This window comes from Pelecanus crispus, chromosome 2 (assembly GCF_030463565.1).
Source record: "Pelecanus crispus isolate bPelCri1 chromosome 2, bPelCri1.pri, whole genome shotgun sequence".
NCBI classification, from domain to species: domain Eukaryota; kingdom Metazoa; phylum Chordata; class Aves; order Pelecaniformes; family Pelecanidae; genus Pelecanus; species Pelecanus crispus.
The window spans coordinates 76,950,714-77,092,214 of record NC_134644.1 but is presented as its reverse complement, the minus strand read 5'-3'; the positions used below and the strand labels follow the sequence as shown (position 1 = coordinate 77,092,214).

The following is a 141,501-nucleotide window of genomic DNA, read 5'->3' as shown; positions in this document are numbered from 1 at the left end:
CCTCTTCTCCTTTTTGTCAGATTAAAAGACACTCGCCTCTTTCTAAAAATACGGATGCACACACAGACACACAGAGATGCGCGCACACGATCTGTGTGCTGAACGGCTCCAAATACCAAATTAAGTGTTTTTTTTTTTTTTCCCCAAGCAGTTAAAATATCGCTCAAAGCCGTGGCAGTGCGTCCCTGAAAATTAGGAGGCTGGGGGAACACTACTCCCCAAACCGTGATTTCGGTTCGGCAAGCTGACCCCTGCAAATTTGTGCAGCTCGGTATGATCAAGCCGCAGCTACATCGAAAAGGCTGAATTTAAGCGTCGGTCCTGAGCCAATTTATTGGGATGCCTCGGGTACCTGGCGTGTAAGAATAATTCTCTTCCCTTTGTCTCTTTGCCCTTTCATTCACTCACTCATCCGTCCATTCATTCAGCCAGCCAGCCATCCATATGGATGAGTGTAGCATCCTACAGAGCCTTATCTACGGAGGATCTACCTATAGACCAGACTGCTGCTGGCTCCTGTTTGCCTTTCCTCAGACACTTCCGACAAAGCCGGGTTTCCACAAGCCCCGAAGTTCCTGGGGAAGGACCCCAGCCCCTCTCCAGCCGCAGGACCGCAAGGAAGCCTGGCGAAGGAGCAGAAGTTTTCCTAAACGAAATTGAGAGACGGAGGGATGCTGCAGGCTCCCGCTCGCAGCTGCGAGGCCGGGGGCTCTGCCCCGGCCGGGGGAAGCGCTTACCTCACATTCCTCATACTTGATATTATCCGTCAGTTTCCAAAGCATTTTCATGGATTGGCGTGAGAGAGAGAGAGGATTTGGTTCTCCCTGCCTTTCCCTACGGTGGCGGTGCCGGGGCGGCGTGGGGAGCGCGGCTGGCGGAGGCTCTGCAGCGCTCCCGTCCGCGCTCGGAGATCTCCCTCTAATGGTGGAAACTTTTCCCTTTTCCAGCTCTTTACCCACAGCCTAATCGCCTCATTAGCATATCAACAACAGCCCAATTGCTCGCCAGCACAACAACCTGCAGCGATGGACACAGGTAGAAAGGACCCACGAGCAAAAAAAAAAAAAAAAAGAAAAAAAGAAAGGAAAAAAAAAAATGTTTTCTCCAACCCGCCGAGCCCCGGCGCGGGGGGGGCAGCGGGCCCTGCCTGCGGGCGAGCGGGGCTCGCCGGCCACCGCTCCCCCCGCGCCTCTGCCTGCCAGCGGGGAGGAAAGTGGCCAGCGAAATCAAAAAGACGGCTGGCCCTTCCTCCGCAGAGAGTTTGGGGTTAGCCATGAAGCCACCCCCCACTTTTTTTTTTTTTTAATTCCCCCCCTCCCCCCTTTTTTTTTTTCCCCCCACGAGGTTTAAAGAAACCAAAGCGAGGAGAAACGAGAGTCGGGTCTTCCTCTAACGAGGTTATTGTCTGCGGAGGCTTCTGTTGCCCTCTGGATTTGATTTGATCTTTTTGGTGGATATTTGAAAAGCTTCTTTCTTTTGTAAACTATTTTGTTCCTCTCGGCTCTGTTGGCTATCGGTCTTCAAAAAAAAAAAAAAAAAAAAAAACCAAACAAAACAAACCATAACCTCCCAGATAGAAGTGAGCGAGCGGTAATGCGAGTGCAGCAGGAGCCAAAAAGTCTTTTGCAAGCACTTGAGCAAAGGGACAAAACAATGACCATAATAAAACTTTGGTACTTTCTTAGGTGGAGCGCTTCGTTTGCCTGACAATGTGCCGCTAAGCGAGGGCTCAGCCCGCCCTCCCGGGGGGCTGCTTTTCCACCCTTCTCCTCTTTTATTTCCCCGGGTGCCCAGCCTGGATCCAATCCACCGAAAGGCTCCGTTTCCCCCGATTTTCTTCTTCTTTTTTTTTTTTTTTTTTTTTCTCTCCCTGATCCCACGCCGCTCCTACCGGCGAGGCGTCCTCCTCTCCGTGGGGCCAGCGTGTCGGGCCTGGCGCCGCTCCCCACGCCCCCCGGGCCCCCAGGGGTCCCCCGGAGCCGGGCATCCCCACGCAGGGCGGGGTGGGGGGGGAGGACCTGGCTGCCCTGCCGCTCCCCGAAACTTCCCCTCTGCCAACCGCAAAACCTGCCCCGTCGGCCTGGGAGACCCTCCCGGGGCCACCCCCCGACGCCGGGGGAAAAATTAGTGCCTGGGGGAGCAAACAGCCCCTCCGCTCCACGGGGAAGCCGCAGTGGGCCCTCGGGAGGGCCGCACACGCGTCCCCACGCCGGGAAGGGCGGCAAAGCCTCCAGGCTCCCGGGCCTGCTCCTTCACACACACACAATCTACATCACCAAAATGGATTAATTTTTTTTTTTTTTTCTTCTTCTTCTTTCCCCTTCCCCCCTCCCCCCCCCCCCCCCCCCCCCGATGCTCTTTTTCACCAGCGCTTTTGTCTGCAAGTGGCAGGAGAGTAAATTGTTGTTTTTACTCCCGTTGAGGTTCAAATGGAGCTGGCAGATTAAGCCTAGTTAATGCCCCGGGGAGGGGGGGGGGGACGAGAAAAAGAGGAGGGGAGGCGGGCAACGAAGGGGCCCATCGCCCCTTAGCGCCGTCCTGGCGGAGCCGGGCCGGCCGGCAGAGCCTCCCACCCGGGACAGCCTCCCACCCGCGGCCGCCCGGGACTCCCGTGGGCCAAAGGCCCGGCCCTTGTCCCTCCTCTCCCCCGGCCCCGGGCCGGCTGGGGTGCGGGGGTAAGAGGGGAGGGGGCGGCTTTCCCCAAGAGCCCCGCGGGGTGCAGCGGAAGGCGGCTCCTGCGCTCCCCGCCGTGGGTCCGCCCGGCCCGGCCCCTCCAGGCCCCCCTCCCCGCCTGCAGCGCCGGGGAGCCCGAGCAAGGAGGGCCGGGGTGTAAGGAAAAGTCGGGAAGAGATTTCAAGGCAGATAGCCCGTAAGTGCGATTACATAAGAGTTGACTTCAGTAAAAAAAAAAAAAAAAAATTAAAAATCCTCTTTTGATCGCTTCTCCGACCTGATAAAAAGACGCCAGTTCTAACTGTAAAAATAATTAAGAAGATATTTTTGTTTGCTGCATTTTCTTTTTTTTTTTTTTGGCAGACGACTTACTGCTACATTGAAAAAAAAAAAAATTAAATAAGGCAGTCCCGAGAAAAACTTAGTCGAGAGATTTGAAAAGTTGGGAGCAGAAAAAGAAGCTAGGCTCCCAGCTGGAACTGGACTGTCCTGAAAAAAAAGTAGTCGCTTTTCGGTAATGAAAGCCCGGGTGTTTGGACTGGACAGTTCGTCTGCCCTTTTATCAGCCGGCAAAACCGCGCCGGCCCGGCCGGAGCCGAGGGACGTCGGGAGGCTGGAGGGATTCCCAAGGTCTCCCCTTTTGGGAGCCGCCGTAACTCCACACGCGTCGGCTCGCCCGTGGGGCGGGTAGGTCCCCCCGGGTCCGCGGGGCTGGGCGAGGCCCCGGCGGGCCGCGTTTTCCCCTCCCGGCCGCTTTCGCCGCTGGGTTCTGCTTTCCCTCCAGCTCATCCCCGCGGCAGCGCTTTCCACGGGCGCTCCCGGCGCCTCTACCGCCGGGTGGGACCCGGCAGCGCTATTTTTCCACGGGACGGGCTCGGGTGGGAGCTCACAGCGACGTTTCAAGCCCCCGCGGCCCGTTTGGGAAGCGCGGCCCCGGGCCACACCGGCGGCCGCTGCCACGCGTGGGGGCTCGGCGCGCTGCGGGGGCAGCCCCGGGGGCTCCGCGGCGGGACGGCGGCCGCCAGCCCCGGGCAGAGGGACGGCGGGCGAGCACACGCCGCCCTTCGCTGGCCCAGGCTGCCGGGCGGCTCAGCCCCGGGCCGGGACACCCCCGGGGGCGGCGGGGGCAGCCCTCGCCCCTCCCGGCCCCGGCCCGCCGCTCTCTACCTGTTGCAGCCGGGCCGAGCCGTGGGGCCATCCCCGCACGGGCAACAGCACGATCGCCAACCCCGGCGCCGGGTTTGCCCCCGGTCCCTCCCGGCCCGTCACCTTTCCCGCTCCAGCCCTGCCTCCCGTCCCAAAATAACAACGCTCCCCCCCAGGGCGGGAGGGTCACCTTACCTGCCAGTCCCCCATTTTGGCAAGGATAGACATCCTGGCTGCGGGCTCCGGATCCCCAGGTCCCTGCCAGTCATGGACTGCGAGGGCAAGCGACCCGCCGGGATACCTGTGGGTAAATCCTCCCTTACCTGCGCCGGGACTCTCTCACCTGGCCATAAAGAGCTGGGTGCTCCCTGCCCGCGCCTGCGCGCTGCCTCCGCGCTGCCTGCGCGCTGCCCCCCACCGCCGCACTCCCACGGCGCCCGGCCCGGCCCCGCCGCCCCCCACCCCACCCGGGGGGGGGGGGACACCGCCGACAACCCCCCCGGGGAGCCTTCCGGGCGTGCCCCGGCCGCGCTGCAGCCGCCGGGCAGCTGCCCGCTTCGCTGCCCCAAAGGCCAGCCCCGAGCGGCGGGCAGCTCTGCCCGCCCGGCTGCCTGCGGCCGGGGTGGGGTCGGGCGAGCCCCCCATCCTCACCTCACACACACCCCCCCCCCCGGGGTGGGGGGGGGCCGTAGGTTTCCTCGGGGGCAAGTTGCCAGCGAGTGCGTGCTCGTAGCAATAATAATAATAATAGCAGCAGCCCAAAAAGACAAATCGCGGGGGGGGGGGGGGGGGGGGGGGGGGGGGGCGCTGGACTAGCCCAAGTGGGTAACGGAGGCACTGCAAATGGCCGGGGGGAGTCCAGGGGGGAAACAAAGAGCCCCCCCCCCCTCCCCCAAGTGCAGATCGTCTTCCCAGCCCGTGGTACGCGGGCCGGGGGGATGCGGCAGCCGGGGGTGGGCTTCGCGGGAGCGGTGCGGGGGTGAGGGATGCTGCGGTCCCCCGGAGGAAGCCGGCCCGCGACAGTCTGTGGCCCTTGGACCTCTCGGTGTCCGCACCCCTTGTCCCCGCCTGTGTTTTTTCCCTCGGGGATCCAAGCGCCGACGTGCCCTGGGAAGTCGCCGCGGTGGAGCGCAGCTCTGATTTCACCCCCCGAAAGAGAGGGAGCACGGCCCCTGTCCCATCTCCCGGGGCTGGGCACGGGGGGAAGAGGGGGGGAAGCAGTACTCCAGCTACAGGATTTTGGGGAGGGATGCAATCAATTGCCACTCTGCAGTTGCACAGCAAGCCCTTTGCTATTTCAGAGACAGAGGAATGTGGCATCGTGTCCCAGGTGCGGGTCTCTTCCCGGCCTCCTGAAAGCCGGGGGCGCGTTGCCCCCCACCTGTGAGGCTGTGCTGGGTCGGGTCCCGGGGTGCTGGGCTGGTCTCAGCCTCCAGCAGAGGGAAGGGGAACGCACCCCCTTGCCCCACCCCAAGAGCTCGGGGACGAGGACCTCACAGAAGGGAGGCCAGGCCCTGCCTCCAGGCAGGTGGGAAGGGGGAGGCGAGAACCGGCCCCCGCAGCCATTCGGCCCCGGGAGGACGCCGCGGCCGCGGGCAGCTGAAGCCTCGGCTCCTGCGGGGCTCCGCGCCCCGACCCCCGCCCCAGCGAGCCGGGGTCGGCGGGGACCGGGCCCCCTCCGCAGGGACCGGGCCCCCTCGGCGGGGACCGGCGGGGCGGGGCGCGGTCAATGGGCCGTGCGAGGCGCGCTTCACACCGCCGCTCCCAGCGCCTGCCCGCGGTGTACAGTTAGCGTCAAATTACAGCAATTAGCCGGGCACCGGAATTTAATTACCCAGCCCTGCCCCTTCCCCACCCCTCCGGTCCCGGGGAGGCTCCTGCTCCGGGAAGACGCGGAGCAGAGACAGCCCCCTGCAAAATGGGCAGAGGGATGGGGAAAGATGCGCGAAGATTTCGTGGCTCTGGGACTCTGCCGCCTCTCCTTTTCCCGCTTCCCGGCCGCCCTGCCCCTCCGAGCCCTCTCCGGGAGACGGCAATTTTGGCCCCGTAACGATTATTTTAAATGCTACTTTTATTATTACTATTATTATTATTATTTTGCGGGGAGGGGTGGGGAATTAATCCGATTTGAAGTTGGCCTCCGCCGAAACGCTCCCGGTAAACTTGGGTGCCACGTTTCTGTTGTCTTCCCGGTGGGATCTTTCCCTTCTCCCTGCCTCCACCGCTCCCCACGCAGGGTTTAAACCTCCCCGGTCAGGACCCGATTCCCGCAGCCCGGCTCTGCCCCGCGGTATTTGGCGGAGAGGCGGCCCCAGCACAGCCCGCCTGCGGGGCGGGAGCCGGGTTTTTGGGGCTACGGGGCAGCCCTGGCTCGCATCGGGCTCATCCCTGCGCTTTTTTTTTAGCCCAGGGGAGGAGGGCATAGGCTGGGCGTGCTGCAGAGCCCGGGGTTGTGGGGTGCTCCTTTTCCCCTCCCTGGGGCGTTTGGTGACCGCACTTTCGGGGGTTAATTCGGCTTTCCTGACCCGGGCGTTTAGAGGACTCCTTTCCCCCGCAGCCTCGAGGGCAAATCCGGCACGTAAAGGTATAGGGGGCTGAAGCCACCGCACCCTGGGCTACTGTCATCCCTGAGGGGCCAGCTCTGGGTGTTCCTCGTCCCGCCTGCCTCCTCCCCGTGCGAAGGGAAGATGAGGCTGAGGAAACTTCTCCCCCCCCAAGACAAAACAGTCTCTTTTAAAGCAAAGACACATGCAGGCTTTTTTTTTTTTTTTTTTTTTTTCCTCTCTTCCCCCTCTTTGTCACATCGGCTAGCTCAAACCCGGCGGTGATTTTGGCAGGTGGATCGGAGAGAGTCACCGCGGAGCTCCATCCCCTCTGATTTCGGATGGACGCGCCGGGTCCATCCCCGCATGTCACAGCGGGGGCAGAGCCCTGCCCTCTCCCCTTCCCCAACACCGGCGGCACCCTTTTGGCTACACCCCGCCACGCATCTCTACCCTGCCAGGCCGGGGGGGGGAGAGATGTTTTTGGGGGGCATTCCCCTGCCCGGCGTCGAGTTTCCCCAGCCGGTCTGAGTGACCGACGGGTCCTTGCACCCCTGAGCCGGGAGTATCCCGGCCTGCCCGGCCAGGTCTCTCCTTCTCCCTCCTGCCTGTGCTGCCTGCCCCCGGGGCGAGCCCGCGAGGGGGGTGGGATAAACCCGTCTCCCGATGCTCTGCGGGGAATTTTGGTTACTCCTCACATTGTTGCTTTTCCCTTCTCCCTGCCTCAGTGCCGCCCGGCTGGGGAGAGGCTCTGCGCGGCTGATTTCCACCGGCTCGTTGCCACATAAATCGCTTTTTTTTTTTTTTTTTTTTTTTTTTTTTTTTAAAATTCATTTTTGGCAGTGGCCGGCCTGCGCCCTTGGGGTCACTTGCAGCCCAGCCAGCGCCAGGGTCGGCGGAGGATGCAGCTCCGCGGGGGATGCGGGGCTGCGGCCGGCGGCGGGGTGGGCTTTGCTCCCCGGAGGGGTCGGGAGGGAGCCTCCCCCCTCCTCTGCCCAGGCTGAACTCCTGGCATCGGTGTTCTCGGAGGGAGAAAGGCGAGGTTAAGGTTGGTGCGGGTCTGCCTCGGCTTTACGGGGCGGGGGAGGGGAGCGGGGCAGCGGCTGCCCCCGGGATGAGGGTCCCCTCCGCCCTGGGGCCGAGGCGTCTTCCCGGGCGCATCTTTGAGCCGAGGGGGGAGCAGAAGTTAAGAGGCAAAAAACGGCAGGACATTAAACCCCCCCCGACACCCCAAACCCTACAAAACAAAGGCAAAAAGGAAAAGAAGAAGAAGAAAACAGACCCCCCCCCCCGCCCTTCCTCGCCTCGCACTTGGCGGACTGGTATGATTCAATTCGTTTTGGGAGGCCGGTGCCGGAGAAGGGGGGGGGGGGTGCTGCGTCTCGGGTGTTAGCGGAGAGGTTTTTCCGCCGCTGATTTGGGGGTTTGTGTCTTGTTTTTACGCCCTGATGCGGGGGAGCCGGCGCCCGGGGCGGAGCAGCCTCAGCCCTCTCCCCGGCGGGTCCTTTTCCAGGCGCGACCCGGGATGCCGTGCAGGAGAGGAAAGAAAGGGTAAGAGAAGAAATCCCTCCGCTTCCACCTGCGACTGGCCTGCCCGCGGTGCTGTCTCCCGGCTACTCATTTTAGCGGAGTTTTGTTTTCCTTCAAGCCCGTTTCCCACGGGGGAGAAGCTCACCGAGTGCAACAGGTCGCTTCGGCCGCTCCCGGGACCTCACGAAACCAATGTCCCTTCCCTCCCCTCCCGCTCCCCCCGCTGCGGCTTTGCTCCGGGACACGCTTTTTTTTTTTTTTTTTTTTTTTTGGGGGGGGGGTGCGGGGCATCCCGCCTGCGGGGCGTCACGCGTGGAGCGGGCGCGGAGCCGGCGCCCCAGCGCAGCCCCCGTGGGGGAGCGGGAGGAGAAGGATGAAGATGAGGATGAGGATGCTGTGCCCTTGCGTACGGCACTGCGGTACCTCCCGGGCATCCCCTGCTGCCCCCCTCCTCCCCCCCCGCCCGGAGACCCCCGGGGCCCCCGGCCCGGCGCTTTGAAGCCCCAGAGCGTTGTCAGGGGGCTGATCAGTTTGGAAATCAGCTCTCCATATAAACAGCTATTTTTTTTCAATACCAAATTAAATGGGCAGGAGGGGTGTCCGAGTGCAACTTTTTGGAAGCGAGATGAAAACTTTTTTGGGGGGTATAGGGAGAAAAAGCAAAGTTTTTCCAAGGAGCGCGTCGGTCTCGCCTGCTCCTTTAACATTTATTTGCTAAACTAACTACACTAAAGCAACTAAACAAGCAAAACCGGGAAGTAATTGAGAGTTAAACCTGCACGCATACTGCGGTACCAATGCAATCCGGCTACTGAGGACTAGTCGGTGTTTGCATGAGCAACCACATGGTTCAAATTCCCATGATGTAGACATCCTAGGGAAATGTAACAGGTACATTCTGCTTCACCAGATACCTTTTTCTCAACCTAGGCCCTTTAAGGGCTAGGTACTGTCATTGCCATCTCCAGAAAACGAGCTCCTAAAAAGATCATCCCTACGAATAAAGCATTGATGGGGTAAAACTCTGTGCTTCAGCTTTTTTGGATTACTCAGGGAGCAGTTGTATGGTCTCAAATACAAATGTTTGTCAGAAGTTTGTCTTTTTTGTCAGGCATGATAAATCCACGCTGAAGCCACCAAGCACTTCTGTCTTTAGAAAAAGAAATCTATCCACTCTAAGCATGTCAAGATCCGATTATTTGTTTATTCCAACCTGGCCACTTTTTCTGTTGTACATTTCATTTCCTAAACAAAAAAACCCCACCCAGTTTTAAGAAAATAGTTGCCTTTGCAGCACAGACATAAAATTGGAGTCTTTTCTGGGCAACTCTGACTGCTCACATGTCCTCCAAAAAAGCTTTTACATTTGAAACACAGGCAACTATTTTGCCAACAATCCCGTAGCTGCAGTAGATTGCAGTTTTACTGACCATGCCACCCAAAATTAATTACAAATAAGTTTTATTTGACATCTATTTTTAATTTTTCATCAATTAAATTGTCAGATGAAATCCAGAAAACGGTATGCTGCCTAAGGTCCTTCAACAAGACCTGCCTGATTAAAGTGTTATTGCTAATATAAATGTTCTAGGAAGGGCTGCTTTTCTTCAGGTGAAGCTTCACTGACTTCACTCCCCCCTGCCCTAAAATCCACCGATGCAACTGCACGTATCCTGAGCACGAAACACGAAGTTACGCTCTAGCGTTAAGTCCCTACATGGGGAGTTTTGCTTGGATTAAGATTTCGAAACTGAGCCCATAATAAGATATGCCATAAAACCTCAAACAACCCTCCTCCCCCAGGGATATTTATCTTACACATTTAATTGCCCAGTAAAATAATTTCTGTATGTGTACACTTATATGGAAGGATTTTGATCTGGTAATTTCGGTGTATCTTCTGATCTGTAGCAGCTTAGAATGAGTCTGTACTAACATCCTTAGAAACTGTGGAGAAGCAGAAACTGTGCCCTGCTAAATAATGCCTATTCAGCTGCTAAATATTTACACATAGGCAGGAATGAGCTTTCCTTGTAATGCTATCTCTTAACTATATATTAGCATTCAAGAAGAAAAACAAATGCAAGTCATTTAAGCATAGGCCAAATCCCTGCTTCTGCTAAAGCAAATAACAGAGCTCCACTGACTTGCATGCAGCAGAATGGGGCTCCTTCATGTTACCTTCATGTCATATTAACACTCGTTTTTATAATGACTTCCCTCTCAAAGCACTCACTACTGTATAATAAGCTTCAACAAACCCTCGAGAGGTGCAGTGCTATTAGTTTATCTGCTTCACAGATAAGTAAACTGATGCAAGGAGAAGATAAGGAATTTCCCCAAGGTCTTGCAGCTGGTTTGCTGGAGATCAAGGGAAGGGAAGGGAAGGAAAGGAAACCAAGAACTGGGACTGAACTAACCACCAGACCAGTATCCACTCCTCCTACTGCTGGTGACAATGTGTCCCATAGCCAGGAAAGTGATTTTAAGAGGAGCAGCAGGTGATCAGGATTTCTATAAAACAGGCTATTTCCAGTCAGGTGCCTAATTGTGTTCTTGGATAGCTAAACTTGGGCACCCATGTTTGAAACTCTCAGCTTGTCTTAACAATACTTCAGTGTTGCATCCACCCCGCCATGATATGATATATTGGAAATTGAATTTCATTCTTTAGTGCATTGAATAAAACACCCTAATAATTCCAAGACATGTTTAAAAAACAAAGCCTGGTATTACCCACAGCAGAGTTTAAATAAAATCTACTTTGATATATCTATGCTAACATTAGAACCGCTGTCTGCAAGGCATATATTTTAAAGTGTCGAATAATTACAAAAAGCTGTATTACTGGAAAATGACTGTTGGAGGCTCTGATGTCCAAACCAATATTAATCTGCACAAAAAAAATTCTAAGTGATTTTTTTTAACAAGAAAGTTCCAAAGCTGTAGTCTTTAATCTAGCCCAGCTTGCGTGCAGCTGCAATACATTTAGCCTTTAACATCAGCTCTAGCCATTGTCCTGGCACATGCCTATACCCCACAACACTTTATGGTATTAGAAGCAATGCTGTATGGCTAGAGCCACTTGTCGCTAAGATAGATCACTCGGTGGAGAGCGAAACAAACCAAAACAGTGAACAGCATGGGTTTTTTTCCATGGCAGCCTATACTACGGGTCTAGTTCACTTCTCTCAGTTGTTTTTATGCAGTGGTTTATACCAGCCTGTCCTGCCTGCCTCCCTGACACCTACGGAGTAAAACCTCTGAAAGTGAGTGAAAGAGCAGGCCATGCACTGGATAATCCGGTATAATCGTTCCATATAGCCATTGAAGGAATACCAACCCGCTATATGTATAATCTAATGGCAGTCAAGAGCTGATGCAATCGCCCTTACGCTAGCCGCCTCCCTATGTCAAAGGGAGACGAGGGTGCGGTTGGAAGATGGAGGTTACGGCTGACGTGCACCCACATTACAGCCGTCCTGGGGATTTTCACCTTGGTATCCATTACAGCAGCTGCAGACACCACCACGCCAGGTTCAGCTCACAGGGACAAACCAACCGAACAGAGATTCAGACCGTCACCATCACACCCAGGAAAGCAAACAGTTACTCGGACACCAGACAGCAAACTTTTTATTTTCCAAAGGCTGGTGTTACCATACTGATACAACGGAGCTTTTCCAAATTTAGCTGGGAAATTTGTTCAGAGCAAGTTTGGGGCCGTGCTTGCAAGTGCTGCGCAAGAAGGACAAAGCGACACATCGGCCTCCCATGGGAATTAGGCGCCCCATACCCAAGCGCACCATCCCTCCTTCGGCAGCAGCTCCTTAGGACTCCCCTTGGGAGAGGCGCAGCGTTATTAGCAGCCAGCAGCCACCTAGCCTGTTTACACCAGGCAAGTTCAAGTGATTGCGAAGCCCCACCGCCTTTGCAAATGAGATCAGGCCCGGGCTGATAAGCTGCTCCCTTAACACCAGCCGCTCCGGAGCAGAGCGCTTCCCGCTGCTGCGCGACTTCACGGGGTGAGCAGCCTGCCCAGAAAGGAGCGATGCAGAAAAAGGCTCAGGCTTAGGTTTCTTTTCCTAAGTCTTTGGCGCCCCTGTGTGTCTCCTTTTTGGGAAATTCGGTGGCAGAACAACCCCCGAGTTTTCTTCCTTTAACCTAGCACCAGAAACACCGTGCTTGAACGTGGGAGAGCTCTGCAAAGGCAGCCTGACCCTAATTTGAGCTGTGCAATTTCCCCTTCTTACCTATCCTCCTTTAGATGCCGGAATTGCCCTCTTTGGCAACTTTATCCAAAGTGACTAATGTTTTTAAAGCACCACTTCCTGGAGTCATGACATTTATCATCAACTTCTCTACATCCCTGTATCTCCCAGTATGCATGGGGTGCGGACTGGAAAGAGCCTCAAAGACAAGAAGGAAAAATAAAGCATTTGAAGTATCTTAGGCTCTCAAGGGGTCAGATTCACAAATTGGACAGGCAATACAGTACTTGTGGGAAATACACATCTATATCATCTGCAACATAAGCCCCTGCATTCTCCAAAGGTGAAGGCAGAAACAAAGGAAATTCAGCATAAAAACTTGGGAAAATCCTAAGAGGAACTACAAGTATTTTTCTGTGAGGTAGGTGGCATTATTTATCCCGTATCTTCAAGATAACTGGGACACAAAGGCATGGAGTGAGTTGCCTAAGGGTACAGGGATGCGGTGAGACAGCTGGACAAAGAGGAAGGAAGCCTAGCCAGCCTGAGTTCTGGTGAGATTTCCTCTGTTGGAGGTCCTGGTACAAATGGGCTCTGCAAAGTGAGTCTCCTAAGTCTTTGCCCCCTTTCCTGTCTTCCAGCTGTCAGTACTTATTTCAAGACATGCAAGAGATGTGCACGCCTGAGGGGTGCAGTGTTTATTTGGGGCTATTCTGAAAACACACACGCTCTGCAAAGTGTCACTGGAAAAATATGGCATGCAAACGCAGACAGGCTCTCACTTGCCCCAGAGTCAGCATCACCTGCTTCATCACCAACCTGGAACAGGCCCTCCTCTCCTGACACCCTTCCCTACCTTTAGACAGATGGCCCCAGCTGTAGGCAATGTAGATGTAGGCCTGCCCTGCCTATATTTATGGGTGGGTGGTTGCCCTACCTTTGTTTCCCACCTGGAGTGCTTATTACTCCTTTCACCAGCTCTTCCATGACAGCCTCCCTTGTCGCAGGTAAATCTGGCCCTTAAGGCCACAGCTCCCCACACCAGGGGAAGCTGTCCCAAAAGGCATCTCTTACCACCCTCCCCCTCACTTCTTGCTCTGTTTCTACCCTTCCCCTCCCCTCAAGCGTTATCAGGTTGCTCCACCAAAGCTCTTGGTAAGACACACCACGAGCCAGCTTAAAATAACCTTCCAGAGAAGAGGGAGGGGTGGGTGCTTAAATCAGGGGACTTGTCCTGGGTAAGGACCCAAGACATCTATCTACCTTGCTGCCCACCGCCCTGCAGGATATGGGTATGTCTTAACCCTTGCCCAGTCTTGCTACAGGCTGAGTTTCAAAACTTGTAAATAAGCTACTTCTCAATCTCCTTTTTCACCCATTAAGGAACCTGAGCTTTGTTAATAGCTCTGTGTTCATGTGGAGCTTCCCCAGGAGGAAAGCCTTTCCCAGTGTTCCTGGGAATCCTGCTCCGGGCAGCACCAGTGGTGGGAGGATGGTCTTCATCTCAATGGGGAGAAGGTCTTCTGCTTACCTCCATTTTGTGCTCTTCCTGCACAGGGGGAAAGCGGTGCTTCTTCATTTTGGGGAGGCCAGTGTTGATTGCAAAAGCTGTTGGCTAATCAAGTGGGTAAGTGTGGGGTCAAACTCAACCCTGCAATTGTATGAAAGTTGAAGGAAAAGGGTTTCTATAATTTTGCCTTACAGCAGGGCCCATTAGCTAAATAAGGGATCTATCCCACTTGTGAGGGAGCACTGCACAAATACAGCTCCTAAGGGCTGTAAGCCCCAACTGCTTACACTAATGGGTCATGCATTGGCTTGACCCGGTTTACAGGCTGTTGATTGAGCATAAGAATTTAGAGCAGGAACAAAAAAATTGTCCCATAAATAGGCTGTCTGCATTTTAAACTAAATTAGCCCCATAGTGAATGGCCTCCTCTACTGAATTACAGCATGACTGAGCCTGCATTGGGGATTGAAAGGGATTCATGTGGCTGGTTAAGAGCAGCATTATTAAGATTATTATTGGGGGCTGGATCAGGCCCAATATGAATGCAATTATTCAGGACCTTTGAGCTACAATTATGTGTGGCAGAAGAAGCCTAAGTAGCTGATGGCAGAGAGTACTTGGCCTTTATGGCCATGTAACTCATATACAAGCAGACAGGGCTTAGGGCACTGACAGACGGGTTGTGGTGAAGCTTGCTGTGCTGGTTGAAGATGCTTCCATCTCCAGCAGCTCATTCCAATAAAAGAGCTGGCAGAAGGGAATTGGTTCCTGAGCCTCAGTTGCGCCTGGTAGAAGCTCAGCACCTCAGGCTGTGGTTTCACACCTCGGAGAGTTCAATGACAATAGCAGCCTTAAGGGATTCACACCCTCTTCCTCATCCTCCTGTCAACTTTTTGCAGACCTGATGGACTGATTCAGTTCATTAAAGAAAAAAAAAAAAGGTGGTGGGGGGGGCACGGATTAACCTTTCCTCCAAATTTAAGCAGATCAGTTACTGACTATAGTCTGGCCCAAGCTCTCCAGCCCACAGAGCTGAAGGTGTGGGATAGGTACAGCCAGTGCTGCTGAAGACAGCCACCAATTTGGAAACTAGGGCCTTACCTTAAACTGCTGCTGAAGGTGTTTTTCTCCTGCCTCCCTTCCATTCCCGTGCCTGGAAAGCGGCTTGGCTCCTGCTCCGCAGCCCTCCTGGAGGATGGGAGCACTTGCCCTTGTAGGCAATCTCTTCTGGCTGGACTGTGCCCTGTAAGCAAGGAGGCAGAAAAGCATGTTATGATATCAGAATGGAAGCAGCGTGGAAAAGAGTGTTTGGAACAGCATGAAATTTCACATGCATTTTCATCTCCAAGTTAGTCCCAGCTGGTTTACACGCAGCAGAAAACACTACCTCTTTATAATGGGTGACTACCTACAATTTATTGGAACTGAGCTGTTGCTAAACACATGGAGTAGCGATGTATTAACACATTGTAAAAGGCTGTTTGATCACCATGGGATTCCAGATGAGCTAACAACAGAAAATAAGCCGTGATTCAGAAATGACTCACTTCAGCATTTCTCTTTGATGCAGCAGTTCAAGCAAGCCCTGTCTATGCACATTCAAATGAGTTCACTGAATAGTCATTGAGCCCAGCAATGCCATGCTTACAAAGTCGTTTTTACGAAGTGTAAGTACAGTTTTTAAGTGTAAAATTGGGCAATTTCTAGCAAGCCGTGCCAATGCGTGACTCTTAGTCACTCCTGCCGGCAACCCCTTCCTACGCTTAAAACCTCCACACTAAATACTAGTTTTCCATTACTCAAGTCCTCCAAATCTGGGGGTCCTGAGAAATCAGCCCCCGTGAGTCGTGCATCTCCTGTCAGGTTGGAAGTAACAGCAAAGGGGTGCGATGTCCCAGCGGGACACCTTTGCCACCGACTCGGCACGGCGGTGCCCGCTCCTGCCTTGTCCCTGCCCAGCTGCCGGCGCTGCCAGCCCTCCTCCTCCTCCTCCTCCTCTTCCTCACCCCGGTCTCCGCTACCGGCTGCGAAACCTCGGCGATACTTTAGTCAGCATTGCCATCCAGTGGCACAGGGGACAAATGACAGCGGAGAGGCTTGCAGGTAGGAGGGGGGACTTTCCTCGTTAGTTTAATCGCTACACCCGATGATGATGCGGCTCGACAGGTTGGCCCAAACTTGGGCAGCAACCTAATGGTTAGATAGAATACGTCATTTATTGGTAGCTTGCAACATCGCTGTTTAGCATCAGCTTGCTGTTAACCGCGATGTTGCAGAGGAGGGGGTGAACATTTAAGGCAACCAGGGGATGGTGTGCTAACCGAAGGGTACCCGGCCCCTTGCAGAGAATAGCTGCCCGTGGATCCTAAATCCTGCTTGTGTGTGGAGTTGTTTGTTTTTATGTTCTTCCCCCGCCCCCCGGTATAGGTTTTTGGTGCTTTAATAGGCAGAAATTTGCTTTATTACTGCTTTATACATTGCAGAGCTGAGTAAATTACAAATGGTCTCTCTAACACACTCACCTGGCCATAGAGTTTTTTTCTGAGATGCTGCTAGCCACGATGCTCCCCAAAACGTGAAGCATTAAGTAACCACTGCAGAGGACTATTGGTAAAAATAATCTGCAAAAATATAGGGTCATTCCTTCCCCAAGAAAATCTGCAATATTTACATTGATCTGGTCTGGGCTTTGGAACACATCTATCTCCCACCCGCTCTTCGTGGCCTGGCCATGCTGCCATTTCTTGTTGCCCAGAGGGAAATCCTCTGAATCAGCTGGGTCGCAAAGGACCAAAGTCCAATCCAAAGGAGCCAATGACAATCGTTTTCCACTACTAATTGGATGAAAAAACCACCAAAACAACTGCTTGGGTTTAAGTGGTTGCAAAAGAAGAGTCAAAAGGACTGTTTTCTTTTTGCAAAAGCTGGGTAGACAGGAAGCACAGAGGTTACTCTGCAATCCCCAATACAGCTGCTGGCCCTGCATCATGAAGCAGGCCCTGTTGCCACTGTGAAGGTTATCACCAGGACAGAAGTTGTTGGCTGGTGAATGCCAAGGACAGACTGCCTGGGGACAATATGGTGGCTTGCAACAGTTTTGCCACAAAGAGTTGCTATGTGACCCCAGTGCCTATGCAACTGAAACCAGGATGGAATATATGATACTTAAGACCAGGCAGCCAAAAGGAAGAGGACCACCCTCCTGGTGTCCCCATGGAAGAAGTCAGTTCCCAGCAGAAAGTGAGAACCCACAGTGGCTTCAGCCATAGCTCCCCAACTGGCCGCATATTTTTCCTTTGGTGTGGCAACAGCAGGACTAGCTGAAGGAAGAGAGAGCAAGACCCCACCTTTGCAAGAGAAATGTAAAGTAGGGGGATGTTGACAGACACGGTGTGCTTTTATACCCAATTGAATAACATGTAAAACACCAGAAATTTCATGCTGTACACACAGCAGCATCGCTAGAGCTCAGTCCCTGAGCAGGCTGGATATTAAATTGATCAAACTGGTAATGAAAGTGGGAATTACTCCATCTCAGCCGACACAAGGCAGGTGACCTTATTAAAAAATATGCCAGTGTATTTAATGGGGTAGGGCAGTTTCTTGGGGAATTCATGATTAATGTGTCTGTAACTCTGGAGATCCCACAGCTAATGCACCTGGAAGAAGTCTTACTTCCACTATGAGATGGCCCAGCTGAAATTTTTGAGATGGGACTGTCTGAATACAGGCACATGAATTCAGCCACTATTTTCTGACAGAGAAGCCAAACCACTCAAGAACTGCTGCATTGATTGGAGGATATGGTGGCCTCATGCTGGACGCGGCAAGCTGGGTATGTAAGAAACCTCAGAGCCTGCTGAGGGATGCAATGTGCCTCTCTGTGGGCTGTTCAGGCTAACCACCAGGAGCAACTCAAACTCCCATCCTGTTTAGTCATCATCGAAACAACAGAAGCCACTATCCGAGACACTGACTGCATGTAACGTCCTGAGCAAGACCTGACTTGGAGAAACCTCAGTAACCACTGACAAGCAGCGGCCTGGAGCAGGGAAGCATTTGCAGCTGTCTTGAGCTATATGCACGTATAGGAAAAGGATCTGAGAGTGAGAAAAGCAACTGTGTCTGCCCCTCTGAGAGGAGGAACTTAGGAGGGTCATAACATCCCAGCCCAGTAGTGTGTCCTCAGCAGGTGCCAGAAGCTGAGGACTATGGAAGAGCAAAGGAGCAAGGCAGGCAAATGTGGCACTTCTCCTGACATCCTTCCAGCCTCCAACCATTTGCAGACCAGGGTTTTTCCAAGATGGATGTGGTTGCTGTGCATCCAGGAATGGTCCTCTCTCTCTCTCATGAACTTACCCAGCCACTTCTTGAACAGAAACCACAGAGAGATGGAGCGAGTGGAGATTTAGGAGTAAAGCAGCCTGTTTTCTTCTGCTTGCTGTAGGTACAGGGAAAAGAAAAGAGGCCTTTGTGCACATTCTTTGCAAATAAAAAGAAGTATAGCAAAAACTAACCTAAATATAGGCTTGATGTTCAGGGCAAGGAGCGTTATCAGTGTGAGCAACAGGCAAGAAGCTGTAAGTAGTTCCCAAACTGAGCTGAACTGGAAGAAACAGACGCTTGCAGAATTTTGAGACTGCAGAGTGGAATTGCATTTCAAGGCAGGATCCAGGCATGCTGCAAAAGGAACGTCCCAGAAAGCACCGTGAAATAACCCATCATGGCACAGAAAACCCACGCCAGGGTACCAGCTGCCAGCTATGCATGGAAACTGGGGAATCCAATAAGAAAACCCTGGCCTGGGAGAGGCAGTTTAGTAGGAAGGGACCAGACAAGATGAGGCTGGCTGCAGGAGCAGAGGAATGCGATGTTGTGCAAGGCAGGAGATTTCCAGTAGTTTTCTAGCCTCTTTACAACCTTCCAGTGACCCAATATGGGGAGACTAGATTGTCCCAGCTTCGGTAATGCCATCAGGGTCTGTCTTTGACCTCATGGCCACTGCTGATTGCAGCCACTGCCCTTCCCGTAAGAGAGCCATAAAAAGTTTTTGCGTAAGCAGTAGAATAAGGCACCAAAACATAAGCATGAGCCTCCACCCAAAACAAAAGCAAACAGGAAGGTGTTTGGCAATTTGAAACACCCGGGAGTGGAGTTCGGGGCTTTTGCTGAGTGCTGTTTTGTGTGTGTATACATCAGCAGCTCTAGAAGATATCAGGGAAAAGACATGGAGATGGACGTGAAAACTTAATAGAGCCTGAAGCAGAGCTGTTTCTGAAAAGGGTGATACAGGTTAATTGGTGTAGATGGCAAGGATAGGGGAAAAGGACTGTCTTCACAGCAGGACAGTGGTGATTTTAAGTGCAAGTTTGGGTCTTACACAGTGGGAAGCAGATGGATCACCAACATAGATTGCTTTGCCCAGACGGTTGGTTATACAAAGAGGAGACCTTGGCATACAGTGAAGCCTCCGGAGGGAAACCAAGGCAATGGAAGCTAATCTTAGGCTAAACCTTAAGAAAAACATTGTACTTCGGGCTACAAAAGGCAGCACTTCTGCTGGTGGGAAGAAAACTGCAGCTGCACAGCACTGGGCAACTTCTTCCCCAGTCTGGCAGCCGGCATTTGTCACTAGTCACACGTTACTTCTGCCAGTGGCTTGTCATTACTCACTAAGAACCTGGCAGGCTCGAATGGTCATGGAAGTCTAACGTTATCTCCTGAGCAGACCTGGAGTGCAGCGTGATGGGGACACTTTCAATCCTAAGGCTCTTTGGGAGACTCAGGAGCCCTACAAACCAGATGTCACCTCACCGCTGCTCACAGGGGTGGGAAAGAGACTTTTTTTAAGGCAAGTCCTGGCTCGGTTCTACCTAAGCCTAATAAAAAGTCTGTCCCAGCCAGGAAGACTTTAAGGACAACAGATACCTACCACAGCCCTCTGAAAGAAGATCCTGATAGTTCACTGAAAGAAAACTAAGCAAACAGGTGGAACAGGCATCAAGCTAATTTGTGTTCTGATGAGAAAAGAGAGAGGTGAAATACCTGTCGATAGGTAAACAGTTACAGATTTATCATTTATCAAAGGATTTTTCTTTATGCTTGGGATGAATCAGAAAAGTATCATACAAATGCTTTTCCTTCTAGAGTGGTCCAGGACTATCCTGAACTTATCAAAATTGCAACGCTAATGGTAAGTAGCAGAGATGACGAGCATATTTCTAAGTGATGACAAAGTCCTTTTGTTAACAGTTCCTAGATGTAATAGGATCCCCAGCCCAGCTACAGCCAAGCTAAGAGATACTGTAATACAGACAATCATAGGAAAGAGAGCTGGAAAAGACCTAGAAAATTACCAGGTCTGGACCAGTATGACCTGCAAAACTGCTGAAAAAGCTATGCCTAACCTGCTCCTGAAAACCATCAGCAGGAAAATTCCAGCCTCTCCAGACAATCTAATCGACATTTAACTGTTTATCACTACAAAGCTTCCCTAATGTCTGATCTTCACCTCTTCTGATGCTATCTAAGATGATTAGTTCTTTTTCCATGCACAGAGAACACGGAGAACCAGCTACTCCCTTCCTATTTGCATCAGGATTTGCTTCTGGTTTTCCTGTTTTGCATATTTGAAGACTTGAAGACTTTCTGCCTATTTCCTTTTTTCTGATGACAAAATAACCATATATATTTTTCATTCATCCCTGACAGGTGATGTTTTCTAGATCTATGAACTCTCTGCTCATTTTGCACCTGGCAACAAATTACATTGCCAGGATAAAGAGCATGATAATGCTAAACGTTTACTGGAGCCATTAGAAATAAAAGGAGTGATCCACGTAGCTGCACTCTCTCTGGCATAGCCAGACACCCGTACCAGCAGGCAAGGCTGTGGTTAGCCTTGCTTGGCAGAGCAGGTTGCTCCCAACCTGCAGATGGAGTTGCTTTACTCCTCTAGCTGCTAAGGCACCTGTGGCTGGGAACCGGCCCTTGGCCACGCAGAGACCACGCAGGGACGCTGCCCTGACCTGGCACCTCCCTAAGGGTCTGACACCAGCTGTCCCACTTCACCCACTGAGGGGAGCACCTTGGGTTCATGTTCATAAAGTTAGCAAGTGCTCAAATGTTTGCAAAATCCAGTGTAAGCTACCTTTGGACACTCCTCCAGTGCAAATAGCAGCTGCATGTGTACATTTGTACTTTACTGTACACTAATGCGTACATTAATCTGCAGTAAGAAAACAGATCTCCCTCTACGCCTCGACTACACCGGTGTCACCTATAAAATCCAGACATATTTAACAGAAGAAAACCAACTTCACCACCACAGCCTGCCTGTCCCCTATTAGGACATGTTTAATTATGTCTTGGTTTCTCTGCGCAGGAGGATAAATGAGCAGGGAAGAGAACGCCGTGCTGTTGCTCCTGAGCAGCTGATGAGGAGTAGTTTGCACAGAGGTGAGTACGTGTCCCTGTTGAAAATTAATTGGAGAAGGGAGCAGTAGAGCGCTCTGCTTTGGACCACTAGCAAGTCTGACTTGCAAAATGTGCTCTGCTAGAGTCTAGGCAGCTTACTGATTCCTGAAACCTTTATATCTAAAAGTCTACTGCAAATTCAGACAAGCAGCAAAGTACCCACAGTGTAAGAGGCTCTGCATCTGGGGCTTGAGAGCATGGCAAGACAAAAGTAGATGGGATAGCATATTGTCTGGCCCCCGCTGTTTGTGCAGACAGATGTGCTCACTGACTGCGTACGATTAGATTACCCAATGATTTCACTGGACCACGTGAGCTGAGCTAGCATTTGCCTTGATGTGTCATTGCATCTCTTCTCCCATTCGCTGCGAGTGCTGCTGCGTTGTGACTGTCTGGTGTCAGTGCGTCTGCCTGGGAGCTCCTGTTTCAGGTAGGCTTGTATTTTCTTCTCTTTGAATAGCCAGATTATGGCTGGCTGGGAAGTGCGGGAATGCCAGGGGCTGCTCTGAACAGGAAAAAAAGGGAGGGCAGAAGAGAAGCGGTAGGCATAAACTTTAACTGCTCTTGTGCTAAGGCTGCTTTCTCTTTCCCCGTGTTTTACAGAACGTATATACCTTCCAGCTCAGGCAGGTCATATGAGTAAGGCATGTGTTAGAAAAGATTGCTTCCAGGCAGGGCTGCTCCAAGAGGAGAGTTTTGGGGAGACTGTGCACATTGCATGGCATTCCAGAGCAGCAGAAGACCAAGACAGATTCATATTAGTGCAAGAAGGTGTGAGGGAGGAGGAGACTCTTGGCACAAAACAGTGGACTGTGGCTACCTGCGTTTCCTAACCAGAAAAACTACACCAAGCAGAAACTGCTTGCTTGCAATGGCCTTGCTGTGATTTTAACAATGGTGCCAATTCAAACTGACAGCTTTGTGTACAAGGGTCACGGAAAGGAATGTCATGATACAGATGGTTTTGTCCTGACAATAGAATAGAAAATGCCAAGTGACTCCAAACAGACGTGAAGTGTATAACTGTCCTGGTTTCGGCTGGAATAGAGTTAATTTTCTTCCTAGTAGCAGGCACAGTGCTGTGGTTTGCATTTCGTAGAAGAATGTTGATAACACACTGATGTTTTAGTTGTTGCTGAGTACTGCTTATGCTAGTCAAGGACTTTTCAGCTTCCCATGCTCTGCCAGGTGCACAAGAAACTGGGAGGGGGCACAGCCAGAATAGTTGATCCAAACTGACCGAAGGGCTGTTCCATACCATATGATGTCACACTCAGTATATAAACTGGGGGGGGTTGGCCGGGGAGCCGCGATCGCTGCTTGAGAACTGTCTGGGTATCGGTCGTCGGGTGGTGAGCAATTGCATTGTGCATCACTTGCTTTGTATATTATTATTAATATTATTATATTGTTACTATTATCATTACTATTTTACTTTATTTCAATTATTAAACTGTTCTTATCTCAACCCAGGAGTGTTTCTCACTCTTACTCCTCCAATTCTCTCCCCCATCCCATCGGGGTAGGGGGAGTGAGCAAGCGGCTGCGTGGTGCTTAGTTGCTGGCTGGGACTAAACCACGACAGTAGCGTTTGTCACTACTGACTGAGGCCAAACAGGAACTTGAAACTGATGTGCAAAATCTGTGCATCTTGCTTTTTAATTAGCTGACAAATTAGCTGAAACCAATTACTTATATTGATTAAGGCCAGGAGCAGTTTACTGAGTACTAATTATATTCCTAAGATAATATCATTGTTGTCTGGAAAGGTCTATTCCCATTTATCCACAGGGAAGCCATTTCAATTGCTAATGCTACTGGGGAGTGTGTTTCCACTACAGGAGCCACACCAAAAGCTCCTCTCATACTAAAATGAGAATTGCTAAAATGCAGGTCCAGGGAACAATAAAAAGTCTCAGTCAGCAGCAATTTTAGTTCTACCACCACAGGCCGCTCTTATGCAGCCTATGTCGAATAGCATGGTAAATTTGATCTTCTCTTCTCTTAGCTTTTATCCAGTAACTGTGGTTTTGCACCCAAAATATGCTGATGTCCAGTACAAACCACAACAGGAGAAGCCTGTTGGGCATCATGAGGTCTCCTGCCACCTTGCTGCTTTTTCACTGACATTTGCCATAATATGTTCCGGATTTACATCTAGATTTGGCTTCTCCCTGCATCTGAACTTCAGATGAGTCTGTAAAATCTACAACTCACCAATACCTGAGAAAGAGTTTTTCTACTGAGGTGGCTCGTGTGACTTGTACACTCTATTTCTTCTCCTGCCTTTTTTTTTTTTTTTTTTTTGGTAATTTCTGCCTAAAATCTCCAAGGCATGGATCTTATTTCACAAAGATCAGCACGAGGTAGAGCTATTAAAAAAAAAACCAACCCAAAACCAATGGTTTTGAGAGCTTGGGTTTACACAGCAATCATTTGCATGCATGTTTTCAGGTTTTTAAATACTAACTGTGCCAGAGAATCAAGGCACTAGGATTAAAAAGTAGCACTAAGCATGCAGCCTTCTTTCCCCAAAGGCTAGTAGTATCAAAAGATCATGGTTAGTCTGGATTGCTGCAAAGGTGTTGCAGCAATGTCTGTGCAAGAAAAAAAACCCAAAATACACTAAGGAAAAGTTATATCTTACATTTCACTCCCATGATGAGCAAGAGAAAACTCTTTGTTTTCTGCATGTAGCTTACTTGTTTGCTACGGACTGTAGTAGTAATGCAAACTTCAACACCTAAGAGAAAACAGTCTCCGTATACACACACATGTTTATAAATATATATATTTTAAGTTCTTAAAAGTCTTCCTAGCTGTGTAGTAGGTCACAGAATGCCTAAAATAGAGTTTCAAAAGCATCTGAGCAGACAGTTTCAAAGGCATCTAAATGCCTTGGAGGATCTCAGCCTTTGATACTTTGGAAAAGCTACTTGTACTCTCTGTCCACAATTGAGACTTCCCCAGGGAAATCCTGGGTCCTGCAGGAATGCTGGCACCTGTCCCCAGTTTTTCTCCTTCCACATTGTCCTAACTCCAGCTGGATGGAGGTTTCATGTCAAGACCATGGCACAGGGGAAGAAATGGTCACCTTGCCCAGTGAGTGGGTGGGAAGACATTGACCAAAATGGTCTACGGAGTGCACAGAGGACAGCAAGAGGCTGCTGGCTTTATCATCACCTGCGGTGATGGCAGTTTGCGTTACTGAGGTATCGGGTGGTTGAGTGTCGTTCACTCCTGGATATAATTCGCTGTAACCATCAAATTAGGAAGGAGCAGTGGTTTGAAGCACTCTGGGCAGATCTGTGCACCTCAGGACAGCATTCACCAGTCACTGAGCTGGGACATGTTTTCTTTTCATGGTGGTGTTTGCTGTGTATTTCTTCACTGGACTTGGGCAGTGGTCTCAGCTCAGCCTCTGATCATCTCTCTGAATCCCCTTTTAACAAAGTGTACTGCTGGGCTGTGGCAGCATTTTCCAGATGACTTCTCAGCAGCATCAGGTGAGTCTCCACTAGTCCCTGGAACTTTGCACACTTCCAGCCCCTTGGCTCCACTGGAGCCATCCTCCCTCCGAAGGCACTGCTGTCCACAAAGAAGGCTGCACTGGGTCTCCAGTGTGACCACAGCCATCCCCACCTGTCCCTGCTGACACGCTGGTGAGAAGCTGCTTTGCTGCTCACCATCACTGGGTAAGCTTGACTGCCAGGTCTGTCCTGTGCTGCTGCCTCTCCTGGGGGACAGTCTAGACACAAGTCTGTCCTGGTTTTGGCTGGGATAGAGTTAATTTTCTTCCTAGTAGCAGGCATAGTGCTGTGGTTTGCATTTAGGATGAGAAGAATGTTGATAACACACCGATGTTTTAGCTGTTAAGTACTGCTCATGCTAGTCAAGGACTTTTCAGCTTCCCATGCTCTGCCAGGTGCACAAGAAACTGGGAGGGGGCACAGCCAGAATAGTTGATCCAAACTGACCGAAGGGCTGTTCCATACCATATGATGTCATGCTCAGTATAAAAACTGGGGGGGGGGTTGGCTGGGGAGCCGCGATCGCTGCTTGAGAACTGTCTGAGTATCGGTCGGCGGGTGGTGAGCAATTGCATTGTGCATCACTTGCTTTGTATATTATTATTAATATTATTATATTGTTACTATTATCATTACTCTTTTAATTCATTTAAATTATTAAACTGTTCTTATCTCAACCCAGGAGTGTTTCTCACTCTTACTCCTCTGATTCTCTCCCCCATCCCATCGGGGCAGGGGGAGTGAGCGAGCGGCTGCGTGGTGCTGAGTTGCTGGCTGGGGCTACACCATGACAAAGTCCTTACAGTTTCTCCACTGCTTCTCTCCTCATTACAGCTTGCGACTGTACCTGATGGGTTGAAGCCACCGCATGCAGCCTTCGATCTGTTTGAACAGAGACTCCCAGAGAATGTTTGGGGCCAGGATGGGAGGAAAGTGCAGCTTCTGGCAGGGATCTGACAGCACCTGAGGTGGCTTGTCTGCATGAGCTGGAAGGTAGGTGATAGTATTTCTATTTTTGTAGCATGCTGGACTGCCCAGTCAAAATATTTCTTGGTGTAATCTCAGATCATCTGATATTGCCTTGGCATTACTTCATGTTGGAGCAAAATGACATGACGTTGGAAAAAGTTTATATGCTCCAAACGTGCTGTCTCATGGCAGCAGATCCACATTAATAGACTCAGAGCTGGAAGAGGGAGAGTTACCAAATATTTCACTTTAGTCAGAGCCATGCCAGAAGCTCTCATTGATTAAACACTTTGTTATACCAAATGCATACACAGCTCTTAGAAACAAGAATGTCTCATCAGAAAGCCTAAGGTTAGTTTAAGTAGTTTAAATAGCAGGTTTTGCTATCCTAGTTCCTTGTGATGGATGTAAGCCCAGAGCTCATCACAACTCATCCATGACACTTAAGCAGAAACTATTTGGCAGATTTCAAATTTACAAATGAAGAAAACCTTGCTGCAAAAACCTGATGGCTCTGATATAACTCTACAGAGAGGAAAAAAGACTCTCCTGCTTCTTATACGTGAGTGTTGGTGGCCTTACACGGTAGCACTGTGTGCTGAACAAGTCCTTCATAATTCTGAAACAGCGATGACTGATACACTTAGGTCGTTCAAAAAAAAGTTCCTGTAAGTACAAAACCAGAATGACACGAGATTAAATATGAGGTTTTCCTGTCACAGGGTGCACGCACAGGAAGCTTACAGTTATATGATACACGCAGGGAGAGCGGGGAGGGAGCAGTTAAGAACATACCCATAAATTGAATTCAGGGACACTGTGAAATATGTAGTGCTGTTGTCCCAAAGATGGGTTCTTTTACCAGGTGTGCAAGAGCCAATTCACTGAGTCGAGATAGTTATTTCATTTCTGCACAGAGATGGGTGCTAGGTGGTAAATTCCACAAAGCTAGCACACCCTGTTATCCTTGCATCACATATTTATACAATTAAACAAAGTCACTATGCCTACTGTTAGCACCTGCTTGTTAGTCATTGGTTATTTCTATTTTTGCTTCGACGCCTGCTTGTTAGTCATTGGTTATTTCTACTTTCACTTTGATTTAGAGACTACGTCTCCCTTTAAAATCACTACCCATGCTCAGTGGGTAGGCGTCTGCCTTTGGAGGTGGGCAGCTCTTCCAACAGAGGTGTGGTTTGTACATTATAATTAGCTGGTTCACTTAGGGGACACCAATTAGTGGATCTTGCTGACTAGTAAAAGAGGAGTAGAAGGGAGTTTTGACACTCAAGGATATATGTTCATTGTTTTAGAGATCTAAAAGAGAGCCTTCTGCTCCCCATTATAGATATGCTGGTGCCTATTATCTTCAGTACATTCCTTCCTAAGGTAAACAATATCACCATGACCTCAGACAATCAGTCATCACTGCTGGCTGTTCATTGCCAAGCGAGTAATTATGCAATGTGTCTCTTTAATCTTCAGGGTGCAAGTTGTTTGCTACTCACGTCACTTCCATATCAACGGTGACTATGGAACTATTAGTATTGAAAGTAAGAAGAGCAGCTGCGTACTATGCATCAGACGGGCACATGTGCTCTCCAGCAGAAAGCAAGTGCAAGCAAGGCAAGCTGCTTGTGGTGTCCGATTGACCTCTTCGCGATATTTTGAGCGAGGCTCTTTCTCTGAGCAGCAATGAATACACTCAGATACTGCTTCTTTGCTGCCCTGATTCTCAGTGCCTCACTTCCGTTTGTTTTCTACGCTGTTAACTTGCATGCACAGAAATCGCCCAGGAGGCTGAACTTCTCGGTGAGTTCAACTTTAGCAGAAGCCTGTAAGGCACTTATTGAAGATAAGGCACCCTTTCTGACGGAAAACACTTTAATAACATCATTCAGACAATCCAGTTGCACGGAGTACATCCTGCAGAACCACTACATCACCCGCGCCCTCTCAGCTGAGGAGGCTGCCTTCCCCATCGCCTACATCATGACCCTGCACAAGGAGTTCGAGACCTTCGAGCGGCTCTTCAGGGCAGTGTACATGCCCCAAAATGTCTACTGCATCCACGTGGACGCCAAGGCGCCGGCCCCCTTCCGGCAGGCGGTGCAGCGCCTGGTGGGATGCTTCCCCAATGCCTTCCTCGCCTCCCGGGCGGAGCGGGTGGTCTACGGCGGCGTCTCCCGCCTGCGGGCTGACCTCCACTGCATGAGAGACCTCCTGGCCTCACCCGTGCCCTGGCGCTACCTGCTCAACACCTGCGGCCAGGACTTCCCCTTGAAGACCAACCGGGAGATTGTCCGGCTGCTGAAGGGCCTGGGGGGCAAGAACGTCACCCCCGGGGTGCTGCCGCCCCCCCACATCACCGCCCGCACCAAATATGTGCACAGGGAGCAATTATACTCTTTATTTTCTTTCATGCTGTGGACTTTTGTGCGCAAGGCGCCTCCACCCCACAACATCACCATCTACTTTGGCTCCGCGTACGTGGCCGTCACCCGGCCCTTCGTGGAGTTCGTGCTGCGGGACCAGCGCGCCATCGATCTGCTGGCATGGTCCGAGGACACCTACAGCCCCGATGAGCACTTCTGGGTGACGCTCAACAGGATCCCGGGTGAGTACGCCTTTATTTTTGTTTTCTGTAGATACACATGTGCACGCACAGGTGCACTCATGCATATGAACACAGACAGACATATATCTGAGGCTGATTTTGACGAAGCATAGGTGAACAATTTAATCAGACCATAACTGATATAAAACGCTGATCTATCAAATAAGCTTACTTGCCCTTTCTGACCACTGAGGGAGAGATGACTGCACTGTGCAGGACATGCATTACTGTTCGGCATCTGAGCACAAAGAAGCCCAGGGGTCTAAGTTCAAATTGAAATCCTTGGACATTTCAGCTGATTTAAGCCTTTTACCTGTAAAAATTGAGATGAAGAAAAGAGAAGGAATAAAGATTAAAATATGTAAAGTATGTACGCATTGTAGTGAAAGTGTTTTCTACAAGATGTTCATTTTGGCGGGGGGAATTTTATTTTTCCACAAATAGAAGTCAATTCCTCCCTCTCTATCTATTACTCCAGAGCCAGAAAATCTGAGTTCAGGCTCGAATCTGCTTCTAGTCTTCATGTGCTTTTCTGTGGGCACACGCACATGTGCACACACCAGCTCTCCCGTAACACCTGCAAAACAAACATGTACTCATAACTACTGCCTAAACTCCATTGTACAACATCAAGGACCTGTTCAGAGAAACAGAATCAGAGCCAGTATTTTCATCTTTACCTTATGTATTTACAATTAGCTCTACCTCGTTCACCGAGGGTCAGAAGATACACAGGACTTCTCCCCCATGCACATTGCTTTTAGAAGCACCTGGTAGGACTTTACTGCTCCCAACTCCTTAGAGCTTCACAGCAGCCCAAAGCAGGGATATGAGGAATGGAAGCAAGGATAAATTTTCTCCTGTCTTTTTTCTTTTTTTTTTTTTTTTTTTTCTTTCCACCTTCTCCCTGCTGTAACTTGTGGGAAATTAAAACAGCGAACAGTAACAGAGAGGCAGCACATATCTACTTTAACCTAAGCAGCAGAGTGTGGGTCCATTTTGCAAGGCCAGTCTGCTTTCAAATTATCACGTAACTCTCTCTGAGAATACTGCTTGCTCTTCCAATAACTGTCTTTTACAACTGGCATGCACAAGATGCACAAATGATTACTGATTGAGATATTTGTGGTATAATCATCAGTGTATATTATTTGTAGCTAGCTGACTTTTCCAGGAAGCCGGTTGCTGTGATCTTATTGTAGTCCACTGCCTCAGAAGCAATAAACCTGGGACCAGACACATTCTTCACAATCAGAGAGTTTTAGCTGGTTGCCATTTGTTGTACTGCACTGTGTAGCTTACGTATGCTGTGTATTTCATTGTTTATTTCCATGATCATCACTGTATGCTTTCCAGTGTTGCACATTGGTGTAACATTTTTTGTGCTTGTTCTCTTTGCATCTGAGAGGAATCTGAAAAAGAGGAAACATTTTGACAGCAGATATAGAATCATAGAATCATTTAGGTTGGAAAAGACCTTTAAGATCATCCAGTCCAACCATTAACCTAACACTACCAAGTCCACCACTAAACCAATTAAGGGTAGAGTAGTAATTTAATGTTTCCTGGCTTGCTGGCTGGATTATTTTCTAATGAAAGTAAAAACTAGGAATCATTAAGTTTGGAAAGGATCTCTAAGATCATCAGTCCAACCATCAACCCAACACCACCATGCCCACTAAACCATGTCCCAAAGTGCCACATCTACCCATTTTTTGAACACTTCCAGGGATGGTGACTCCACCACCTCTCTGGGCAGCCTGTTCCAATGCTCGACTGCTCTTTCTGTGAAGAATTTTTTCCTTCCTCTTCCTTTATTCCCTGCCGTCACTTTAGGATGAACAAAAGCGGCCATGCAGCTCTGACAGATGTACTCAGGACTCAGGGCTGCTGTTGTCCAGGATTTTGAATCCAAACTTCTAAGCATAGCATGGAGTGTCTCATCTGAATGTACCTGAGTCAGATGCAAAGCTCTGAGAAACTCTGGGGCAAGAAGTCCCTCTCAGTGCATGCGATGTTAGCCTGGGACTTGGTTCCTGGCTCGAACAAAAACCTCTTGTCCAAGTTTGGCCAAGCCACTTCCTTTTAGCTTTTCCTGCACACGAAGGGAGATAATAGTGTCAAGCAGTGGTCCAGCTGCTAGAGCAAATAGTTGGAGGCCTCCAGGCAAGTGGAGAGATCATTTAAAGACCAGTTTGGATGTACAGCATATAATGAAAGAACGAAACCAAACAGATATTTGTAGTTTCAGACAGCCATGATAATCTCAGTTCAGATAAAAGATAAAAAAAGACTGTTTGGTCCCCAAATCTTAAAATAGCATGCTTATTACCCAGAGCCACACAATGAACACTGACATTTTTTATTTTAGCCCCCTAAAGGCTAGAGAATTTCAATTCCCATTCGGTTGGTTTTCAAATAACAGTCTTAACTTAGCTTTGGTATTTATCTCAGGCCACTTATCTCCCACATGACTCCTGTGTGACAGAAGATTCTTGAAAGTCGTTTTTCAAATAAGGAAGAGAAGCATGGGGAAATTAAGGGGAAGTATTTGTAAAGTATGTAGGCTTAAAGTGACTAGCCCTAAACCACTTCCCCCAGGTTGCACAAGAAGAGCGCGCCACCACAGTGCAGGTTAGCGGCCATGTCCCAGGCCAGCAGTGTAACCACTGGGCCACCTTTCCCCTCTCTGCTCACGTGGAGGAGAAAGCAGGTTCTGGTCACTATGGGAGAGGTGTGCATCCACAGTCCATGCTACTGAGTCCTTCAGGGCAGCCTTACTGAATCCTCTTCCAAGCCAAAATCCTGTCCCCACTTTCATGCAATAGGGTCGCAGTATATGCATGACTTGGGATATAGGCAGTCCCGGGTGATAATCCCTCAGAGTACACACCGATACGTACAGTAATGTCTTGGGTTTGCATGGCAAGGTTTTGGTAGCGGAGGGTGGGGCTACGGGAGTGGCTTCTGTGAGAAGCTGCTAGAAGCTCCCCCTATGTCCGACAAAGCCAATGCCAGCCGGCTCCAAGATGGACCTGCTGTTGGCCAAGGCCAAGCCCATCACTGATGGTGGTAGCGCCTCTGGGATAACGTATTTAAGAAGGGGAAAATAAAACCTGCGTAACTGCACCCAGAGAGAGGGGCAAGAATATGTGAGAGGAACGACTCTGCAGACACCAAGGTCAGTGCAGAAGGAGGGGAGGAGGTGCTCCAGGCGCCGGAGCAGAGATTCCCCTGCAGCCCATGGTGAAGCCCATGGTGAGGCAGCTGTGCCCTGCAGCCCATGGAGGTCCACGGTGGAGCAGATACCCACCTGCAGCCCGGGGAGGACCCCACGCCGGAGCAGGTGGATGTGCCCCAAGGAGGCTGTGACCCTGTGGGAAGCCAGCGCTGGAACAGGCTCCTGGCAGGACCTGTGGACCCGTGGAGAGAGAGGAGCCCCGCAGGGTCACAAGTCCTGCCAGCAAACCTGCTCCGGTGTGGGCTCCTCTCTCACCATGGGCTGCAGGGGAATCCTGCTCCAGTGCCTCGAGCACCGGCTCTCCCTCCTTCTGCACTGACTTTGGTGTTTGTGGAGTTGTTCCTCTCACATATTCTCACTCCTCTCTCCCATAGCAATTGCTGTTGTGAGGGTTTTTTTCCCCCTTAAATATGTTATCCCAGAGGCGCTACCACCGTCGCTGATGGGCTCGGCCTTGGTCAGCAGCAGGGCCACCTTGGAGCCGGCTGGCACTGGCTCTATTGGACATAGGGGAAGCTTCTAGCAGTTTCTCACAGAAGCCACCCCTGTAGCCTCCCCCCGCCCCCCCCCCCCACTACAGAAACCTTGCCACACAAACCCAAGACAACTGACATACATGTATGTTGGTCCACTAGTAACTTACACACTGTTCAAGTGGGAAAATTATGTCAGGAGCAGTGATAGCAGCACTTGTCATTCAGAGACATCAACACACTTTACAAGGGGGATCAGTGCTGTTATTTCCCATTCACAGAAGCAGGCAGAAAGGGGCAAAATGGTATTCTCAGTGTCTTAAACCAGACCCTGGGCAAAGCCAGCACTGGAGCACTGACACCTGACTCCCAGTCTAATGCACGGGATTAAACTGCTTTTTTGGAATTGGCTCACCTGCAGAATAACAGAGCGTGGTTGCACTGTCACTTCTACACCAGCCCCGTTTCTTTACTAAGGGTGAGCATGCACAAGATGGCTGAGCGCTGAGAGCTCATTGTTGCCAAAATAGGAAATTTTCTCATCCCTTCCTACTCCTTTCTGCCCAGCCAGCCCTGTGCCAGGAGTTTTGCCAGTTCATCTCACTAGATCTGAAGAAAAACAGTCTACTTTTTTTCCGAGTCTGTGAATTGAATGGACTTGGTGAAGAATCTGTCCAGCACTGAAGTCAGCACACATTAAAGCTGGGGGTGAACATGCAGATGTGAGCAAAAAGGAGAGGAAAACGGGAAGGAGAGGAGGAACAGGAGCCAGACCTTCCCCTTTCAATGACAGTGATACACGAGCCTGGCTCAAGCCACCTTCTACAATGCCACCTTGCATACAGGCATTTTTTTAACATCTGAGCTTGGAAGGATAGGGCAGAAATATTTAAAGGCATTAGCCGTGTTTTATCAGTATTAACAGTTTCTATACAATTTTCATCCCAACGCAGACAAGAGATGTATTTGCGGCATCCAACACTGCTAGTTGAACGTATTTTTGTTATTGCAGTTAAGACGTATTTCTAGGAAATGAGGATACAGAGACACAAATTTTAACTTTCAAGTCCCATGGGTTATATCACTCTCACAAACTTTGCCTGTCTAAAACTCACATGCTCAGGTCTTTATGCTAAAGCTTTTACCTGTAGGAAGTTCGCTCACATTGATCACAAGTGAAACAAAGTGAAACAAGTCATAGCTTTGTCTGCTTTAATCTTCAAGATCATACCATGCATGCCCACCAACTGACAAGCTACCTATAAGGACATATTCAAGAGTGCATCCTCAAAGCCAAAATAAATATGTTAAAAGGGCTAGCTCATATTCTGAAGAACTAATGTCATCTTCGTGCCACAGGTAGTTTACTGCAATATCCTGTAAAAACAGCATCTGTTTTCTACTTTGACCTTTCTGCTAGGTGCTGCCGGCACCAGGTTCATCTATACAGATGATTCTTCTGTCTTAAATGATCTGGGTTAACACCAGTCTGGAAAATGTAAAAGAGTTTATTTGCAATCAATCCTTGCCCTGGATTACTACGCAGTCCTATAAATGGCTGCACTGGCAGGACCGAAGGGGTTTGGTGGTTGTGGGAATGAACAGCCAGGGTGTTTCAGGGACAGGGAATAAATCTCCAGAGGCCAGCAGTATGTATTTAGGTAAGAGGCTCATCTCCCAGAGCACTTTAACCACCATCCTCATGCCTTCTCTCAACACTGTGACTGAATGCACTTGTGCACCTGCAAAGCAATTTTCTTTCCTACTTTCCTGCACCTCTTTTCCAAGTTTCTTGTTAGGGTTTCATTTTAGGGAATTTCTCCCAAATTCAGGCATGCCAAGAAGGTCCTATTTTATCCAGACCAGAGGGCTCATCACACTGCTGTTACTGTGTGAGGCCTTTCCTGCAGTCCCTCTCGACAGCCTCTTCTGTCTTACCTCTCTCTGAGTGGGATGAAGGTTGCTAACGTAGTAATTCATTTTGTCAATGATCAGGAAGGAATGAAAATGATGGATAGTTTTGTTGGCAAGTGGAGTGTTAAACCACCTCCAGACTTCAAAAGTATATCTGCTTCATCCTGATGGCAACTACTCGGTTGGGAGCTGAATGGTAGACAGAAAAATAAGGAAGACAGTTGCCATACAGTATGTCTCAGGTAATGGCAGGCATGTGGCGGGTAATGCTGTGAGTCAAGCTAGTACACTCTCAAGATGGGAGTTGTCCTGTTAAAATTTCACTGCAGTTTATCTGAACCAGTAGCTTCACATCCAAACGAGAGCTGGTGGCTCTCAAGGAACATCTTATTCACATGCATTGGTTGTGGGTGTGAGATACAAGAGTAATACCAGAAAATTCTAGGTAGCATTGCTGGCATGTTAATCAATCACATTAGCCAATTCCTTATTTTTAAGTTTTTATATGGCCATTTGCTTGTACAAACCTACCCCTGCCCCTCCTGTCCCCGAGATGTTTTAGCCTGCACTGAACTTCTTGCCATAGCAACTTAATAATTCATAACTACTTTGGTAACTCTCCGTCCCCCTGTCATTTGTAGACAGGGTCTTGGAACAACCTTCTCTGCAACACATGCACTATATTAATATGCACCACTGCATTTCTGTTCTGTCTGCTAAAATTGTTCCTTTTCCTTGTTCTAGAAAAAAAGTATTTTGTACCTATGTCTGCATTATTACTCATATAACTAATCCTTGTTCTCTTGTTCCTATTCTCCATTATTTTGATGAGACTTCCTGATTGAGCAAGAACTTCTCATAGGAATAAGCTATAAAAAAAAAGAGATTTTCCTGTGACTGTTATTGACTCTCATGCCCGCAAAGCTCTTGTAATCTCATCATCAAAACCTCTTTTTGAAAAACCTGTTTAAGGGAAGGTGTGGCAACACAGTTGCTGTGACACGACAGCAATCACAAATATGCCTTCTTCATGGCAGAATTTCCTGAAAAATTACTCTTGCCCTCTATCCACCACTCAGATATTATAGTTCATCTGAGAAGATATAACTTAAAATAGGGTTTAGTCTGTGCAATCTGCAGTCATTGGAATTTAAGTACTGCTTTCAACAGCAGCAATACTTTGCTTCACAACCAATTGTTTGCTTCTCACTAAAACACTACTTAGTGATGACGGGACAAGGAGGGGTACGTCTTCAAGAAGTTTTTTTGCAAAGCCACAGCTAACAAATGGACTTGCACTTCTTTGCTTGATTATCCTTTATTTTCACAACTACTAGACATTGGTGTAATAGGTTTCAAACAGCACAACTCCTTGAAGAACAGAATTAGATGAGAGTAATTTAAGGAAGAATGTTTTTCTTTCTAAATTCTGGCATCAGGTAATGTCTGTCGCAACTCATGCCTGTAACCAACTAAACTTCAGTCCAGCTGCAGTAACAGAGACTTTTCTTGACATTCCCAGATGCTAGGCTGCCAATAGCCCTTGTTTTTATTAGGGGGGAACTCCAGTCAGGCTACCTGAACCTGTCCCCTCCTTTCACCTACAAGCAAATTAATCTGACCACACCTAAAGTTGCATTACACGTGTCGACAAACCCTGACGCCAGGACCCGGGGTGGAAGTTGGTAGAACCATGCCTGAATGGGTGCCGGGGTGGGCACCAGCAGTTCCTGCAGAGCGGATCTCCTGTTCGCTGTCCTCGGCACTCAGCATGTCCCCACAGGTTCAGCTCAACCCTGCTCTGGGAAGCAGATGTTTCCTGAACAGCCCTATAGAGTTCAGCTCCTCTGATGCAGGACTACAACCCTGTCAAAGACACTAGAGTTAGTTTATGGGTCAGTAACAGGTCAGAAAAAAAAAATCCTTTAAAACATATCATCAAAGGAAGCTACTAGAACTGAGACCCTTTCCTTATTACCTGTCAGATGATTCAACACGGGAGGTGCAGTTTAGCTCTCTTCTGACTGTCAACAGCCTGACAGCTCAAGGAAACAGCATGCATTGCCTCAATTCAGATCACTGTCTTGAAAGAAGTAGTTTTAAATAAGCTTCTTGTTTTCCTGAGTTTTATTTCTTTCTCTCTAGGTTCTGACTTCTGCTTTAAAGCTTGACAATCTTGAGTTTATTTTAGTTAACCCCTCACCCCTCCACACACACGTTTTTGCATTCACATACCCCACTGAAATCAAAATTAATGTGGCAAAATACAAAATTGAGCCTTTGTACATTTGAAGGAGGGATGGTGGGTTTTTTTTCTCCATTGTTTCAATCTCATCTTGAAAGAAAATCTCTTCTTCTGAGGACTCCCCTATGTCTTTACCAGCCACCTCCCTCCCATGGACAGGTGGGAGAACTTGTCTCACAGGACAAACAAGAAAACAGACAAAGGAAGATTTCAGAGCAAATTGTTCCTGCACGCTGTCTTATGAGCCCTGTCAGACAAATTCTTGTTGATGTACAGGCTTAAGAGGCGACCATTTCCATCCTACCCGCATTTGCTCATCAGCTTCTCTCCATCCTCCCAACACTGACAGCTTGACTCCTTGATTTCTCCCTATTGCAGTTCTGTAAGATGACGAAAGCTGGAAAACAAACAAACAAACAAACAAACCTAATTTACAGTTGGAGAACCTGAAAGGGACTAAAATAGATTGGATGAACCTGGGAGCGAAGCCCTGTGCCCACGAGTGGGACTCCTCACACAGCTAGGAGGGTGGCCAATGCAGTGGCCGCCAACAGAAGGCAGGGCCGGCCTGCGCGACGTGCGTCCCCTTGCCCCCAGCACTGCCAGCACCAACCCCGGGGGCTCTGCCTGGAAACGTGCTGTGAAGGCGGCAGGCGCAGGGAGCACCCTGCGGTGCTGGGCCAGCTGTGCATTTCACCCCTCAGCCTCACATTTGTGTCCTCTTGGCGTGGGACCACCTGGGAGGTGCCGGCCAGGCCAGGGTGGGCCGAGGCTGGCAGCGTGGGCCATGCGGTGGCGGTGGTCAGCGGGGCTGCTGGTGGCCGCCATGGCGCTGCTGGGCGCTGCCATGTTGCTGAGGCACGGCAGGCAGTGGGAGGTGAGCGGCTGGAGCTCCCTAGAGGCCATGGCGCTGCAGTGGGCGTGTGGCACGCTGCCGGCCGGGCGAGCTCGCTGCCTGCAGGGCAGGTGGCTGCGGCCAGCGCCGGGGGCAGCCCCTTGCAGCACGTATGTGTCCCGCAGCCACTACATCACCCGCGCCCTCTCAGCTGAGGAGGCTGCCTTCCCCATCGCCTACATCATGACCCTGCACAAGGAGTTCGAGACCTTCGAGCGGCTCTTCAGGGCAGTGTACATGCCCCAAAATGTCTACTGCATCCACGTGGACGCCAAGGCGCCGGCCCCCTTCCGGCAGGCGGTGCAGCGCCTGGTGGGATGCTTCCCCAATGCCTTCCTCGCCTCCCGGGCGGAGCGGGTGGTCTACGGCGGCATCTCCCGCCTGCGGGCCGACCTCCACTGCATGAGAGACCTCCTGGCCTCACCCGTGCCCTGGCGCTACCTGCTCAACACCTGTGGCCAGGACTTCCCCTTGAAGACCAACCGGGAGATTGTCCGGCTGCTGAAGGGCCTGGGGGGCAAGAACGTCACCCCCGGGGTGCTGCCGCCCCCCCACATCACCGCCCGCACCAAATATGTGCACAGGGAGGGGGCCGGGCACAAAGCCTTGGGGCTGGTCACCCCCCGGCTGCGCAAGGCACCTCCGCCCCACAACATCACCATCTACTTTGGCTCCGCGTACGTGGCCGTCACCCGGCCCTTCGTGGAGTTCGTGCTGCGGGACCAGCGCGCCATCGATCTGCTGGCATGGTCCGAGGACACCTACAGCCCCGACGAGCACTTCTGGGTGACACTCAACAGGATCCCAGGTAGGACATCAGGTCCGGTGAGGGCACGGGGCTCCCCTCCCCAGCACCTGCCTCCCTGGCACCTACCACCACTTGGCCATTGCGTGGTGCCAGCTCTTTTGGGGTGGCCACTACAGCTGAGCTCTCCATGGAGGTGTTTCCAGCTGTGGCTGTTGGTGGTGCCCACCAGCAAGTCATCGCCACTCCTGTTGTTTCACATGGAGAAACACCCAGGCAGGTGACATCCTGTGTTGGCAGCACAAGTGGCAAGCGAGGAAGGCGTACTGAGCCTCCTTGAGTTTGATGTCCTGGACATTTATCCACTTGGCTGATCTGTCTCCTTGGGGGGGACAGCACCCGTGACTGGGTAAGGGAGGTCCCAGGCATGGTGGGCTTTGCGGTGTGATGGGTTCAGGGATGCCGCATGCCTTTCTGCTTAGCAGCAGCTTCCCTGCCCCATGAAGACCCAGGGACACAGCCTGGCATCCACTTGGCCTCCACCCTCTTTGGCTATACTGTCTCACTAGTCCCACGTGTACTTCCTTGTACAATCTTGCTTCTCCAAAAGCCACCAAAGGGGGTTGTGAATTTCCAGGTCCCTCTCAAACACTGGTGGGCTGCACACCTTCATTCTTATGGGGAGAGGGTATGCACTTGCCCACCTATACGTGGCCCACCCCAAGCCCTGCATGTTTCCCAAACATAAATACATGGTCCCAAAGTCCAGCAAGCGTTAGGGTTGATTTCAGTCAGGTCTTGCAAAATAATATTCCCAAGGGTGATGTGCACACCATTTCAGGCAGATTTCTGAAGTACAAACTCCTATGTACCAGCTTAGAAAGTGCAGGAGAAAAGCTCAGATCAGTTGGTGGCATGGAAATGTAAAGAAGTTGTCCCCTTCCCTAGAGAAAGATGCTGATGAGTAAGGACAGACTTCTTCAAGGGACTGGTGGTGACTAGCCCATTGGCACCTAGGTTTTACCCGATGCTTTGGTTTGATCCTGGAATCACAGGTACGGGACTTGGAAGGTCAAGGCAAATCAGGTAGCCTTTTACGCTGCAAGATTTCCAGCCCAGTGTTGGTTTATGTGCATGTTACAGAAATGCCAACACAGTGGCTCGTTTTTTGTAAGCTGCCTATGTTTGTCTTCATAACACATGGTAGTGATGCAAGGAGGAAAGGGAGCGAGCTGCCTCTTCGAGCCAACGCATGCAGATCAGCTCTCACTGAAACTGCAATGGCCAAAAACCAGGAAGAACTTAGTGGAGAGGCAGGTTGTGTTGCCGTCATCCTGTGAATGAGGTCCAGGCCCTGAAGCAGTGTTTTTCCTGCCTGCAGACCTCTGCCACCAAGGGAAGACATGAAATTAAAGGCATCAGAGGGGCTGGCCTGTCTTTCTAGTCACTTGTGGCTGTCTTCATGCCCTTCACACCCAAGCAGGGCAGTTCTGCTGGTGGCTGTTTCTAAGACCTGGTGGCGGCAAACTCATTTCCAGGGCAGTGCTCAGTACTGCTGTCGGCGAGCTGGCTCTTCCCCCCTCATTTTTGGGGACAAAACTCTGCTAACCTCAATGGAGTGGGAGACAAGAGCTGGACAAAAGTAGAGTGAACAACTTATGCCGAAGTTTATATTAACTTTCACCATCAACACTACGTTTCAGACAAACTGTATTTATAAGAACAGGACCCCAGAACAGCTTCCAAATCAGAAATCAGCCGCTCAAACAAATATTTAAAGGAAAATGTGGTAAATCCATTTTTTTTTTCCCTAGTGCTGAGCTACGCTTTCCCCCACTCTTTAATTAACTGACAAAAATGCCTAGTTTACTCAATTTGGGAGATGGTGAATAATGTAAAGTCAGTAGTTTTGTATTCCTGGAAGGCAGTGCCTTCCAGTGTTTTTGTGGGTGTCCTGGGGTAGTTCCTGTTTTGTCAGTCATCTTTCTGCTTTCCCACTGTGTCAGCATTTTCCAAGTCTTTCCGCACACCGCATTTGCTGCCATCTGTTATGAACAGGTTTTTAATTTGGGATGGTAATGCACTTCCTAGGCCATTTAAAGTGTTTATCCCCTGCCATCACTGCCTCTTTTTGTCTTTTATAAAGTGTTATCTTTAGCTTAATGCTTTCCATGGAAGAGTAACATTTTCTGAATTTTCCCCAGGACAAAACCACACTTTCTGGCATGTTATTTTATTTGATAACAGCCCAATATACAGAGGGGGAGAAATAAAGTCATAAAGTTCTGGTTATAGCTGTCACATATCTCTGTTTATGGCAAAGTGCTATAGTGGTTCTGCTGTTGGATCATACAGTCTTTTTGCATCTGATATGAAAGTAATGATTCGGTATTGTCCTGGTTTTGGCTAAACCACGACAGGTATTTGTAAAGAACCATCCTTACTTACCAGGAACAAGCTATCCTTAAAAACACAGAGCAAAGCAAGTAAACAGAAAAAAACCCCTGATGATTAACCTTTCTCCCATTCAATTTCTCAAACAAAACCAATCCCCAACCGCCCTGACATGATACAGTGCCTTTAGGGTCTCATTTATCCATCATTGAGCTTCTCTTCAAGTTCACAAGCAAAATAGTTGTTGGGTTACGGTAACCATAGGGGTACTGTACTTGTTGCCATCTAGGAAAGGAACAGAAAAAAAACGAAATAGTAACAAAATCTTACTTTGCTTTCACCTTTATTTTTTAGAAAACATCAAGGTTAGGATGATGACACACTCTCAGCTACTGTTTTGGCACCGAGGGCTTCTTGCCTGTGCTGCAGTCACCAGCTGAAATTGTGCTTTACAGAACTGCTGCCAAATCACCCTGTTTCATATTGTGATTAACCAGGAAATTAAATAGCCTACATTAATATACATTTTAAATGAAGTTATGAAAATCAGGAAGATGGGCTAATTAGCCTTAAAGAAAGACAGAGGTCAGAACTGGAGATTAAAATGTCAATTTTGTTTTAGTTAAAATCATATTTGAAGGGCTTATGTTCCCTGTCTTTGCACAGGTCCCACAACTCCAGATCAGTGCTATTACAAATTTCGTACAAGCTCTAAAAGGCTTCATTCTCATCACAGGGTAAATCGAGGAAAATGGCTCTTTTTAGTACACGGAGTTAGTATAAATGACAGATAATAATATAAACGTTATGAAGATGTTTTCATAAAAAACTGCGTGGTTCCCTCCCTGCCACTCATACAAGTGTTTCCTTTAAAAGGAAAACAGGAGGAAGTAGGAATAACAGGCTTTAAATATCCCTTTTAAAAATCCGAAAGAAAAACGCTTGAACACATTTAGCTGTTAAAACAGCTTAACTTTTGCATCAGCTTTATTAATAGTAATAATACTTAACACTGGTATCGCTATTGGACTCCCCCCAGCCTGTGTGTACAACAGAGACCGACAAAAATCGCAGAGGTTTCCCAGCAAGGAGGGCTATCCGCTACGGGGGGGGCTCTGGGGTAGGGGCTGAGCTTCAGCGGTGCGTGAGCAGCACGGAGCAGCGATGCCCCAGCTTGCCTTGTCACCCCCTCAGCTCCAGCCTCCTGCTGCCTTGGGGTGCGCAGGGAGTGGCTGGCTCCGTACAAATCCTCTCCTCCCTGGTCACCGCCACCAGTCAGTCCTGGCGCTTCTGCTGCACTTGTTAAAAAGCTTGAGTCCCAGGTACTCCTCAGCAGTAACGCTGCAGTAATTCCCTGCATTTGAGCGAGTCAGTCTTTTCCTTTGCGTTCAGCTTCGTTAGGACAAAGCAGGAGTAAAGTTTGTGGTTTTGTACCTGCTGGCATGCACATTGGCTCCCCACATGTTGCCTGTTCTGCCTTTTGGAAGCTCAGGTACAGCACTGGTCATTGCTTGCTGGGCAGGAAAGAGAAAAAGATGGTTAGTTTTTTCCAAGCAAGCAAATAAATTATTGTCCTGGTTTCAGCTGGGATAGAGTTAATTTTCTTCCTAGTAGCAGGCACAGTGCTGTGTTTTGCATTTAGGATGAGAAGAATGTTGATAACACACTGATGGTTTAGTTGTCGCTGAGTACTGCTTATGCTAGTCAAGGACTTTTCAGCTTCCCATGCTCTGCCAGGTGCACAAGAAGCTGGGAGGGGGCACAGCCAGAATAGTTGATCCAAACTGATCAAAGGGCTATTCCATACCATATGACGTCATGCTCGGTATATAAACTGGGCGGGGGGGTTGGCCGGGGGGCAGCGATCGCTGCTCGGGAACTGTCTGAGTATCGGTCGGCGGGTGGTGAGCAATTGCATTGTGCATCACTTGCTTTGTATATTATTACTACTATTATTATTATATTGTTATTATTACTACTACTATTTTACTTTCTTTCATTTCAATTATTAAATTGTTCTTATCTCAACCCAGCAGTTTTCTCACTCTTACTACTCCGATTTTCTCCCCCATCCCATCGGGGTAGGGGGAGTGAGTGAGCGGCTGCACGGTGTTTAGTTGCTGGCTGGGGTTAAACCACAACAATTATATATAAGTGTTCGTGCTACAGTGAGAAACTGGGGCTTTTCCAGCTTTTCTTGGTGAAGTGGTTTGTATATTGGGTGGCAGTTACACAGTCCATATCATTGTTTTGTTCTTCAACAACTGACTGAGCCAATAAGAAAGATAAAATTTGTTGAAAGGGATGAGTTCATAAAAAGCTTTTATGATTTTATACCTTGGCTTTTTTTTTTTCCCTCCTGTATTCTGCAGACAGTTTTAGGAAGTACTTCAATAAACTTCTTTCACTGAATTGAACAGGATACTGCAGTACAGATCAGGTATGGAGGTTTCCCTAGCCGTACCTACCTGATCATCTCTTACTTTCAAAGGCAAAGACTTCACCCCATGGCGATGGTCTGTTATAGTTACTGCCTTGTGCTGAAGATTCCCTTGACTCACAGCAGTTGCCCACACATTGCATACATGTTGCCAGTTTACTCTTCAGTAAATACCAAACACTGTGTGTTCCATATTTTCCCCTTAATTGCTTAAAATGGATGTTTGCCAGGTGATAGCAGGACCTGATCATCTACTGACAAGGAGAGGGCCTCTTACCAGTTTATCTCCTAGATAGGTCTTTTGATCTGCCTAGACTTACATATATTATTATTATATAACATTATACGCTATAATTGAGTTTCAACGACTCCATCCAGTTATATCATGCCTGAATTTCTTCTGATAGGCCCTTTTCTAAAAAAAAAAAAAAAAAAAAAAAGGGAAAGTATTTACCACTAAATTCATGTAAAGTTACTAGGTGTTGGTGGCCCAGTGTTCAAATAGCCCTTGGAGGGCAGTGCTGGTTGGGAAGGTGACATGAGTGATCATACATATATGCAGTATCATACTGAGGCTGTTGCAAAAGAGGGATTTTATTTCTCAAGTGAAATGTTTAGGTCTCTTGGGCCAACATCTTGTTTATGCCATGAAAACTGCTTTCAATGAAGAAACTTAACAAGGTTAGCAGCCAAGCATCTGTTGATGCATATTCCTAAGTATTTCATTCCAGTTCTGTGGAGAAAGGTTCCAGAGTGGACATAAACCTGAACACATAGCTGTTAAAAGGACTAATTATTTTATTTTCTGTTACCTAATTGCAGGCGTCCCGGGCTCCATGCCCAATGCATCATGGGAAGGTGACCTGAAAGCGGTGAAGTGGATTGATATGGAAGAGCGCCATGGAGGTTGTCATGGTAATGTGTACATTCTTCTCCATTTCTTCTTCCTGTTCATATAGTGAAAAACACTCAACTGTTATTCCTGTACTCCTACAGCCTCTAATCATAATGTGAGACAGTCTTTAGACAGCAATTCATCAGAGAGATGTCCTGTGTGAACTTGGACAAACCCACAGCTGACGAGGAACCTAAGGAGCTGCGGGCTGACGGCGATGGTTGAGCTTTGAGTTTTCCTATGTCACATTACTTCATGACATGACATTAGCAGTAGATCATCTTCTGTATGGCACACTTAATTTCTTTAGTCACTGGTTTGTACATTGTGTACTGCTACTACTTCTGACATACCCACATGGGATGAGAACGGGAATGCTAAAATGCTAATGATACAAATTTTATTTCAAGAATTCTTAATCCATAACACAGTTGTTTGTGTTGAGGAGACAAATTTTGAGAACTTCAGTGAGCTTCAATTACAGCAGTTTGACCTCGGCATAACTACATTGAAATCAGTGAAATTACACCAATATCACCCAGAATTAGTCAGTGGAAAATCTAGTGTGAGTAAGAGTATCCGTTTCTCTTAACTGACAGAAGGAAATCTCCCTTTGCTGTGTTTCAGCCTTGTCTGAGAAAGAGTCGGAAGTAGTAACATTTCTTTTCTGAGCTATGTCCTTATTTTGCTCATTATTTATTCTGAAGTAACTTCCTTCATTTTGTCCCATTCTTCATACTTATTCCCATTGCATGGCCAGTAGGCCTTTCAGCTTGTCTGTTGTGTAGGAGATTATTTATAGTGGCTTTGCAGATAAAACTTCTCAAAAAGAATGATTTGGATCCTTGATTCTGACATTGCTTTTTTTCTTTTTCTTTTGGCAGGCCATTATGTCAGAGGCATTTGTGTATATGGAACAGGTGACCTCAAGTGGCTTTATAACTCCACCTGTATGTTTGCAAATAAGTTTGAGCTTAAAACATACCCCCTGACTGTGGAGTGCCTGGAGCTGAGACATCGGCAGAGAACCTTGTCCCAGAGCGAGGTTCAGGTGGAACCCAACTGGTATTTTTAGCTAGCAAAACCCCAGGCTAAAATATCAATAAAAGTGGACAAGAGAATAGCAGCAGCAATCTTAAATTCTGCTGTGCCAGAGCATCAGCTCATGAGGTGGGTTTATTTAGAATGTTCTCTAGATGCAGCTTGGGTCAGCCTGTCTCACACTGTCTGCAAATCTCACCTTCCACTTAACACCTGGAGGCCAAAGCACGAGAGATCCAAAAAGAGACACCAGGGCAAAGCTCCTCTTGCAGCCAGAGGAGCTTTGCACTTTTGCCATTTTTAATGGGCTGTTTTCCAGCCCCAACTTTTGTCTTGCTGCACTGTCATTGCTATCTTTTTCTATAAAAATATAAAGAGAGTCATGCATCCCTGGCACTTCTCGTGTCCAAAAGACAAGTGTGCACATTTGGTAAGCAAAAAGGTAATGAGTTAAAATCAGCAAGATCTTAAATGCGGGAACACGACTGCTGGCTATACATATAGATACTGTTTTGTCAAAAATACTGATGTTTACTGCAGAGAACTGATGGAAAAGTACTGGAAATGGAATAAAGACACTGCACTTCCCAGATCTTACCTGTTCTTTAAATATCTGTCAGGACAAGGTTCGTAAAAGAAAACAGCATCTTTTACTAGATCAATGGGTGTGGTTAGAAAAATCAAATAGGCTTCCAGGCATAGGAGCCCTTCTCCATGTCTGAAAACCTGGGGCTTGCATATTTGTCTTACTTGGCCAACTAACAGAACTGGAAAAAAAAAAAAACCTCTCTACACACATATTTGGGCCCACCAGTGTCCTTAGGTCATCATGTGTAAGGACATGGAGAGATGGAAAGTGGGGAAAGAAGTAGCAAGATACGTATTTTCAGGACTAAAAGAGTAGTAACTGAGCTTTGGCAATAACTCAGTAACTCTGTGTCATATTTTGATATGGCATAAGCCTTCGTCCCCAATTTGCTTCCTTTCATCTTTGTATAATGGTTAATGCACATACTTAACCTTGGGGTTCACTTCATCTCAGCCCTATTTTTATTCCCCAATAACAGCCACTAGAGGGAGGCCATCAAATATCGGAGCAGATTTTCCCTTCCAAGTCTACATAACCCTTTAAGGCACACAAAATCTCAACGGACTAGGCATGCCACAGAGAAAAAAAATCAGTGCTCGGGAATATTTTAGCATGGCAAACAGAAGGTGAAAGTTATGGGTATCAGTCATTGTGTGCTAAAAAAAAAAGCAAGGAAGCAAAACTATGAATGCTTCTTCCTGTAGCTATGACGGTTGTGTTTACGTGGCATTTTGGCTCAAAGAGAACCTCTTGAATAACAGCCTTTTGCCACCAGCTTTATTAAACCATTGCTAATTTCAGGGTCTTTTAACAAACTGGATTGCAAACTGAAGCAGTTCAGAAACAGCAACACATCATATTTAGATGTCCTGAAGCATGGCTGGTAATCCCCAGGGAAGGTTCTAAAGAGGCAGGATCTGCCTCAGTCAGCTTATTCTGCATTTATAGCTGCCAACACCTAACAACACAGATGCCTGCAGAAAAGCACTGAGAATTTACCTCCAGAGCAGAACTTTGGTAGAAATCCTGTTCAGTTTTTTGGGGAGAGGAGAAGAAGAGGGCTTTGCTAACATGCTGCCATGGTGGCAGCTGAAGAGAGAAGTATTTCAGAGACAGTCATTCTTTTAAATAAAAGTTGGACTTTCAGAGTGTCCAACTTGAGAGGTCTGGAACCAGCCCCCTCTTTGTTTTATCAAGCTGAATATTCCCCAGATTGAAACATCCCAAATAAAATAAAGGCATCTCACCATTTTATGTGAATATTTAAAGTAGCACAGAGTACAAACAAGATTACTTTTCATTGTTCAGACTCTGCAGGCAAATGGCAAAATATCACCTAACAGCAGAATCAGTAAGCTTGGCAGTTTGAAACTATGTGTATAAAAGCGTATTGTAGTCTGAGCCTGAACAAATATAGGTATTTTAAGACTGGGTTATATTACCTGTTTAAGTAAGAACCCATCACAGCTGGTTAGTCTATTGAGAGACCTAGCTTTCTGTCCAGCCATGATTTAGAGGGTTGTTTTTTTTCATGAATGCTACTCCATGTTACATTTTTTCTGGAAGTCAATTAATTTGTTTTCATTGTGTGCCTGATTTTGGGGTGCAACACCTGCCTCATCAGCCTCTTTTTTTTTTTTTTTTAAAGAAAAAGCATTACAGTTAATCAGTTTGTGAAGTGATGTGGCAAGAAAAGAGGGAACAGAACAACTTCTGGCAGCCAAACTCAAGAAATCCATCTGAACCAATGTGACATAACAGTATTAGCAGTACTTTGGAATAGCAGTGAAAGACAAGGAGAGATGAAAAACCGGAGGTGGCGGCTGGTAGGAAGGACATTAAGGAGGGTTAGGCTCCCGTGCATAACAGTAACAACAGTGATTCAGTTCAGCAACTGCGGTGCACCTCCATAGAGGGAGCTTGCTCTCTGAGTAACCCACATCTGTACCTCCTTGTTTTCTACAACTATGGCAAGGGGGAAAAAAAAAAGTAAACTCTTGCCCAGTGCAACTTGTAGCTGCCTTTCCGAATCAGTATGAACAGCGCAGAAAAGTTTTCAGTTCTGTTGAGTTGCTCGCTCAGAAGCTGACCGGGACAAGGCATGTAAAGAACTTGCTCTCTCTAACAGGATTTCCAAGCAGGTCAGACTTTCCACGGAAGTCAGTTTGACTTGCTTAGACAACCCACTGGATGCCTTTCTGATTATTGAGCTCCTACGCACTTTTATATGCCTCGCCCAAGAAGCCAAAATATCACTGTAAGATTTAAGGCATGTACAACTGCAGAGTTTTGACTCCGAGGACAGTGAAATAAGCACGGGAACAGGCTGCACAGGGAGGCCATGCAGTCTCCATCCTTGGAGGGGCTCACGACCCTGGCAGGACTTCAGGACTGGACAAAGCCCTGAAGTCATGACAAGGGCATCTGCACAGGTTGTCATCACTTTGAGATCACAGGTTAGGATTCCTGCCTGTGAATGAAAATCAACAGTCCCCTTTCCTCATTCCTAACGTTAAGGACTTTTTTTACGTGTCATACGATGCTGTATGAGCAGCTCCAAGGCCCTGGAAACTTCTGCGGTTATTCTAGATACTGCAAAATTTTTCCTTCATTCCCTAGCATCGCAGATGTTCAACACATTAAAAATGAGCCAGAGAAGCAGCATGCATTCCTCTTTTGTTACTCCATGCGTGAGGCAGGGAGGAGAGGACATTTGGAGGAGCTAGCATTGCACCGTCTGTCAGTGGTAGGGAAGAGATGTCACCTTTGCTTCACCCCTTGTTTGCTGTTACCTTACCTGAGGACAAATCTTGGACTCACCATCAGGGTTTAACTGGTCTATTAATGCAAGTAGGTAGTTGTGCAAGACATGGAGTACTCTGCTGTGCGGCTCTACAGCATAGTAGTTGGGCTTGCAATGGGACGTATGAGCTGTCAGGGCTGGTGCTCGCTAAGTCTCTAAGTGGAACACAGTTTTAAAGTATCTGTTGGATGTGGGAGTTGAGAGTTTCTTCCCAAGCTTTCATCTTCCTAAGGCACACTACTTCTTCAGGTCCAGTAGGCATCATCAGGTGCTCGTTCCCCACCCCACAGTACAGCACCATGAAGGTAATACGAGAGCTGAGACACTAGTTCACTCCCAGCGCCTGACCCAAGTCAGCAGAAAGGGCTGTGGAACAGGTTGAGCTGGTGCAGTCAGCGCTCAGCGTGGGGTGATGAGCAGAGCCGCTGCAGACGGGGACCCTGTGACCATGCATTCCCCATAGCCAGCCAACACCAGCAGGAGCTGCAGTTTCAGGCTTATACAACGTACATGGCCACAGGTCCGCTGTTCCCCATTGTGAATAACTTGCAGGTTTCATGCTATTTCCCTTTCAGCTGAACAGCCCCAGATACTTCAAAAAATCCCCCACGCCAAGGAAGAGGTATGTTCTGTGTGTGCCTGCAACATCGGAGGTGTGCGCAGCAGCCAGAAACATCCAGCAGCCTGTGCCAGGCTGCAGGAATTGTGAAAGAGTCCTCGGCAGTGCAGTTGTGAGAGCGGGTGCAAGAACAGCAAGATACAGCGCTGTGCCTCACCGTGTTCATAGCGTGGTTTGAGCCTGCTATTGCAAACCAGGCATCTGTGCAAATGCTGCTCTAGGGCTCTGCTCTAGAGGCCTGAATTAAATTCCCTGGCAGCAGGTCCACAAGCAGGATTTTTTGAAAAGAAGGGAGGGCAAGTCTTAGACCTTGCTCGTGGCTCGATATCTGGCAGCAGTGCTGCAAAAGCCAGCCTAAACCAGCAGCCTCCCGTTCCCACTTCTGCTAGGTTTGTCCACGTCCTAGCTTATCAATTCCCCAGGCCTCAACCAAGAGGCCAAGCAGTACTTGTGCCAGCCTAAAAGAAGGGGTGGCAGAGATGATCCCAGGGCTAGGAGCCAGCTGCTCAAGTTGAGTCTAGTGACAAAAAAGAAAAAAAGAAAAACAAACAGAAAAAATAAAAAAAGAGAGGCTTACCAAGGTAGCCTTTTAACTTCACTTAAAACAAGAAAGTAATGTGGATGTATTCCTGTTTTCAGTTTTACCACTGCTATTAGGCATCACCTTAGAGATCATATAGTAGCCAACTAATACGGGTCCAATATGGGCTCCCCCCAAATGAATAACAAAGATGGTATGAAAGAAAGGAGAGGTGACACTGAAGTTACAGAACAGAGCAAAAGCCAAGCACAATTTAATGGGCTTGTGGTCTGGTTTGGTTTGCTCTCTTGCAATATCCCACTCCTCTGTTAAAGTACACTGCCTTGTCTTGCAAACCTTGTCTCACTTAATTTGTAGGCACCACAGCTACTACAAGCCCACCATTTTGGCACCCACAACTGCAAGACTGAAGCTTTGATGCACATGAATAAATCATCACATAGCCACAGGAGGCATAAAACTAAAGTAGCTGGTAGGACTGTTTTCTCACTGGCTTCTGAGTCAGTTGCTGGCTTCTAATGCAGTTAAAGCATCAAAGACTCTGGTAGACCTGACTTCTGAGAGCTGTGAAGTCAGCAGTGACATCAGCAACACCAAACAACGGATTAAGTAGGAGCTGCAGGTGCTGCAAATGGTGGAGGACAGTGCCAAGACTTGCCCGTTAGCACACATTGATTCAGAGGCTGAGCTGCAGCATTATGCCATGATGTGAAGAATACAATAATGTCCTCAGCTTCCACCAGGAACCAGCCTGTTAACATACAAATATCTAATGAACATAATATCTTGACATAAGGCTTAAAAAAAGTTTTGCTGGCATTACTCCACACCTGAGAGGCACTTTTGCTGACCCTTTGCAAACAAAACCATTCTCGGATTGGAATGAAGATGGATTTTCATTGCCCTATATTCACAGTGCCACACACCCTATAGCTACAGTTTTGCTTGCCATCTCCTTCCTCTCCCCACACTAGAGCCAGGGATGATTCAGACCTCTGCTAGGAGAGGACCATCCAAGCAAAGGTCTTTGCCCAGCTCATCCTGCTGGCTCATGGCTGGTGACTGCCAGCAGAAATTTTAAGGTGGCACTGTGGTGGCTTGCTGTGTGAGCACCGAGGCTCACTCCTAGGCATGATAAACAGCTGGCTGGTGTGTGAATGTCATTTTTGGGCGAGGCACCTGAAGAGGCTGGAAATAGGCACTAGAAATAAGCCTAGAAAGCCTTGGCACTCAAGGCAAAACAATGGTGTCAAGTAGGCAGCAGGTAAACCTTACTATCTCATCTGATTAGGTATGTCAAACCAAAAGCAAAGGTCCTGCTTTAAACAAAGGAGCCAGCCTGGTTTTGATCAGCAAGTCATTGCAGACAGTCATTAGCACTATATTGGCTAGATGCTTCAAGCTCCACTGCAAACCCTGTGTGCCTCAAACACAAGTATTTGCAGCACGTCTAATGTCACAAAAATGCAAATCAAGCTGTCTCCACAAAAGACAGCAAGCTTCTGCAAATGAGATCCATAGTTTTGGTCTTTTCCATTCACCCACTATTAATGGCAGTAGAAAAGGTCTTAAGAGGATACATGGAGCTCAGAGCAAGGGGGACCAGAAAACATGGGGAAGGGGAGGACAACTGAAAAGAGAGTGAGGACCTCAGGACAAAAGCGGGGAGGAGGAAGGAGAAGGAAAACAAAGAAGGGAAAAGGAAAACACAGCACATGAGAGAATGAACTGAGAATGTGAAGAGCTGATAAGCTAAATAGGGTAAAAATACTGTTTTGGTGTCATTCATTCAGTATAAGCCTTCTTTTCAGATCACCTGGGACAAACTGCTGGTTGGCCATAGAGCTCATAAAACTGCAACAGGTGGCCATTTTGGCTTTGTTTTGTTTGTTTGGTGAAAGCCTGACAACTGTATTAACTCTTTTGGTCTAAATACGTTTGTCCTAGTCCCTTAACCATTCATACACAACAGAAAAAAGATGCAGCCTGCAGTATGGTCTGACCATAGTTTGCAGCGTGCAAGCTTCAGATCTTCTGATTTTTTTTTCTTGCAAGTATATCCAGGCCCAAGCATAGATACCATCAGTAGTGCAGCTGGGGGAAAAAAAAAAAAACCACAAAGTAGAAAGCATGATCAACAGTTCATTTGTGTTGTCCTACAGGCAGGCCTTGAACCTTGACAAGTTCAGTAAACCTGTGGGTACACATCAATGAACAAGCTCTGCCAGGGGTCAGAAGGTAATTTGCTTCTTGTGTCAGGTGGGCTTCATGGTATTTTCCTTTCTGTAAAATACATAAAAGATCTCATCACAAACACAAACCTCAGCGCTCAGTTCTCAAAACACGGCTGGGAAGGAAGGAGGCAGAGATCAGCTGGGAAACTTGCATCAATCTCATGGAGTTTGCGTCACACAGAATCACAGACCTGCTGAGGTTGGAAGGGACCTCTGGACCACCGAGTCCAACCCCCCTTTTCTCAAAGCGTGGTCAACTTGCTCAGGGCTGTGTCCAGTTGGGTGTTGAATATCTCCATGGATGGAGACCTGTATTTCAACTTGGGCCCATTGCCCCTTGTCCTGTCACTGGGTACCACTGAGAAGACCCCGGCTCCATCTGCTTCATTCTTCCCCATCAGGTATTTATATGCATCGATAAGATGCCCCTGCACCTTCTTGCCTCCAGGCTAAACAGTCCCAGCTCTCTCAGCCATTTCTTGTACGAAAGATGTCCCAAGCCCTTAATCATCTTCATAGACCTTTGCTCGACCTGTTTCAGTATGTCCGTGTCTGCCTTGCACCGGGGACCTTAGAACTGGACCCAGCACTCCAGCTGTGTCTCACCACAGAGCAGAGGGGAAGGATCACCTCCGTCGACCTGACTAATGCAGCCCAGGGTGCCGTCTACCTTCTTTGCTGCCAGGGCATGTTGCTGCCTTATGGGCAACTTCTTGTGACGCCCTGGGATGCCCACAGCCTTTCCTGCAAAGCTGCTCCCCAGCTGACCAGTCCCAGGCACCTCTGCAGCCCCAGACCGGGAGAGCTACACCCTCCCTCTGGAGCTGGGACTGTGTCCAGTGCAGTGCCGGGGCGGCTGCTCCACATGGTGCCGGAGGTTGTGCCCTGTAGCACGTCACCACCGTCGCCGAGCACGTGCACGCTGTCATCAGCAGAGTTTCTGGGGAATCCAGATGCCTTCTTTTGACATCTGTATTGGGCTTACGTGGCAAGGTTGTGGTAGCGGGGCGCTGCAGGGGTGGCTTCTGTGAGGAGCTGCCCTCGTGTTGGGCAGAGCCAACTCCAGCCGGCTCCAAGACAGACCCACTGCTGGCCAAAGCTGAGCCCGTTGGTGACGCTGACATATTTAAGAAAGGGTAAAAACACTGTGCAGCAGTGGCTGTGAGAGAGGAATGAGAAAACGTGAGAGAAACAGCCCTGCAGACACCCCAAGTCAGAGCAGAAGGAGGGGGAGGAGGTGCTCCAGGTGCCGGAGCAGAGATTCCCCTGCAGCCCCTGGAGAAGCCCATGGTGAGGCAGGCTGTGCCCCTACAGCCCATGGAGGTCCATGGGGGAGCAGATACCCACCTGCAGCCCGGGGAGGACCCCACGCCGGAGCAGGTGGACGTGCCCGAAGGAAGCTGCAGCCTGTGGAGAGGAGCCCAGGCTGGAGCAGGTTTGCTGGCAGCACCTGTGACCCCGCGGGGGACCCACGCTGGCACAGTCTGCTCCTGAAGGGCTGCACCCCGTGGAAGGGAGCCACGCTGCAGCAGTTTGTGAAGAACTGCAGCCCGTGGGAAGGACCCGCGCTGGAGAAGCTTGTGAAGGACTGAAGGCCTGTCGCCCGTGGGAGGGACCCCACGCTGGGGCAGGGGAAGAGCGTGAGGGGGAAGGAGCAGCAGAGATGAGGCATTAGGGACTGAGCGCAACCCCTGCTCCCCATCCCCCGGGGAGTCCGAGTTGAGCCAGGGAAGAAGGGAAGGAGGTGGTTTTGTCTTATTTCTCACTCTCCCACTCTGTTATTAAATGGCAATAAATTAAACTGATCTCCCGAAGCCGAGCCTCTTTTGCCCGTGTCGGTAACCGGTGAGTGATCGCTATACTCCCTTGCGGCCCGCACACCCAGCCGGCCTGGCAGGGCCCCGGGCCCCGGGCAGCGAGCGGCCCGCCCCGGCTGCCCCTCAGAGCCGGCGGGGCGGGACCTCCCCCCGGCTGCCCCCCCCGGCTGCCCCCGCCCGTCAGAGCCGGCGGGGCGGGACCTCCGGGCCAGGCGGCGGCGCCGGAGCGGGGAGGGCGGCCCAAGGTCGGAGCGGGGGGCGGCGGGCCGAGGCCGGGCGCTGCCCGCAGATGGAGTACGACTGGCTGGGCTTCGGCTACGCGGCGCTGGTGGCGGTGGGCGGCGTCGTCGGCTACGCCAAGGCAGGTGGGTGCCGCCGGCGGCGGGGGTGGCCCGGTCCTGCCCGCAGGCAGCCCTCGGCTCCGCCCGGCCCCGGCCCCGGCCCCGGCCCCGGCCCCGGCCCCGGCCCCGGCGCGGCGCGGCGGCGGGTGCCCGAGCGCCTCGGGAGGCAGGGCTGTGTCTCTGCCGGGCCGAGCTCGGGGGCTTAAATGGCGCCCTGGGAGGTGGCGGGGCGCCCGCCGGCCCCCCCAGCGCCCCGCCGGGGGCTGCCGCCTCAGCCGGGGCCGCGGGCAGCTCTGGCGCAGGGCCCCGGCCGCTGCGGGGGGTGGGCCCGGCGAGCCCTGCGAAGGCCCTGTGGGGACGGTGCTCGGCAGAGCTCTGCGAAGTATCTTACTAATTACACCCCCCACATCCCTCCCAGTATCTTTTCTTTGGTTTAGATTGCGGTTTTGTTTTTTTGTTTTTTTTTTTTTTTTTTTGAAGTAGTGAATGTGAACTTGCAAGTGCTTTTTTTTTTTTCCCCCAGGCTTGTTTTATATGTGTTCTTTCTAACTGCTTTATCTTTCATTTTATTCAAGGCAGCGTCCCTTCTCTAGCAGCTGGTCTTCTCTTTAGTGGCTTAGCAGGACTAGGTGCCTACCAGCAGTCCAAGGATCCAAAAAATGTGTGGCTTTCCCTCGGTAAGTTTGCTCGGCACCCAAGCACTTAGCATTACTGGTAGCAATGCAAATAGTAACCTTTTTTCTAGCACGTTTCAGCCCGTCTGTGCCCTTTTATTTGTACAAGTGTTCTAAGTGGTGGCAGGACCTCCTGCCCGTAGCCAGGAGGTATTTGTGCTACAGCACGGTACCTGGTTCTGAGACCTAGGTTGTCGTTTTGGAAGCCAGACTTGGTGACAAAAACCTATCATCTCCTCTGCCGATGAGTTACCGTGTTAAACTAACATAGGCGCAGGAAACGTACGTGAAAAGTGTTTGGTTGTGAGGCAGCATTTTTAGTCTGTGGTCATGGAATAGGCATTTTAGCGATGGTGAAAGCACTGTGACAAGCAGTATGTGGCTTTATGGAATACTGGTTTGCACTAGCATCTCGGAAGAAGAGCAGTAATTGTTTTAATGCATCACATGCTGTGGAAGAAACAGTCTGAAGTATATAAAAGAAAGGAAGGAATGATCTGTTCTCCTTGCTTATGGTAGAGGGGACAAGAAGTTGCCGGCTTAGCTTGCAGTTAACCCTTCAGGTGAAGGAGGAGGATAAAATGACAGCAGGAATGTATTACAAAGCACTGGACGGGATCAGGTGAACCTCAGGGACTTCCATCACTGCAGGACTTTAATAACTGGTTAGAGCAGTATCTGAGAGGAATTGATCTTGCCTTTAGGCACTAGGGTAGCCTAGATGACCTTTTCAGGTTCCTTCTAGTTCTGTAACTACACTATAATATTATTAGTATTATGATAGTATAGCTTTACAGTGATTTAAGACCACTTAAAAATAATGGGACTTGATCACGTAATGTGCTGAAAGGCTTTATGAAGCCCCGGTTGATACTGCAGAGGACCAAACTGCCTTGTCACTAAGGAATGAAGTGTAAAACATGGCTCAATAAGAAGCAAAGTTTCCACTTGTGAACTTCTCTTCCACTCTGGCATGCTGTGGGAGTGGCTGTGCATCTCCGCCACGAGTGTCATGACAGAAAGAGCTGCTTCCTTATATCCTGATGTGGTGCGTGTAGTGCTTTCAGGTGGACCTCTTGAAAGTGGTGGTGTGTCCCACTCTAGTACAACTCATTTATCCATTCCTCCTCAGTCCTGCTGTGATGTGCAGTTGCGGCTCCTGCTAAGCTTTAGGTTTTTCACAGTGCATCAAGGGTAGAAATCCAGAAAAAGAACGTTGACACAATATCTTCACAATACCTTTTGCCCTGTCCGATGCAAACAAACTTGAAGCTTTGGAGAAAGGTATACAACACCTCCAGCTGCCTTTCTTCTTCGAAGAAACAACGGCCCAGTAACTTTGATGTGAATATTGATGGGATTTTTTTTTCCAGATTTAGAGATTAAATAATTTGGAGTAACGTTTAAAATGTTAGTCGCTCTTTCAGTTTGATCCCTTGGATTGCTTTTGGTTTGCTAATTCATATTTTCAGGTGGGGTTGTTTTAGTTCTCCTCGTAGTATTTAGTGCCACCTTCCAGTTCAGAATGTCACAGAGAAACAGGAACTGTAATATTTGCCTCCCACATAGAGAACTTTGTCACTGTCCCAGCTTTCTGGCAGTTTTGACCCTATCTGTATTCAAGGCAATAATCATTCTTCTGCAAGTAAGGAGAAACTGAGGGACAGTTAGTGATCTGCCCAGAGGATTGGAGGTTGTGGGAGAGAGTGGTCTCAACCCTGATGAGATTTACTTGCTTCTAACGAGCAGTGGAGCACGCTTACCAAGCTGCTGAGAAGCTCGCAACAGCTCAACTGTTTAGCAAAAATAAGTAAAATGTTTGCATACGCTTCCTTGCGGAGGGGAGGAAGGCATTCCTGTCTTGGGGACATAGGCCTGTTTGGTTGGCACTGCTAAATGTCCCAGCGTTGCAGTGCTGCGCTGGCGTTTCTACTTCAAATAGATCTATCTGATGGTGTTTCTTTTCAACAGTGGCATCTGGAACCTTGTCTACTGTTATGGGAATGAGATTTTATAACTCCAGAAAAGCAATGCCTGGGATAATTGCTGGTGCCAGGTAGTCACCTGTCTTTTGTTCTTGTCTGTATTTTTGAATAGGCATTTTATTTAACTTCCCTGTGGATTATATTGTTTTAAAAATTTTACGTGGCAAGTTCTGTGAAAAATGAAATCTTACGGTGGAGTTTAGCTAAATGAAATCATGTCAATGTTTTCTTCCTTCTTGTTTTTTATGGGATTTTTGCCTCCCCCCCATTTTTTTTTTTTTTTTATAACTACTATTCTGTTCAACAGTTTACTGATGGTTGGACGGCTTGGATTGCAGATCATGGAAAAGCCTCTTAAGCCATAAGTCTGCATCAAGTCACTTGAAGATATGTGTTTGAGAAGCCTGAAAATGCAACTGCCTAAATGTGCTACACAAAAGTGGAAAAGGCACTGCTCTCTGTGCACTGTATTTTTCATATACTAACGCATGTGGGTTGTGTTTTTAAAGGACCGACATTGAGAGCCCTTGTTATGTCTTCCAAAATGGTATTTGTCTTAACATTTTCTGCACTGTGAAGCAAGAAAATACGAGTATAGCATTCGTTTAGCTTCTGGTCCTGCAACTTACTGTAGGCAACTTACTCTTGGCTCTTGCATACAGACAGTTGCAGGATTGAAGCTTAAATGTACATCTGGACTTATCATTCTAAAATCATCTATAGCTCTAAAACAAGGGGAGAGGAATTGCCAATTTGTCCCTAGTAATTAATATAACAAACATGCTTATTATGTTACCTCTCCCCTTCTACTTCCCTGCCAGTTTATCTGGTCATCATGTTTCTCAGTCAAGGACTTTGTTCTCCCAGCACTGTGCGTTAGAACCTGGTCCCACAAAACACATTCACGGAGCAGGCTGTCAAGGTTCTGGTGTAATGCAATGAATGCAAACCTGTTATGTGCAATTACTTGTAAGCAAAAGTGCCCAGCTAAATGCAATTCGTTTCACTTTTACAGATCATTATTCATAAATCAGAAATACGCTTTATTAGATAATGCTGAATTGTAGGCATAGCTCTTGTATTTAATGCGAATTAAAATGTCATTCTAAATAAACCAATGAATTATTATTACAGACTTCTGTGTTCTACACAACTATTTTGGTTGCTTTAATTGTTCATCTGGATGGATACAGTTTGGTGCCTTTCCTGCAGGCTGTCTGTATATATCTGTGAACATGGATTGTATAAATTACCTCTGTTCCATTCCCTGAATCTAGTGACTTGTAAATATGAAAATCCCATGAACTGGGAAGAAGTATAGAGAACAAAAGCATACAGACCATATATTCAGACAAGTGTTATTTTTTTTTTTTTTTTTTTCCCCCTGAGAGGAATAATCTATTTCAGATTTGAAAAATGCTCTATGAAAGTTTATTTAAAGACTGAAGGGCTCGGTTGATGAGTCTTTGTCCCAGTCAATTCCCTTCGTGCCTGAAATCATCCTAAATATAAACCTGCCATGCAGAAGTAATCCTGGGAGCTACACATGGATAGTAATGTATCCCTTTTCTGGTCTCATTTAACTTAACGTCCCTTTCTGCACAGATCCTGGGCTTTGATTTCCTCAACCTTTCTTTGGTGGCTGGTACTGGGAGAGGTGGAAGCAGTGGCATTGACCTGTTGGATTGGTGAGACTCTGGAGTTGCTCAGAGTTCTCTAAATACCAGGCCAGTACCTTAGCAGGAGGGTGACGTCTTGTGGTCTTCCTTCCTTCCGTCCTTCTTTCCTTCCTGGAGGCGCAGAGCTAGTCCCGGCAGTGGCCAGGCTCAGCACAGAGGTTTGCCAGGCAAGTCGCAGCGATGAGGCAGGGCCGCGGTCAAGCCGGGATGCCAAGTCAGCAGGCTGGGTTCCAGATCAGCAGCGACGTGGCCAGGCACGGGCACAGCTGCCACAAGGGCAAGGCTCTCAGCAGCCTGGTGCTGGGCCACACAATTTGGGTCAGAGCTGGCTTAGCAAGAGCTCTTGCGGGGGAACTGTACTTAGGGCACCTTCCTAGAGCCCTTACTCATCAACGTGCAGAGTTCAGCTTCAGGTGCTCACCCATATTTACTTTTCCCTCTTAACCTCCCTGCATAGAAGCAAGGGGTGCACAGGACAGCAGGTGGTTTGTTTATAAATCATCCTTTTATGTGCCTAATCCCAGGTCCTGGACCCAGCGTTGGTGGGCAGATGTCTGAATGTCTTTGCTCTAGCTTGAAAAGGTTAATGAGCCGGGCATTAGCATTTAAGATGCTTCTCTTTAAACTACTGTAAGGGTTATTTGCCTCTTCACATTGCTTTTGAAGCAGTTATCTGCTGCAGAAGTAAGAGGCAAACGTAAATGCATCTCCTGCAATAAACTGAGAACAGCCACGATCGAGCAGTTTTCTCACTGTATAATGCTGGTCTCATATCAGGCAACTTGTGAATTTGGGCTGCTATTGTCCTTTAATGGAATAAAGCCAATAGAAAGCAGGGAATTGGACTGATTGATAAGCTTTTAAATTCTTAGACCAAAGCATTAAGCCTTGCTGCTGTTTCATGAGCTTTGGAAAGCAGTAGCTTGAATTGAGAACTGCTGGTAGAACTCTTCTTACCACTTTTTGTGTTCAGGAGAAACAGTAGTAATTCAGACAAAGGGAGGAGAGAAAAGCTGGAGCCTTACATGCTTTTTACCCCCTTGGAACTTTATCATCATATACTAAATTTCTTGAGCATTAGATGGCATTTCTGCACTAGCAGTTCAATGTGTATCAATGAATCAGAGTTAAAATGACTGTACAAAGCCTGTTAGCCTCTTATTACTGTTTTTTCTTGCTATTTACAAGAAGAATTTCTTAACGCTCATCATGCTTTGATTATGAATAAGTAAAGGCTGTTACGGTTATGCCAAAGCCGTTTCAATGTTCATTAGCATATGGTAAGGACAGCATGTTTCTTCTAGCCATATTTGGTGCCATAAAATAGTACCTATTTATTTTTCTGCTCTAGGTGACTTACGGACATGTGAGCTATGAATACGTTGTTAGTTAATTCCTTGACCAGACTGTGATTTTAACTGAGTCACTGGCATCCTGTACTAGAGATGAGTGATTCATTTCTCTTGTTGTTTAATTATAAAACCAGTGCATTTATGCCTGTTACAGAAAGTCTGAGGTTGCCTTTCATTGCCATAGCCAGTTACAGATATATTCTACAGATAAATTAAGATGCATTGAAATAGCATAGGGACATGCATTAATACAAAGGCAATGGCAAATACTTAAGCCTAGACCAGTGGCAATTGAAGTCTCTAGTGCATTACTAACTGAATATCCCTATCCCTCTACAGCTCTTCCAGTATTAAAGTGGCATTTTCTTTAGGTGCAATTTTCGTAACAAAATACTTGACTTTTTGGTACAACTGTTTTAGATTAAATTGATTTCCAGTAAGTTAACATAACCCATATATTATGGCACATTAGGTCAACAACAGGAATTTAAATTTTTATATGCAGTTATAAAAGCCATTCAGATACATTTCTTTTTTTTTTTTACAATGCTTAGAGTAATCATTAACAGCTTTACATCTTTAAAGAACATACTAATTTTGTACTTTAAAATGGCAGGTTTAATGTAACTACTAAGTCTAAAGCATCTATTCTAAATGCAGTTGTTAACAGAAGTAGCCTTGCTCAACATCCTAAAAAGAATGTGTTGTACATTGCAAGGTCCTCTGTGGGATATTACTATAAAACTTAGCATAGAAGCCAGGGAGGGTACTGAATGAGCAAATAAACAGTGAGGTATTGCATTATTAAAGTTTGTGTGTGTTTTCAGGTACCTAAGTTGGCCTTTAAGACCTAAACCAGAAAGCAACGTCTTTGAAGAACAAGCCCAATATCCTCCCTCATGTAGCTTATTCAACTTCTGTAGTTTAGTTTGGTCACCCAGTAAAGACATGTAGAAACAGGATTTTACAGATAATTTATGCCTTTTTGGCTAATTCACCCTTAAAATGACTGACGGACTGCAGTGATTTCAGGCTCCTTAAAATGTCACTGTGACACTCCCTTGACAGGACAGATATAAATCTCCACAGATTGGATGTTCGACCAAAAATAGTCATAAGATAATTATAAGAGTAGAATCTAATTTTTAGGCTTCACTACAGTTGGCAAGGTAAGTCCAGCATTCAGTACTTGTTTAACTGTTTTCCAGTATTGCTGTATCATTCTATAGCCACATATGGGTCAAGTGTTTAGACCTTCCTTGTATAGTATTTATCAGTGGATTGCTTATGTCCTGCTACCAAGAGTTAAGTTCTCATTGCTGTTATAAATATTTGCACATTACAGACCCTAAGTAACTCTTAGGTACAAGTGAGTTCTGAAATCCATGTATGAGAGTGTGGTGGTCTTCACAAAGCCTGATCTGTGCTTTCAGCTTTCTGGTAAGGAACCAGCCTAATACCTGAAAACCTGGTGCTGCTCTGCTTTAGCCCCGTTTCTAGCTGCTTGTGAAAGCAGGCATACACCGATAGTGGACGTGGCATTGGGCGAACAACCATAACAGTTGTTTTAAGAGTATGAGGATAGGAGATCCATCTGTAGGAAAAAATGTTGAGTGAAATCTACTTCTCAGTAGTTTTGGCAATATGCATTATACAACACTTCAATAAATCCTACTTTTTACGTGGTATTATATGTATTATACAGGTAACAGAACACAAGGGCTTTTTTTCTTCTTTACTATTGCATAGTCTTAGGAAAAGTGAGAGCAAATAGGCATTTCAGGTTTCCAGTGCAGGAGAACTGAACATAGCTCACACAATATCTATATAGGATGTCATTTTCTATCTGTTTCCTCCGTATTTGGCTACCCAGTCTGTTCTTCCATGTACTGGCTGAATGGTTGGTGGGCGAGTTAAAATAGTCATGTGTTTTGCTGCTGAATTGAAAGTAGGACCTGGTAACTGAGCATGAGCAGCTTTGGTTTTCCAGGTATAATCTGAAAGGAACAAGAACTCAGAATTAGTTATGACTCAACAGGTATTTCACTCCTTTACAGGTAAAAGAATAAGAGCTTAAAGATGACCTGTGGTACTCAGGGATGCTAACACACCAGGATGCTTTGGTCTCTGATATGCTGTCTATGCTTGTTTTCAGATAAGGTTAATGTTTCCTATAGTTTGTGTATCTTATTAGTAATTCTCATCTACTGGATCCTTGTTTTGCAACAATCCCTTGGTAAAACATTGAGACTGAAATTCAGTGGAAAAACTGATGTGTATGTATGTCTACGACTCTGTATCTCCTATTAGAAAATGGCTACAGAATAGAAGTGTTCTTTTCTCTATCTCAAATATTTGAAAAAGCATATTATTATAACATTGCTAAAGTTATTAAAACCCAAACAGCCTAGACTGGAGGACAGCTTCTAGAGACCCTCTTACTCCTTTTGAGATTTTATGCCTTTTATTCCCCTCCTGCTTAGCTGAGAACTCCTGGTGTACCTGGTGGTGAGTCCTCTTCATCTCCATTTCCTGCTTCTCTATCAATTTCGTAGGATCTGTTCCAAGTCCTTGGGTTTTTTAATCCCTTATATTGGCATCCACCTGGTCTCAGGCACTGGTCATAGTGTGCTCCTATATTCCCAGCCTTCCTACTCAGATTTCCTCTTTCTGCATTTCAGATAGTCACTACTTCCTCAAGCTTCATGCGATTTAAGTAAGTGCCCTGCTGCAGGGGCTGACTGCTCATGGTTTTCTTCATGTTCATCATCAATTCTGCCACTTTCCCAAGCCTTTGAAGTCAGTCATTTGGGACCTCTCATATATAAGAAGAAATCCTATTAGGATTTGTATATAAGAAATATATATACTCCCGCTATACCTTACCATTGTTTCCTTAGCATTCCTAAAGTATGTCCTGCGCCTTCCATTCCTACTTTCGTAGTTTAGTCTTCTTTTATTAGGTATTAGTGATACTTTTAAAATTTAACATGGTATGGATAAAACACTTTTTTTGGGGTGTGTGTGCCTGTGTGTCATTCTGTTTCTTATGGAAAACCACCTATATTTGGTAGTATTTTTCAACAGTGGGTTGAACCCTTTCAGGAACAGGTAAGGATCAAGACATTTAAAAAGGAGGAATCTCAAGGAAGTGAAAGTGGGGGTCAGGTCTCCACCTCTTTGAATACTGTTCCTTTTTATTGTAGGCTGGCATTCCCTATCTTTCATCAGCAAGTATGATTCCAGCCTACCCTCTCTTGGCAATGAAGGTCACTTATCTTGGGTCTTGGCATTGCATTTTCCTCAGAGAAAGGATCTTTTATACTACATTAAATTATTTAAATTATGGCATTAAAAAACTTAACAGAACAAATGAAGAGAGGAAAACCAACTGAGAGCATAACTTATTTCAGTTTGGGTAATACAAAGCAAAGGGTCATCAAAAATGTTAATGTTCAAATATTGACAGATAGGAGATAAAAAACCTGCCATTTGCTTCATCCTTATCTCTCTTCCCATGCAAGTCTGCAGAGTTTAGGCTAAATGTGAGGGGTTTAAGCAATGGGATTCTCGCTCTTCTCCAGGACATGGAAGAGTCTCTTAATTGACCTCCATCTGCCAGCCTTTTTGGCTTTTACTACACATTTTCCATTTCTAATTACAGATTAACAATGAATTTATTTCCCTTTGGATCACCGTAAGTAATTCCTTTTCATTCTCACTATTCACAGCAGTCTAGAGATAGTTGCAGATTTTGTTCTCCTGTGAACTTCTTGATCCACACACTGTGACAAATCAAAACTCTTGTCGTCGTGTTTCAGCGGTGAGTTGATAAGATAATGAAGTGGAGCTCCAGCCTTCCCTGGTGGGTTTCTCATCAGCTCAGACTCAGAATATGCATACATCTAAGTGTATTTTATATATGCGTGCCATCTTCTTCCTTCCCTCCCTCCCTCTTTCCTTCTCAGAAGTCACAAGTTCCTAAGGAGAACAGGTAACTCAAAAGAGCAAGTCAGCAAAAGACAACATTATTAAGCAGGACCACATCAGACTGGTCTGCCATAGGCCCTTTAGTTAATTCATGATTAGTTTAGGGTCTTGCTATTTCCTCTGAAGTAACTAGAGAAGTGTGCTGTTGGATTTTGGACAACGGCTCTAAATCTTTATTCACAAACCAGTTTCTCCTGCATCCTGAGCACTTATGTTCATCTTCTCTGAATCAGAAACATACCAACAAAGAAGGTATGCCTTCAGGACTGCCTCTAGACCCCTACATTCAATTCACTTACATTAAGAACAAGTTATGCCCCAAAATTTTATTTACAAAACTTGAGGAGAACCTTACTAAGGGCTACTAAATCTTTTAGGAAGCATGGGAAATGAGTATTTCTCTTTGTCTCAGATATGTATGGTAAAAGGATGTGTTTTACCTGATACAGATGCACCAAGAGGAGCTAGCTGTATCCGTTGTCCAGCTGATCCAACTTCTTTTTTATGAAAGGAAGGGATATATACTCCTGATGGGTTGTAAGCAGCACCACTTGCAAAGCCAGGATTTCCTGTTGACATTACAGAGTTTTAGTATTTTCAGTTGCATTCAGAAAACCTTGCCTGCTTTTTATAGTCACTTCAAAATACATTTGCAGTACCACGAGAGTAAGTATGTGTGTTCTTTAAAATCTGCCTAGTGGTTGTCTGTTAAAAAGTATATATTCATTCTTTGCTTTGTATATTAGTTGGACCCTTTACAGCACCTAACAGACTTGCCAAGTTGCAGATCTAGTACATCTAATCTGCAATTCAGCAGGAATAAAGACAACAGAGCAGGATGAACATTTCATTAATACTTTCATTAAACTTAGACCACATAGAAAGGTTTACGCTGAGTTTTAGAGAAAGGCAGGATCTTACCTTTTACTTAACAGCTACTTGCTTCACTGGAAACTGGTTTAGGCACATCAGTATTTGAAAACTAGCGCTCAACAGTACTCTTGTGCTCAACATGTTCGGCCTAAATTTATCTAAAATAATGGAACCAGACTTCTCTTGTGGGAAGTGGTGCACCACTTGAAGTTGACTTTGCCAGTTCCACAGTTAAAGGGCTGCTATAAAAGTCAGACCCAATTACCCTCTTTCTTTAACCCCAGTTAAAATTTTACTGTGCCTAGTTTTGGTCCAGATCTTTCTTTAAAGCAGTGCTACCTTGGGAAGGTTGGCATAACCATCCTCATTTGGAAGCTGAGAAACATGGTGCATTTACACCAAAAATCAGTACTGAAATCATTGTCCAGTGGCAGAGGGATCTGTTACAATATTTAGACTCCCTGCTCCAAGAAACTTTCTTACCTTCTCCATGTCTGTCATCACTTGGATGGTGCTAAGACTGTGCTGGCACAAAGTCCAGAGAGAAATGCTTTTCTCTAGTGGTGTGGTTCTGTATTCAGTAGTATTAAATTTGTGAACTACAAGGCCATACACAGTAGTTTCAATTTGACCTTTATCAAGTGTGAGCTTTTTTATCATATTAATATTCAGCATGGTTTCAACGGTAGTTGCAGTAAAACACACACTATCTGATTTGACAGTTTTTCTGTCTCCTAAATCTCTGGCCTCAGTGCAATCCCAAAATTCACGCAAACACTCCCAGTCCTCTGATAATTTCAGAGCTTAGAGCAGTGGATCTGTAAGCTGCAAAATTGGTCATCTACAAACCCCAAAAGGTATCCTCAGCTAATTATGGCTGTGTTGGGTCACTGCCTCCCTGTTCAGGAGCACTAACAAAAAGCATTCAGCTAACTTGGTTTTGCCAGTCTCCCCAAACCGTCACTTCTATCAGTCCCGCAAATAGTTGAGTCTCCATGTGGCTTCCCTGTGTCCAGACTGATGCCAGTCTCCAGTACAGTAAAGAATGACACAAAAGTCCTGGTGAAAAATACAACTTTAATAAAGTATTCTAATAAAATTTAACTTTCTTGTAGTTTTTAAGTTGTGCTTCCTTTTCAGGAGTTTGCCTGAAAAACAAAAGCAACACAGTTTTAGTGGTTCGTTCACCTGCCTGTGCACATACACACATGTTCTCTTATTCCCCCAGTTCCTAATTATTTCACTGGGAGTGGTCATAGCTCTGACAGCTCAGTAGCATTCCTTAAAATTCTGATGTCTGAAAATAAGAACGTGACAGGCCTCAATTAATGCAACCTCAAAAAGACTACTTCTGTCTGCTTTTTATCTACAGCTCAACAAAGCTGCCCATCTGTCAAAAATGGCTCAACCTTTTTGGTTCTCCTTACCTCTCAGTGTCCAATATCCTCTATGAACCCTTTTGCAGGAAATGTAAAAGTGCAGCCAGAAGGAACAGCCTGGGTGAAACAGAGAGGTCTGGAGGGTGATCTTTTGTTAGACGAGAACAAGGGAAGGAGGAAAAAAAAAGTTCAATATTAAGTAACAGAATAACTACAAATAAAAAAAAAAACAACTTATTGAAAAGCACAGTTCCTTACCTCTGACCACTGCTGTACAAAAGAAGGGGTTCTTGCTACAGAAGTATTCATCCATCAGGCATCCAGGAAGTCTGGCAGCAGGTGTATAGGCAAGCACTCGTGGCCACGATGTCAGCAAGTGTAAGCATGGCCCAGGCCGTTCCCCCTACCTCAAACACCACATACCTGATTTCTTCATAAAGTCATTCAATCGTTTGAGCTAGGCAGTAAGTTCAAAAAACACTATAAATAGTTGCAATGAGACATACCACATAGGCAGTACACACCAGAGGGGCCAGAAACTGGGAGAGAGGTGTTCAAAAAACGGGTAGACGTGGCACTCTGGGACATGGTTTAGTGGACATGGTGGTGTCGGGTTGATGGTTGGACTGATGACCTTAGAGATCCTTTCCAACCTTAATGATTCCTAGTTTTTACTTTAATTAAAAAATAATCCAGCCAGGAAACATGAAATTGCTATTCTACCCTTAATTGGTTTAGTGGTGGACTTGGTAGTGTTAGGTTAATGATTGGACTGGATGATCTTAAAGGTCCTTTCCAACCTAAACGATTCTATGATTCTATGACTCCAGCAGCTTTACCATGCTCGCAACGAACAGTGTGTTTAGACATGAACTAGGCTGTCTGGAAACCTGAGTTTCCACCCTCTTACACTAAGGTAACTCCACCAAAATCTATGCAATCACAGTGCTGTAAAATTGGTGTAACAGACAAGAGATTCAGAATGCAGTCAATGGTGCAAGTCCCGAGTGCTGTTATGAACAAGCAGTCCTTCAGGAGAGATACGTAGGCTGCTGCTTTAGGATCGCTTCACCATTATCCAGTAACAGTGCAGTGACATGATGCGGATTATAATTAGGGTAATAAAATATTCTCTGTCTTTTAAAGCACAGTAAGTGCCAAGAGTCCAGAGGAAGTCACAATGAAGACAGCAAGGTTTGACAAAACAGATTACAACTGAAAATGAAGTATATGATCATCTGGAATCTGCATTATAAGTGCACTTTTTACAAGAACATGTAAAACGTAAGTACGCAATGTGCAAAGAGCCAGGCTGTAATTGCTATAGATTACCTTTTGGATCCTCTAATTTTTCATTCAACCTTTCTTTGCATGATAGCTTTTCAATAGGTATAATTAAGTTCTCATCTGTAGACAAGGAAAATGAAAGGAAGAAAAAGATGGAAAGACAGAACTTTAGAAAAAGTGTAAGAACCACCTGGCTAGGTGATGTAAAGAAATGAGGGAAAACAAAGCAAGAAAGAAAAAATATCTGACATTTTTCTAAGTGTAATGTCTCAATCCTATGTTTTATCAAGCAGGAAATGTTACTCGAACAAGTTACTTTACAAGGTCCTTTCTAATAATGGAAAAAAAATGTGGTTTACCAACAATGCTATCACATTCCAGTCACACAAATACAGAAATCACAAGCTTAAGCACTCAGGTGTATCTGCAAAGTTGACTGGTCATATAACCTTACAATTCTTCAGAAATAAAGTATTTGTAACGATTTGCTCTTATCTTATTTCACCTTAGGGCAATGTTGTGGATGAAGGAAAAAAAAAAAGCAAGCACTTAAATAAACTAAACCTAGTTATTTAAACAGTAAACAGCACAGTATCAACTTTCAGTTCTGTCAATATGAAAAAAGGAAACATACATAATTTACATGTGTTGTATTTCCGTGATCAGTGCTCCAGCTATCCTGGTTTCATGTTTGTCTGTCTTGAATGCTGTTGCCTTCCCAGTATATGAAACATCACATGCAATTTAAGATACTGATGGAAATAATACCAAGTATTTTCAAACATTCAAAATGCTCAGTTTTAGGGTTTTTTTCTTTAAATTTTTGGTAGATACCCAAAGTAAGCCAGTAAGACAAAGCAGGATTTTTACCATTAGCATTCATCTTGGTGTTACTTTCAGTGCAAATCAGTAGGTAGATGTCTAGCTTATTGATGCATGCTTTAGGAAACAGCTCTTTGCCTTTTGCACCTAATGCCCTTGCAAGACTATTTTATTAATATATTAATTAATTCTGACGTGCCCAGATACTGTATTTTGGAAAACAAAAAGGTACATATGATGATTGCTTATACAAAGTCTGTTCTATTCCATCAGAATTATGGTAGGTGCTGTTACTTTTCCACTTCCTAAAATCTTTCACATAATTTCAGATGAACAACTTGCAGCTCACCTGAGTTTCAGGGGTAAAATCAGGTTTGTTGACACTGCAGAATGGCTACTTAAGTTCTATTAAAAAGGAGTGCATCATCTGCATGTAAACGAACCTTCTAACATTCTTTCTGTACAAGCATGTAAGACTAGGTGGTTTATTTGCATTAAAGTATTTGGGAGTGACTCATGCTAGCTGGACAATGGCTGCAAAGTTGTTAACAAGGTAACCTCCCATAACAGGGTGATGGGACTGGGTACTTAAAGGACAGGGCTTGGTGGTCAGAAGATAGGTTTTAGTCTTGAGTCTGATGCTTTCCTCAGTGAAATCTTAGATAACCCATTTAACTAGTCTTCGTCTTTGCTCTATAAAATGCTGATAATAGTGTTCTTCACAAAACGTAGTACCAAAAGGCACCTTACTGCCAAGTTCGTTGCTGAAAATAAGGGCACTTTGCATGCAGTGAAGTATTTAGGACAAGGCTAGCAGATTGTTAAAAGACATGGTTAGAGTATTAGGCAGTACTTCTATTACATGAGCGCACCACCCACCATCTTGTTTTCATATGTGAGAGTGCTGTTTGATAGTGTTCCACGGCACACTGACCAGGCAGTAAAGAGGTCAAAGTATTTGCTTAAATTCACACAGTAAAATAATGGTCTAAGAGGATTACGGACAGAATTTATCTTGACAGAACTTTATAATAGGGGCTGGTCTATACTTCCTTTATGCTCTGAAAGCAAAATACATAGTTTACATATGAAGAAGGTGTTATTTCAAGAGTCTGTCATTAAAACAAGGAAAAAAAAAAAAGTCCAGAAGCTAAGCCTGACAACAGAATTTAAACCAGATGGTCTTAACTAAATTAATTAAAGTATGATGAGAATAATGTGACCACTTTTAATTACACTTTTACCTGTAATATTTCTGTTGAAAGTCACTCCTCCTCCAGTATGTGCCAGCGGTTTAGAAAACAACTGATTGTTCCAGGTTCCATGTGATCCTTCTTTATTGACTGCTACTAAAGAGACGCTCTTAGGATTTACACCTTAGAAAATAAATTATGGAAAATGTTATAAATACCAGTTTTCAAACATAATTCAACCAATGAAAAATGGACATTTCCAGAACAGTAAAACAACACTGAATTATTTGTAGTATAATGTAAACACCGTTAATGTAAAAGAACAATGTCCATTTATTAGGTTAGATTTTTCAGCCAAACCATGAAAAGTAGAGACACTGATTTAAGAACAGTTCTCTCTATGCTTTCACGAGAACTTTTAAACACCTTTTTAGTACAGCTACTTGGTTTCTACAAAACTATAATCTTATTATTGATACTTATGACTCTCAAACAATTAGCACAAATGAAAAATACACGTCAAAAACTAGGGTCTCAAGGCTAAACTATTTCTTCAAGGGATAAGTTAAAAAGTAGGACAAAGAGGTTCTGGTTACTTCAGTATATTACAAGCATTACAAGAATTAATGGGATTACACAGCATGAAAGCAGCTCCCAAATCTAGCGGTAACAGAACTAAAGTAATACAGGTAACAAATATGATTCTTGGAGCTATTATTCTCTTAAAAGCTGATATTAATTTTTTTTTACATCTATGCCTTTCTCATTGAAAACGCCACTAAAATCAGAGACACATTAGAAGAGGAAAAAAAAGAGATTAAAAAATATAAGAAATGTAGATGAACTTTCCATTTGTGTTACCTTTAGATAGGGACGCTTCCCTGCCCCCCCCCCCACCACCACCACCTTTTTTTGCTTTTGGACTTAAACTCTTGCATCTCTGGGCATCCTATTTAACATTGAAGAAGTGATTTCATATTCAGAAGTCATCACTGGCCTAACGAATTCCGGAAAAATTAGTGATACATTGTAGCAAAACAACTTGCCTGACAATCAGGAATTCCTGTGTGAGCCACCTAAATTCTCATATCTGGATCACAGTAGACATCATGATATGCATACTGTAATTGTGCAAACCATCATGGCAATAAAGAAAAAACACTGAGACACCAAGGCAATCATTTGATTATAGAATATATTCAGAATGCTAACTGAAGGAAACATTCCCTTTTCTTTGTCCTCTTTCCCATTCTTACTCCTAATAATTACATCATTTAATGTTATTTTCCTGATAAAATCACCCAGATTTAGACCAAGCTATATATTTATTTTTATGGAGGATGACTGTCTTGGGAAGGAAAGTGAGTGGGTGAATTCCTACTAGTGCAAGTGGCTGATACTTCTAAACACTTTCTACCAAGAAGGGTAACTCTGCTTATCAGAACTTGAAGTTAAAAAACCACCAAACCTCCTGTATTTATATATGGGTAGTTTCTTTAGTCCTCAGATACACTTGCTTATGGTCAATCAGGATATATTGCTAGCAATCCAAGAGATCTTGGATTCATATTACTGAGGGGTTTATGTGTTACTGGTCATAAGAGGGCCTGTGAACTTTTATGGTGTACAAGCAGTGTTGAGCTCCCTTCCATGTTTGCATAACCAGGACCGTCTGCATCAGTTGTGATGAGATACGTTCTGGGAAAGGCATTTAGTCCAAACTTGAAAATCTAACCTGGTTATGAAAAGTGAGATTAGATTTGTGAAATCTAAAGTTTAAATGTACTGTATATAGATTGTTCACAGCTTGTATTTTCCATATGTATTGACTTTTACCCTTACCAGGTAGATATCTTGATTGTCTTAGATAGTACTGTTTTGCTGATGTATTTGATCTTCCAGAATCGTTTCTCATCAGAACCTTATTTTCCCCTCCTGGCTGGATACAGCGTGAGGCTTTTGGTTCTGGCACACTGAAAAATCAAAATGTTAAAACAACGTGACCAACAACTCCAGCTCAAAATACCACGGGCAGACCCTAGCCTGAGGAGTATAGTGCTCTTATCCTGCTTTCATCAGCAGAATTTATTCCCACAGAAAGTTAACAGCCAAATCTCATACCTCATGAGAATTTGACCTGGGACTTGAAAGAAAAAAAGTGTATCCAACACTACTGAATAAAAGTAAATGTGGATAACTGTAGCAGAACTTTCCCTAACTTAACTGACAAAGGAAATGAAATTAGTATACCTGATTTTAGTAAAACACACAGTTTCTTAATAACATGACAAACACCTAAACGATACAGGCACTGAAAACAAATTTGATTCAGTTTGGATATTACTGGCGCTATATCAACACCACACCCAAAGCTGGTCTGCTCATACAGCTCTTTGCAGTCTTGCAGACTTTTGGTGACTTAAATTTTAGCAGATTTGTCTTAATCAATTTATAAATCTACTGGAAACTGTTTACTAAAAAAAATTGAGATTTTATAATTATAGGACTTACCTAAAAAGACATTCCTTGTTTTTCTTTTCTTTTAACAGTGCAATGCTAGGCTTCTTTGAACATGACATTCCAAATTCAGTGTCATCCAAGTCATCCCAGCTATCCACAGCCTTTACCAAAGTCTGACCCCATCGTCTTCTGCAGCTTCTAGGACCTGCTGCACCATTCTGAGGGCCACTAGCTGCTTGTTTCTATTTTAAATAGGAAAAAAAAAAGCTTCAATTAAATTCTAAAATTTTCTATTTTGTATCTAGTTCATTTCCTGACTACCGCTTAAGAACTTTGAGGGCATTTTTCCCATTGTGTTGTGCCTATTTTGGTCATAGTCTTAGAATGATTTTAAGCACAAAACATAACAATAATGCTGGCAGGTATTTTGAGTGTATCTGTTTTGGACTGTCATCTTTAAACTGCTCAAACCTATCTGAAGTAGTGAAGTTAACGTTCTGTTTGCAGACCCAGTTCAGTGCTCAGCCTCTACTACTGGCATCTTGCTGAACTCTTGCTCTCCACAGTGGTAGATAAACTGTCAGGAAGTAGGGCACAGTGGTGCAGAACATTCACAGCAATCACGCTCAGGGTTTATGAGTACCAATTGCCGTGGCCCCAGAGTAAATACAGCAAATAACAGAAGTTACTCAGGATTTCCCTTAACATTCTCTTCCAAAGAAATCATTAGACGTTAAAGCTGTCCTTTCATCTTGCTTTCCAGTATTTTCTGAATACCTGTTATTTTTAACATACTTTATATTGTAATTCAGTGGGTGTGTGTGGAAAGCAAAAAGAAGATTGTAAACCAAGGTTTAATAGTCATCTTGCTAAAAATCTTACAAGCTTAGGAATTGGATGAAGTGTCAAGTTCCATGTGATTACAAGTGTTGCTCACTTTACAGCTATCTACTTGTAGCCAACTAGGTGGTAGTCAGAGAACCACCATCATAAACAAGACTCTGAGCTTTCTCAGGTATTTTCCTGCTTGAGGCAAGCAAAGTTCTCCCTTTCCACTTCTCTATTGTATACTAACAATATTTTTGTGAATTGTTTCTCAAATGTCAATAAATGATAGTTGTCGTAACTACATTACTGCATAAGCATGTCAGTAAAGGCTATCATAAATGAACATACCTTTTTGTTACAAGCAATCTATTCTTCTGATTTGCTGTAAAATTTCAGTAAGTTATATCCGTTATATCCATAATTAGTTATATCCTTAATTAGTCCCTAATTATCTATCTGAATTTCCTCTAGTAAAAAGTATGACAATTTTCAAGGGATCTGCTGGGTCAATATAGTAAGCACTTTTAATAAAACCACCTAAGTATTTACTGAAGACAACTTACTGGTGATGAATTTTTGATAGTTGGAAAAAATGGTTGTGCCTGTGGCTGATGCTGCTTTGGTACTTGCTGGTTAGCTGTATTCTGAGGCAACTGAATTTGCTGGAGAGGCTGGTGGTTAACCTTTGACAGGGGCTGTGGCTGTGTTTTGTCAGGTACATCAGGTGAAGACAGAGGTTCTGGCTTAGATACGGCTTCCAGTTTAGGTAAAGTGGGCTTTGGCTCTGTTGGCTGAACTGGTTTAATAGGAGTCTGCTTCTCCAGATACTGCGGAGGAGGTCCTAAAACTTGGCCAACTTGAAAGTAAGGGTACTTCAAAGCCTGGAGGAGAAGACATGACGTACTAATTTTACTTTAAAAAGTTGACTTTGGTAACCTCATCAAGGATCTAAGCAGGTTTCTGAAGCATTTGAGCAAGCTCTACAGCATAAATGCAAGATGGACACATAATGAGATCATATGTAAACAGTGTGCATTGATAACTGTCAGTTCTGTATTTTAAGCTCTTCCCATCACATAATTTAGTAAGATAGATCCACTTGTACATGTTACAGCAGTCATGTCCTTTCTTTCCCTCCTCTACTTCTATGTTTTGTGGAGTCTGTGTTTTGAGGGGCATTTTACGTTCAACAGCATTCTATATTCATGCAGTAACAAATTTCAATCTTAAAACAGGTAGTCTCCATTACCTTTACCACATGCTTTATTACATGTTTCCACTGCAAACTATGTTTTGGCAACTTGACGAACAGCTTTTTCTTTTTTAATCTAAAAAACCAAGGAAACCCGAAGTGTGATGATTACCATTTAATATTAATGTATGGGTTCTGCAATTAGAGGACGTTAACGAGCAAAGTTTGTCCTTCATTTTCTTATCACCAGCTTTCCCCTGTTCTTGTTTTGCTTTGAAGTACATTCACTGTGCTTGCTGTGCCTTCATGGGGTTTATTAGGAAACTACAATGTCTGTCTGCAGACAGATATGCACTTTATTCTTTTTCTCTGACCTTTTCATGTCCACTGCTAGATGCACAGCACGGACATACCTTACTAGCACAGCTACTCCTATGTTGCACTCTGCTACTCCTTCTGGGTAGGATCCTACTCTTTGGTAGTTCTCAAAGAGATGTTTTGCCTCAGCTGCACTTGAGAATTGCTGCCTTTGTACACATTTCCATGTGTGTGCATTAAACTACCTTTTGGCTGTGGATTACACAGCTGCTGCAGCTGCTTCCTTGACAACTCACTTGGGCAAAAGCTGGTTATTTGCTTTCATAAAGCACCATGCAGTATTCTGCATAGAGATATACAGCACCGGACTACAGTTAGATCTCAGTGACTGTAACAATAGATATGCTTTATAAAGTGGAGAGAAATGGTTGCTCTAATTGGTACCATCTGCTTAACCACTTCTGAATCACTTACATTACATCCACCTACGATAACCTGCAGCATGTCTTTTTTCTTTCCCAATTGTATTCCCCTTTTATACTTTCTAAATAGGACTGCATTAGGTATGAATACTCAAAAAAAAAACCACTAGAATGTAACCGTCTTTGGTACTTGAGATATATTTTTTAAAATTAACTTGGAGAAAAACTGTGACCTTTGTGACTTATTGGTGTGTTCTTCACAAAGTTCTTTCCTTATCACATAATACAGTTTACGTCCCATCTCAGAGTAAAAATAATCCTTAGCTCTTCTATACTGCATTCCATCTGCAGCTTCACAAAAAGCAAAGCTTAAATTTCAATATCCCCCTTTGTTCAGATGGGAGAGGAAAAAGGTGGTGGCAGAAGTCACTTACAGTTACAATTCAGGAAACTTGCAGCTCAGATTTTTCTGTCCTGTACAGAGAAAGTTTTAGAATATGCCAATACAGAAGACAACATTGCAGAAATAACTAGAGAGTTTATGATGTCTGCTGAGCCAGGTTTAGAACCTTCTCTCCTCAGTACTCAGTCTCATTCCCACCAAAGGGTTCAGAATGAGATGTTTCTCTGGCCGTTAGTATTATGACAATCAATTGGTTTCTGTTATCAACAATTGTTTAACAATGCAATAAAATTCAGTCTTAATCATTCAGGTGCTCAGACCTGACTTGCTGTAGGTCTCTTCTTTGGATTCCAGTTCAGCATATCACTCATAAGCTGTATTGCTTCATTGCTTGCATTTGGAATGAGAGTTTTTAGGCTTATAGGGACACATTGTGGGAAACGGAAATTCATGGCAGAAGCAAGGTGGTATCCTTCTGGCCAGTCACTCTGTTTCAAAGGAAAGAAAAATGAGTACCAAAAAAGAACAAAGACTATATACCTTTCAGGTATTAGATCAAATTTAATTTTATGCAGCTTGAGTCATGCTTGGTGTGCGTAGCTCCTTCCTGTATAGTGGAAAATAGGCATTCCTATTTTTCCATTACAACTGTTACACCACCAGTGAACACAGCAGTGTTAAAAAAATACAAAGTCTCCAATGGCAGTCCTTCTCAAGCTCTCCTGTAGGTAAAGGTGGAACTGTCACTGCGGATACCACACTTGGACATATTTATCTGATGGAGACAAGAATGCAGCAGTACCAGGAGCAGTACTGAACATCCCATCTACCACAGAAATGAGCTCAAACAGCTGACTTCAACATACCTTCTTCATGGGAACAGTAGAGGTGAGGGCCTTCCACCCAGCATACCATGGCTGTGTAACCATGATGCAGCCTATACAACATACCACTGATTCCACTATCAAGATAGTCAATGATTAAATTACAACTAGACACTACTGCAACAGAAAAAAGCCATGACCACCCGATGATTTTTTGAGTGTTTAACTTCCCAAAAGTAAACCCTGAAGTCCTTAGTTGCTTTGTAATTGCATTGTTTGAATACAGAATCACAGGATTATCAAAGACCTCAAAAGATCATCTAGTCCATGCCCTTGTCCCTTCCTGACAGGTATTAGTCTCAAAAAGCTTCCAGTTTCCGGCACTCCACAAACATTCTAAACAGTCTATTCTAGAGCTTAATTCTCAGGATTAGAAAAATGTGGGTTTCTCTTGCGGCAAGGTCGCTGCGGAGCGTGCTATCCATCCATGGACACCAAGAAGGACTATTTCTTCCTTCTCTCTAAACCAGCCTTTTTATACATTAGAAGGTGTATTTCTTCTCCTTTCTTCCAGTCTTCCTTTCTGTAGGCTAAAGAAACCCAAACAATTGAATTCTGGGTCTAGGCTTTTTAAGGGTTTTTTTTTGTCTCTGGACTATGATTTTTCTCTCTTGAAAGGCAAAACTTAAAACTCGATATAATACAGCAAGTCGAACAGAAAGATTAGTTCACACATCAGTGCACAATGCTCCTTTCTCTACACACTGGTATGGTATTTGTCTTTGTTACAACAAAATACTGTTAACATAAAATGCACTATACAGATCCTGCATCCTCTTCTACAGATGTGTTAGCTGGATAGTTATCCACAGGTATTTATGCGGCTGATTATTCTTGCCTAAGTACAGCACCCCATCCACACCCTCTAAAGAATTTTTTTAAAGCTACATCTCTTAATTTTTAAGACATTCTGATTTCTAATCTTGTCTTCTAACATACTCAATCTTTCCCAGTGTGCTATCTACCAACTTAAGAAGTAAAATCTGTTCCATCAGAAGGGCTTTAATACAATCTATCTTTCATTTTGAATGCGACCCAGGAAAGCTTACTCTCTAAATAAGGCTTTCAAAACAGGTATGCACTTATCATGCAGTTTGTTTATATAAATATGCTGATGAGAATGTTATGAGGGACACTGTCAGAAGCCTTACTGAAGACAATGTATGGTATTAGTGCTTCTCCTCTATCCACAAAGCTTCTTACACTGCTACAGGAGTAAATGGGATTGATTTGATAGAATTTGATCTTAAAATACCATGTTAGCTATTACTCATCTTTCTATGTACATCAACAACTTAGCCCTGATAACACAGTCTATGGTAATCAAAGAACTCAAATATAATTATAAACCAAGTTTGGTTAAAATAAGTCTCAAGACTTAAAGTGACTTCCTATTGAACCTCAGAGAATAATTTGTTAATTTAAATTAATAGAGGTAGACTCTTTCCGCCTCCACTGCATCTCCCTCTTTTACTGGAGTTGATGACATTCTGTCTGCCAGAGGTAGTGATAAAGGAACGATTTAGAACGAAGTAGCAAGGGCTGGGTGTTGAACTGGTGAAGTACAGGGATAGGGTGAAAACAGTACAAGTACAAAAATGGAAAATAAATTTCAATTTATAAAAAATGAATTTGGAATTATTTAAAGTGCCATTGCCAACCTTCAACTAATGAAAATGCATTTCATTAATCTCTCCTTTTCACACAGTCATCAGCTTACTAGGAGTACATACTCCTACTACACCATCACACCAGTACTTGAATGGTGCAACTTATTGCTTTATTTATTTTATAAATGAAGCTACTTCATTTATAAAATAAAGCAAAATAATTGCCTGTCACTATTTAAAAACCCCAAACTCACAGAAGTCACTAGTAGTGTATTATGGACTTAAAGGAAGGCAAATTCGAAAGAAGACAGCTTCTGGGCATAATTCCCATAATTCCTTATTGCAGGATAATGGAATAAATGAAAATGTATGTCTGAAAAAAAATACTATTTGTAAAACTATCTGCAAAACCAGATTATTAGAGTAACTGCTGGTGTTTTTCAGAATGCAGAGCAGTAGTTCACTTGCAACAAACACATCTTTTGTTGTGGTAATTCCTATCATAATATTTAAGTACTCTTCTTACATGGTGATCTCCCTGAAGAATGCCTTAACATTGTCGTAAGGAGATAGAATTCCCAAGTCTGCCCAGCAGATGACAGGGGCAGGAACTAATTACAGCTTTCTGATCCTAAAGGGCTGATTTACAGTGTCTCTAACCCTCAGGGTCTTTAGAAAAGGCTACAGTTTTCTCCGAAATACTCAGCTGGTAAGGCTCCCTGCTTTTCCAAGCAATCAGCTTGCTAGTCAGGGAACAACAGAGTGTAAACAGTCTTGATTTGCTTCTGTTCAACTACTTACAGGGTTAGAAAAAAACCACAGCAGTCAGCTCAGCACTGCTCTGCCACTCAGCCCAGTGAAAATCTCTCTCTGATCTCCCTGCACACCCATAAGTTGTTTATGCTAGACATTGAAAATATTCCAGAAGCTAGTACATTGCTCTCTTTCACAGGTATTCTTAATACACATCAAAATATTCTTCTTACTATCCTAGACTTATGAGCTGCTTAGGAAACTTAACATCTGTGTTTGAAAACTCAAGTCTTAAAACACTGCTCATATTACACATTATTTCTGATGCACAAGTGTCATAGCAAGCACTGTTTTACACATCATAGCAATTTTCACTTAGTCCTCTAGACTCAGTTTTCACTTCCACAACATATCATCTGTAACACCCCACCTCTGATCTTTTATTCTCTGCTCTGTCACGAGTTTGCACCTGTTTCTCAGTACATTCTCTTAGATGTTTTCCCAACACTTCAAGCTCTGCATGTTCCTAGGTAAGCTTAATCTATTTCTGGTTTAAGTTTTCTGCTCCTCACTTCTCTATTGATAACAGCTCCTTTACTGGACAAGAATTTATGCTTTATTTCATATCAGTAGAACACCAATGAAACTGATGTTTTTCTCTCCCACCCTTAGGTTTCCAGATCTAGAAGCTCTGTGTTCAGTCAGTTACTTCACAAAGTTCTGCTTGCACTCATGAAGTACTGATATACATCTGCCATCTCTTAGTCTCCAAAAAATATTTATATTATATAGTCTTTTTTCAGCTTATTCAAAATTTTGGAAGTAAACATTCTTTTCTTACATGTTATGTATCCATTTGCTACAACAACTTTTTAACTGAAGTAAATGTAACTGCATACATTTTTATATGCACTACCCAAACTTTCCTTGTAATTTTAAACGGTGTTTAGCCCTTCTCAAAAATAACTGAAAATAATTGTTTACTCTCTAAAATACTGCACATTTTTCCTCCATTACTTTTTATTGCTAATAATATTTTGAGAGACATCTGTGTTTGAGATCAAATGTTTCCTTTATGCTTTAAAAATAAGAAAAGCATAATTTGTCTTACTTATGATATCTTCTATAAGCTCCAAATTCAGGGTACCAGCCTCAAAGATTACTTTCAGGAAAGGAAAGCAAATCGGCTATGGTAAAATGAAATCCTAGAAGACTTGCGATTTTCTTTCCAATAGGCATAGCTTTAAATAACTAAGTTAAACAATTTTATGTGGCTTTCATCAGAGGAGAGCAAGGCTACTCATAACAGTTGACATACAACAGATGCTAATATACAACAAAAGACTAGCATTACATGCCTTAATGGAAGCTTAAAACAAATACAGTTGAGAAAACCTTAAGTCTGCAGGAAACTTACTAAAACAGTAATTTACGTGTCTGTTCTGAAAGAGAGACAACATTCAATGTTTTATAATAATTTTATTTAACTTTTTTTTAAATACTATTGTCTGAATTTTTCTTAAAGTCTTACCTTCTTTGGAGTCCCTAATACTTGGCAAATTTTGAAGATTTCATCTACTTCACTTGTGCCTGGGAAAAGAGGTCTTAGTGTGTACAATTCAGCCATTATGCTGCCAACTGCCCACATATCAATAGGTGAGCTATAAATAGATGATCTTAGCAAAACTTCAGGAGCTCGGTACCTATGAAGATGGAAAGAAATAACAGACAAATTAAAATGGTAAGAAAAAGGTAATTAGTTAAGATAATGTATTGATTTCTTAATATACTTACCACCTGGTAGAAACATAATCTGTGTAAGGTGGCTGAGATCTTAGTTCTCTAGCCAAACCAAAATCTGCTATTTTTACAAGTTCTGGTCCAATACAGAGAAGGTTTTCAGGCTTCATATCTCTATGAAAAAATCCTATAGAAGACCAGACAGAAAAGAATAGAGGGTTATTGTGTCATGACTTCTTACACAGCAAACTCTAATAGAGTAACCCCAAATTTACTTTGGGGTGTTTTAGAAGAATATAGCTCTTCTTTTTTTTTTCCTTGCCCTTTTTTTTTTTTAATTCAAAATAAATGAATGGTAACCCTCCCCCCAACAAGCACACACATTTCCCCTCTAGTGATTATTACACCAAGTGTTCTTAAATTAACAAATGTAAACTGTCATTAACACACTAAGGAAAATGAATTGGCTATTGCAGCAATATCAAATAACAAACATTTCAAAATGAAATCTTTTGCGAAAACTACAACTGCTTTGTCAGTTTTGGAAAATGTTAAATGGAGCATCTGACACGCTTACTTGATTTATAAAATTCCTTGAACAATTTTTAACTAGCTTATTTATCATTGTGACAACAATTTGCAGACACAGACATATGGAAGAGATCAAAATTCTGCTCGGGAATGCTAATATTAGTAATGCAGGCGCATGAAGTTTCTTTAATGCTTACTGTTGGCTTGAGCACCTATATAGCTGGACAGCAGTTAAGTCACTAAGCAAATCAATTCTGCTATTTAACTGGTATACACAGTTCGGTGTAATATAAATCAATTTGAAATTCACTTGCTACAATACAGCATTCAATTTCTGCATACAGCAACTGATAAACACTGTAAGAAATTGGCTGAAAGTATTAGTGAAATGTAAATGTTCAAATTTATCATACCCCTCATTCCCAAACACTTATGGTCAAAACAAAACATTAATATTGTAACTTAGAAATGGCAGTTTTTCTTAAATTCTAATTTTCTCATTTATTTCATGCAGACATGAGGAAGGAAAAGAGGATACTAATAATTAGAGAAAAGTATCTTGATCAGAAAGACATAAAGTGGCAATTTCTGGGTATTTGATAATACAGAACAGAACTAATTATTTATTTGAATTCATCAACAGGCCTTGCCAGGGTACATGAAAGTCAGAGATGACGGGGAACATTGTTTCTTATTTAATTTTCAGCTAATATTTTATTGCCTTTGGAAAGTTTTAGAGATACCAATGTGATGTGAAGAACAAGTACAAAGTTAAGAGTTGAGCAAGAGAGTAAATGACTGCTTTTTTAAATGCAAAGGAGCTTAATACCAGTATTTCAGAATGCAGTTTACAGACAGATATTAAACACGAGAATTAAAAGTTGGTAAGTGCTGCAAAACTTTTTGTTGTTGTTGTGAACACACACCACCTCTTATTTAGGCTGTGCTTGGAATTGCTGGAAAAGTCCGATCTCTTAAAATATTTAAATCCAGGTTGGTTTTGATTAGGAGACACTTTGAATTTCTCAGTGAACAAGTTGTTTTAATTTTTTTTTTTTGATGTAGGGTATTGTATTAGTTGTAGCATCTCAAGATGGCAGAAACTGCCATCTCTAAAGTATCAATGCTCCTTAAACAGATCTTTTTGAGGAAACAGAAATGCATAGTATAGCACTGCACACAGGTGTCTTCAGTTTGTTTATTTGTCTGGTAACTAAGGTGGAAAAAAGTACCGAACAGTGTATGAAAAATATCCAATGCTTTCAAAAAGAAAGAGGAATATCTGATTATAGAATAACAAGGTGTAACTTCAGGTATGGTTTAAAAAGGCACCATACTTGAAGCTGATAAGAATAGTTTTTATTAGAGATAATTAATAGTCTTTGCTAGATATTTTTGCTCATGTTATTACTGTGCATCATCTTATTTTCTAAAAAAGTGCTACACAGTTAAACTCAAGCATGAAACCTACCGTGTTTATGGATAAAAGCTAGTCCTTGTAATATCTGATACATCATGTTTCTGATGACTGACTCAGGGAACAACTTGTTTCTGTGAAGAAAGAGATTAATAATTCCACATAATAAAAAAACCCAGTGTATTTTCAGAACATACGTATTTCTTCATTTCGCACATCATGAACAGATGAAAACAGACCCGTCAAGCCTTGCGCACAAAAGAAGACAGATGCAACTGGCTCTCAAAACTCGCTTGCTGCCAGGCCTTAATTTCACTCACTTCAAGTGCTGCAGACAGGTTCATGATCCTGCCTCTCTGTAGAAGCTGGCTGGGCAGTAGTGTGCTTGACCAGATGAACATGGAATGCACAGTAATGTAGCAAGGAAGAGACAGCACAGCGCAGCACTGTGGTGTGTTACCCAGTGGTACCCTTAAGGGAATGCTGATTGAGAGCAGTGCTCCTCAGCTGTAGGGTAACATTGTGCTAATATCACTAGCAGCTATCTCAGGATGTGAACGCAAGAGCTTTGCACATTAGGAGATAAAGGTGCATGACAATATCTGAAGGAAACACACATTAAAGGCAAAAGACTTCAGCAAAGAAAAGTGTTATTGAAGAGGCAGGTCCTATTCTAAAGTTCCCCTTGCAAGCCTTGCTATTTACTGTTTGTCCAAGATTGCAACAACACACAGTCCATATATAGGTCTTTCTTATGAGCATGCATGCATGTACATGCAGATGACCATCCCCACCTTAAGCCAAATCCATGAGCAAAAGCAGAACTAACAGTGTTTATCCAATCCTTCATACATTATAGTGAAGGCTAGTAAAGAAAAAAAAAAAGTATTTGGAATTTCTCTCATGGCTCTACACACCAAAGACATGCAAACTATCGTGTTAACAAAGGAACAAACTGTTATTTCCAAAAGCATTACAATATCCAATATTGTAATGCAGAGCAATGCAGAATTCTACCCTCAGATAAGCAGGTGCAGCAACTCCTGTTCACATCAGCGGGGCTGCAAGAAGAGCCAAAACCAGAAATTCCAGTGTGTTCTTCAAGACAGCATAAGAATCATTAAATAAAGCATGATAGCACACTATTTGTTCTGTGAAAAAGACATACCTGTCCTTCATTAACTGATAGAGATTTTCCTTCATGTATTCAAATACAAAGTAAAGGTGGTCATTTTCTCGTATGACTTCTTTCAATTTTATTACATTGGCATGATTTAGCTTCTTCAGAGACTGTAATAGAGCAAAATATGGCTTCACATAACTCGACAGTGACTTTGATTCCTCATCAGAACTACATTTTTAACATGCACAAGTTTCTAGCACAGAATTCGCAAAACATGTCCATCTGAGAGTCTGTATTTATCTTGTAATCTGTTTCAAAGAACAACAAAATAGCATTTTACATTAATGTCAAAATAAAAGCAGCAACGGTATTAATAGTAGTTTAAAACTTCTATTTCTAGGGATTACATCATAGCTAGGGTAAAGATTAACACAAAAACCTAATTCCCTACAATGAAAGACAGTTCTGAAGCTGTAACAGCTCTTGCTCACAGAACTGAATATTCTTTTATTGTTTTATTATAATTTTTATTATAATATTGTATTGTTACCAGCAATTCTTTTTGTTATGAAACTTTCATGAACAAGGATTCTCTTACAGGTGTTCTTTTCGGAGATACTGATTCTGTGCAATTTCCAATAAGTTAAACCTAAATTATGGATACCCAACTTCTTTGTTAGGGAGTTTTGTATATATGAAAATCAGATGCCTGAAACATGGGATGACTTGGAATTTAAGCCCAGGATTTCAAGTGTTATTCTATCATTTGGCTAGTCAAAACTCCCAGTGCTTTCTACAAATGCCCCCAATACAAGCTATAAGGACTGGATATACACCTAGAAATCTGCCAGTAAAATGGAAGAGCAGGATGGTAAAACACAGGAACACACGCACAGAGACATCAGTTTCTTTATCTTCTCTCAAAGACAAGAGGCTTGGCTATGAGACAGGGCCACTGCTTGAGAATAGTGGGATATTCCACAAAGCAGCAGGAGCTCTAAGAGTGCCAGCAGCCCATGGTTTTGTGGAATCTGTCACCCCCATTTCAAGGGTTCACAGAGCTTGGCTTTATGCTTGGACACTGTAGATGCCCTTTTCCTTCATGCAAACCTAACCAGACACTTATTTTTAAATGTGGTACGTTCACCACTTTACCTTGACTTCTCTCAGATTCATACATTCATCCCAAGAATAGAACTTTCTTTTCATTCTGAAATACAAGTCCGAGATAAAGTACTTTCAGTGAACAGGACAGAATGCTTTTAGAACAAAAAATCTAAACATGTGATTTTCCAAGTGTAGCATTAGCTGTATTTTGAACTCAATTTAAAACATTCTAGAATACCCATCAGCAACATAATTAAAACCAAACTCAACTCTTAGAATTGCTAGAATTTTAAGTGTTTGATGACTAATCACTGCAAACATATTTTTAGAGGAGTAGTTAGCCAGAGGGCCCATGATACTCCAAGGTATTTATAAAAACATCAGGGACACAAAATACCTTTGTATCATTTGAACTGTGCTCTTAATTAAGGAAAGCAACAGTGACACTGCACATAAAACATGGATATTTCAAAACAGAAAAATCACCTCTTTTTGCCTAAGTTGCACATTCTAGGCAAACAACCTGTTCCAAGGTATTAAACACCAAATAAAAATGGTTTCATTTTTCCAAGCAATACTGATAAATACATACAATAGTGTCTAAACTAATTGTTATGTGTAACAGTGTAATACATTTATTTGTAAGTCTTGCATAGATACAAACATGGATATTCAGCGTTGCTCAGATCTTGGGACGGGTTTGTGAATGTCATGTTATTTGCTGTGTTTCTGTACAGTTCTAGCGCCTAGAGCAAAGAGATTCAAACCCAATATTTTAATTTAAAATAAACGTATCTTCAACCAACACTGTTTGCCCTCAAATCCCAAACTTAAAAATCACACAAAAGAATTCCAAATCCTGAAATCATGAGAATGAAAAACACTTCCCACAAAATGTTGTTCTTTTTGCCTGATAATAATGAAAATAATCAACTGCAGATTTTTTAAACTTAGATTAATATTATTAACTTAGGTAACAGTACTAGCAGTATATGGAGAAACCTGAAATTCTCAGAAATTCTTCAAACAAAAGTCAGTCAATTATATTACAATTATCTTTCTGCAGTAAATCCACAAATGGAGAAAAAAAAAAAAATCTCAGCAACATACAATTTCTGGTATTTCAACTTACGCTTTACATCCTGCTTGCAATTCTGTAGGAATACAAGGGGAACTTCCCCACTCCTCTAGTACAATTTTTGTTGTTTTGTAATAATCTTCTTAGGCAAGTATGACAATGCTGATGATTATACACAACACAGCTTTATTAGATACAAGGAGACAGCCTTTATTTTCCTGACCAGATCGTTACCTGGTATTTATCATTGTGGCAGTATGTGAAACTTAATACAGTACCTAAAAAGATGGGGGGGGGGAGGTATTTCAAATCTACCCATTAGGATGGGTATCCTTACAACTCATATAAACAAACTCCCTCATTAATGAACTGCACATCCAGTTTTGCTTTTCTTTTGGTGTTAGCCTAACAACATTTTTAGAAGAATGTTCAAACTGAACAAAAGCAGCATGCAATTTTATAAGCCAAGGTAAATCAGTAACTTATACAAACTGATGTGTCTCTATTGATCTGTTAGCTGAAGTCTGACCCATGAACACCTTGATAAGCATCTTCATTAAAAAAATTAATTTTGTTATGTTAATTTCCTTAAAAAGAAATGGACCTTTTTTTCTATTCTACACCGATCAATAAAGTTAAAAGTGAAAATCTGCAAGCTTCTGCAAGTACCTGTACTGAATATAGATGTTACATACCTTTTGATTGCCACAAGTTCTCCTGACTCGTTGCTCTTTCCCATCAACACACTGCCATAGGTGCCATCACCAAGTTGTTTCATGATTGTGTAGCGGTTCATTTTTTTGAAGACCCGGATAGCCAGAGGCTTATGAAGTTCTGTGTCTTCTGTTTTATTAAAGGATTCTATGCTCTTTGATTTTCTTAGAGAAATCTTCCAGACTGTTTTACGCTGGTGAACGTCTTCTCATAACAGAGCAGGATATTCACTAGTCTTCTCCAAATTACAGCTACTTTGAGATCCAGATATAAAGTTTAAGAGACAGAAGAACATGGTCATTCTCACACAGATCCTTTAAAAAAAAAATAGGGAAATATGTAATTTTATAGTATTTTAGGAAAGAGACACTCTACTATTTGTATGTAACAATAACAACCCCCAGATCTATATGCGTTCTTTAAATAGAACACTTCAATATAACTAGTTCCTTTAAATCCTTCAAACCACAGAAGGTGCCTAACTAGGATTAGGGTTAGAGTAAGCAGGGACTGGAGAGTCAAGATTACTGTCATGATTCCCTAGAACCAGAGAAGTGTGCTTAAGGCTAGTGTCCTCTGATGAACTCCTTAAATTGCAGACAGCAGCAGGTTCCTAATCTGCAACGAAGGCAGGGCTGAAGTTTGGGAAAAGAGACAGAAGAACCCAAATTTTGCACAGGGTGCTATGGTAAATCTAGTGTCTGAATGCTGTGTTTTGGATTGGTAGTGTAAGCAGGCTTGCTGTGCTTGAAGTTAGCGAGGAAGGGAGGTGAAGAAGCAAGATAAACGCTGCATTCTTTACCAACGTAAATCAAGTTGTTATAAATGTACTTGGATATCTTGCTCTGAAGCTCACAAAATTCTTCATCTATAGCCACAGTTAGGATTAAGATGGCTAAAGAATTAAGCTTACTGTTCAGTTTTACAAGGCCTGCAGAGAGAAGTATAGAGCTTACATGCATTGGTATAGAGGACTGGATCTGAATTGTCATTTGCAGAAGAATTCACATTAAACAATGTTGAATCTTCATCTCTGTTGAATCCTGACCCAAACCTGAATCTGAACCCTAGCTTTCATTAAACACAATACTATGTCACCTACACTTCAGATAAAGGTCAGTTCCCACAGGTCCTATGCACAAATCCTAATTCTAACTTCAGCAGTGGCTGCCTACTAGATGCAATCCTAAAAAACAATGCTAAGGCATTTACACAAACTCACAGTAGTTATCCACTTATTTATGCAGGCCTAGGAAAAACTAACCACCAATCACGGTACCATTTACTCACCGTAAGCCAAATGCTTAAACACAAACCATTGACTGCTAACCAAATTCCAGCATTATCTCTACCTTTTCCTTCTGCTGTCTGAAAATGCAAAGTAAAGCTCAAATCAGCTGGCATCCACTATCAGCCTGCCTCTGTAGGAGATGCCGAATTCAGCATGCAACTGTGTAGTCCTTATCCTTATGCCAGAATTAGCTACAGGCTGGTAAGGCTGTCCAAACAGATTAAGGAACTCAAATTCAGCTGGTAACAAGCCTCAGGCGTGAGATTTACAGGCCTGGCAAAATTCAAGAATAAAATGGTCTCTTACGAGTGTGAATGCAGCGTTCTCAAGTAGACTAGCCTGCTGTGTAAAGGAAACATCTGCCTGGACAATACACCGATATTTCTAAGCTGTTACTACTTGAAATGCTGCTTCCTTGGAGAAGTCGTAAAGTGCACCTTGTTACTCCCTGTTGCTTCTGTTACCAGGGAGGAATCTTGCATCAGCTGTCAAGATGCCGGTAACAAGTGACCAAGTGGACATCTCAATTTATAATCTTTGCACCAGACAACCACCAGTCTGACACTGAAAAGCATAAAGAAGTTTTTATCCATCCCCCCCAAAAGCCATCACTACAGTAAAATAAGATCACTGGTTAATAGCATATTCTATAACAAAGCGAAAAAACAGATTTCACAAAAAGTAAAAATGGTAGACAATTCAAATTATGACTGGGTTTTAAATTGGACTTTTGTATATTTAAACCTATTGTTTTTCTCAGAATTCAGCTTTATATCTTATTCCCCACAGTGCCTGCATGCATTCTAGTCTTTAATACCTTGAATAATGTCATTTCTTCAACAAGATTATTTGTTGACTCCAGTAATAAGCAGATGGCCAAGCATTTATGCCAAGATACATACAAACTACTCATACCTTGTCAGTTATCAATTGTTAGTTTTACACACCTGTATGTATTTCTATCTCCAAAGCAAAACAAACCAAACACTTCCTGAAAGTATTCTAACACCCATTTTAAAACACAACATCTGCATCTAAAGCATCAGCAATGATACACTGTGTATGCATTTGCGTGTAGGTATACATAGGCATATAACATGAAGTGAAGTTAAATGTAACAGGATTTGGGTGCCTGCATTTCTCTGTTTCAACAAATATCATCATAGAGCATTTAAGACATGGTTTTCGGAGGGGGTTCAGCAGTATCTGCCAAAGGTGGCCCTAGCCTGAACTCCTAGAGTTACATACATGAAAAATTTGGGGAACTGCATGCATTTCGTACCTAACCTTTTGCTCTCTAACGAAGTGAACCTAAATACCAAGGCAAAAACCTCTGTATTTGCAATAAACAGACCCAGAGCTAGACACAAACCTCAAGTTTCGACCTTTAAATCCTCTAATTTTGGTGCCTAAATCCTATCAGCTCTCCAAGTAATTTTTGGAGTATAAATTAATCGCATGCTTTTACAATTATTCCTTTTGTCCAATTCCATTATTTCAGCATGTGTACTTGAAACACCATGACATAAAGTGTTTCTTCCCTCCAGAAGTCCTATGTAATGTAACACATCCCAGACACAGTTGTTCATTTTATCTGTTCTGTAATGTATTTGATTGCCTTATTCCTTTTCTGCTGTATACTGTAGTTTTTAGCGTATGAAAACACTTAATCAAGTAAAGTACAGAAATGTCAGCACATTCCTTCAGTAGTCAAATGGAAGCGTCAAAATTGCTCTATGGAAATGCACAAAACCAGGTGTGAAAACTAGGTACCCCGACAACAACCTCTATGTACCATCCTACATACCGCATACATTCACCACCACATTGATGCATGCTAGACGGTTCCACTAATGACTCTCATGAAAGAGTTGTCTTGGTCGCTTACAGTTAACAAAAAAGACAAATGAGGGAACTCTTACAGTGAGACATCATCAGTGGAAAACTAACCAAATGCAGTGAAAAAAAGGACTGCAGGTATCACCCTTGACTCTAAGCTCTTCTCCAACTTTTTAGAGAATTCATCCTTCATACAGAAGTATCTAAAAAAATTGATGGAGTTCTGTGAACAACTAAACAGTCAATTGTACGGCAAGGCTGTGGCGCGCAGTAGCTCATAAGAAATGCTAGAGGGTGACAGAGGTTTGCTGACCAAGAAGTACTGCACTGGATCCTGCAGGACTTTAACAACCACCGCCGCCCACCCCATTAGAATAAATGAGGCTGCCAAGTACTTGCATTTATCAGCCTGGTGTGACATCAGGGTCAGGGGCTTCTTTCGCTCTTACTGGAATTACAGAGCACGATGAGCTAGAATATAAATGCTCTAGAGATTCACATTTCACTACAACAGACTTTTGCACGCTTCATACTTTGCACCACATGTACCCAGCTCAGGTGTGCAATTTTTTCTCTGTGGTCTCTATTTTTTTTTTTTTTTTTCAAATTTGCAGTTCAGTTTTCTCTTTTGTACTAACCTGGGGAAAAGCAAGGGCTCACTCTAGCTTTTCCGGTTAACACAAGCCTCTGAAGTGGCCTTTCCCATCCTAAAGCTTGTATGATTTCCTCGGTGATATGAAGCTCTAAAACTTAAAATTGTCGTAATAGTCAGCCACCAAACTGAAAAGAGAAATCCTACTGTAAACAACAGCTTGTTTTATGTTCTTAATGACATACTGCCCATAATCTCTTCACACAGGATTAAGGAAGGATTAAAGCAGGGGACAAATAGAGGACAAAATACAATAGCTTGAAAGAATCTAGTAATTTGCGTAAATTTAGAGAATCTGAACAAGTACTAAGTAATTTAAGAAAATTTTCACTTCTACTATATTACTAGTGTTTTATTTTAAGCACTAGCAACAACTTTAAATTATTTTAGATGTCTAAATTACATTTCAAAAGGTAATGAATGACAGCAAATCATCTGCATTTCTGCTGTACAAATATTATGCATTACCAAAAGTTTTACATTTGTGTGCTAAACAGGCTACTCTCAAATTAAAATACAAACTAGGATATATGACCTGGTAAAGACCTCCCACACAGATAAGCAAAACACTTAACAACCCACTTTCACCAACCTGTTTACAGTAACTGCTGAAATCACCAAAAACGTTCCTGGAGCATGGTACTACTCTCAATGATCAAAACTAGCAGCATTGCACAGTACAGAATGTATGCTGATACAAATTTTAAAAGTTAAAAAAAACCCCACCCAACCACAAACCAACAAAAAAATTGTTACAACAAGAACCTTCTTCATAGTGACTCTATATTACTAAAGCTGACAGTAATCAGGTCGCATGACAGGTGAACCCAGTTCTTGAGACTAACTACAAATCCATTACTCTAATCAAAGACCAGCGGTTACTTAAAAGAGTGACTGCTCAGCTGCAAGCGAGAAGTTAATAACATTGACAATAAATATATTTCAATATATATATATGACAATAAATATCTTTCAAATATACTGCCTTAAATAAATTGAAAAGAAAAAAGTCTCTTCAAAAGTCTAATATGTTGTTTCATTTATTTGTATCGGGCATTCAGGACGGGGCATATCAAAAACTGCAGAAACTCCAGTTTACTGGAAATATTTTCCCTCATTTTGTTCCAAACCAGCTTTGGTTACAAACCAAAATGATCCACACCAACTTTTTCAGGATGTTTCAACAGTGATCTGCCTGGATACTGCCAGCCCGTGCCAGCAAGGTTACCTCTTCCCACCCGCGTGAAACCTCTTCCTGCAATGCAACCAGCAGTACAGCGACTTTTTTTTTTTTTTTTTTTTTAGTCTAGTCTACCCTTGATTGGCTTAGAGTAGACTTGGTAGTGTAGGTTAATGGTTGGACTGGATGATCTTAAAGGTCTTTTCCAACCTAAACGATTCTATGACTTTCAGGGCAGTAGTGGTTTCAGTGAGACCTGCTGCCGCCGGACTGCAAAATCTCCAGCCTCGGGCAGTGTCCGGAAGGAACACAGACTACTCATCTTTCAACATCTCCACACCACTATAAGTTTCAAGAAATGCCAGTTTCCGTGTCAATTTTAGTTTCACCTGATGATACTCAGTTGTCTCCCAAAAGCGTGCGGCTACCTCCCTGAATATATGCTCAGGGTGGAAAGGGGAGCACAGGTCTCCTGTCGCTTACTCAGGCTGTGAAACTCAAGGCCGCCTGGCCTGGAAGTTTCACCCCGGTTTGCCTAAGTAAAAATCCACCTCCTCTCATCAACTCCGAGCACATCGGGCTGTCAAGGCCTGGACCTGCCTTACCGGAGCCAACGCGGGCAGGATCCCCACCTCCGCCCGCTGCTCCTCTGACCCGAGCAGAGCCGTGGCTCCGGGGCCCAGCACCGGAGAGCGGGCTGGCTCCTCGCACAGGCGAGGCCAGGCCACGAGTGACCCGGCCCACCTGAGAGCAGCCTGGGGGCTGGCGGCGGCCATCCTGCTCACCGACGGACGACGGACCCCGGCCTGCTCCCGCTCCACGCTAAGCCGGCAGCTCCTTCTCCCTCCTGCGCCGCCGGGGCCGCCGCAACCGGCCCGGCCCGGACAGGCGGGACGCCACCACGAGCAGCCACCCTCTCAGGACGCCCGCCGCCGCCGCCGCCGGGGACCCAGCCCCCTCCCCTGCCCACCGCCACCGAGCGCGGCCGCCCACTCACTGCGGCGCTGCGGGCGGTGCCAGCCGGGCGGCCGCCCCGCCACCGAGCCCCCGGCCCGCCCGCTGCCGCCGCCGCCGCCACCGCCTCCCACCAAGCGCCGGGCACCGCCGGGCCGCTCTGCCTGGTCGCCGGGGCGACGGCGGCGCGGGGCCGGCGGGGGGAGGGCGGGGCCTGGCGCTGGCCCCGCCCCCCCGCCCGGCCGTGGTCACGTGGGGCGGCAGGCGGGCGCGAGGGCGCCGCGAGGCGCGGGCGGGTGCAGGGGCGCGCTGCCCCGGGTCGGGGGGGGGGGGGAGGCGATGGAAGGCGGCGGGCGCGCGCCCGGTGCGGGGAGCGGCGGGGCGGCAAAACTTGGGAGCGCTTGTCGCGACAGGGCCTGGGCCTTGACGCCACGAGCCGGCTGACGTCTTTCCTGGAGGCGGCACCGTGACACGCGAGGCCGTTCGGAGAGCGCCTTTGCGGTCGTGGTGGTTAACGGCAGGTGATAAATTAGGCGTTACATAAAGGCGCCAGCGGAGCCGCCGCCTGCTCGGGGTTCGCACGGGAAACCCTATCTGCGATATTCATATCTGCGATATTCATATCTGCGATATTCAGGGCTGCAATGAAGCCCGAAGGTCTCCCCCCCCCCCCCATCAGCATTTTTCTTTTATTATTTATCGTAAGCAATTTATTTTAATGCACGTTGCTAATAATCAATTGCTAATTGATGCAGGGGGCAAACTTGGAATGCTGTATGTGTTCTCCAATACATGTATTATAATCATGAAGGTTCTTCTCGGTCGTTTGTAACCCCCATTTCTTCAGTGTGTACAGAAGGCACGGTTAATAAAAATTGCGTATGTAGTGGCTGAGTCTGAGAGGAATTTTGGCAGTGCTGCCTCATTTTAAGCTCTTATTCTCAACATTAGTTTGAATTCCCTAGTTTTTAATGGTTTTGAGAGTGAGGGGCAAGAAAAGGAGATCTTTTCAACACGGTAACTACTAGTGGCACCATGGAAAATTGTTCTAGAAATTCAGATTCATATCTGCTTCACCAGGCTGGCAGCTTAGGCTTGCTGAGGGAAAACAAGAAGCTGTCTTGATTATACCTTTTGGTATTTTTTCCCCCCCCTGTTCCTCATTAACTGGTGCGGTAACTTTGTGATGGTTTAAACGTCGTTGACAGATGAATTGCTTCTACCTCAAGTCAACTGGGTGGAACGTGGGGCTATGGGAATCGGTTTTCTGGAATCCAAAGGATTCGACCACTCGCACGTAGTTTGCTGAAATGAAAGTACAGGAAAACAACATATTTTCTGAAACAGAATACGCCCCTTTCCTTCGCTGAAATAAAACATCAGAGGTGCCTCCCGGGTAAAATGAAGTTCAAAGGTGAGACTTGGGTGTGAGAACGGAGAAGGTGCCATCACCCGCGCGGGCAGGATTCAGGCAGAAATTCAGCAGGAGTCGATCGTACGTGACAAAGCATTTAACCATGCGTTCACCTGTAAGGATGTGCTTGAACACTGTTGCGCGCACGCGTTACACGCGTGGAAGTACCTCTCCGCCGTCAGTGGAGACGGCGCCGCAGTCGCCCTGTGATGTCCCCTCCCTGCCCTCATGTCCTTTCCGTCTCTTCAGCTTAGCCTTGTCCCACGGCTGCCCTTCTTTCCCAGCGATGGGCTCCCTCCTCCTCCTCCTCCGGTGCTGCCACCCAATTTCCCCAGCTCCCCCTCCAGCTACGTTAGCCCTTGCAGCGCCGTGCGGCTACCGTGAGGTTTCCCGGGATCTTGCTGTGCTTGCATGCCTGGGTGTTATGTGACCTGTAAGGCTGGGTTCTGCAACTGTAATCCCTTCTCCAGAGAGATTAGACTGTGGAAGGGAAGGAAGCTACAGCTGCTTTCGTGCTTTTATCTGGAAAGTCCCTAGAACAACATTCTTGATTGCTTCCGGGCCGTTTCTAGTCTAATTACAGTCACTTACAAGAGATCTGGCAAAAGCAAGGGATCCGATGTTTAAACAATTTCCGTATTATTTTTGCACAGGTGCAGCACTTCAGTCTAAATTCTGTTACCGGGACCTTGTGTCTGTCAATTGTTGGTACTTTCTGTAACGCTCCCCGACATTTCACGTGCGCGAAGACAGAAAGGCTGCAGACAGACCTTGCCAGTGTTTAAGCCAAACTGCAACATGGTGTGGAGTTGCAGGACAAGCACTGCGACCCAGTCACTTAACACTTCATTTTGTCATAAAGACATGAGAGAGGTGCTGAGGGGTGCTCTTGCTGTGAACCAGGAAACGGAAGGAAAGGCAACAGGCTGGAACAAAGAGGCCCAGGAGCTGCAGTGATGTTTGTGAGCCTCACGAAAGGACCTCCAAGAACATCCTCGTGCACCTGCTTCCCTGCTCGTTTTACACACCACCACGAGGAGACCCACTGCTAATTTGCTGTTGAAAGAACCTTCTTTGGTTGTGGTCCTTAAAGGTGTCGATGCTTTGCTCAAATGCCAGCCTAAGTACCAGAAACTGGCTTCTCCTAAACGCCATCACAACAAGTGACAGCACGTGTGTTGAAGCTAATAGGGGTGGTGTAAACTTCATTTGGTTTCTGCTTGTTTGAATGAGTTTGAGCCAAACGAGCGATGTTTCTGGGTGATACTTATTCGCACCTCTGTCATCCCACTGATGCTCATGTCGCGTTATGGACTCTTGCGAGCCCACGGAGGTGTTATGCTGAAACACAACTCCGTTTTGCACAATCCCAGCTGTAGCGCTACATAAAGAGTAACAGGTTCACCCTCCCTTTGCGCGTGAGTGACAGGCGGGTATTTACTTCAGGCAGCTGGAACGCTGAAGGCAGTTGTCCAGGCATGGGACACCACCGTACGCTGGTCTTACTACTTCTCGGGCAGAGGGGTTTTAACAGGCCTGGACTAGCTTTTCACTCTGCATGTTGGGAGGAACTACTCCAACATTAAAGGTCCCCTGTTCTTCCCTTATTATCTGCATGTGGCTTTTACTGATAAGGGTGGGAATGACATGAATTTTCCTAAGTGTGTAATCCGTCTCCTCGGAAAGCCTCCTGCATCTCTAGAAATGCATTGTGCATCCTGCTAAACGCTCTCTCTCAAGAAGCGCGATCCACTTTTGTGAACGGGAGTAGCTTGGTTGTATTAGATAGCTTCCCCCAAAAAGACAGAAAGAAAACCCCTAGAAATGCAGAAAAAAATCCCAGAAAACCCCCAGAACCCACCCCCCCCAGCTCAGAAATTATATTCTGCTCTGTTACATTGTCACTGTCTATAGAGTAGCTCTGGTTTCCACCCATAGAACTTGGAGGAAAGCTTGCCTCTGCCTTTAAAGATGGTAGTCTGTACCCCAAACAAGGACATCAACTATTTCAAGCTCAGTAGGCGCAAACCAGTCAAGTTTCTGCATGCCTTGTATGTAGCATTTGGTGTACTTGAAAAGCCCAGACGTAACCTGCTTTTGGAAGAGGAGCAAGCGCTGACCAAATTGCTCAGACTCTCACCGGAGGTCTCTGGCAGAACCGGGTGGACACACGTGACCATGGCATGGACCGGCGCGCCAGGCTCTGTCCTGCTGGCAGGAGGAGATGGGACCACGAAATGATGCCCACGTGTAGGTGCGCCCGTCAGATGTTTGACATATGGCTGCATCTGGCTGGTACATGGTTGAAAAACGTTGTCAAGCGGCCTCTTGTCTCTGAGAGGCATCCATTCAACACCTGGGCTTTTAAACTTTGCCATTAAAAGGCTGCTGTTTTGGTATAAAGGGCAGCCTCAGCATGGGGACAGATGGTACTTTGCCTCAGTAGGGCCCTTGTAGTCCATATAAAGCCGGAGCCACAGGTGGCCGAGGTTTGAAAGCGCCTTTTTCCCCCCTCCCTCGGTGACTTTGCCGTAACAACTGGAATTTGTTAGATGAAGACGTCTGCCGCAGTACAGGATGCGGGCTGGCGAGGGGCTCCTCTCATGTGCTCGAGGCAGGACCAGAAACCGCGCTTGAAGGGGGTGATTAATGGAAGAGAAGCTGCTTACTCAGCGACCGAAGGGAGCCCATCTTTCTTCAGTATGCTGCTTTGCTTGAGAAACACGCTTTTAAAGTCAATCTTGCAGCTATATAAACCAACAAGGAGGTTTTCAACTTCAGCTTTTCTGTTACAGAAGCTCACATTGCCTTTACATTTATATATTTTGGAGAGAAAACTATGTACAGCACTAGACTTTATCCATCTAGTCTTTTATCTCAAAAAGGTAACGTACAGATATCTTGTCCCAGACACTTGTGCATGAAAGGGAGCAAAGTGAAGAAAGACTGCAATAACCTTCAGAGTGGTTTTATTTGTTCTAGTGCTACAGATGATGTGGTGAAGTAATTGGTACCTTAGCTTTTTACTGTGCTTAAACAGCTGTCATGTTTATTAGAATTAAGTTCACACCCAAAAAGTAGCATGTTAACACAATTGGTTGCATTTTCTTAACTGATGCACAAAGTTCTGCTTAAAAAGCTGTGTTTAAGAGCATGGCATAATGATTTAAGCGTACAGCTACAATGACAAGTTTTATACCAGTAATATTAACAGCACAAAACCCCCACAGCTTGTCTTAATGTTTTAATACACTTGAAGCTCAACTTGTGGTCAAACTCCTCTAGAATCAATATAAAATGGAACAACTTACAGCTTTAAAATTTTCTTTGACTTTTGCATCTGCTGTGAATCCAGATTTTTGGTAATTTTGTTTGGCCTTATTCCCCTCCAATGTGTTTCTTTTAAACTTAGAAGGCTGTAAATCTTGATTTTTATTCCACATGCCAAATGCCTCAATATGATTTGGAGTACAGATGAGAAATCTCAGTTCTGTAAATGGGCATAGTGTTATATATTCCTAAACTCTAAAATTTCACATTAGTCTTTCTGGGTGGTAACTTTTTTTTGTTTGGGGATTTTTTTGTTTATTTGTGGTTTGTTGGGTTTTGTTTGTTTTTTTTTTTTTTTTAAGGTTAGTATATGGGCTAATTACCAAACTGATGTTGCTCACCTGAATTGGTTCTTGTCAGTAAACACCTAGCAGAAGAATCGCCATGGGAGTTTAACAAGAGCCAAGTGAGGTATACAGCAAATACCCTAAAAGACAAGGTAAGCTTGCTGCTGATGAATTCATTTAGTCTTTTTGTAAATTCCAGCTTCACGTGGCTTGAATTTTTAAAATGCTGAACAATCCACTGCTGAAACAGGATGCTATTAGCTAAATTCCTGTGAGGCTCAATTTCACATATCAGAATGTGTGCAGTGTTTTCATAAAAAATACAAAAAGAAAGAAAATAAACTACACCAGAAATAATGATTTTAAAAGCTCGGATATTTGTAGACCATGCTTTGCAAGTAAGATTTGTTTAGCAGTTTGACAATAGCATTACAAGGTCCTGTATGTCAAAGCCAGCTAGACAGCTGCTCACATTAGTTTACGTGGTGCTTTGTTTTTAACAATGATTTCACATTTATTGAAAGGATACAGTAGCATACTGTTACTCAAAGCATAGCAAAAATACACAAAAACCAGACTTTCCAAAATATTTGAATGTCCAAAAAGTTAAAGGTACTTGGTAACTTAATAATAATAAATTCTGTCACCCTGACCAATCCCCTGCATCTTCGTAGCTCCCTTGCTCAGCACGCAGCATTTGGGTACAGGTTCCATTCCCCAGTACTAGGCAGCTTTCAAAGTACCTAGGTTTTAAACCAGCAGTGTTCCTCCATTTCTTCTTCTTCCTGGCCTACTGCCGAGTTAGTTCAATTAGCTAAGAATTCGGGGATGCAAGTCCTTACATTTTCTTTGTTTAGCTCCGGTTGTCTGGAAATTTTGTTTTCTGACCTCACTGTTTATTGGTTGCTTCATTTCCAGGAGAACTCTGCTGTCATCAGGAGTTACGATTGCAGAGAGAAAAATGACTAGAAGTCCCTTGGAGGAAGGAGAAAGATCTAATGGAGATACAGTCCAGAAAGGCAACCAGGGAGGGTGCCTTCAACGCTGACCTGTACTGCTAAGCAGCTAGGATGTTGCATTGTTTAGACAGGAAGGAGTTGCACTCGTGAGTAAAGCAACGTTCTGCAGTGATACCTGCACAGTATTGGTCTGACCAGCTTGCCAGACCCCTTTAGACAAGAAGCAGTTTCACTGCAAATGGTTTTCAGGACCATATCTGCAACCCTGACACCCACGCGATGCTGGGCGTGCTTGGCAGGGGTCACCTGAGCCTTTTTGCCTCCAGGTCGAGTGTTGCAGGGGGTTGCTTCCCAGTGGTGGTGGGGCTATGCCTGGGCTTTCCCTTTTGCATAGAAAGGCTGGACAGTCTGTACTCTTGACGCAAGGGAACAAAAAGCAACATGAAGTTAGCATGTAGGTTTTTCATTTCTCATGTCAGAGAAGCCTAGCTGGTCTTTCCATTCATCAAATGGATCACGGCAGGTGAACAGAACATTCAGGTGAATTATTCAGCAAATTGTCTTGCTTTCTTTTATTTCTTCCATTTTCTGTCATTTCTTTCAGTTGACTATAATCTATAGCAACCTTCCTTCATCTTTTACTCCATTACCTGGTAAGCATTTTCTTTTTTACAGATGGAGCATTTTCTCTCAAAGCTGGAGGCGTCTGACAGGATTTGTGGCTACAAGCGGATTGCATCCCCCATCAGTGGGCTGTTGGCTTCCAGAGGTGCGGTGCCTTCGCGGTGGCTTTGCCCAGGCATGTTTGCGGCTCAGCTTCTTGTGCCATTTTGGAGATTAGGTGGGGCTGGTTAGAAATTGTGTGATATATGCTTCACTCAGCCCAGCTCCAGAAAGGCACTTTTGGGGGATAAGCTGTTGTGACGTACTGCTTCCTCGCTTCTCCTCAAATCCCAGACCACTGGGCTTAGCATGCACGTGGTCAGCATGAGAATGTATTTTCCCATCTGCATGTATTTGCCATTTAGGCAACATTTAGTCAGTATTCAGCACTCTCAAACCTTAAGGTCTGCCCTTCGTGCTCAGCATAGCTGTTCCCCAGCGGTGGCCCATACCGATAGGTCTCCACGCTCTCGGCTGGTTCGGACTTCGTGGGGACTGGGTCATGCTGGTAGAGCAGCGCTGACTTTATCATCCCAAAGTCTTCCTGAATCTTCATCCCTGAATAGATAGCGCCCGAGACGTTTTCTGCCACGTGGGTATAGCTCTGAAGATTTTTCATATCGCAGAGGTTGTCGCTGTATTTCAGCGCGGACGGCTTGTAGGCCTGGTAGGACACCTTGGTGGTGGTTGTGATGACAGTTTGCAATGGCGGGGCCATGGGAGAGGGGCTGGGACCATACCTGCAGGGGTAGTCCCCACCGTAGTAAGGGTGGTTAGTGCTTGCTTGCATCTGTCCGTAGTCACCCCCCCAAGCTGGCTTCAGTCCGTAATGTCTGCCAGGGTTATCGAAGCTCTTATCATGGGCAGTCACAGCACCGTAGTGAGATCCATTCAAACCGAGGGGGTCGGCATCGATGGCAGGACTTGTCAGGTCTTTGTAAAATGCTGGGTAAGGGCTGGAGCTTATAAAGGTAGGAACTCCAAAATCGTAGCTGCACGGCCTGGGCACGCAGACTCTTGGATTGGGGCACTTTGAGTATGGCGATAGCTGGTCCTCTTGGAAGCTGGCTGAGTCGTAAGATGCTTTGTAGAGGTCAGCATTTTGCAGCGAAGGATAAGACTGGGCTGGAATCGAAAAATTGGTGTCTGTGATGATACCAACCCTTTCTGGGCCATCCACGCAGGGCAGATTCTGTAGGTTACTGGTGTAACCGCCGCTGTCGTGGTACCTTCCTGCCTGACAAGGACAAGAGAATCTTTGAGATTTGGGAATGGATACTACCCGCACATGTGTATGTGTCAACAGTTGCGCTATTGCTCATTTCAGCCCCAAACGAACCGATGTAGCGTGCTGTAAAGCTTTGGTTTGCCCTGGGATCCCCAGAACGTGCTTATGACACCTTTTTAATTGACCAAAAAAATCTTGACTTACCTCTGAGTTTAGAGATCTCTTTTTCTGGGAATGGTGAGAAAAGGACATTTGCTTCTTAATTGCACTTCGTCTTGCCTCTGCTTCCAGTTTGCTCTCTGGCCTGGGGTGGTCATGGACTCCTTTAGCCTAAATTAGGTTTAACAAAGAATTAGACGTGAACTGGAAGGGGATAACAGAAAACGTTAATAGTAGAATGAGAGGTAGCTGCAGCATGGTCTGTGTTTTTGCACAAGAGAACGGGGAGGAGAAACTAAACAACAAGGAGAGATTAAATTTAAAAATAAATAAAATAAATCATGATTTGCAGGTAGCTAGAAGGAAAAAAGTGAGGGAGAAGCCAGTGAGGACTGCAGAGCTGCAAGGCTGGATGATGAAGGAGCGAAGGTGTTACTTGTGTTTGTGACATTCAGGAGTAGTTGATTAGAACCAAGGGGAAAAAAAAAAGATTATAAATATAGTTTGGTTGATTTTCTGCAGTCCAGGATCTCAGTTCTGCTTTATAACAGCCATCACTAAAACAGCATAAATAAGCTTTTAAAGAGGTTTCACACCACCAGATGACAAATATTCTCTACTCTAAAACCAGTAAACACCTTCTTGAAGGGGACTGAAAGGTATGCCCTGGAAAGCCATCCAAAGATGCTCTGCTATTGAAACATCTGTGGATACACAGGCCTATTTATCCAAAGCTATGTTGATATATAATAAAACAATATATTCTACATGTCCTTATACATTACGTTTCCCTAAATGGACCTCCATATAGCCCCTAATACAGAGTAGGAAACTTAAAATTGCTTTTAAAATGCTGTCCTTTCTCAAGTAGAAATTAGCTTGTAAGCAAGGATTTATTGACTGTTTTAATGATAAGAATCTTCAGGTTTTGCATGTCTGTAACAGAATATCTGAATGATAATACTAATACTACTGCTAATAATAACAAAAAAAACCCAGGTGAAAATTTGGGAATGTGGCCAGTTTGCTTCCATTTACTGACTGGAGAACAGAATTCACTGCAGTGTGGGTCAGGGGAAAAAAAATAAAATCATCCAGCAGAGAATGTAATCTCATAGAACAGAAGCTTTTTTGTGAATTTTTTGTCCTAATGTTGCTAAAGAAGAACAAATCAACATGAAATTTCAAATTTTAGCTTTCTAAATTGCCTTTTTCTGGCAAGTTTTTAAATTCGCTTAAAATTCAAAGGTTATTTTCACATGAAGTAGAATTTCCACATTTCAACTTGTGCAACTTATGTAAGGCTTGGCTTTCCTTTCCCCATTTATTTATTTTAATGGGAAATAAATATTAGCTCCTTGGTGAGATTCAGTTGTCAGGCACACCAGCATGTGGGAAAGCCTTTGTGTTCATATTTGTGTACTGTAAACAGGAGAATTTTAGACATCTATAATAGTTATATAATTTATATAGTATAGCTATATAGTATAATAATAATAGTATATATATAGTTAAAATTTAATACAGTTAACCCTCAAGTACTGCTTTTCAAAAGAGACCCAAGTGTTACTGTTTTATTTGTTCTTGCCATGGTTGCACTACAGAGGAATTCAGTCATGGACCAGAACTCCACCGTGCTCACCGTGCTCAGTGTTACACACGCACCAAAAAAAAAAAAAAAAAATAAAAGAGAAGAAAGAAGGGGAGGGGAAAAGAAATCTCTCTCTATATATGTGTAGATACAGTTTTTGCGTGTAAATATAGTTTGTGTGTGTGTGTGCACGCATGTGCATGTGCATGCATGCTTTTTACCTGGAAGAATATTGCTTTGCCATCAAGCCTCCAGAAGTTAGTGACTGGATAGCCACTGTGTCCTCGGCAAGGAATCAGCTCGAGGGCTGAGTTACAGTTCGGGCAGGCTTTCTCTGTAAGCAGAGATAAAGAAACTACTGAAGATACTGGTTAAAGGTGAGGCTGTCATCTGAGAGTAAAGAGAGCTCAAGAGCAATATGATCAGCCCTCACTAAAATTCAGATTAAAAGGTGATGTTCAAGGAAGTACAACACAGACTACCAAGCATAACTGAATGGTATGAACTAGAGCTGCATACTTGATACAAATGCTAACGAGTTAAAGGATTGTAGATCCATTTCCCCTTAAGTATTCACAGACAGAAGTTGATGAAATTTGGGACTAAATGTATTCCTCACACTCTTTGCAATTACGCCTGAGTCTGCATGCAAGTAAGGGCGAGCCCAGTTTAGAAATCGAGCCCAGCTGAAAGAAATGGGGTCCCTCGGGCATCCCAACTCTCCTGGGGCACCCCTCACTTTGCTGCTTCTGCCGAGCCTTGTCGCATATGGCGGGGCGAAGCTGCAGCCTGGCTCCGCTGGGCAGAGCGCAGCTCCTGGCGCACACCACCACCCCCAGGCAGGACTTCTTGAGGATCTGGCAGTTGTGGTTGTTGGTGTTGCGCATGGCCCAGCCGCTGAGGTGTCTCTGCGCGTTCTTCTCCTCGCTGGAGTAGATGAACCGCACATAGCCGTCGGGCCATTCCTGGAAGGCGTCAAAGTGCTTGGGCTCCTGCAGTGGGGCAAGCGGGGTTGAGAGAGCAAGGCAGCAAGGAGGAGAGCAAGAGAATATTAGCAGGATGTTGCAACCTGATGGTTTTGCCCTGTTACAAAATACATAATGGGAAAAAAAGGGCTTTTTCTATGACCACCCAAGCAGCAGAAAAAAAATTGTTGAAAGAATAGCTTATTCGGAAATGCTCTGTAAAAGGGGAAAGGCAGTCTGAGCTTCCATGTTTCAAAAGAAAGTCAGGATTCTTTCCTCTTTTGCATTATGATCTGTAATAACATGGTCACAGATGCCTCTTTGCAGTGAGGTTACCCAGCCATAAAAGGTCAGCCTTGCTACCAGAACTTCATGAGCAGTCTACCACTGATGTGCCCAGACAGGACAGAAGCTGCCCCATTCATACTTGCTATTAATTTTTCCTCGTTGTGGGATCGTGCACCTGCAGGCTGGAAACTAGAAGTTTTAGCTAAGGAATGGTTTCTTAAAGTGTGTCTAACCTAAGTTGAATAAGGCTTCTACCAAAAAATAAAAATAAAGAAAATTGTCATTGCAAATATGCTACCAATATACATATAGTAGTTTCAAGAAAAAAAAAACATTTCAATTTGGGATGTTGCTGGCTTTCTGGAGTTCCTTACTGAAATATAATTACCAGAACAATGACAGAATGACTAAGATTTTAAACTCCCAAATATTTACGGTGCAAGTGAAGAGTTCCTGCAACGCTCATTTGACGTACGTATGTACCACATGTGAGCAATCCCAGTGAATGCAGGTAAACTACTGGTACTTACAGTATTAAGCCATTCTGTAATTGCATGGGCTCTGTAAAATTAAATAAACTCTAAGATGAAAAAAGCTGTGAATTAACAATGCATTTAGAGCTCACAGCTAGGAAAAAATGTGGAATGCTCACCGACAATAAAATACCACATCAACAAAGTATTTACATAGCTTTGATTATATTAGCAGAAAATAGACAATCCAAGCTTCTTTTTGACATTTCTTTAAATGAGGAACAAGGGAGAAGAAAATGGGCTCAACAGCATAGCTGAAGATTTATTTTAGGAGTTCATACACAGCTGGCCAAAGCTGCATATCAAATCCATATTTTTATTACAAGTCATTTTGTAAGGACTACTGCAGCCCATTCAGACCCACATAATTATATTCGGAAAGGTGCAGGAGAAGTAAAGCAGCCATAACTCAAAACTTTGCTCAGTGGGAAGGTTTTCCTCTGGCACCCCAGCTTGCTAGCCCCGTGCTATAGCCGGCCGGGAATTTTTATACCGCTCCCCCCCTCTGCCCTGCCCGGTACCTGCGGCAGCTTGGGGTCGTTGATGTCCCAGGTGAGCTTCATGCCGGGGGGCAGCGGCGGGCGGCAGCTCCCGCTTTTTTATGCGGTCGGGGCGCCCCCGGGGGGGGGGTCCTGGCCGGCCCCGCAGGCGGGGTCTGCTCCCCCTCCGCCCCCCAAGCGGGCTCCGCTGTGGTTACCTGGAGGTGGGGGGCAGCCGAGGGGGGGTCTTCCTCGAATCACACCCCACCCCCCCCCCCCAGCACCGGGGGCTGTGACCTCCGCAAATTTGGAAGTCTAATCCAGCAGCAGGGCTCTGCCGCTTGTTCGGGGGGTGCCCACCTCCAGGCAGCTCTGCCCCGCCGGGGTGCCCCTAATATTTGATTTGGAGCGCGGCTCGGAGCTGCCGGCAGCTTGAAAAGCCCCTGAGGAGAGTCAAAGGGGCTGCCCAAATAACCTGCTCTTCCTTAAATGCGGGCGTATGCCTGCTGTTGAGGTTTAAATGTAAACGAATTAAGCGTTATTAAGCGTGTTCTCCCTTCGCGCTGTGCTCTACGGTACAAGGTTTAGAAGGCAAAACCAGGGGCGGTGCTGTCTTATTGATCAGCATATTTTAACTCATTAGAAAGTTACAGGTAACCTTTTTTTACCTCCTCCTTTTAGGGAAAAAAATAGCTGATGGGGCTTTTTGAGGGGGGGAAAAAAGTTTGGGTTTAGCTCTCAGAAACAGGAAAAAAAAAAAAAAAAAAAAAAAAGTATGCATAATATGACAGAGACTGAGTCGTTGAACGGCCAGTGCTGCCGTAATCCTTTAAACGATCCCACCTGTGCTGACGGCTTTTCGCATTCGCTTCCATCCCCTCTGGTTCCCTCTAAAATGTTGCTGAACTTTACTCTTGGTTTTGCAAAATAAAAACCAGCCTGTACGGAAAACGCCGGCTGTGACCCCCCCATAGAGAAGAGCCGCGCCCCCCCGCCCCGGGGCGTTGGGCTCCCCTTGCGCACCCATCTGCTCGGCCGGGGTGCCAAACCCATCGCCCGGGTGCGGAGGGGCCCCTCCGAGCCGCCGCACAGGTGCGGCTTTTTAGGTGCGAAACTCCGCTTCCCCCCCTCCCCGCCCAGAGCCGGGCGCAGAGTTGGGTTTGCTGAGGAAAGGAGGGCGCTTGGAGCGTCTCCCCTCCACCCCAAACGCGGGTTTATCCAGCAGGAGCCGGCCGCGATCGTGCGAGGGTCGTGGGGAAGGGGGTGAAGCAAGCCCCAGCGCTTTTGGGCCGCCCCCCGCCGCGGAGCCGGAGCCCCCCCCCCGCCGCCGCGCCATGACCCAGGTAAGCGCCGCGCCCCGCGGCGGGGAACCGGCGGCTGCGGACGGACGGACGGACGGACACCCATACAGACACATACATACAGAGCGTGACCCCCCCGGGGGACACCCGCGGGGCCCCGCTACGGCTTCTCGTGGTCGCGGCTTTGGTAAAACCTCCAGTTTGGAAGTGTGGGGTGGTTTCGAAACTTTCCTTAGGAAATAAGGAAGGAAAACCAGCCTTTTGGGAGAAGGAGGGTGAGTGAACCGTCTTCAGCTTTTGGGCAGAAAAAGCGCTTTAGTGTTTTTTTTTTTTTTTTTTCCTCTCTCCCTTTTTAAAGGAAGAAAAAAGTGAAGAATGGAATAGAGAGGTGAATGGCGACATGGCAGCCAGAGGAGAAGACTATGTAAATATCTTTTAAATGTATTCTTAGCTTTATCTTACAAACAGTTATATGTATATTTAAAGGTGCATTCTTAAATGGATATGGCGCGACCTAGAATTTTTCATAGTTCAATGCAATGTGGGAAATGCAGCAGACCCCTTAATTTTTAGTAAGTGGGAAGAAACGATTAATAGTAATGTTAATGTAATATTAATGTAATAGTTGTGGGACACGGTAAGAATTACAAATTGAGTGCATTAAAGGAGTTGCTTATTTCCTTATTCGGTATCCTTTAAGATTATTCAGGTTTGAAGGTCCTGTCTCTGTTGGAGTTTAAGACTGATATTTCACCTTCAGATGTAAGAGTAAAATGAAAGTAGAGAAACAAATGAAGTAAAAACAAGTAAACAAAAAGCCTACAACTTTTAAAATAGTGTTACAAATATTTTCTCATAATCAGTGCTGTGATTCAAGTGCCCACTTATTTTAATTGCTGGTTGCTTGCTTCCCCTCCCTTTGCAGCTCGAATCACTTCTCACTGATGCTTTCAAGGGGAAGGGATTCCAGAAAATAAGCGAACTGCTCCAGGAGGGAGAAATAGAGCCTCCCCAGAAACACAGCGAATCTCTCTTCAACCAGATAGACAAAGCACTGAGAAAGGCGAGTACCGTAAATAATCTTAACCATCTTAATGCCCAGCTCTTATGGTTATCAGACTAATACAGCGCGGTGCTCTGTGTTTCTGTAGGAGCTGGACAAGAATGAATTCCAGAATGTTTCACTGCTGCTGAAATGTATTCAGCTCTACCTTAAAAGTGGTCTTCAAGAAGGGATGAGTTTGTTTATTGAGCAAGGACTGGTAGAAAAGATGAGTATAATACTATATACAAGTTACTAATGTGATTTAAGGTTGCTTGCATCAGGAAAAGAACTCCAAGGGAGAACTAGAGGATGTCTTGTTGGCCATGCAGAAACTACTTTTTTTTTTTTTTTAATACATTGCATGAGCTGAGTGGGAAAAAACGTTTACTTTCATTGCATTACTTTCAGTACAGCAGCTTACATCATGGCTTCACTTATCACCTGACTTAATGGGTTTTTTTTTAAGCTGGTAATGGAAGGAGAAGATGAGTTTTGATGAGTCCCATCTGTGAAATGATATAGAACTTCTAGATACATTTTAAGTGCTCCAGCAAAATGCAATTTTAGTAATAGAGTTGATGAGTAGCTTGTGCTTTTATAATTTTGAATTATCATACTCTTTATGAAGGTCCCTTTTCAGATACATAGTAAACCAGATGCATTTAATCTGCAATTGTCTCTTATCTTCTAATGGCACAATACTGATTTCAGTTGGTAGTACTTGTAGTAGCAGAAATGCACTTGTGCCTGAGAGGAGTAATACCTGGATCTGATGTAGCTAGGAGGTGACAGTTAACACTTGCTCTCTGTTAGCAGAGTTGTACCAAGGAGTCCTCAGTCCAAAATGTTGTAATCCTGCCTTGTAATGATGCTTTTCAGGGATACAGTTGCTTAAAGATCCTGTATGGAGAGGTTATTAATGAAGTTTCACCAATCTGAGCTCTGTACCTCCAGTGAAGCATAGATTTCTAGTTAGCCATAGGTGTGTGATGCTGTGCAATATGTTTAATAACATAAAATAATGACTTTGAAAAAGCTTGACAAACTTTTGAAAGGTTATTTTGCTGTGAATTGACATCCTCTAGAGATTTTCGTAGGAGTTATGATGCCACTAGCACCATGCATTTTGTCAAGGAGGTCCTGAGCATCCCAGAGTGGGTGCCTTGAGACAAGAAAGGAGGACAAAAGGAGGGCTGGGGGGGGATGGGGGGGGGGGATAAGTCGGACTGAGTGGGTGTAAGGGTGGCACTTTTCATATCCTCCTAGCAAAATTCAAGCTCCTTAATGCTGTGTAGCTTTTGACACAGTGCATGACTTTGAAGCTCAAGGACTAAAAAAACCCTGTCTGTGTGCGTAAGGTTTCCTCCAGATATATCTAGTTTAAGGATTATTAACTCTTCTTCCCAGGTTTTAACTGATTCTTTTAACTTTTACCTGGTATCTTGGTTTGAAAGAGCAAGAGCATTTGTGACCCTCATCGACCCAAATGAGAATAAATTTTTGATGTTACTTCTTGAAGACTTCTTTGACTCTGCATTGGTATGTACGTGCATTAAGGGGGCAGAAGGGTTGCCTTTATTGGATAAGAAAGCCATTGTTCACAAACAGCTTTCTGTTAAAAAATAAATAGTTATGCAGACCTTGTGTTTTAAGACTGATTCTGGGATGCAGCGCAGGTGGTGGGGACAGGCAGTGCCCAGGAGCCTGCTCTGGGCTAGCATTAGGCTGGGCTTTGATGCACCTGGGAGAAGCTGCTGTGGGGCTGCACAGGGCTGCAGCATTTTCTCATTTTCGAACACAAAGCCAAGTGTTTGTTTTTGCAGGAAAATGTGCAACAAGTTCCAATGCATTTTGTAAATAAAAGCTTTGGTGCTGAAGCCCTTGTTTAAAAACCCAAGTGACTGCCACTGAGCTGCACCTTATGTGCAAATGCATTTGACAAGGCGGTCCTGGCAATTTGTTCCTATGGCGTTTGAAACAGCTGATTTACTTTTAAAGAATAACCTGAACTGCTTACAATTCTCCTTTAGGTTTCTATTTTTAATATTCATAACTTTAAAGGTATTGGAGGCCTAGTGATGTAAATTTTCAGTAGGAAGAATGCTTTTAGCATCTTTCCCCACGCTGTTCCCCCAATCTTGTCAGTAGCTTACTGGAACTGTGTCACTTTGTGCCTCAAATTATTTGAATACTTATGACTCTTTTTAGGAGACTTGATAAAAGATATTTGAGCATAATCAAATTTTCTTCTTTCTCTACTAACAGCATTGAAATTATAGGAAATACTCTATAAATTATTTATTTGTCAAAATCTGATTTCTTCGTCTTCCTGGTCCATTTCTTCCATATGCTTTCACTGTGGGGGATGAAGTGTTGTTTTATTTGTATTGTGGGGTTTTTGTAATTATTATTTTAAATTTTCCTCAATGGACTTTAACACTCTTCAGATATCATAAGTTATGATATCTAGTACTGCAGTGTGTAAACATAAAATGTGTTTTTATGTAGGCCCATATGTGCAATAAAAGTAACAAAGTGGTGCCACGATGTGGGTTTTCCAGGGAACCTGAGGGCACCGCGCTCTCTAGTGCTGCTGAAATCCCTGGGGGAAGTGGGTGCTTCGCTCCTTTTACCCTCCCTGCGTAATGCCAGCCTGTATGATCGGGGTGACCATAGGTGATATACCTGTATTGGGTGGCACTGCTTTTCCTGATGTGGGTACAGTAATGTTTTATGTTATTTTAGCCCCTGAAAGGCTGACACAAATGCCTCAGTGCTTTGAGTACTGCTGTTCTTGGGTTGTGGTGTGCTAACGAAGGCTTCCTTTTTCCATCAGGTGATTTGCCGGTGTAGTAATGAAGGTCAGTATTGGTTTTCCTTTCATTCCTTGATATCCTGAACCTCAGCCTTGGGAGCACATTTCTTAATTCTGCTTGAACTTTATCACCTTTCTCTTCTCCCCTCCACTCCCTAACTCCCTGTTCTCCTTTCTGCAATGTTTTCTTTAAATTCTCCTGCTAATTTCCCTCCAGTTAACTTTCATTAGCATTTACATTGGAGCACAAAACATTTTACCTGTTTCTCTCTGCTTGTTTTAAATATGCTAAAAAAAAAAAAAAATCTCTAGCTGTGGTATCTTGTTTAAATAGTCAGCATCAAGTATTTCACTTGGTCAGAGTAAGTGGTGCTCCTGAAAGGACTTAAGGCCAGGCAGTCTGCTCTCGCACATGTATTCTTAGCGGCTTCAGGGTTATTCCCTTGCTGAAGGCAGCCACCCCCGCAGAATAACATGGTAACCCTGTCAGCCATCCTGACTAGGCAGACGGATGTCTGTTTGTCTTTCATTCATATCAGTGGCAAGATTTTGTCTGTGGCTGCTGCTGGCTTTCCATTAGGGCAGGGGAACAGGTGCTTTCAGAAAGAGCAAGTATCTGTGTGCCCTGGTATCCAGGCTCACAAGTCATGTAAAAATGAAGCATTACATTGTGGGTTGGGTAACTCGAGCTTGTTCATCCTTGTAGCTTATTCTGCTGGGAGCAGAGCAGGCACGAGCATCTTCTGGTTAATACTCTAGTGGTTTGCTCTGTTGACTTTGTCAAAAGCTGTATATTATGGATCTATCTGTTGCGGTTAGTAAGTAGCTTCTCCTTTCTGTACCTATTTAAATAGTTACCCAGGTTAAAGTATCTGGAACTTTTTTTTTTTTTTTACAGAGAAGCTACAAGTTCCCTTTTCTGTCTAGGATTAGATAGTTGTAAGCTTTGTTTGAAACTGAATCCCCAGCTGGGATTTTTTTTTTTCTTTCAACACCACAAACTGTAGTTGCTTCAACTATCTTTTATACGGAGACCAGCTCATTGCTAGCTGTAACCTTTCAAATGATTTTTCTAGGGAAGAAAGAGCTGGTGAACTTGTTTTTACCTGAACTAGGGCACCTAGTGACAGAAGCAAATATTTGCTGTGCTCTGAGGCAGGAGGTAAGACTCCTACTAGGAGAAGAAAACACCAACACATGTGCATGCAAGTGTGTGTAATTAGATAAAAAATGTGAAAAATCATTACTGAATTCTTTCCCTTCTTGTTTTGCCCCTTCCTCTGTGTGGGGAAAGGCCTTGAGAACCCTCAACTCTATACTTGACAGTGTCCCACGGGAGGAGAGAAAGAAATTCCCTCTGTCTGAAGAGATGTGCTCACTCACGTAAGTGGTTTTCCCTCGTACTGAGTGGTTTTCCCTCCAACTCTTGCTGCAGGGAAGACAGTGTTTAGCTACAGGAGTTAAAGTTATTTCCACTTTAACTCATTGTGTTATGTTGTTGCAGGAAAGACCTTGCTAAAACTATACTGGAGGTTGGTGGTAAGAAGTACTTAGTGGTTGTTCTTATGAAGCTGGGGTTCTCTGGCTTTACTTGATCTGCTTATTTATTATAGATGAACTATAATTTAAATTATTTCCTTGTAGATATTTGATTTTTGGGGAGAAAAATCAGATGGTGCTTTAAGAAAATATTACTCAAAAATTGTTAGATGCAATAATGCATTAGTTCTTTCTGGTTAGTATTAGTAATTCATATTAACTAATAAGAAAATATAAACTGATATATGTAGAAAGGTAATTAGGTCAGCTTTATGTACATGTTTACAAAGTATGCTTGCTGTTAGTCTTCAAAAAATAAATTTTAACTACTTTGCCATGATGTGGACAAACTTCAGTTAGTAAGGTTTATAGTCTCTGGAGTGAAATCTTGTTTGTCTTCTCCTAGCTATAATGCTTTCTAGGGCGTTACTGTGGTATGTGAAATGTAACTTAATTGTAGTGAGTTAGTGATGAGGCTTTGCTCTCATCCCTTCCCTGATCCCCAAGAACATCTCCCGATGCACGTGCATGTGTCGTGGTTAGCAGTGCTCCGCACCTCGACCTCGCTGAGCCGGGGGAGCTGAGGATGCCTGGAGCTAATGCCTGGCTGTTAGCCTCTGCTATTTTCCTAGGTGAAACAGAGGCTAGCTCATGAATATGACTGTATAGTATATTTGTGCAAGAGTAGCAATGCTATAACCCTCTGTTAGGCTGAGGGGGATATTTATCCTGTGCTTATGTTTACCATGTAGATTATGACCTTCAGGTTGCCCTTTCAGAAGCACTTTGTAGGTTAATGACAAAAAAATGGAGGGATGACCTTGTTCACCACTGGTTTGAAGATAACTATCTTGCTGAAGCTTTCAAAGAGATCAAGGATAGAGAATTTGAGACGGTGAGGGTCCTTATTTTGAAAACAACATACTTGACAAGTCTGTATAGGGGCTAGTTTTGCTTGAGTTCAGTCAGGATGTCCTTGTGAGAAGTTCCTACAAAACTGATTTTATAAATACATAAAGTTATTTACTTATTTGTGGATGGTGGTTTTGTGTGTTTGGTTTTTTTTTTTTAATCTGGCAAATATAAAATGTCATATTGTTAAAATAGCTCTTATTTCTAAGTTATTCTACTTCTAAAGCATAATTAAGTTAATTTTTGTAGCTTGTTTGGAGGCTTGCTGGTCATAAGTTGGGTCCAACCATTTGTAGCTACTTGAATGTTTCTTCCCCAGTGGCCTTTGGCATCACACTGACTAGTTAAAAGCTTATAACTGGAGTATAAGTTACCCAGCCTGATAAAATAACTCTTTGCAAAGGAAAAGTGGCCTGATTTTTAATAAGATGTCATTTGTCTTGAAGGACTGCAGAAAATTTCTTAACCAGCTAAATGAAAGGCTTGGGGATGAAAGAAGGTAAGCTGTGAACCAGCAGAATAAACTGGTGCTGTCATTACTGCAGAGGGTAAAAACTAGGATTGTAAACTGATTTGGGTTATATTTAAAAAAAAGGGGGGGGGGGATTTACATCACATGTGAATAATTAAGTTATGCTTAAGACAGATTTTATTCATTTTAATGGTAGTTCTTTTGAAAGTAAAATCAATGAAGACAATGCATCACTACTAAAATACTGTATTCTGTAAGCTTCTCCAAGCTTAATTTACTTCTAGGAGTTTATTAATTCTTTTTGGAACAGTAAGATTAGTAAGCAGTCTTAATGATTTTACCTTTCATGAAGTCAGACTCTGATGTTGAATATATCATGTGAAGTCTGCTTTTCTTCCAGAGTCTATTCATTTCCTTGCATATCTGCTTTTGCTGACATGAATGAGGTAATAGTCCTTAACACTGTGACACCTTCCCTGCAACATTACCGCTGTTAAAAATGTTACTTTCTGTGGTATATGATTTTGGGTTGGTTTTTTTTCTCCCTGATTTTCATTAAATAATTTTCTGGAGTGTAGGGTATAACCTTCTGTTCTAGTTGGAAAGTTTGCTTGTTTGTCACTTAGCTCCCAACTTACTGCTGCTGACTTTGCTTTTGGATCAGCTGAATGATAGAGGCAGTGCTTCTCTTCATGGTGATGACAGAAGAGAGGTCTCTAAAAGGAAACAGGAGGACAGGACAACTCTGATTCCTCCGGCAGAGCTGCCCCCACACTGCCAAAAAACAAGATTAACGTGATGCCTGTGTAGGAGAGGTCACAGTCACAGTTACAGATCCTGCAGATTGCTTTACTGGTCTTTAAGTAAATGTATTTGTGACACCATTCCTGACTGTATTGAATCAAAACCAAGTCGATGGAAGCCGGTTCCGCTGCTTCTGCTTATTTCAAGTGTTCAGAAACACAGAAAACTTTCACAGATTCTTTCGTGCCACAAACACGTGAGCATTTGTGTATTGCCCTTCCCTTGGCTGATGTGGAGCCACGCCTGACTCCGTGGGTATGGCTGGGTAGGTGGTAGGCTGGCAACTCACAGGTTAATCCCAACTCTTATTTCTGTAAGTTATGTGTATGTGTGCACACGTCCATAGGACAACTTTTTCCAACTTCACCATGTTAAACTGAGAATGAGACAGCAGTTGTGTGGGTTGTTTTGGTTTGCTTGGTTTTTTTTTTTTCTGGGAAAGGCAGCACTGCTGTTGTGCTTCCCCAGGTGAAGAAGCCATTGGATGAGAAGCTGGAGGAGTTCTGGATCGACTTCAACATCAGCAGCCAGAGTGTGTCTTTCTATGTGGACAGTAATGAGGTAACAGCAAAGCCCTCATGGCCTTGGGTTCGTCTAACGCAGTGGGTGCTCGCTCAGCCTTTCTGACGTGGTGGCTTTGGTTTTCAAAGGGTGCTCTTTGGGACTCTGTGAGGCTGTCAAAAGAAGCAGTCAGCAGTTACAGCCTGAACGGTAAGGTTTTCCAACCAGCATTACCCTCCATTTGGCTGTGGGTCCACAAGACACATGGAGCCAACCTAAAATCTCACCATCACCAGAGTTCCTGTGTCTTCTCCTCCCTCCCTGTTGTGCCCTTTGGTCACCTTGCACCAGCTCTGCTTGTTGGACTGTCTGTGGGCCTGTTTAGGACAATAACCTACCCTCCCTACCTAAGCAGGACATGTTGAGGGGTCAGTTTATAGATGTGCTAGGGAACAGCATAGTCACCTAGATGCAATGAGAAAGAAATGGATGAACAGAGTGATTGGAAATCCATGGGCAAGATGTAAAAGAGACTGTTTTTAAAAAAACCTGAACACTTTTTCAAATGTTTTTGGGGTGGTAGACTGAATGTCTTGCTCTAAACAGATTTAACTGTTTTTTTTACACAGAGGATGATGGAAAAAAGATTGTTAAAATTTACATGAAGATTCCTGCTGCTCTTAACAAAACAGAAGTAACAAAAATCAAAATATCTTTCAGTGCTGAGTTTGAAATCTTAAGCATACTTAGAAAAGTCCTGGGAGAAGAAAAAATGATGGTAAGCTCTTAGTATGATATTTTTTTTTCTTTTCTAAACTATATTTTACTTGATATACACTGGGTAAAAACATTCAGTGGTGGTAGGGGTCTTATTTTTTTTTTTTTTTTAATATCTGTTTATTATACATCTGTCTTCCCTTGTGGATTTGTGACTCTCATATAGATATTCTTAGCTTTGGCCTGAAAGAGAGATTGGAGACTTTAGGAAAGAAGTTTCAGGGACTCAAATTTATGGCTTAGAAACTGGAAGGTTAAACTGGTTTGTTAATCAATTCCGTGTGATATAATTAATTTTGCTGAGCTTCTGAAGGAGGAAATAAAGCCTATGGCATTTAATTACATAACTTGAAGTATAAACTTTCTCTTACATTAGCTCAAAGTGTTACATTGCACAGGATGAGCAAATTGTGAACACGAGAACCTGGAGAAGAGACAAAGGGTGCTGCAAGACACAAATCTTAGGTTGACTTTTTAGCTAGTACTTCTAGATTCCAAGTAGAGTACTTCTAAAACCTCAAGATTTTTACAAGCTAATGTGAAAATGCAGGGGGTGTGTGTGTGTGTTTTGTGTTTTTTTGTAAATATCAATATGGTTAATTTTTTATACTTGTCATTCATCCACAGTCCATCGGGTTTGCAGAAAACCTTACATGACAGTAAATAGCCATAGTATAGCAGCTGTCATTTATCCTTGCAGGAGCTGAGACATTTCCAAATGGTCAACTCGGCTAATACCCAATGATTTGCCAATGATTTGTTGTTGGTGATTAACAACTGTTAGTTATGTTAAGTAGCTGACATTACTAGATAAAGATTCTACTTTTTTTAAGGTCACTTTCATATGAGATTAATTCACACCAACAGATAAATGTGGCTGGAAAGGAGTCTGTCCATGCTGAGAAGCAAGCCAGGCAGAATGAAGCAGGTGATTTTTTTAAATTATTATCTTATTTCATGAAATTTAAATGGTTTAGTTTTAAAATTAGTATCTTCACTTGCAGTCCACAGCTTGCAGTTAACCACACTTTAAAAAAAAAAAAAAAAAAAGCAACCCTCAAACTCAACCTTCTACTGTTCGTATCTTGTGAGCTTGGTAACTGGTGTTCATGGCAGAACAGGGAGGGAGGATGGGGCACCATGGCCACGTGCTGCTGGGATTGCATGGGCAGGGGAGCCAGCTCATGGAGGCTGGATTCCTGCGCTGGCAGGTAGCCTGGCAAGGCACATCTCAGCTGCTGGCAGATCTCTCGTATACAAAGAGTGTGCAGTAGTGTTTCTCCACCTGCAGGTGCAGTGGGATGCACCCATCCAGCCTCCCTTGCTTGCCCTACGCATGGTTCCTGGTTTGGCTGCGCTGTGTGGGTGCCTGTAGGAGACTCCCTGCAGGAGGGGACGGTGGCATGTGTGTGCCCATGGAAGTACAGGTCCTCTGATGGACCAGCGCTTGCACCTTGGCTCTTAATGTGCTCTCCTCTGTGCAGTGGGTGCGTGTGTGGTGGCGTAGCCTCTACCAAGGCTTCCCGCAGGGAGGTGACTTCTGTTTCTTTCCAACAACGTGACATGATAGAGAATGGTGTGCTCCGGTCCTGTTACCCCACACAGAGTGGATGATGCATCAGAGGTGCCTGGTGCTGTTGTGGAAGTGCAGCTGAGGGAGCAGAAATGCTCACCCGCAGTCCCTGTTTGTAGAGAGAGATGAGCAGTGGCACAGCTCCTCTCTGCAGGAGGTGACCTGCTGCTGTACGCAGGGGCATTGCGAGTGCTGCCATAAATGCCTCATGTCGCAGGGCTGTCTCTGCGTGTGCCCCAACTACGAAGGTAGCTGCGTGCCTTAAGGTAGGAAAGGCTCTTAGCTGGACCTGGAATAGCCATTATTTCCTTCTTCTTACCAGCCTACAGCCAGTGCTTTGTATTTCTTTGAACTGGGCACATTGAATTTTCTGTGATCAAATGGTCGTGTTTCCCGTGCTGTCAATGAACATCTCCTGCAAGATGTTTCCTTCCAGGATGATTGGGCTGAGTTTAATTTTGTTCCAAATATGATAGATGTCAAGGGAACACAGAGCTCAGGCTCCGTGAGAAAGTACAGGCATGATGCTTGGGTGCCTGACCCAAAGGAAGGCCGAAGATCAGCAGTGGTCTGAGGGGAAGAAAAAGTAGCTCCTTCCTTTCCCTCTACCCTGCTCTGAAGAAGTTCTGTAAATCCCCACCAAGGCTGTGACCCACAGTTTGAGGAAAAGCTGCTTTCAGCACAAAAGCAAGACATGCATGATCAAAATTGCTTTTAAACAGGAAATACTTCCTTGGCTCAATTTCAGTATCAAATTATTTGGGAGGTGGCTTTTTTCTGTATAGTGATCTCTTCTCTTTGAAGGCCTGGGGTATGTCCTTGCTGCAAAATTGGCTGTACTTCAGTTTTTAAAGTGATTATTTTTTGTGTGGATTATTCCTTGGTGTAACTTGCTTAATAGATCTTTCTGGGTCTTCTAAGACAATGAACTCCCAGCTCTCTAGTGCTACCACCCACCATCTCGGAAAATGAATCGCAAGTTTTGAAGAGCCCTTAGGTTAGGTCGCATTCTTGTGCCTGTGCTAAAAGCAAATTTTTACTTTCCTCTTAGTTACTGTGCATTTCCGATTCCTCCCGGTGACTACCCAAAAGAGCTACTTACAGATCTAGATGTCTGAGATAGTAACTTCTTCAGTAGTCCTCCTCATTTCCCCCCCAGTTACAGCGCAAAATGAACTAGGATGGGAGTCCTCCAGATTCTGGAGGTGCAGGTGAGGGAGACACTCCTTCTTCAGTGTCCACCATGAAGCATACACAGAAGTACAAGGTTGGCACTACTACTTGGAGCAACCAAGGAGTACAAAGGGCAGAAGGTAGTTCATCTGTAGTGAAACAGCTTTTGCAGTGGCCGGTAGAGATTCAGTGCAGGGAAACAGAGATGGTGGAAGGTCCTGCTGGTCTGTTGCTTTAGCCAGGCACAAAGGGTCATTCCATGTCTTCCAGAGAATCATAGAATCATAGAATCGTTTAGGTTGGAAAAGACCTTTAAGATCATCCAGTCCAACCATTAACCTACACTACCAAGTCTACTCTAAGCCAATCAAGGGTAGACTAGACTAAACCATGTCCCGAAGCGCCATGTCTACCCGTTTCCTGAACTCCTCCAGGGATGGTGACTCCACCCCGCCCCCAGGCAGCCTGTTCCAATTCTTGACCACCCTTTCCGTAAAGAAATTTTTCCTAATTTCCAACCTAAACCTCCCCTGGCGCAGCTTAAGCCCATTTCCTCTCGTCCTATCGCTAACTACATGGGAGAAGAGACCAACACCCACCCCAGCAGAGCTAAGAGTCAAGGTAGCAATAAGGTAACGAACTTATACATCTTCATACAGTATGAAGTGCTTAGAAAGGGATAGGCTCAAGATGCTGTTTATTTAGCAGTGCAGTTCTGCACTGGGTAATTTGGAGATGCTTGTTGTTTTTGTTCTATTAAACATGATCTTGAGACGTTTGTGCCTAATACTGTTACACTTTTGTGAAAGTGTGTAAGAATGGGAAGGGAGGGGGATGAGTGTGTGTTCAGTTACTGCAATGACATTCTCACCCCGTTGCTGTTCTGCAGTGACATCTGAGTCCACTGACCCGCAGAGGAGGAAAGATCCTTCAAACTCTGAAAACATGGAGACCCTATCGGACAACTTAGCCTCTCAGCACAGCCAGCAGTTAACAGGCACCGTAGCAGTAAGTGTTTGGTGTATGGTGAAACAGTCCTTGTGCCCTTTTCCCCCCTACTCCAGTCTGCTTTTTTTACAGGTGTTTTTATATATTCTTCTTCCAAAGAAAACTATTTTGTACCCAGATCTGACAACGTTTTCAAACTCCATCTTGTGTTGGTGGGAAGTCAGTACAAACACTTGCCTCCAGAGCTGCAATTTTGGCAAAACTGCTTTAAAAAGAAAGAAGACATTTTACTCCCTATTCTAAGGGGATGCTGGGATGCTCTTAGTGAGAAGCTCACCATATCACTTATATGCAACCTAAAATGTTTTTATGAGTGGCTAATGATGAACTTGTCATCCAGCTGTTGCCACAGGCTACCACTGAAAACCCCTGTTCCAAAAAAAAACCCCCACCAACCCCAAACAAAACAAAAAAACACCCCAAACTAAAAAACCCCAAACCAAAAAAAACCCCAAACACTTCTTTATTGGTGATATGCATGCTCTGTTTGTGGTTTCATGTCTCCGAGCAGAAAATGGTTAACTCTGGTGTCACCGTGACTACAGTGAGCCAGCAGACTGACATGGAAGATGCTAACCAAGGCTCAGGTCAGGCATGTTTCCCTTCAGTTCCTTAAGTCTGACCCAGTTAAGCATCACCCAGGTGACATGGTGAAGGCTCTGCTTTTGTGGGCCTTACAGCAAGAGCAGATAAAGTGCTTAATAGTAGCTCCAGAGGGTGAAGCTGTAGTTTCCTTGCCTCCTTCAGCAAAAAAGTCCAAAACTCCACCTCCAAGGATGAAAGGTAAGCCTAGGTGAGTATCTTGCAGAAGAAGAGTTGCAAGGTGGGGTTTTTTCTGGTTTTGTTTTCTTTATTTTCCCTCCCCTGGGGTTTTAATGCACTGACTTTGAGGTTTATTCCATCAGTTATTAAATAGAAAAAGATTCTGTTTTGCCACCCTGGCTAGCAAGGCTGGTTGCCCAGAGTTACAGTACTTTGGACTTGCAGAATGGTGATATTTGGTTACTGGCTTGGCTGCTACTTTGGTGTGACTTTTTCTCTCTCATCACTGATTTAATCTAAATAAAAGATGAGCGTACAGCTGTATTACAGAGAGTTTAGCTGTGTAACTGCAGCTCACCAGATATGTAGCTACTCATAATGACGACCATGACTTTTGTGAAAGACCATGTGAATTTGAGTTCACCTTGGCATTAGTAATACCCTTTTTTCGGAGCTTTGCAGGACAGCATTTCTTACAGTTAACAAGCTGGACTTCTGTAGAGCTACTGATTTAGCTTTCTTCCCTATACACCTTTTAAACCACTGCTTTGATGCTAATTGGTGCAAGTTTTTTTTCCCCTCTTAGTACTTCACAAACTGACCCTTTAGGCTTTAAATGAACAGCCCCTCAGCACTGCATTCCCCTCATGTGTCTTCTTGTCCCCAGTGAGACACCCCTAGAAGAAGAACCCATGGAGGATTCAACACCAGAGGTATGTTTGCTTTGAGGCCCACCTCAGTGAAGAGACATGGGGCAGGGAAGAGATGCTTTGGTGGAGCTGCAGAAGAAAGCTAGGATGGGTTGACCCACTCCTGCCCTTGAGCAGTGTCCCGAGCCGAGGTAGTGTCATATCTGATGTAACGTGCCATTTAGCACCAGGAGCGAGCTGCAGAGGTAACAGCTGCCAACCTCATTCTATAGGGCCCAAACAAGTAATTCAAGCTCAGCTGTTTATTCAGTGTATATATCCCCTGGCAGCGGTGTACTGTGCTTCTGTCCAGGAGCGCGGCGTGCGGGCAGCCAGCCTGGCCCTGTGTGCGACAAACTCGCATGTCACAAGACTTAGGTGCAGTCTGCAAGAGCAAAGGTTTGCTTCCTGAGGGGAAGCAAGTCTTGGAAGTCTACAGACATGTTTGTCCAGCGTTGTATCCGAGCTCTAATGGTCCTCCCACACTAGGTCTGTTCCCATACTCCTGGCATGGGAGCTTGCAGCCTGGGTAAGTTAACAAGTAACAGAGCCATCTGTAGTTGTGTTTCTTTAGACAACTTGAGCACTTGGAAATTTCTACTGATGTGTCCAGGTATAAAAAAAATCTATGCACTACACAGGAGGAATTCCCAAAGCAATAATTTTAATTTGGAGTAGGTACTTAACTTATATAAGAAATCACATTTTAGACTTGTTCTTGGCTTTACATTTCCAGGTATTAGTTTTAGAATTTTTTTTTAAAATTATTTTTTAACTGATAGTTCAAAGGTTTTGTAACACTTGCCCACTGCACAATGAAGTCAGAGCTTCTGAACTACTACTTTTGGTATCCTCACCTCCGTTGGCCCCCTAGCTTCAGCTCTGAGAGTCCCATACTTTCTGGTAGGAAAGAACTGCAGGAAACGGCTGTACCTGCACAGTTGTTGTGAAAGGAGGAACGAAGTTTCCTGGCATGCCTTATCTCTGCTTTCAGCAGGCTCTAGGATAAGAACATGACTTTGCGTGTTGTGGTTTTAGATCCTGCAACCCTTTTCTTTTCAGGAGGATGTTACCTGGGAAAAGAGAAACAGAAAAAGAAGTTTGGCCAAGCGGAGGACTGAAGGCAGGTATGACACGTGAGCCCTGTGCCCATGCAGGGACTGGTGTACCAGCTGATTTTAGACCATTTCTAGCACTAATGGGGGGAGGGTGTGTCCATGGGGAGGGCTGTCTGAACGGAACAGAAAGCAAAACAAGCAGGAGGCTATGGAGGGTCATAACGTGTCTCAGTGGGAACCTTTGGGTCCCCAAAGCAATAAAGACTTCAGAAGCTAACCCTAGTCTGCCAAAAATGCCCTCACCTCTGTGATACCATGTCACGTTGGCTTTTCCATTTTTCCTCATCTATCCATAATCCTGCTATCCTCCAGTAAGTTGAGTTATGAGTGGCAGCTTCTTTCACAAATACCTGAGCTTTTTTGGGTATTGTCCTAGTTCTTTAGCATCACATGTCCTAGAGTTTCAGGATGGTCTCTTTCTCAGTTTGTCCCCGTACATTGGTCTGCTCATGTTCAAAGCCAGTGGCACTGTGGGCAGAAGCACTTGAGGGTTTGAGGATGGTATGCAGTCTGTGGCACTGGAAGTCTGTGTTGTTGCACCCTCTTCCTGCGTTCTCTGCCAAGTTAGTCTGCTGCTGGGCAGGGAGAGCAAGTGGACTGCACGTGAGGATCTCTGCTGTGGTTCTGGCTGTTCCAGGGATTCCTTGGGCATCCTGCTTCAGTCTGCTGACTCTTAGCTTAAAAAAAGCAAATGTTTAGATGATTTTTTTTTTAATTGCATGTAGATAAGAATGGGAAAAACTGATGCCGAACTTCGTTATTACCAGAGGTTCTGGGTTTTAAGATCAAATAACTTGATGCAGCAAATACCGGTGGTAAAACGGGAGTAGAGCTGCAGAAGTTCGAGGTGGAGAAGGTGGTCTTAGTTCAGTCATTTTGCTCCCTCTAGTGTTTCATATGAAAATGAGCATTTCTTTCCTTCAGGAAGCTTTAACAAGAAGAGCTCAGTTCTTCAGTCTTCCTATTCTTTCACTAGTAAGAAGGGGACAGTGTACTTACTGTATGTTGAGCCAATAATTCTAGGGTTTTTTTAAATAGTTACGATCTGGAGAAAGAAATAAAGGTACAGTTAAGTTTAAATGTTGAAAGACATGAAAACAAAATCTAGATGCATACAGAGAAGTGATTAGAGAACAAACATTAAATGTTAGAATTTTCAAAAGGTAATTAAATGTTTTTTTTCTCTTAAATGCTTCTGAAATTATCTTTCCATTCATGATTTCTTCCTACGACATACTATTATTGGTGATGTGGGAACAAAACGTCCACTACATAACCAGGGATAGGCTAACTTGTATCTTCTGAATATTTCTCTTAAAATTAAAAAATTTACATTTGAGAGAGTGAGAATCAAGACAGACAAGAATAAAGACTAAGTAGGAAAGGGACAAGTATTTTTTTTTAAGAAGCTGAGGAAACAGCATTTTTTTTTTTTTAGGCATATAAAGTGTCTGAGTGTTTAGTGCATAATAGAGTTTATAGGGGAGGGGAGTGGAAACAAACCATGTTATCCCCCCATATTCTCAGTGAAGTTCTAAAGGGTGACTCTTCAGGATTGTATGTCACTGCCACGTATATGTTGTCTTGCAGGAAGGAAATCTATGACTTTGAAAACTCGGACTCTGCAAGTCATGAAAAGGTAAAGTTGAGACAGAAGCTGTCAGGAGATGTGCTAAGGTCCCAGCTCAGCAGCTGACAGAGAGTGGTAACTTGAAGCAGGGGATATCTCTTACTGCAGAAATGCAGTGAGGATGGACATGCTGTTATAACAAAACAGACAACTGGGGATCTAAGGTTCATGTATTTCTATATAGTGCTATACATGGAAATATTTTTTCGGGGTGGGGAGAGCGCTCATCACTTCTTGAGTCTTGTGGTGTGGGTACTGTATGATAAAACCAACTACTATAAGAATTTGAGCTCTTGCTTGAGTGAGGCTGTAGGATATCTTTGCCATTGAAGGTCAACCTCTGTGTTTTACTGAATACTGAAAGCAGATTGCTGAGCATCCTTTGCTTTGTACTCCTGGGCTAAACCAGAAGAGACTGAAATCATTTTTAAGCCACACTTGGCACGTTGGGAATCCCTGCTTAAAGCCAGTCATTGCAAAACTGTTGTTGGAAATTCAGCTTGACTTATATTTGCAGGCTGTTGGAACAATTGAATAAAAATGAGTCACTCCGCTTTGAAACTTTGACCAGAGCGGGTTTTCCCAGGAAGCTGAAAACTTGCTCCTGATGGCTACTGTCAAGGTGGCTCCACCGTGCAAACCCTTTGGCTTTCAGCCTCTTCCCTGGTGCAGGTGCTGTCACTGCTGCCTGTTAGTTCAGAGGCTATGGGTCCTTAAGGGGACACTCCAAATCTCTGTTATAAGCTGGGCACCGTCCAGTCCTTGCTACTGCCACTGGGTGTCAGCATAAAACCCTGCTTCACGGTACCCTGCCCAGTGTCCCAGCAGCCCTGTCCAGAGGCTGTCCAGGTACTGTGTGCTGCACGTACAGTACACCGCTACTAGTGGTGCTACTGCTTAAAATGACATTTCTCATGATGTTATCACTTAAAATGAGCGTTATTCACAAAGCAAGGAAAAGAGAATTTAACTGCATTTAAGACGACAAATGTTCGTCTATTATAACTTATGGCACTGTTTCAATCAACAAATCCCACTCCATTAAAAAAAGTTGATTTTCCATGCCGGGCTCGTAATCCATTCTTCCTCTAGCCATTTTGATTCCTTGATACAGTTTAATTTTGTAGATTATTTTACGGGGTAATTAACCTTTAAGACAAATACCTGCTTCTGTTTTAGGTTGCTGAAGCCAAAGGGAAGATTCTTGGCCAGAAAATTTCTTCACAAAATCAGAGGTACAGGATTATATGTGCACCATTTATGAACCTTTTGCTCTGTGAAAGGAGTTCATTGTCTTCAGTTAAGCTGTTTTAAGTTGGGATCAAAAAGGCTGTGTGATATTTCTGATAAAATAGTTCTGTGCTTAGCTGCTGCAGTATCTGTGGATGTTATCAATACTAATATTTAAACAGTATCTGAGAAAGAGAATGACTCCTGTCCACTTTGACAATAATAAGTCTTTAACTTTTAAACATCTCTCTTTCCTGATCATATGCCTAAATTACTGATTTAATTTTTGAAAAATGCTTAAACCCTCTGTCTTGCTTTGGCCGCCTCTACTTATAGCAAACTGCCAGGGACTTGCCACCTCTAAGTATGTAGCCTATTTTTTCTTCTAAAAGGTGCTCATTTCCAGGTATCCCCAGACTGGTGCTTTCAGAAACCAACCAAAGAAGAAAAACGTGGCTAATGACTGTGCATTAACAGTTTGGTTCCCCTGCTGATTTCTTAAGGAGCCCCCTGCCATCGCTCTTCAGCTGTGCCCCTTCTGCACTGGTGTGATGTGCTATTGCAGTGTCTGCTAGTCTAACTCTGGTCTTTATGGGTTACTTGGCAGGAGTTATGAAACGGGAAACAAAAACGAGGAATCGAATAAGCTTGAGAGGAGGCCGGTAGGTCGTCTGTGCTTTTTCATCCCTAGAGCCGTTGATTGCTGTGTGTATCTGCCTGTGTGAGTCAGGTGCACCCTTAAAGAGGCTGAAGTTTAAGGCTTACCTGGTGTGGAGGTGGAGGAATGTGAGCCTGGGAGCCTCAAAATAGCCCATTTGTTGCTACTGAAAGCAGTACTCTGGGTGCACCAGGACTGCCAGACCAGCGAGTGAATGTCTGTGTTCATTTTTCCTCGCTGTGCTCTTGGCTGCAGCTCAGGCATGCTGAGGCTTTCCTCCTTGTGAGAGCTTTTTATCTGGATGCAGGAGGGAGGGAGAGATGAGGACAGAGGATGCTGCAAAACCCACAAGGCAAAGGGCATGCACCTGCCTTTTGATGTTTTTATGCTGCTGGTTTCATAGTTAACTGTTGCTGTTCTGGCAGATTTCACAGCTTAAAATACTTGAGGTATTGTACTGTGGGGAGGAAGAAATGGAATAATTTGGTAGTAAATAGGGGCCTCTGGGTGGATGGAACGAGTTGACTGAGCACCAGGACTCACTCTTAATAGTGCCTTTAGTCCAGTTACAGGAAACATCTTTTCTCTGAAAGCAACAATGAAAATACAAGCACTGGTCAGAGTGAAAAAAGCTGGATCCTTGACTCTCAGAAACGGTCACTGCCAAAATCTCTTGACTACACCCGAAAAAGACCCAGGGTGAGAAGTAAATTAAAAGGTAAGCTTGGTCCCCTGTTGACACTTAGCTATGTGCAGCGTACTGTACTGCAAATAAGGAAATGGCTGATGATGGTTTGAGAAGGAGGATTTGGCTGAGTCCTGAACTGAGTAGGAGAGAGCAAGCTCGAGGCTGGCAGCGAGGGGTGCCCCATGGAGGAGGTGCATTGCTTATCTTTGTGCTCCAAGAACCGGGCTCCCATCCCCTTCCCTCCAGTGAATGTACTGGGGTTCAAACATCCAGGTGGAAATTGGGCACCTAAATGTCTGCATGGGTCAGTCCTCTGTGTAATGGGGCTGAAGAGCCCATGGGTGCTGAGCTGATGGCTGCATTGGTGCTCTTGAACACAAGAGGAGGAAGATGTCTCTGGAGCTGCCATACCTCCTCCCTATAACCTTCCCTTTTCATCTCTCCAGAAATACCCTTAGGGAATAATCCTTGGAAAACCACACAGTTTGCAGACCATAGCACGTTGCTTCCCTATTTATATGCCGACAGGCCAGTTGTCCTCCGAGTGATTTACAAAATCAGATGTGATAATCTCTGATAGCATCTTCTGCTCAGGCCTGACCAACAGCAAACCTCCCCTGTGGCTGTGCTCCATGGCTGTGTCGGCTGCTGGGACCTCCAAATTCAAACTAACTTGCCCTGAAAGAGTTGGAATGTCTCTGTCCCTCTCATGGAGGATGATTCTTGCTCAGGTAGCTGTTGGTCTCCGTAGGGGTGAAAAAGCAAAAGAAAGTTGAGGGAGAAATTATGTTTTATACTGTGTTTCCGTGGGGGGAGTTGTTCTCACTCCAGTGCCAGCCCACATGCCCTGGCTGGGACTTGGGGACCATCAGACAAGCTGCTGAGCCTGCCCCTTTTTTTGGCAGCTGTTCTGGATGCAGGGAGTTGTGTACATTTGCACCATTTAGAAGCTTTATTGAAAGGGGTTTTGAAGCTTAATGCAAGTGTTGTGAAGTTTTCCCTTGTAAATGCTTAGAAAGCTGAACTCAAACCTGGATTATTTAGCTGTGATGCAAACCTTAACTTGGTAAGGCCTAGCAGTTACATTGTCAGTAACCAGGTAAGCTTTTCTTCTTGCAGTGCTTCCAGTGTCTTCCGCAAGTAGCGGCAGTGACTACCAGACAAAGAAGGTAAGGAGGTGTCATGCTTAGGTTCCTCTGATTTAAAAACATTACGTATGCAAAACATGAACAAATGAGTGGGAATTAAATAAACTGATGTTATATTTCTTGTCAAATATTCTGATGGACAAGTTTTGCTACTAAGTTGTTGTGGTTTAACCTGGCAGGCAGCTAAACACCACACAGGTGTTTGCTCACTCCCCTCCTCCCCAGTGGGATGGGGGAGAGAATTGCAGGGGGTGGGGGGAGTAAAATTTGTGGGTTGAGATAAAGGCAATTTAATATGACAGAAAAGGAAGGGATAATAACAATATACAAAGCAAGTGATGCACAATGCAATTGCTCCCCACTTGCTGACCGATACCCAGCCAGTCCTTGAGCAGCGATTGCTGCCCCCCAGCCAACTGTCCCCAGTTTATATACTGAGCATGACGTCATATGGTATGGAACAGCCCTTTGGTCAGTTTGGATCAACTCTGCCCCCTCCCAGTTTCTTGTGCACCTGGCAGAGCATGGGAAGCTGAAAAGTCCTTGACTGCATAAGCAGTACTTAGCAACAACTGAAACATCAGTGTGTTATCAACATTCTTCTCATCCTAAATGCAAAACACAGCACTATGTCAGCTACTAGGAAGAAAATTAACTCTATTCCAGCTGAAACCAGGACATAAGTGTTGCTAAGACTATGTTGGTGTACTGGAGGCTGGGGAAACAAGGAGGTCCTAGGAAAACACATGAAACTTCGTAGCAACAACTGTATGTGAGCCCTAAGCAAGTTGTTCTAAAACTATAATATTTATCTGTGATATATGGGAAATTGGGCAGGAATTGGTGTGCTTGGTGTGATGCCTCCCTTGGCTGACACGGGTGTCACTCAAACAGGAATGAATTTGGCTCTAGGGGCATGCCAAGAGCTAGAGCTGCCTATCCAAATACCTGCGGAAATCCAAGCTGGGTCCTACCAGGCTGTGTGCCCATGCTGTCCTCTGCCTTGTCCTGCCAGCCAGCGCCTTGGGAAAGCTCATGTTCTCCTCTGCCTTTTGCTAGCAATTTTCAGGGCTTTTACTACAAGTCCTATGCTCATACTGAGTTCTGGTTCATGCACTGTCCTTCTCCACTTTCAGCTATAGCTCTGGGAAAACTAACCATGGATTATACTGATGGAGGAATTAGTGGACCAGATATACATCAAGCAAAATAAAATACAGTTTACCAATGCCAGACTTCTCTGATGCCTAGCCATTAAGTGCAGTGTATCAAATGTTTTGGAAAGGTCCCTACATAAATACGGAAAGTTTGGGGGAAAAAAACTCTCCAGAACTGGCAGTTGTATTAAAAGATTTTATTTTCCCCTAGAAACCTTTTCTTTTCTTTCTTGACTAAAATGCTTTCATTCTGCTTATGAAAAACTTCATCCACTATACAACTCTAGTGGCTAAAGGGAGAGCTTATGCATGCGTTGAACTTCAGGGCACAGATCTCCTTCAGTGCTGGAGAGAGGTATCAGTATGTTAGGTCTATTTCAAGTGTATCTCTGCTTTTAGTGTGTTTAAAAAACCCAGCCAACCAACCAACCAAAACATGTGTGCCCCTGCCCCTGCAAAACAACCCAAACCCCTACTTCTGTAGTAAAGTTTAAATAAAATACATGCTTAGACTTGGCTTTGTTTTAGCAGGGAGCATCACGGCAAAGAGCTCAAAAGGAAATGCTAAAGAAAAAAAGCACATCCAGCTCCAAGGGAGATGATTTACCTACAGTGGATCTTTCTGGTATTTCTTTTTTAATCTTCTTCAATGCATTAGAAAAGTTGTTTTGATGTGCGTGGGGGTGTGGTGGGGGGTTTTGGGTGTGGTTTTTTTTTAATTTCGCCTTTTTCCTTCATGTTTTCTTCATAAGCATTCTGCCTTGTGATATTTCTTGTAATGGCTAGAAGGGCTGGATGTTGTTTGTAGATAAAGCCTCTTGAGCAGGGAAAACATTAGCTGGGGCTAATGGGAGGTGAAGGAATGAACTTAACTGGCAGCCAGAAATAAAACAGCTTTTGGACAGTGTTTGAGCCACTGTCTGTTCCCTGTATACAGAGATAAAGGAGAGGGTGGTTGTTTCTTTTTTTTCTGCGTATGTCATTAAATTGAGGTTTCTAGTCAATGCAAGATTCAGCCCCTATTGTCTGTGGTGTTTGGCAGACGAAATACTCTCAGAGGAGCTCGAAGGGGGGCCGCTGTCACTTGATGCATCTGCCAAGGGTTATTCCAGTGATGCGGAGAAGGCCACACAGGTGCAGTATGTAGTGCTTAAACTCCTTCTAATCTGCTGTCAGGCTACTTCTCATCCAAAACCAATGCATCATGTCGCTTTGCTTCCTATAACTAGGCAAGTCCCTGGCAGGTTTTCTGCAGTGCAGGATGGGTACATTCTTACTTTGTTGTCCTTCTCTCCTTAGAAGTTTCATGATGCATCTGGCAAATTGTCAAGAGAAGAAGAAAGTTTTAAGCGGAAGGACTCAGGTTTGTTAGTCTTTTAAACAGCTCTTCCATTTTATCAAAGTAGAAAGGGGCGTTGATGGAGTTGTCATTTTCTTTCAAAGACAAGTAGGCACTGAGCTTTTTGATATTTGAAGGATACTTTTTGCATAAGAAATATCTTCCATTTCTCTGTTTTGTATATTGTGACAAGCTAGGGCAAGATGCTTTCATATACACTCTGGAGTTTATCACTAACTGTTAAATCCTGTCCTTGATCACAGGGCAGCTACTAGCATAGCTATTAAGAGCTGGGGATTTAGAAACCCAGTGATCCAAGAGAAAATACGTGAAATAAGTAAAAGAAGCCTGAAAACTAATTTTTAATGATTTGGAAGTGCAATGCAACTTCATTTTAAAAAATAAGCATCTCTGAAAGTTGTTGACTTTATATCTAAGAATATAGATGTAGACCATCATTGTAGGAATTTGGTAAATGGTGACTTGTATTACTGCTGTAGATTTTTTTTTTTTTAGGTAAGTGACATTTAAGGATCTCTCTTTAATGAAACAGAACGCGCACAAACCAATTCAAAACTGCAGCACAGTCTCTTTGTGATTGGAAACAACTGAACTTCAAGAAAGTTGAGCAGCAATGGGCTGTCTTCATCCTATGATGATGTACTTCTGAGAGACACTCTCTTGAAGTTATTGTTGTGGCTATGAACCAAGTCACTGAAGCTGGTCTCGGACAAAAGCATTCCCTTCCTTGTGAGCAGGCTATATTTGTGTTCCCAATATGTCTCTTACCTGTTCAGCATTTGTAGAATATACCTTTGCTGCACCAACATATCTACTTGATTTTGGGGGAAGAGAAGTGCTGAGGACTTAATTTTTATCACTGCTTACTGTACAGTCTTAGAGTGGGAGAGGAGTTGATACCATGTCAAGGCAGAAGTAGGGTTATGTTCAGAAATTTCAGGTGTGGTCTGTGACTGCATTTGAACACTTGTTCTGCGAACCCTAAATCTACTTCAGTGTGCTCCTCACGGTCCGACTGTCCCCCTTTGTCCTGGGCTCCACCATCTTCCTGCTTTCTGCCGTATGCAGACGCCAGGGAGGTGGCTGGTCAAACATTAGACACCTCACTAAGCTCAGAAAAGTGGACAGTGGGACAAAAGGATGATTTTTTGCAAGTTTTCCTTGAAATATGGGCTGCAGCCTCCCTCGCTGTGTTCCTAAGGGTTTTCCTGGGTTAAAAGTCATTGCAGCTTCACTAGAGTTGCCATACAGAAAAGAAGGCTGTTATGCGTATGAATAGCTTTTCTCTCTCCTATGTGTTTATGCAATTTTTTCTTTTCAAGCAGCAGTTTAAATTAGCTCAGGAGCAAATGAACATAAACAGATCATGAGCTTGGGCTGGAAAAGAGAAAGAGAATAAGCTGGGCAAGAATCTTCTTTCTGGTTAGAATAGGGGGCCAAGAAATGAAGTTGTCTTTAAGATGAAGATATGGTAGCTTTCCAGTTATCTGCATAGCACTAGGCAGTCTAGTTGCCCACTTTGGCAAGGGAAGACACTTGCTGGTGAAGTCTTGTCCTGTTTTGTAAGTGTGATGATAGACCCTAAAATGAAGTTTCTGGCTTTTCTGCAGGATTGGTAATTCCAGTGGTGATTTTTGCTTGAGTAGCTGGTAGGTACTGCTGTGTACCTCATGCAAAAGAACAGGTCTGTTCTGAAACACCTTCTGTTCTCTTTCTAGATATTTTAAGCAGCACAATCATAAAAAAGCCTAAATTTTCCAGTTTGGATACAAGTCACTTGTTCTCTGACATTTCCTATAAACCAAAGAGACCTTTTGATTTGACACAGAAGGAAGCAGAGATCCAAACAGGTAAAGTCAGGTTGGCAATTAAGGAGAAGTGCTTAAATGCTTTCAGTTTTTCTTTTTTGATGGAGAAATCATAGTCATGTGGAAGATTGAAAAGAGGTATCTGTAGGGAGGATATCTTCTCCAAAAATCAAAATGTATTGTGGCACTGCCATTGGATACCACATATGTAGAGATATGAGTACAGAAATTTGGGTTCCCTAACCACAGTCCACTTGGGAAGCTGCTCAATGATGCCAGTAATTTGTAGTCTTCCTGAATAGTAATTGTCCAGAGCTATTAAGAAAAAAACAAAACCAAAAAACCCCAAACCCTGAAAAAAGCATGTCGATAATGGACAAAGTAACTGCAAAACACTGCTAACTTCAAACAGAAGGGGGTTAGGCTTTCCTCGCAATGAATAAGTAGAACACAGGAAAACAGTGACTCTTTTTTTTTCTTTTTTTTTTTTTTTTTAAATTTATTGTGCTGTGCTTTTGCCTCATTATCTGTAAATGTGTTGCTCTTTGGTTAGTATCGTGTCTCTTCCATGCTGCTTTCTAACAAGTCTTTCTCAATGCATTTTGGGGCAGTTTCCCTCCTGTTCGTGAGCTCTAGAAGAGCAAGACTCAAATTTGAGCTCTCTAACAAATGTTGTTCACATGAACTACAAACCCTTCAGTAACATGAGGGTTTATATTCCAGTAAGCCCTACAGCATAGTACTGACTTGGGATACGCTTTCTCCTAGGTCAGGAAATGGATGATGGTGTGGATGATGTATTTTTTTCCAAGATGCTCTATGAAGACTTCAGTGATTCAGGGGTGATTACTGCATTTGAAAGCTTTATCGGCCAACTAAAGAAATTGTTCTGGGTAATGTGCACTCTCTTAACATGTGCACCGTGTGGAATTTTCTCAGAGTAAATGAAATTACCTTTTTATCACCAGGAGAGTTGGTGTAAATATCCCATATATATTTTGTGCCCAAGGGCAGATTTGTACTGGATCAGCACTTTGTATTACCATGATTTTTTTTTTTGAGTTGGTGTTAGATGTTCACACTAAATTTTTAACACTAGTCCTGAATCAAGGCTGGTCGTGGTTGCATTTACAAAACAATTATGATTAAAATGTACACAGTTTGCATTAATGCTGGTCTGAAGTGGTCCTAACAAAGACCTGGTTTTGTGCAGTTAAGTGTGTTGGAGTATAGGTGAAGTTTGCTTCTTTGCTGGCAGGATAGTATGACCTTGACCTGAATTTGCATGGGTTACACTAGAGGTCTGTTGGTGTAACTAGCGTGGTTGAAAGAAACCAGTTCATATTCGCAGTACCCTGCCTACATGTCATCTCACTTCAGTTTAAATTTAGACTTAAGATGTTTTCAGCTAAGCTGAAAGGCAGCCTGTGGAGGGGTTTGCCTTCCAGGGAAAGGTTTTGCAAACTAGACTTCTAGGTTTTGGCTTGGGCTGTTGCCCATCCCTAACAGCATGTCCTGTGGTTAGTCCCGGTACAAAAAGATGGAGACTAGCGCGCAGAATGCCCTGAGAACTTCAGAGAAGAACGTGTCTGCCCTGCTGAACCAGATACATGAGTGCAGGTAAGCTGTCTGCTGCTGGCTGAAAACACCTTCAGCTTTGTGTAAATTTTGATGTGAAAAGAAATGCCTCTTTGTAAGTGAACCTGACAGTAAGCTACTGCACTCATTATGGTTTGTAAGGCAAAATAGCTTGTGCTATTATTTTGTATGTTATTATTTTCCCTTCCTTTTCTGTCCTATTAAACTGTCATCTCAACCCATGAATTTTTTTTTTTTTCTGATTTTCTTCCCCATCCCACTGCGGAGGGAAGAGTTGAGCGAACAGCTGTGTGGTGTTTAGCTGCCTGCCAGGTTAAACCACAACAGTGTCTCACTCCCTTTTCTGTAAGAAGAGTTTCAGAACTATAGCTCCTGTGATTTACCCTGCTTTTCCTGTAAAGGGAGAGTGGCTGGATTAATTTATGCCAAGCAAGCTTGAGTTAGCAGTTGATGAAGCAGTCCTTAGGCTGTCTTCTGGTTGTCATCAGTGTTCACAAATATGTTTAAAAACCCCCTTGTCACACTTAGTAGCTTCTGTTTCTACATCTTCTAAGAAAGAAGCCAGACTGATTTACTTAATGAAGTGGGAGAGATGAAAAGTAAGGTGTCTGTTATAGGCTCATTTCCATAGATTTTTTCCATGTGCATGAAACAAATGCCAGCTAGTGGACTTTACAGGCACTCACTGGATAGGGCTTTAAGCATGTCATTTTGCTTTACGGGTTGTCAAATTTCTCAGAAGCTAAATTAAAAAAAAAAAATAGTTATGGATTTGTTATAAGCGAAATACAAGCACAGCCTGAGATACGAGTAAATCTGTCAGGCCTCCATATCTACTAGACATGCAGTTTGCAGGATTTAGATCAAATGTGCTATGAAATAATAGCCTTTAAAGTGCAAAATCTCTGGTATCAATAGGACCTCTCTGAGCAGAATTTGCTTGTTGTTAAGGTACATGGAGAAGTTTGTGTTCCAAAAACAAAACCAGGTAATGTTTTGGGGTGGAAGATAAGAGTTGATGGTGGTGAGCTGCTGCCATGCTTTGATGTTATTAACTAAATAACATGGAGCCAAACAGAGCCACAGGATAGTGAGGACAGAGCTGTGCCAAATCTGTCCTACCCTAGAAGGGTAGTTTCTAAAGTCACTATCAGATGATGGCTTGGCATCCCACTGCAAGGGGAAAGGTGGCAAACACAAGCAAATAAGGGTGTTGCTGGTTAAGTTTTAGAAATCACTGGCATCCTGTGGCAACACCATATGTGTATATCAGACCTATGGTAGGAAAACCCATTGGAGGTTATCTGTGCCAGGATGCTGTCTTCAGCTTGGGAAATCTCTGCTGAAATCCCTGGAGGCTGGGAGAGTATGCAGGGCAAGTATTGCACTAGGAACCCTGTTGTATGCTCTGTCCTGGACCTCTGTTACTGGCTGCTATTTAAGACAGGCTATTTAGCTAAACTCACTTTCAGTTTGACCTGGTACAGCTATTCATGTGCTCTGTGACATACCTGAGAACAAAACTGCCCCATGTAGTTCAGCAAGGATGTTTGCTTCTGCCTAAAGGCAGGTTTAATGCTGAAGGGGTTGTCACCTGCCTTGTGCTACTGCACATTAAAGCGTCAAACTTGTTTCTGTTCTCCATCGCTAGGCTGAGTAAGCTGGAGGCGTTCCAGAAGATTGTTGTTGAAGAGCTTGCTAGTCTTGAGAAGGAAACTCAAATCTTGGCAAACATGGAGAAGGATGCAGTGGTGTGTACAATTTCTTGTGTGCCAGCCTGTGGAGGTACCCCTTCCCAAGTAATGGGGGTTTTCTTTGCGGCTCTTTTTAGGACTTCTGGAATGCACAGATGCTCAAACTGAATTCTTTCTGCAACCAGCAAAAGCAAAGGTATGTCTCTACCAGCTGTCCTGCATGCTCACAAGTCCTCTGATGGTCAGAGAGAGCACTAGTTAGGCTGGTGGTACCCTCGCTGGTATACCAGGAAGTATTCTGAACCCAGTATGGCATCTCCACCTGGTGTCCATTGATGGAGCCTTTGCATCCTTGTGAGGGTTTTGAATTGGGACTAAGGTGTAATGAGGGACTCTCTACATGGGGAGCTGTGCAGGACAGGCATGTACTTCAAGAGACCTGTACCAGGATCTGCAACAAGGTGCACCCTCTGGTCACATCTGTATCTAGGGGTCAGGGGAGGTGGAAGGAGGTGATCATTTCCTATATAAAAGATACTGTTGGTGCAAATGCTGGGCAAAAAGCTGTAAAAGGGGGAATCCTCAGGTTCATTTTTATTGGTAAATATCTCTGTTCAAGTTTCATCAGTAAGTACTAACACTTCACAGACAAACTAGCCAAGCTCACTTTTCTTCCAGAATTCAGTCTGGTGACTCAGCCCTGGGTGAAACAGCAGGGAGTCTCGCCGACAGTATCCAGAATACAACGGTACGTGCAGTTCGCAGGCAGCTTTGTATGGGTGGTGGACTCCAGGCTGTGGCCTGACTGATAAGCATTGGAAACGAGAGAATGAAACTGAAGTCCTGGTAGGGTAAACCTTTGGTTAGCTGATCTGTGGGGCTAGTTCTTTGTGGGACCCCTGGTCCTGATGCATGGAAAGCATCAAGAAAGCAGTGTTTGCCCTGTTAGGGACTAGGAAAAGTGGTCAAAAAGTACTTGCCTAAGGGAGAAGGTAAGGACAAGGACCATCAGGTAGTGATGCTTCTCCTGGGTTCATTTCTCAGGGATTCCTTCATCCCAAGGCTGGTTTCTGTGTAGTTAGTGACCCTTAATGCAGTTCTTTTCTGTCACTTTGTTCCACTTGCCCTTGGAGTTGTGCATCTGTGACATCCTGTGGCTAGGAGTTCTGCAGCCTAACAACACCTTGCATGCTTTCTTTCATCTGCTTTTTGGGCCTGGCAACATCTCGCCTTGGTGCCTCCAAGTTTGATTTCTAAAAACCAAATTTATTCATTTACCTTGTATCCCAGTTAAATGTTCTGTTTAAGTTCTTAAACTCTCCAGAATCTAATCACTAGCTTATGCCCTTGTTTTAATTTGTAGATTAAGCTGAATACTCTGTGAACTTTGATACATTTGGTTTCCATCTTGTCCACTCCATCATGTGTGCATGTGTGTTTGCTACTGCTGCTGTTCCAGCTTTTATGTGCAGACCTGATGGCTTTGGGGGTTTAGCTTTCCTGCAGTAAGACTGATGGATTACTATGATGTGTGTGATGCTATGTGTCTGCACTGCACAGAGCTGAAGAAAGCTCCCTGTGTTGAAGGAACAACTATGCCTGCGGTCACTATAGTAGACTGGGCCTGGGATTTTAGAAAAGATGCAGAAACTGGAGGGCTTGCTGCTTTTAGTTGTTAAAGCTGGAATCCTGAGCCTTTCCATAGGGAAAAGTTTCCATTATGAACACAGAGTTGCTTAGGCACACAGGCCTTTCCCTTACCAGAGGTACTCCTGATGAAGGACACCTTTAAAGAGGGGCAGGGCTGAGGAAGGAGCAATTGTATCATGGGAGCTACTCATCCTGCAGCACCTTGTTCCAGGGTGGGTGCTTGAGAATTAAAAGCTGAATCTAAATGTGCTTCTAGGATCTCTGCGGTTTCTTTTCTTATGCAATATAAACATTTGTATAAACTTTTGAAATGTTTTTCATTATCTTTTTTTCCTTTCCCTGCAGTATGAACGCCCAATGAAGAAAGCAGTAGAAAACAACGTGTTCATTGTTCCTTCTGATTAGCAAACCCCTGAATTCATTAGAGCTCTTACCATTTGACCACCTTATGCGGCATAGAGAAGATGTTCCTGGGAAGGATGTTAATCTATTTTAAACGGAAAGGAAAAAAGGGGAGGAAAATAACATTGATTTTATGCCTTTTTTTGCTTAAAAACAAAATACACTGCTGAGTGGTCCAGTTTTGACCCCTGTGTTGATAACATCAAGTTTTTCTGCAAAATTGCCAGATGGGTCCGTTAAATATCAGAGAAATAGAAAATGAACTAAATATCATGATTTAACCACCAAACTGATGCATATACTGGTTTCTTTTGAGCATTCTGCTAATACCCTTATCAAATGTAAAAGTGTTATATGATTGATTTGAAGTAAAATATTGTTTGCATAGGATAACAGTCTCCTCATTTCTTTTGAACTGATGCACCATGCATGTCTGTGGAAAGAGTCCCATGTACCCTGCATGGGGTGTGTTAGGGGTAGCCTTTCTCGTTTGCATCCAGCACTGTAGGAACTGCTGGCTTGAAACCAGAGCCACTCAATTGTGGATAACATAAAAGCACAGAGGGGTATACTGGATATTGGCCAGATGCCTGATGGCAAACTGGATGCTGTGGAGGGCAAGAAACTTGGAGCATTGCAGGGAAAATGGCAAGTGAAGCTGGAGAAATTATTTTTAAAACCAGTGACTATTGGCTTCTAGGAAGTTCAAAGTACAGTGAACAATGTTAGGAATAGATAAACTAGCATCAAAGGTCTCTTGAAAGTGAGGAGCAGATAAACCATGCTATTTAACATCACCTTCTGCTTCAGCAGGGTTCCCTAAATCACTGTTGCTCTTCACAAACTGCCTGTAATGCTGTGGCAGACTCCACATGTTCTAGTGCATCTTAATGAATTTGTGGGAACATGGCATTTTTTCAAGCTCTGCCTTTCTATCTACTTATCTTATAAAACCAACCTCAGATTGCTGTGTGGGTTGGAGTTGAAGGAATCATTCTCTGCACACAATGTACCTTCATGACAAGAGACCACTTCTGCCAGAGTTTGGGGTTTTTTTTGTCTTTTGGAGGGCTGAAACTGCTCCTTCTTAGGAAGATCATGCAGAGCAGTGCAACAATGAGAAGCTGCTGTTGCCATCACATAATCACTTTCTGGATATTATGCTCATTCCTTTAGCTTAAGTAGTCCTGACTAGAGGTGGCATGAGTCAGGACTTGACCTTCATCCATATCAAGGAGTAGCTGGCTCTTTCCTTCTTGGCTGGTTTAAAAGAAAATACTACCCTTCCCAAAGCTCCAGATCCACTAGTCTGCCCTCTCCCATTCACAGGGTGAAGGGCTGCAGTTGCTATTTTGCATTCCTTGCGCTTATTTCTTTGAGGGCTGGCCCTGGTGACCTGACTATGCTGCATCCTCCTGCTGCTCTTCAGAGTCTTTCCAGTTGCTGTGTGAATCCAGTCACTCAAAGCACTTGGCTGTGGCCGTGTCTTTTGGGAGATGAAGCTGTAACCTCCATGAACACCTCTGTTTGTGCCTGGTAAAGCTATTTAGTTTTGCAGCCCAGTAACAGAGTTCTCAGTGTGCTTTGTGTCCCACTGGTGTGGTGGTGTGCTGTGCTTGCACCAGCAGTGTCATTAACCAAAACAGGCTTTAAGATACCAGCCTGAGTGATCTGAGCATCCCTTCCTATTGCCTGGCTTATACCAAGTCCAAAATAGAAAATCATTTGAGGCTTTTACTAACTGAGTAGTAATGCCAAGGTCCTGGGCCTAGGAGTGTGGTAAGGACTTGAACTGTGCTGTTGCTTGTTATCATAACCCAGAGTTCACACTAGTGAGTGTAAAGGGACGCTTTGTGCAATGCTGGTCCCAGTCCTAAGTACCAGGGTGAGCCTTCTAATAGTTCCTGGGTAAATGCCTATGCCCCATGGTTTTATTCCCCAAGACCTGGCCAAACATGGTGGATGCAACCAGGCCTAACAAGGTGCTTGATGTGAAGCAGACATAAGAATTGAGAGGAGGTTTCCACACTGCAGCTGCTCTTGTATACTGAATTCTGCAAAGCTACAGAAAAAGTGTTGATAACGTGCATCCTTGGGGCATGTGTCACCTCCTTTGGGGTGGATGTTGCCTTGGCTGGTTTAGGCTTGCTCACCTGCGTCTCCAAGGAGCTTACTACCCAAAGGGAAGGCTTGAAATAGGAAGAGGGTGAGATGTGATGGCTCTCTCTGGTTTAAGGATTTTTTTTTAAATTTTTAATTTTTTTTTTTTTCAAACTATGACAATAATGGTTGATCTTTCATTTCAGAGATGTTTGATGGCTTCATTGCTCTCTAAGTTATTGCTGCTAAGCACTTTTAAGCTTTATCAGCACAATGGAGTAGATGTGTAACAAGTCTTGTTTTGCTACACTTTCCCACCCTTCATGTGTGTTGGCAGAATGCTCTCTTGGTGTCTCCTGTAACTGTAAAAAATTAGGAACTTTTTTTATCCAAGTGTCTTTGCTAGATAATTTACAGAAACAAGACTGATGCACACTGTATCTCTTACTGTTGAATTGCTATGTAACCTGTCACTGCAAAGCCTGGAAGGTGGGCGTTGAGCACCTCAGAGAGCATGGATAAGGGAGAAATCAAGATGTCTTCTTAAAAATTGCTATAATATTGTATGTACCTACACTTACTTTTAACTTTTATTGGAAAAATCTGAACCCTAAAAGGCTGCTTTTCTTGATAGGGATGGGAGAGCAGAAAGGGATGCCATACAGCTTTGATGTCTCTTACCCCTGCACTTCTTTTTCTGTCCCTTTATATAAAATGCTTTACCTATTGAGAAGGTCAGTGAGTTCTAGCTTGGTAACTTGTGAACTGCCCAAGCTGGGAGGATGTGCTGGAAGTTTTGGTCTTTCTTAATAGCCTTTCCATCTGTAGTCAGTAGCAGTTGTGTTTGGAGACAGCATCTGGGGCAGGAATACTTTTTCTGATCTTGGACAGCCCATCTCATACCACTTCCTGCACTGTTGGGTCAGTTCAGCATGTTTGAACTGAAATCCCCTGAGGGTCTTAAGTCCGTTTGGCTTCTGCAGATGATATCTTGGCAACACAGACCTGTAACTCGGTTACCGTAACATTTCCTTTTGGAAAGAAGGTAGTTGACCATGGCAGGTTTCCTTTGGCTGCTTGCTTATGCTATTTATTCATTATTTATCCAGCTTGCTTTTTTTTTTTTTAATTTTCTTCCTTTCAGTGTAAATAGATAAAGCTTAATTTTCAACCTGTTCTTCTGAGCCAGAAAAACAAAGATTATATGGGTTCTGAAGTGCAAAAACCATGCATAGTACCCAGAAAAACAAATGGGAAATACAAAGTGCAGGTTAAAGATAACTGCTTCATGCATTTTAAGCTCTTAACGAGTTTAATATTAAACCCTGTTACAACCCCTGCTGTCTTTAAGCCATATCTCTTTCAGGGGATGATGCTGTGCCAAGTGGTTGTTTACCTACGTGTTCTGTATCAATGCAATGGTCCACCCAAGGTCTAGAGGGCTACTGTTACCTAGTGGCAAGGCTACATGAAGGCTACACAATGCCAGCAAAAGGGGTGTCCTCTGTGGCTGGAAATGGGCAGAGTGACCAGAGGAACTGTGTGTTTGTGTTTGTCCTGGCCTGGGGTCGGCTCGCCCTGCTCTCAGTAAGGTATGCTGGTATGGGCTGGAGTACTCCAGGACAGGTCCCACTTCTGCAAGTGATAGGACTGTGTCTAAAAAATGGTGTGCTGGAAAATAGACATGTTTCCAGGAACAGCTGAGAGCTGTTGTCTATTGGAAACAAACACAACAATAGACCCTTTCCTGGTCATATATTACAGGGTGGGTTTTGTTTATTGTGAACGTGAGTTAAAGCATTATGGTGTAGCCAGACTGTGAGAGAAGCCCTATAAAGCTGAGCCTTAGCACACATCAGCAGCCTGATTTCTCTCTTTAATTCCACTGTTCCTGGAAGGGCCTTAGTAAAGCTTATTCCTTACTCTTCAGTCCTTGCGAGGCTACTAATATCCGAAAGCAGTGAATCAAACTGAATAGCTTTCTCTTTTTTCTGCTGTACTTCCCTGTCCTCCCACACACACCCTCTGGTGAGCCCAAAGCAGCAGGGTCGAGTGTTTGCACATCTCCCCTCTGTTTGTATTTTCAATATGAAGGAAATCGTATTTTTGAGATTGCTTTCAGTTGGGACCTGATGGTAGAAAACTGAGAGGAGAGACAACAGAGGAACTGATGTGAGAATCAAAAGATGACCTGATATAGGTAAAAATGAGGTTTGAACAAGCAAATTATTGCAACCTTCACTTTGTTCAAAAACAGGTTTTTACAGGTAGTGGGGCTGTGTATGGAGAGCTAGGAGTTCCCACCTACAGTACTGTGTGACAGGAAAAAAGTGCTAATTGGCTTGATAGTTCGGTCTGGTTTAAAATTAAGTCAGAAGAGATGCTATGTGAATGGCATTTCAATGGGCATCATGTCTAAGTCTAGAAACCGCAAGTCAGTCAGAGGTGGGAGTGTTAGTTAAACTTAACTCCCCCAAACTCTGCTATCTTATTGGAGAATAGCCCTCGTTCTTGACAATTGTGACTCCTTGTAGCGATAACTAGTTATGTATTAGACTGTGGAGCTATCCTTCTTGTGCCTTGGCTTCTGATATTGCAGTCTTTACCAAGCTGCTAGCTATCAGCCTGACTCACCTGAAGAAGTAATCTTACCTTGGAGCCAACTACAGTGGCAGAGATGTTTTGTGATGAGCATCTTATTTCATAGTAAATGATTTTGTGATGAGTGTCTTATTTCACACTAAATGAATTGGAAGTATTTTTAAATCTTTTTCTGCTGCATATTTGGCTGCTTCAACCTTCATTTGCAAAGGTAGGAAGTGCTGCTGGACTTGTGTTTCATGCTGGATATTTGTGGCTGAAGGAAGCTTAAAGCACCAATTGGACTTGATGTCTTGGTGAATATAGCTGTTCCCTTCTGCTTACTTTGATTTTCCTCCAGAAATTCAGATGAAAGGTGGGCTCAGACAAATTCAAGAAAACTTTTTTGCAAATGGGGAAGTTGCTTATGTACCTTGTACAGGTATCTAAGCTTCTTTAAAGTACTTGTAGGAAAAATACTGATTTGACTGACTGGCTTGTTTTGGACTAGAGTAGATTTCAGTATGTGTTGCCAACACAGTTCTCAAACAACAGAAGTTTAGGAAAACAATTGTAGCAAACTGTTATGGAGATAATGAGTGACATTAGAAGTGCTGCAGGGCACCTTGGTGCAGTATCTGGTCCCTTCACCAATGCATGATCTCTACTTGGCCTGTGCTGACACCTAACCAAGTAACTTACTTATCTGAGAGTCTTTAGGCTTGCCATGGGTATCTGTGCCTTTCCTAGGCTTGGGCACTCTGTAGGGCGGAGGTGCTGCTGGCAGCATAAAGCTCTTGTGTCCATTCAGAGGAAAGGCAATGCCCCAAAAGCACATTAGAAAAGTAATTCATACTGCCCTCATGTTTGGAGTATTGCCAGAAGATGAGCTTGGTAAAACACGATGTTGTTTTTTCCCCATACAACAAATGTTCCTTAGTGAAGGCAGGCATTGCTCAGCTGTGATTTTGCCTGTTGGACTGGATGAGGTGCTTCCTCCTCTCCCATTCCCCTGGCGTGGTCCAGGCGTGCTACCGAGTGAAAATATGCCTGATAGAATGTAGAATTGCCTTCTAAACTATTTAAGGACTGGCAGTCCTTGCAAAGAAGTCATATACAGAGAGATTGCTGCTTGCCATGAATATTGCTTGAAGTGCCCCATGAACATGCAGTTGCCAGAATCCCTTCTCAGCCTATATGTTGGTAGGAGCAGCTTTCAGACTGAATCCTCTTTGCCACTATCAGCTGTTACAGCTCTTATCTCTTTCCAAGAGTAATAGCAACCTTTTCCATCCACGGTGATAGACACCATCTCTGCATGGTAACATCCAGTACAAGCCTTTGCAGCAGCACTCAGAACTGCTTTGGCTAACTTTGAGATGTTTTTTTTTTTTTTTTTTATGAGTGTTAGACCATGAGAGAAGCAATGGACTCGTCCATTTGAGAGTGAGCATGGTAACCATGGAGCATCTCTGCTTTAACGTTGTCCCTTTCAGTATCTTAACACTTCCCATGTTTCCCTTAGTGGCTGGAGCCAGGTCTCAAGGATTCCTTTGCATGCAGTTTCTGCACTTGATGGACTAGAAACTGTTGGCAAGCTGAACAGTTCAATTCAGAAATGCTTTTTCAGTGGGATTCTCTTCATGAAGGGGAAGGTTGCTGTATGGTGCTTTTATTTTTCTTGCTGCCCAAGTGATTAGCTCGCTCATGTGGCATGTGAAGAAACCTGATTTCCATTCTCTTCTTTGGTGAAACAAACTAAACCCTGTATGTCCCATCTTTCAGGAGATGTGTGTTAATTAAAAACCTCTCATAGCTGCCAAGTCTGCACATGATTTGCTGTAAATTCATATGCTGCTTTCTAGGCTGTGTTGACTGCTGACTTGTTTACTTATTTTTGTCAGGTAGAACTCCCAAATGAGATATTTTAAAGCCTTTATACGGCAGAAACAGCAGGCACAAGAGGCTGCGTTGACAGTAAGGAATTCTGGACTGACTGATAGGATTACACATCTTGGCAAATAATGGGTAAACCAGGTCACTTGCCCCAGCTAGGTATGTTTGGGTGAAGAGCTGATGTTCTGCAAACTGTACCTCCACCATGTCTCAACTGTGATGCTCTAGTTATTCTTCACTGTGCCCGTACACTGTCATGCACAGCAAAATCTAGAGATGTCTTTCATGTTGTGTGTGAGGCACTACGGAGTGCATTAAATTAAATGTAAATAAAAACTAGGAGTCAAATTGAGT

General features: G+C 44.4%; 6 protein-coding genes and 1 pseudogene across 10 annotated transcripts in view; 4 read left to right on the top strand and 3 right to left on the bottom strand.

Annotated features, from left to right (window-relative positions):
• TFAP2A (transcription factor AP-2 alpha) overlaps positions 1 to 4,047 on the bottom strand; it is a 19,340-nt gene extending 15,293 nt beyond the window's left edge. Inside the window, exon 1 of one of the 3 annotated variants that reach the window (XM_075705104.1) lies at positions 4,015 to 4,047. In XM_075705104.1, coding sequence (XP_075561219.1) covers positions 4,015 to 4,047 — 33 coding nt within the window. Of the gene's footprint in view, positions 1 to 737; positions 789 to 4,014 lie in introns of those variants that run through there. The other 2 variants (XM_075705103.1, XM_075705102.1) reach the window with 2 other exon arrangements.
• Positions 4,048 to 27,283: 23,236 nt separating this feature from the next.
• On the top strand, positions 27,284 to 28,318 carry LOC104039086 (N-acetyllactosaminide beta-1,6-N-acetylglucosaminyl-transferase pseudogene; annotated as a pseudogene).
• An 8,586-nt stretch (positions 28,319 to 36,904) lies between these two features.
• On the top strand, positions 36,905 to 44,522 carry LOC104032998 (glucosaminyl (N-acetyl) transferase 2 (I blood group)). The gene is made up of 3 exons (XM_009485497.2): positions 36,905 to 37,781; positions 43,375 to 43,467; positions 44,332 to 44,522. Exons 1-3 carry the CDS (start codon positions 36,905 to 36,907, stop codon positions 44,520 to 44,522), a joined length of 1,161 nt encoding a protein of 386 aa, XP_009483772.2.
• Positions 44,523 to 53,380: 8,858 nt separating this feature from the next.
• On the top strand, positions 53,381 to 56,456 carry LOC104026254 (transmembrane protein 14C). The gene is made up of 4 exons (XM_075706077.1): positions 53,381 to 53,456; positions 54,008 to 54,109; positions 56,078 to 56,162; positions 56,399 to 56,456. The coding sequence occupies exons 1-4, from the start codon at positions 53,381 to 53,383 to the stop codon at positions 56,454 to 56,456; spliced, it is 321 nt and encodes a 106-aa protein (XP_075562192.1).
• Positions 56,457 to 60,964: 4,508 nt separating this feature from the next.
• Positions 60,965 to 85,328, bottom strand: MAK (male germ cell associated kinase). Of its 3 annotated transcripts, XM_009486573.2 has the most exons (14): positions 85,228 to 85,328; positions 83,503 to 83,557; positions 82,393 to 82,514; positions 81,279 to 81,358; positions 79,331 to 79,463; positions 79,068 to 79,239; positions 74,610 to 74,777; positions 72,518 to 72,835; positions 71,178 to 71,344; positions 70,509 to 70,639; positions 68,718 to 68,849; positions 66,697 to 66,771; positions 63,553 to 63,681; positions 60,965 to 61,119 (listed from the first exon to the last, which is right to left on the bottom strand). In XM_009486573.2, the coding sequence occupies exons 1-14, from the start codon at positions 85,326 to 85,328 to the stop codon at positions 60,965 to 60,967; spliced, it is 1,938 nt and encodes a 645-aa protein (XP_009484848.2). The 3 variants fall into 3 exon arrangements, with proteins under 3 accessions (XP_009484848.2, XP_009484849.2, XP_009484850.2); XM_009486574.2 differs by lacking the exon at positions 66,697 to 66,771; XM_009486575.2 differs by lacking the exons at positions 63,553 to 63,681; positions 66,697 to 66,771.
• Positions 85,329 to 98,191: 12,863 nt separating this feature from the next.
• Positions 98,192 to 103,142, bottom strand: GCM2 (glial cells missing transcription factor 2). The gene is made up of 5 exons (XM_075706444.1): positions 103,101 to 103,142; positions 101,533 to 101,785; positions 101,015 to 101,127; positions 99,248 to 99,373; positions 98,192 to 99,052 (listed from the first exon to the last, which is right to left on the bottom strand). Exons 1-5 carry the CDS (start codon positions 103,140 to 103,142, stop codon positions 98,192 to 98,194), a joined length of 1,395 nt encoding a protein of 464 aa, XP_075562559.1.
• Positions 103,143 to 106,907: 3,765 nt separating this feature from the next.
• Positions 106,908 to 134,574, top strand: SYCP2L (synaptonemal complex protein 2 like). The gene is made up of 32 exons (XM_075706303.1): positions 106,908 to 106,943; positions 108,241 to 108,265; positions 109,296 to 109,381; positions 109,514 to 109,602; positions 109,724 to 109,758; positions 110,511 to 110,653; positions 111,117 to 111,169; positions 111,543 to 111,588; positions 112,415 to 112,507; positions 112,597 to 112,657; positions 113,077 to 113,225; positions 114,092 to 114,152; positions 116,860 to 116,972; positions 117,490 to 117,559; positions 117,726 to 117,771; positions 118,408 to 118,453; positions 119,468 to 119,556; positions 121,138 to 121,186; positions 122,357 to 122,412; positions 123,015 to 123,069; positions 123,627 to 123,783; positions 124,873 to 124,922; positions 126,587 to 126,683; positions 127,101 to 127,192; positions 127,358 to 127,421; positions 129,137 to 129,268; positions 129,995 to 130,119; positions 130,752 to 130,846; positions 132,477 to 132,576; positions 132,657 to 132,715; positions 133,198 to 133,267; positions 134,515 to 134,574. The coding sequence occupies exons 1-32, from the start codon at positions 106,908 to 106,910 to the stop codon at positions 134,572 to 134,574; spliced, it is 2,502 nt and encodes an 833-aa protein (XP_075562418.1).
• Positions 134,575 to 141,501: the final 6,927 nt, after the last annotated feature.

Excerpts from the sequence above, each read along its gene's own strand:
- LOC104032998 (XM_009485497.2), top strand. The coding sequence starts at position 36,905 with ATGGCGCTGCTGGGCGCTGCCATGTTGCTGAGGCACGGCAGGCAGTGG. Across the intron at positions 37,782-43,374 it reads GACACTCAACAGGATCCCAG|GCGTCCCGGGCTCCATGCCC; the intron begins GTAGGACATCAG and ends ACCTAATTGCAG. Across the intron at positions 43,468-44,331 it reads GCGCCATGGAGGTTGTCATG|GCCATTATGTCAGAGGCATT; the intron begins GTAATGTGTACA and ends TTCTTTTGGCAG.
- LOC104026254 (XM_075706077.1), top strand. The coding sequence starts at position 53,381 with ATGGAGTACGACTGGCTGGGCTTCGGCTACGCGGCGCTGGTGGCGGTG. Across the intron at positions 54,110-56,077 it reads AAATGTGTGGCTTTCCCTCG|TGGCATCTGGAACCTTGTCT; the intron begins GTAAGTTTGCTC and ends TCTTTTCAACAG. Across the intron at positions 56,163-56,398 it reads GGGATAATTGCTGGTGCCAG|TTTACTGATGGTTGGACGGC; the intron begins GTAGTCACCTGT and ends TCTGTTCAACAG.
- GCM2 (XM_075706444.1), bottom strand. The coding sequence starts at position 103,142 with ATGAAGCTCACCTGGGACATCAACGACCCCAAGCTGCCGCAG. Across the intron at positions 101,786-103,100 it reads ACGACCCCAAGCTGCCGCAG|GAGCCCAAGCACTTTGACGC; the intron begins GTACCGGGCAGG and ends GCCCCACTGCAG. Across the intron at positions 99,374-101,014 it reads GCAAAGCAATATTCTTCCAG|GCTAAAGGAGTCCATGACCA; the intron begins GTAAAAAGCATG and ends AACCTAATTTAG.
- SYCP2L (XM_075706303.1), top strand. The coding sequence starts at position 106,908 with ATGTTACTTCTTGAAGACTTCTTTGACTCTGCATTG. Across the intron at positions 124,923-126,586 it reads GTGACTACCAGACAAAGAAG|CAGGGAGCATCACGGCAAAG; the intron begins GTAAGGAGGTGT and ends GCTTTGTTTTAG. Across the intron at positions 129,269-129,994 it reads GGAAGCAGAGATCCAAACAG|GTCAGGAAATGGATGATGGT; the intron begins GTAAAGTCAGGT and ends GCTTTCTCCTAG.
- MAK (XM_009486573.2), bottom strand. The coding sequence starts at position 85,328 with ATGAACCGCTACACAATCATGAAACAACTTGGTGATGGCACCTATGGC. Across the intron at positions 83,558-85,227 it reads GAACTTGTGGCAATCAAAAG|AATGAAAAGAAAGTTCTATT; the intron begins GTATGTAACATC and ends CTTGTATTTCAG. Across the intron at positions 72,836-74,609 it reads AGAGACCTACAGCAAGTCAG|GCTTTGAAGTACCCTTACTT; the intron begins GTCTGAGCACCT and ends CTTCTCCTCCAG.